General features: G+C 35.7%; 10 protein-coding genes, 2 long non-coding RNA genes and 3 pseudogenes across 22 annotated transcripts; 10 read left to right on the top strand and 5 right to left on the bottom strand.

Annotated features, from left to right (window-relative positions):
• The first annotated feature begins 3,648 nt into the window (after positions 1-3,648).
• LOC137711994 (BEL1-like homeodomain protein 1) lies at positions 3,649-8,450 on the top strand. Of its 7 annotated transcripts, none has more exons than XM_088684217.1 (7): positions 3,666-3,967; positions 4,237-4,382; positions 4,584-4,658; positions 5,246-6,173; positions 6,592-6,965; positions 7,128-7,188; positions 7,295-8,450. In XM_088684217.1, exons 3-7 carry the CDS (start codon positions 4,606-4,608, stop codon positions 8,129-8,131), a joined length of 2,253 nt encoding a protein of 750 aa, XP_088540343.1. In that variant the 5' UTR covers positions 3,666-3,967; positions 4,237-4,382; positions 4,584-4,605; the 3' UTR covers positions 8,132-8,450. The 7 variants fall into 7 exon arrangements, with proteins under 7 accessions (XP_068307247.2, XP_068307249.2, XP_088540343.1 ...); XM_088684218.1 differs by having other exon boundaries at positions 3,725-3,967; positions 4,237-4,272; XM_068451146.2 differs by lacking the exon at positions 4,584-4,658 and having other exon boundaries at positions 3,649-3,967.
• A 7,750-nt stretch (positions 8,451-16,200) lies between these two features.
• On the bottom strand, positions 16,201-16,783 carry LOC148691435 (uncharacterized). The gene is made up of 2 exons (XR_015955608.1): positions 16,729-16,783; positions 16,201-16,643 (listed from the first exon to the last, which is right to left on the bottom strand). It is a non-coding gene; the product is annotated as an uncharacterized LOC148691435 (long non-coding RNA).
• An 18,106-nt stretch (positions 16,784-34,889) lies between these two features.
• On the top strand, positions 34,890-36,430 carry LOC137713960 (E3 ubiquitin-protein ligase PUB24 pseudogene; annotated as a pseudogene).
• A 4,704-nt stretch (positions 36,431-41,134) lies between these two features.
• On the top strand, positions 41,135-42,485 carry LOC148691434 (uncharacterized). The gene is made up of 2 exons (XR_015955637.1): positions 41,135-41,696; positions 41,822-42,485. It is a non-coding gene; the product is annotated as an uncharacterized LOC148691434 (long non-coding RNA).
• Positions 42,486-49,402: 6,917 nt separating this feature from the next.
• LOC137713755 (E3 ubiquitin-protein ligase PUB23-like) lies at positions 49,403-50,950 on the top strand. Its single transcript, XM_068453106.2, has one exon. The coding sequence runs from the start codon at positions 49,589-49,591 to the stop codon at positions 50,807-50,809; it is 1,221 nt and encodes a 406-aa protein (XP_068309207.2). The 5' UTR covers positions 49,403-49,588; the 3' UTR covers positions 50,810-50,950.
• Positions 50,951-61,532: 10,582 nt separating this feature from the next.
• LOC137711968 (dof zinc finger protein DOF3.5-like) lies at positions 61,533-62,489 on the bottom strand (annotated as a pseudogene).
• A 2,950-nt stretch (positions 62,490-65,439) lies between these two features.
• LOC137712524 (protein virilizer homolog) lies at positions 65,440-81,939 on the bottom strand. The gene is made up of 28 exons (XM_068451600.2): positions 81,622-81,939; positions 81,290-81,378; positions 79,148-79,271; positions 78,042-78,665; positions 77,523-77,891; positions 77,322-77,426; positions 77,009-77,191; positions 76,142-76,283; positions 75,867-76,048; positions 75,700-75,785; positions 75,575-75,623; positions 75,000-75,066; positions 74,423-74,901; positions 74,247-74,346; positions 73,731-73,858; positions 72,909-72,976; positions 72,610-72,826; positions 71,827-72,042; positions 71,519-71,674; positions 71,379-71,432; positions 71,074-71,288; positions 70,901-70,970; positions 70,123-70,391; positions 69,197-69,377; positions 67,724-69,097; positions 66,890-67,627; positions 66,562-66,633; positions 65,440-65,667 (listed from the first exon to the last, which is right to left on the bottom strand). The coding sequence occupies exons 1-28, from the start codon at positions 81,694-81,696 to the stop codon at positions 65,647-65,649; spliced, it is 6,453 nt and encodes a 2,150-aa protein (XP_068307701.2). The 5' UTR covers positions 81,697-81,939; the 3' UTR covers positions 65,440-65,646.
• Positions 81,940-84,268: 2,329 nt separating this feature from the next.
• Positions 84,269-84,871, top strand: LOC148691433 (uncharacterized). The gene has a single exon (XM_088684025.1). The coding sequence runs from the start codon at positions 84,269-84,271 to the stop codon at positions 84,869-84,871; it is 603 nt and encodes a 200-aa protein (XP_088540151.1).
• Positions 84,872-89,304: 4,433 nt separating this feature from the next.
• On the top strand, positions 89,305-102,225 carry LOC137712978 (uncharacterized). Of its 3 annotated transcripts, none has more exons than XM_068452197.2 (28): positions 89,305-89,649; positions 89,779-89,873; positions 90,521-90,620; positions 90,852-90,956; positions 91,138-91,300; positions 92,700-92,817; positions 92,939-93,001; positions 93,125-93,205; positions 93,351-93,445; positions 93,549-93,699; positions 93,861-93,947; positions 94,843-94,962; positions 95,147-95,275; positions 95,357-95,454; positions 95,561-95,684; positions 96,257-96,364; positions 97,138-97,279; positions 97,470-97,580; positions 97,675-97,732; positions 98,468-98,543; positions 99,152-99,337; positions 99,435-99,545; positions 99,905-100,066; positions 100,178-100,336; positions 100,455-100,688; positions 100,794-100,967; positions 101,196-101,302; positions 101,413-102,225. In XM_068452197.2, the coding sequence occupies exons 1-28, from the start codon at positions 89,487-89,489 to the stop codon at positions 101,954-101,956; spliced, it is 3,864 nt and encodes a 1,287-aa protein (XP_068308298.2). In that variant the 5' UTR covers positions 89,305-89,486; the 3' UTR covers positions 101,957-102,225. The 3 variants fall into 3 exon arrangements, with proteins under 3 accessions (XP_068308298.2, XP_068308297.2, XP_088540011.1); XM_068452196.2 differs by having other exon boundaries at positions 97,660-97,732; XM_088683885.1 differs by lacking the exons at positions 89,305-89,649; positions 89,779-89,873; positions 90,521-90,620; positions 90,852-90,956 and having other exon boundaries at positions 91,160-91,300; positions 93,085-93,205; positions 97,660-97,732.
• A 650-nt stretch (positions 102,226-102,875) lies between these two features.
• Positions 102,876-108,033, top strand: LOC137712992 (SWIM zinc finger family protein). Its single transcript, XM_068452216.2, has 6 exons — positions 102,876-103,018; positions 104,626-104,955; positions 105,404-106,055; positions 106,377-106,576; positions 106,668-106,912; positions 107,032-108,033. Exons 2-6 carry the CDS (start codon positions 104,687-104,689, stop codon positions 107,823-107,825), a joined length of 2,160 nt encoding a protein of 719 aa, XP_068308317.1. The 5' UTR covers positions 102,876-103,018; positions 104,626-104,686; the 3' UTR covers positions 107,826-108,033.
• Positions 108,034-109,155: 1,122 nt separating this feature from the next.
• Positions 109,156-110,541, top strand: LOC137713443 (syntaxin-121). Its single transcript, XM_068452738.2, has 2 exons — positions 109,156-109,913; positions 109,998-110,541. Exons 1-2 carry the CDS (start codon positions 109,349-109,351, stop codon positions 110,426-110,428), a joined length of 996 nt encoding a protein of 331 aa, XP_068308839.1. The 5' UTR covers positions 109,156-109,348; the 3' UTR covers positions 110,429-110,541.
• Positions 110,542-112,659: 2,118 nt separating this feature from the next.
• LOC137712510 (syntaxin-121) lies at positions 112,660-115,213 on the top strand. The gene is made up of 2 exons (XM_068451583.2): positions 112,660-113,295; positions 114,653-115,213. The coding sequence occupies exons 1-2, from the start codon at positions 112,770-112,772 to the stop codon at positions 115,012-115,014; spliced, it is 888 nt and encodes a 295-aa protein (XP_068307684.2). The 5' UTR covers positions 112,660-112,769; the 3' UTR covers positions 115,015-115,213.
• A 148-nt stretch (positions 115,214-115,361) lies between these two features.
• Positions 115,362-121,867, top strand: LOC137713397 (uncharacterized; annotated as a pseudogene). The gene is made up of 12 exons (XR_015955748.1): positions 115,362-115,758; positions 115,860-115,880; positions 116,003-116,103; positions 116,195-116,240; positions 116,347-116,390; positions 116,508-116,588; positions 116,752-116,822; positions 116,948-117,058; positions 117,445-117,527; positions 118,413-118,627; positions 119,271-119,355; positions 119,608-121,867. The product of XR_015955748.1 is annotated as an uncharacterized LOC137713397 (transcript).
• Positions 119,807-121,656, bottom strand: LOC137712509 (33 kDa ribonucleoprotein, chloroplastic-like). Its single transcript, XM_088684241.1, has 4 exons — positions 121,222-121,656; positions 121,037-121,138; positions 120,530-120,841; positions 119,807-120,329 (listed from the first exon to the last, which is right to left on the bottom strand). The coding sequence occupies exons 1-4, from the start codon at positions 121,654-121,656 to the stop codon at positions 120,033-120,035; spliced, it is 1,146 nt and encodes a 381-aa protein (XP_088540367.1). The 3' UTR covers positions 119,807-120,032.
• A 4,874-nt stretch (positions 121,868-126,741) lies between the features above and the next one.
• Positions 126,742-131,797, bottom strand: LOC137713978 (nuclear transcription factor Y subunit A-10). Of its 2 annotated transcripts, none has more exons than XM_088683724.1 (6): positions 131,740-131,797; positions 130,538-130,871; positions 128,616-128,698; positions 128,416-128,484; positions 127,738-127,878; positions 126,742-127,615 (listed from the first exon to the last, which is right to left on the bottom strand). In XM_088683724.1, exons 2-6 carry the CDS (start codon positions 130,797-130,799, stop codon positions 127,211-127,213), a joined length of 960 nt encoding a protein of 319 aa, XP_088539850.1. In that variant the 5' UTR covers positions 130,800-130,871; positions 131,740-131,797; the 3' UTR covers positions 126,742-127,210. The 2 variants fall into 2 exon arrangements, with proteins under 2 accessions (XP_088539850.1, XP_068309438.2); XM_068453337.2 differs by having other exon boundaries at positions 131,502-131,780.
• Positions 131,798-143,634: the final 11,837 nt, after the last annotated feature.

The following is a 143,634-nucleotide window of genomic DNA, read 5'->3' as shown; positions in this document are numbered from 1 at the left end:
ATGAATATTATATATTGAGAGAAAAGCCGATTCTACTAATATTTTTTATTAATGATGATGGATTGATGATGATGCAAATGAAATTTGTTTTGGTGATTGAAACTCTTAGTTTATGCATGTGCTTTGTGCTTGTATTTTCCACCTATCGACTTTCACCTTTCCAAATCTTTTTCTTGCCTCTTTTCTGACAGATACATGAATTGTTTAAGTATGAAATCCAAAGCTTTTTCAATGTTTTCCTCGTCTGTAGTCATTTTCTTATGAAAAGAAATTTCGAACACTTCAAGGAAGAGACAAGCAGCAACAAGCAGCAGTCTCGTAATAACTATATTGAAATGGATAGACCACAGAAGGGTACCCACTTAGGTTATTTATAATAATATTTCTACGATATATATAGAGAGAGAGGGACAGTGTACAGTCTGGTGGCAGGGAAGTTTCGGATTTAGGGTATGCTTTTGCGATGTGATATTTGCCACTCGTGAGTTTCAAACTAACTACTAATGCCATTTAGGGGACATTTGGTACAAGGTGTTAAAAGTTAAGATTAATAAATCAACATTAACTTATAATGATAGTGATCCAGGAACTTGCACGTCCGATGATGATTAATAACAGCTTTTCCATTTTATGTGTTCGGATATTTTGTGTTGATATATTGTGTTTATGGTGAAAATCAGTAATGGCCTTTAAAATTGTTATAATGTGGAGCAATGGTTTTTTTGGCAAACTTCCTTTGAATTCTCATTAGTTTTTCCCTTTTAAATCTTTTATTTTGGATGGAAGTTTTAACGGAGGTAGCCAAAAAGACCATTGCTTCACATTATAACAGTTATAGACCAATACTTATGAATTTTTAATTCAAAGATCAAAACTCCAATTGAGCCAAAATTTAGAGACCAGTACTTCAATTTTCTCTTGGCCTAAATAAGCACCTTTCACGCGAACCAGCGGCACCCTCAAACACACATGCATAAAAAAGTCAGGTGATGGTCAACTATTAAAACAAGTTAAGTTCGTGTAATATAGGTAAATTTTCCCTTAAATTAGCATTAACAACTAATTTTGAAATCTTTTATTAAAAAAAAAACTCATGTATAAACTCTCATGGAAGATTACATGCATAAAATGAAAGCCATAAAACTTATGAACCAGTTAAGCTTGGATCAAAAGCAGGTTAGGTGGAGGATATGGAGTTGGTATTTGCAATTAATAGTTCTAGCAGTTTGAGGTTAGAGAAGTCTAAGGAGAGTCTCTCAAAAGTGAGACATTCTATTGACCCTCTGTCACCTGATGTTTTTAGCATAATGTTTTATAATGTTGGCACGATAATTGACGTTAAACTGTAAGAGTCTCCTAAGCATTTCTCTTGAGGTTAATGGGGGCACATCTAGTATAGAATTAATTACATTTACAATCCCTTGTTAATGTATCAAAACTACTTATGCGACACAAATGAAAATTCCATTGTTATTGATAAATTTATCAAAGCTAATGTGGCAACATAACATTTTGTAAAGTCTCATATTTCAACCGGAATATCAAATTAAAATGCTTTTTGGTTATCTATAAAATCAAGTGGCCCATAATTTGATAATAAAACAATCAATAAGTGAAGAAAAAATTAAAAAAAATATGTGTGCCCAACATTAAAATAAAACAGTTTTTTTTATATTGCCTTTAAATTTGACAGCAAAGTAAAGAATGTCAATCTATGTGAAATTTTGGTATCTCCTTTGAAACTAGAAAAACACCTTTTTTTTTTTTTTTTTTTTTTTTTTGTCAAAATAGTTCACGTAAGAATTTTAATATCACATTTGAAGATGTTTTAAATGCTATATGATTGAAATTAATAAAAATAAGATTATTTAATTTAAAAAAATCTTTTCAAAATAAGAAGTAAAGACGCGTGACACACAAAGGAAAACACTAGTTAAGTATTACGAGGTTAAATAACAAATTAAATTTTGCAGTAAAGATTAAGTGAGGCTCAAATAGAGTTTTATGCAGAATTGCATAAAGGTACAGCGTCTTTCAATCATATGGATACACTGTTTTTGTCTGCAGCGGTTGAATGATTCTGACTGTCCCTTTTCCAAAGAACCCTTGTTATTGTCACATAGAAAGGACCTAACCAATTAGGTACGTCGTTCAAATGAAGATAGCTAAACACACTTTTTAAGTAGGAGCCATTTGTTTCAACAGAGATGGAAAATAGTAAACTGCGTGGCGTCCTCCTGCAGTTTTTCAAAGTTCCCATCCAAATTTTCATGATGCAATCATAGGAAGAAGGGAAAAATAATTCTCTTGTAATTGATATTGATTTTTGGGGAGATGACAGTTGATCAGAAGAAAAGACTGTTACACTCATCACTCCAGAGAGACCTATATATATATATATATATATTATTTTTATTAATTTATAGGCGCCTACATCACAGTGTTTACCTGATTGTGAGCACGCATGCCGTATTTAAAAAAAAAAAAAGTGTGATGTCCTTTTAACATCAGCAGTGTTAGTCAGGAGCTTTAAAGTTTTTGTCACTGTTCATACTACTGCGACCATCACTGTTTACCGATGGTGTCGGAAGTAAAACTTCATGGAAATTAAGGTTGTGGAATTCAGAACTAGGGCATTTAGCGCAGATGAGAGTAATTAATTACGGAGTTGTTTTCAACCCCTTTCAGGTTGTACTGCCTTTCTTAGTGAAAGGGTACGTAATTTTTTATTTTTGGCAACCCTAAGTGTTTTCAGGGTTTGTATGGTCAACTTCTTTTATTTCCAGGGAAACTTGGAAGGTATGCCGATATTCTAATATTTTTCGCTAAACCACCAATTGATCATTACCACTATATAATTTAGTCTAATTATTGTGAGAATTTTTTTTTTAGTTAAATTTATTAGAATTCAAATCCTAATTGCTAAACTGATAAAAATAAATAAAATTTGATAAAACGAATAAATCAAGGACGTAGCAATCAAACGTTCACAACATTGCGTTTGGATATCGACTACATACTAAAAACTCATCATTTCAACAATTGAGATATGAAACATGATCAAGACCAATTTCTTAATTTTTAACAGGCAAAACATCTAAAAAATAAGTTTAGAAAAAATAAAAACGAAGATAAAATGGTAAACAGAAAATATACTTAATCACCTTTTGAGAAAAAAAATTAAACTCCTCATACAATTTCAATTTTTGAACAATATGTGTGTGCGCACGCGCACGCTATGCATTAGCAAGTTGGATAATTTAGACACTATTATCAAATTATTCTATTCACTAAGCTAATTAGTCAAGGCTCATTATTGTTGTGATTAGATAAATAACTAAATTGTATTATAGTGTTGAAATTTTCTCTACAACTCATGTATATATGCTTGTGTAGGGTAATGTGTATTTACAAAATGCTCCCATACATATGTGGGGTAAATAACAGAGACAAACACATATTAACTTCTCACAAGCATTAAAGTTGTTGTTATGGTGGTTGGTCCTGTGTTTCTTAGCAATTTAATTGTTTTATCTTCAAACTCTGGAATCCAACCACAAAAAATTATCACAAAATAAAAAAGATATAAAAATTGTATATTACAAATAACAGATATGAAAAAGACAAGCAGATATTTAATTTTGAATTGATGGATTGGACCCTCCACACACCTTCTTCATCATCTTCCGTGCTTTATTATTATTATTTTTTTATATTAAGCTTTGGCGTGGAAGGAGACATTTCCTCGTTTTTCAGCTCTCTGTTTCTTCTGCCATTCCTTGAAATAAAATTTCACTATGTTATGGTAGTGTTAGTCTTGCATAATTTTTGTTAGAACTCAGATCTAGCTCTTTCCATCCATCTCTCCCAAAAATTATGCAAAGGGAGGGTTCCCAGCTTTGCATCAAATGATTTGGAAAGGGAGGGTCAAATCGGAAGCGCAATCCTGTTTCTAATTTGTTAGCAGGTACTTCTTTCAAAAAGCAGTATAACAACGTGGATGAAGAATTTTTTTTAACAATTAGGTTGCTTACAATTTTCTTTTTCTCTTTTTTTTTTAGATTGAAAAAATTTATTTTTTGGCTGAAAATTTTTTTAAAAAAGGAGAGAAAAGGGGGGGGGGGGGGGGTGGGCATGAATGTGTGGATGGTGAGGTGAATAAAGATGGGTATCTTTTTCCCCTCAAACACCTTTTTAACCCTATCTCTCTCTTTCTCTCTTTTTTTTCCTTTTCAGTGGGGGAAGTTGCAGAGATTTTGAGTCTGACAGAAGGTCCTTTCCTTTCCTTTCCCTTTCTTTCTCCTACCTCTTCTATATTATTATATGTGTAAGGAGGAAAGAAGGAAGGAAGACTGATAAAATCTCAATAGAAATATAGACAGGTGTGTGTGTCTTCTCTCAATTGGTGCTTCTCTCTTTTCATGTATATATAGAATTATTAATGTTTGTAGCTGCCATAGCTTATCATGTATTTTAGCTGTAACTGTTTGGTCATCTCTCTCTCAACACTCAGTATCTCACTCTCCCCCAAAATTTCATGGATTTTGGTGTCACTGTTGGTGAAATTCTTGTTTCCTTTGCAGTGCAGAGAAAGATGATCATATCATGAATCACGTGTACATATCTCATCAGCAGATTTCCATCGCACCATCAAACAAGTACCTAAAATTTGATTATTAACTAAATACTAATATAACCAATTCCTTTCACCCACTCTCTCTCTCAATTACTGTTCCTCTCTCTCTCTCTCTCTATATATATATATACACAAAGCTAACATAGTTTCCATACTCTCTCCCTTTCTTTTACCTAATTTCTCTCTCCAAGCAGTAAAAAACTCAGCTGCCTCGACATGATCAGCAAAAAAAAAAAAAAATCCAGAAACTAAATCTTCAAATCCACACCTTTGTGTTAGCGTCTCTTAATTCTGATCAGTTTTACGCCTGATTTCCGATCGTTTCTCTTTGATTTATCTTTGATCGTCTTTCTGAAGCCCGATTCAGAAGCTACAAATCACTTCACTGTACTCCTCCAACAATCATGTAAATGATTATAAACATATATTTATATGCATGATAGGGACTTTTTTGAGAGAGAGAGAAAGACGAGAGAGACGTGTTCAAGTGTGTGTTTCTGTTGTTTGTATGGAGGGAGTTGGTAGTTGGATGTGTATGTGTATATGATATGATGATGTGAATTGTGAAAAACCCTTTTGTATTATACTAACGTAGTCTCCTTTCATCAGCTCTGAAGTAAACCTAAGTCACTTCGTCTATAATACCAGACGCACCTGCTCTTTTATCGGCCAAAACATGGCGGCCTACTTTCATCACCACGGTGGCAACTCATCAGAAATCCAAGCCTCCTCCGATGGCGCCTTACAAACCCTTGTTCTCATGAATCCCGGTTACGTCCAATACTCCGACACTCCACCGCCACCACAGCAGCAGCAGCAACAACAACAGCCTCAACCCCCATCCGCCGCCACCAACCTTGTTTTTCTCAACTCAGCCCCCAATTCCCTCACTCATCACCCCTCCACTCTGTCCCACGCGCCTCCCTCCCACCACCAACAATTCCTCGGTATCCCGCTGACGCAAGACCCCAACGGCAACAGCTCCCTATCCATGCACCACCCCCACCACGACATCTCCGCCCTGCATGCCTTCATGCCGAGAATTCAGACTCAGTACGCACTTTGGAACTCAATTGACCCGGCCGCATCCACTCGTGACACCCCACGCTCTCAGCAGGGCCTGTCTTTGAGTCTCTCCTCGCAGCAACCGGGTTTTGGGTCGTTCCAGGAGACCTCCGCCGAGAGGGAGGTCCCGTCCGGGGAAGATATTCGGGTTTCGAGTGGGTCGAATTCGTCGGCTTCCGGTGTGACGAATGGGGTTTCGGGTATGCAGAGCGTGCTGCTGAGCTCAAAGTACTTGAAGGCGGCGCAGGAGCTGCTCGATGAGGTTGTGAACGTCGGGAATGGGATGAGGACTGAGCTGCCAAAGAAGGGTAATGGGCAGCAGAGTAAAGCGGCAGCTGAGTCCTCGATGGCGGAGGCCAGAGACGGTTCAGTAGGCGGTGAAGGGAATGGAAAGCGTGCGGCTGAGTTGAGCACTGCTGAGAGGCAGGAAATTCAGATGAAGAAGGGGAAGCTAATCAACATGCTTGATGAGGTATGTGCTGATGCTTTGTTAATTTGTTAAGACAATCATCTGTTTTAGTGATATTTGAATAATATTTCTGTTTTTTTTTTCTTTTCTTTTATTCTTTCATAAATATGCAATTCTTGAATTCGAACTCAAAACCTCTTTTTGTATTGCGACATGAGTTTTAATTTCTCATATGAATTGGACATATGAGTTTTGAGTTTTAGTATAACGTTTCTTGGCAGACCTTGGATATGTTATATATGTATCGTAATAAAGTTACTGAAAGTGTTTCGGTAACAACATTTTGACAAGACCTAAGCTTTTTCTTAATATTGAAAATTTTTGTTTTCATATTTGAGATTGAGTGATTGAATTGTCACATGATATTATTCAATTTCAATTTTGAATAATTTTGTGTGTTGTATTATTTTGTTGGTTGAAGGTGGACCAAAGATACAGGCAATACCACCGGCAGATGCAAATGGTGATTTCATCATTTGAGCAAGCAGCTGGAATTGGCTCAGCAAGAACATACACTGCTCTGGCACTGCAAACAATCTCAAAGCAATTCAGGTGCCTGAAGGACGCCATAACGAACCAAATTCGATCCGCCAACAAGAGCTTGGGAGAAGAAGATAGCGTTGGAGGTAAGATTGAAGGCTCAAGGCTCAAATATGTTGACCATCAGCTGAGGCAGCAAAGGGCTCTCCAACAATTGGGAATGGTCCAGCACAATGCTTGGAGACCACAAAGAGGATTGCCAGAAAGATCTGTTTCCGTTCTTCGTGCTTGGCTCTTCGAACACTTCCTCCACCCGTAAGTACTCTCATAATTATCCTATCAAATCCGGTTCACCATAAGGGTTTGTGCCTTTTGTACTATGTAGTCTTGGCAAGATGCAGTTGTATACTAAGATGATTTTGTTTTCGCAAGTTTTTACCATAATGTACTAAGAAGGATTGGAAATTTTGGTTTCAGATATCCGAAGGATTCAGACAAGCACATGCTTGCAAAACAAACTGGACTCACTAGGAGTCAGGTACTCAAATCCATCCACATTTTTTTGTTCGAGTGAATTTTTTTTCTTTCTTGATAATTAGTTGTGGGAATCAGCATGCTGATGAGTTTGAGTACTGATTATGCAGGTTTCCAATTGGTTTATAAACGCGCGTGTCCGGCTTTGGAAGCCAATGGTGGAGGAGATGTACTTGGAGGAAGCGAAGGAGCAAGAGAAGAATGGATCATCTGAGAAAATGAGCAAGAGCAATGAAGACTCTGCATCAAAGTCCACAGCTCCACAAGACACTGAGAACCAAACAACAAGCACTTTCAACTCCAAACAAGAGAATTCGGTGAATCACAATGTTGCTACTCATCCATCAATGTCGATTTCCACACCCTCAACATCTCCCACAAATATGGTACGGAACCAGTCCGGATTCACTCTCATTGGGTCATCAGAACTCGATGGGATTACACAAGGCAGTCCGAAGAAGCCTAGGAGCACCGAAATTATGCACTCCTCAAACAGTACTGTCCCATGTATGAATATGGAGTCCCAAGAGGTGAGCAATGAGCAAGTTTCTATGAAATTCGGGGACGAGAGGCAGGGGAGAGATGGCTACTCTTTCATGGGAGGGCAGACTAATTTCATCGGAAATTTTGGGCAATACCCGATTGGCGAAATTGGCAGGTTTGATGCAGACCAATTTACACCAAGGTTCTCAGGCAATGGTGTCTCTCTCACTCTAGGTCTTCCTCACTGTGAAAACCTCTCCTTATCCGGAGCTCACCACCATCAAACTTTTCTCCCAAACCAAAACATTCAGCTGGGGAGAAGAGTAGACATTGGTGAAACAAATGATCAATTTGGCGCCATAAACACTTCAGCTCCTCACTCATCTGCTGCTGCATTCGAAAACATCGACATTCAGAACCGAAAGAGGTTCGTAGCCCAATTGTTACCGGACTTTGTGGCGTGATCATGACGCAAATAATTTAAGAAGGCCTTGAAGAAGCATGATTGATTGCAAGGGGGATGCCAATGTCATTGCTGCTTTATGTGATCTTCTTCTCAGTATTTCTTTCTATGCCCTATAAATTACTTGGGGAACAAGGAAAATTAATGAATGCATATGGTAGTGTAAAGAAAGAAGAATTTACTTTTAGTATAGGTATATACTTCTCTGCAAAGAACAATTTCAGTCTTAGACAGCCTTAGGATTTGAGAGCAGAGGACTGTATATTATTTTGTATAAGTTTTGAAGATGGATAGATGGATTGGTGTACAACTTTGGTTAATTGGCATGGGTATACCATTATATATTGATATTTATAACCGTGTTAGCTAACGTGTATTTTAAAATTTTAGTAACGGAAGACTTGGCAATAAAACTGAGCACAGTGATACTTTAGTATTCATATAACCGATTCCATAAGTAAGATAAGATTTTATTATTGTTGTAGTACTTAATTTGGTCGGTAAGACAGAAACTTCCAGTAGTGTTAGGTACGAGCTCAACTAAAATAATAAACATAATGCATACTTGTTAGATCATAAAAGATCTTATATCTTCGTTTGGAATCTAGAAAAATGGATTTACAATGCCTTTAGTCTCACAGCATAAAAGTGGAGGTCCCTATAAACTTTAGGCATAAAAATATAGTCGGCAATATTCTAATGCATGAGAGAGAGAGAGACAAAGAGAGAGAGAGAGAGAGAGAGAACTTGAAAGCTTAAGACAAAAACCAAGAACACCAAATACTATACAAAGACTATCGTTTGGCCACGTATCAAATTATTTATATGATTAAAACACAGTGAGAGAGGCCATTTGCTTTTTCTTTATGTTGTTTTGAGATTTCTCCTATGCCAAGGATACCAATATCAATAAGATCGATCCACGTTTGCTTTGAGTTGTATAAGAGCTTTTAGTGTGTTCTGTGTGCAACACAAAATTGTGTTAATAATGGCTAAGTACATTTTACACCATTGAAGTCTAAGTTAAGCAATATCAAAATGGATTGTGAGGTTTCATTTTAATCCGTTTGCACCTATACGTTCGTGTCAACCATTTGACCTTTGTCCAACAAAATGTTTAAATTAGTTGAGCGTCAAGTTGTTTGGGTGCAATGTAAAAAAATCAGAACCTCGTGACTCATTTCAAACTGACTCCAAACCTCAATGATACAAACTGTACACAGCCCAAAAAAACTTCTAAGCGATACTGCTAGAAGTGAATTTATTTGAAATGTATTGAAATTCCAAGTACTTCAGAAATTGAAACACCCAGTCTCTAACAAACACTAAAACAATGCGTTAGTAAACCATTGGCAATTTGTCATTCTAGAAGCAGATTAAAACTGACTTGTAAATCTTAAACTTTACTCCATTTCATATTTTTTTAGATGAGAGTCAACAGAACAGTAAGAGCACCCACGAGATCATAACAAATTCCAATAAATAATATTTTTGTATGTAAAAAGGACACAATTCTCACTGACAACTCTCTTCAAATGAGGTATTCATACTTACAAAATTAGACCTTAATATTCTTTGACTTGTTTCGTGAAGAACCCTAACAATTCCAATTTCAGAGTAAAGAATTGTTGCTTGCCAAATTAACTAAAAAAATAGAAATAAAAAGTAAAATATCAACATTGGAAGACAGAAAATTAAATTTAAGGATTCAAATCATATATTACCCTCTCTTTTTACCAACTTGTTCCCTGGAGGGTTTGATTCTGCTGCTTTCTGTTTGTTTCTCTATCTCTGAGTGGTCAAGCGGGTCTTTTGGGTTTGAGACCCATCACTATATGAGGTAAATGGGGCCTCACATGTTGGATCAAATATTTTAGAGCCCAAATTTTACTTATTTCTTTGGGTCTTTGTTAAAAATTAGAAGTTTGGGTTTATATGTATATTTCGTCTTCTGTTTTCAGTTTTGCTTTCATTTTTTTTTTTTAAATACTTGCCAAACAAATTTTTAATTTTTCTTGTTTTTTAAAAAGTTAAAAATGAAAATAAAATGATTATTAAACTTCACCTTAGCAATGCTCTTTGAACTACCATATTCAAATTTTCCTCCTCGTCTCAGTTTGGTTCTAGGCTTCTAGCCCTTATAGCATTTTATTGTCGTTAGTTTTCTTCACTTTGATAAATGAAAACCAATCTCTATTTGACTTAAAAATTGACAAATATGAGGCAAACTAATATGTTTTGAGAGATTATGGACGCTCATATCAAATTGAAAGTCCATTGGATATTCAGTTGACGTGTAGTTTAACGTAAATCTCTTATAGTGTACATAAATCAAGCTCGTAGCTTTCACTTTCACTCTTACCGATGTGGGCGACCCCAATTCGGGAATTAGGTGGTTTTTCTCCACCATTATTGCTTTATCCCCTCTGATGATATGAGTTATATGGGATCCACAGTTTCTTGCACAACAGAGCCTCTATCGTCTTCCTCCTCCTTAATTTCTTTATGGTTTTTAAATTTCACATTATGGTTTTTAAATTTCACAACAGAGCCTCTCGATGTGGCCGGTGGTTGCAGCAGTCGGCGGGGGCTGTGTCAGACTCTCAGCTACCGTTGTTGCACATGGTACAAATCCATGGCGTTCCCTTTTGGAATATCAATCCTTGCTATATATGCAGACAATGAGAGCCTTGGAAGTTCTTGCTTTCAGTTCCACGAAGCAGGCCAAAACTTGTTACAAGAGGAGACATAATTTCGACAATTAATCCTATGATACATTTGATTTTATTTTTAAATGTTTCAATAAAAATATAATCTTGAAATTAAGAGATTACATACTTGTGGGGTAAATTTGGTATAGCAATAAAAATTAGGTGACTCATCGGACTTATATTTCAACTAGCCTCTCTGCACGCGCTCACACACATGCGAAAGACATTTTTACATCACGGGCGCTACGTGCCCCAAAAATGTGTTCCTTTAGATATTCTTATATTTCTTAAGTGATGACCAAAAATAGATAGGATGTCATTGCCAAAGGAGATGGCCTCGTCCAACTATTTAGGGAAAAACTTAAAATGTAATCGAAATCGAGAGACTCTCTCAAAAGGGGATTAGATTATTTCCCCTAAATTGCAAATGAAGTGCGTGCAGCGACTCTCATTGTTTCTGCCTCGGACTGTATTGCTCTTTTTTTTTTTTTTTTTTTGGTCAAATGATAGATTTTGTTAGATTAGATGTTAGATTAGCCACCGATGAAGTTTGAACCCATGCCCTCATGCAAGGGGTCAACATCTTTCAACCATTGTGGTAAAGGGGCCACTTGCAGGACTGTATTGCTCATTGCCAAAAAATGAACTAAAATGTGTAATCTGAGGATGTTTTAACCCTCAGATTACTCAAAAAGTCATTGCTCATTGTTCATTTGGTTTAGATATTAATAGTGTCACTATTGTTTTAAGTTACAAACAAACTAATTAAGTCTAAGTGGTCAAATAGTATTTCTCCAAGTTGAATGAAATTTGCATTCTATTGAGAAAAATACGTTCTATTCTTCTTTTAACAAATTCAATATTGAATAAAACTTGCTCACTGTTTGGAGTATTTTCTAACAACCCACACAAAACAAAAAGCATGAAGATCACAGTTACCTACCAGGCAAAATAGTTAAATACAAATATGTACCACAATAGATCTTTTACATATCTCAAAACCATATACATCATTTGACATAGGATTCATCATAGTATTTGGTAGAGAAAATTAAAATTATTTTTTTGTTTACAAACACACAAACATCACAACAACTCAGACTTAAAACTCAACAAACGCCAAATAGTAGAAACTGAAAATATATATGTTCTTGAATTGAGAACTTCATCAAATGAACAATAATAAATCTAATACAATCTATCAAAAACCAAAAGAGAAAGAGATAATTTCAAGGCCCTGTAATGTTGAGGCCTCGTACGGTAACACAATAATCTTGTACAATTATACAATTTCAAGGTCTTGACACGAAATGATTGCGAAAAGCCTTTTTTTAATCACGGCGGGCTGTGCGCGACTCACATTTTAAACATATTTATCTGCGTGAATTGCTTCACTTGTTTGTATTTCATTATTTTCTTTCTTTATGAGACATATTAAAAACATTAGAGAAAGGCGATCATCATGTCACATAATACAGAGAGAAATTCAAAGTTTATAGAAGTTGAGGGAGAATATTTGATAGAATTGAAACATTGTTCGTACCAAGTAGGACAAAACCCCAAATGGAGGAAAAAGACATCCTAACATTAAGAACAATTTATTTAAGAAGATGACAACATGTCCAATATTGCTTCCATAATTTATCTCCATACTTGATATGTTGAACTCCAGTTGAAAACTTTTTGTATTCCTACATAAAAATAAATAAATAAACACAATAATTTATTTGACAAAGGAAATGAGCACATAAGGGAAAAAATTACTGTAACAGTTAACTAACATATGAAAGTGATACTATCCTTAAAATCATGTTCTCAAATGTTTATCTTCAATTTAATTAAACTATAGTGAGCAACACATTAGTCTTTTTTCTTTTTCGTTTTTCTTTTTTTGTACGTGCAACGACATAGTGCAAGGGTTAGAATATATTTGCATGTATATGTTGCATAATATAACATGTGTAGAAGTTACAGATGTCTTTATGCTTCTTCAATTTTGAGTTCAACATGAACTTGATAATTTCAAGGACTTCATCTAATAGCTAATAATGACAATTGACATGCCAAAGAGGTGAAAGAATTCAAGAGATTGAGGCATTTGAAATTCACCAGTGCGGCTGGAATCGTCTTTGAAATAAAAAAGATGCAGATTCGTCCTCTCTAAGAAAAAACTTAGTTCATCTTTGAAAATTGGATCACCCTCCCTCAAGGTCCTATGGATGAATATGAATGTTTTCAAAGCTACTGTCAATGCCAAACACAAAAATAATACAAACAAAGTTTAACAGGAATCAAAACATATGTATACATATACATAAGCATATTAATCCATAAGTCAACGATGATCCATATACAGCCGATAAGAAAAGTGCCATATAAGTGTTGCATTGTCCCATGTGAACTGGGACAACATTGAACCGGACTAGTAGAAGATTCACTTCAGAATAGTTAAAATTTTATAAACTTATTTTTCCGTGTAATTATGCAATTCAACTCTTGTATTTACTTTCTTGCTCATCCATGGTATCACAAAGTAGTGCACCGCTAACAATGGATTAAACACTGCCCAAAACAGCAAATACCAAGGCCTGCCTAACCAATGAGGTTGCACGCATAGATCCTTTCATACGACTCTGTTGTGTAAATCATCAACACATTGTATGCAGTGAGGCAGTGAAAAAAGGACTACCTTGGTTCTTAAATTAGATGTTTAAGCTAATAAGCAATTTGTAAGCTAATAAGCAAGCAAGACATCGATATTTCGAAATCCCATGAGTTTCGTCAAGTACTTACTAAATCTTAAGTCCATATAATAACTCAAAACATTTTGAATTGCACCAAGACAAAAAGCTAGCAATCATACCTCAGCTAACCCACCAGCAAAGACTTCGATCGACACAAAGGTCCGAATCTGATCCACGTTAGCAAAAAAACCCACTCGCTAAAATCAATCCAATACCTGTTTCACAATTACAAAATGTGTTAAAAACCGAAAATGGATGAAAAAGCAAAGAAGAAGCATTCAAGAGATTAAGGCATTTAAAAATTAGACCAAGTGGACAGAGATCAGTAAAAAGTTGGGGAGGAAAGTGATAATCTCTGCAGTGTGGCAGTAAAAAATGAGTCTAACTAATCCAATCTATTCCCTTTTGTCTACTGGCTATTATGCCACACAGTCCCAAAGTTTAGTTTTCTAATTTCATATGTCTGGTAAATGTGTCAAACCCATTTAAATAAATACACTCAAAAGAAAATTCAATGAGAAAAATGTAGGAAAAGTAAGTATTCAAACTCTTCAATGGAAAAGGAGAAGGCGCGGAGAATTACCGTTTCACTTCGTTTTGAGCTTTAGAGAGTAAGGGAGGTCTTCATCGCAACAACTTTATTTCCATCACTATAAACCGAAGCATAAATCCTACAAACTTCCATTATAGATAGGAGGGATTACATATGAACCTATGCACTGAAAAATTTAACATCTGAATTTTCTTATTCGTGAAAATTGAAAGGAAAACGGATGACTGAAATGGAAGAAAGACAAAAGCCCAATCACATACTCGAAAGGAACACGATATATATAGTTGTAAACGTACCTTTGCAGACATTCTCTTTGAGCTTTAGGAACCGGAATTGCATTTACTGTAAATCCAAACTACAATGAAAACCTAATGAGGGAAATCCCTAATCAAAACAACATCCATCCCGGAACGTGGTGATTCAGTTTCAGCTGCAACAATCCTTCCCTGAAAGTATAAACCATATGCTAGCAGCCTAAAATCCCAAAAACACATAATAAAAAATTCAAACTTTGAAGCGATTTCACAAATTGGGATCAAACATAGTTCAAGTTTTCATTGCTCGGATGGAGAAAATTGAGGAATGAAAGAAAAAATTAGGGTTAGGATTGAACTTAGCACTTGAACTAGAGACAGTTGGTCGAGGCCGGCATTGTAGAGAGCTTGAGAAACCTTATCGAACACACCAAGGGACGTCCACGAAATGCTTTCTTCAATGAAAAACGCATCTCCTCCGTCCTTCTGGTACGCAACGGTGGTGGCGGTTTCAAACCGGTGGGAATGGCTGAGTTAGAGCAAGTTGATCCAAAATGAAGACGAAGCATTAGAAAGAAGAGAAAAGAACTGCTCGAATTGGGAGAAGAGGTTGATCGATGTACGGAGATCAGAATTTTGTAACTGAACAAATGAAGCGGAGAAGTTATGATAAAAGGTTGTGGGGGGTTTGAAAACTGAATAGAAACTGCTACGTAGAAAAGTGAACATGGTGGTTTTTCAGTACATATTTCTGTACCAAACATGACCCAAAAATGAAATTTATGAATGGGATAGTTGATACAGTTAAAGGAGTGAGTACATAATTATGGGTGTGCCATTTTGGGTTGGGACTGAGATGTTCAACATTAAAGCATGGGCCAGGCTACGTAGTTCCAATTGCTTGAGTTGAAGAAAGGTTGATGAGATAATGGTGTTACCGTACAATCATCTCATCATTCCAATGTGATAATGGTGTTATCGCATGCCATATTGTCATATTGCCACATTTGTTGAATAATTTAGGAGTATATATTCCATCCAATTTGCACATATGTGAGTAATCTCTCATACATTTTTTACTATTTTTTCTTTAAAACAACAACGAAAATAAAATGGGAAAACATATACTATTTATAAAAAAAAAAATATGAAAATATGACATGTAATTTGATTTCTAAATACATATTGACAACACTTAATGTCCTTAAATCAAAATGTTCTCTGCACGCACTAACGTGCGTGCGAGAGGCATTTTTGCATCACGGGCGCTACGCGCCCCAAAGATGTGTTAGTTTAAATATTCTTATATTTCTTAAGTGGTTATTTTAAAATTTGTGGATGTGTGTCCATCACAACAATTTCTTATTATTTTCAATCATCTCCAAAGAATTCCATAAAAATTATTTAAAAATTAATTGAATGCAAATATGTGATTAAAACTGAAAATGGAGAGAGAATGAAAATTGAAAACATGAATTACTAACCCAACAAAAATTTCGATTTTAAGAAAAGAATCTGTTCTGAAAAAGATTTTCACCCTAAAATTCATCACCATCTATTTGTATAAACAATGAAGAAGCAAACCTGAAGAGAACTGGTTGGATTAATTGGAACACTGCCAATTTCATTGATCCTTCTTCCCATGCGAATAAGAAATCAAATTGAGTATCTAATTATAGCTTTAAATGTAAATAGAAAGTATTAAAAGACTTACTAAAACTATTAAAGCAAAAAACAACATTAATTTAAATTTTGAACAACCTGATTTCTGCATTTTTCTTGTTTGGTTCTGCAAAGATATGAAAAGATGAAAATCAACTTATTCCTTTTATCTGTTGCGTAACTTGCGTTACCAACATTCACAGAGAAAAATTCATGAAGGAAAACTATAATTTTGAAGTTAAATTGGGTTTTAATGAATAAATTTAGACTATGTCTGTCCACAAACACATTGATCTCTAAGACATCAAATGATATGAATTACAAAGAACATGAATAAAATGAGTTCTATCACAGTAATGAACAATAGATAAGGCAATAATTGTGCAAATGGTTCTCTGCAAGTGCAGGCTGTGCATGCCATGAGATTTAGTTGTGTACGTTCATAGCAACACCAATGGTTCTTCCCTGCTTGAAAATATAGACGGATTACTTCCACACAGAAATACATTGGCATCAGATACATGTGAAATCAAAGCCATGCTTGCCACCCATTTGCTTGCACTTGATGCTTTAGATTTTCATGGTTAATCTGCAAGCAATGATGATAAAATAAGAAGTCTAACTATAATGCACAATCCCAATTATAAAGGTTGTAAGCAATTTAACCTAAACACCTTTAACTTTGACAATTTCTGATGGCAATACTTTTATTCCAGTTACTTTTAGAATACTGAAAGATAAATAATTTGTCAAGTTTGAGGTAACAAATTGTAATCATGTTTACAAAATTAAATAGTAAGAAATGTTACCTTAATCTTGTACTTCAACCTTTGTACTTTGAGACGGGTGTGATGCTTGTAAAACTGACAAAAAAATGCAATTTTATTTCTATTTGAAAATTGAATGCAATTTGAATTTACAGTATACTTTCAAATGAAAATAAGAGAATACTTACTGTATTTAGAAAAGTTGTTCGGTCACTATTAATCTTTTTAGGTAACAAATTGTAATCATGTTTACAAAATTAAATAGTAAGAAATGTTACCTTAATCTTGTACTTCAACCTTTGTATCTTGAGATGGGTGTGATGCTTGTATAACTGACAAAAAAATGCAATTTTATTTCTATTTGAAAATTGAATGCAATTTGAATTTACAGTATACTTCCGAATGAAAATAAGAGAATACTTACCGTATTTAGAAAAGTTGCTCGGTCACTATTAATCTTTTTCTTGCACCCATAAATTGTTTTTTTTTTTATAATTCAAGATAATTAATTTGTAGATTTTTTTTTATTTTATAATTTGAGATAATTAATTTGTAGAATGATATAGACAATGCCATTAAAAATAAATAGGTAAGAAATGGTGTTGTACCTAATTTGTTGGACTTTATTCCAAATTCGTATGATGCGAGGAGTTGTTGAAGGTTTTAATTCTTCTACAGTTTTTTTTCATGCGCCACCTATATATTGAAGGTACATATAATGTTAGAATCTCTTGTAACAAATTTAATAAAGAATTTAGAATACATACTGCTCATGCTTCTTCTTTTTTTCCACTCTTTGAGAATCAGTTGGCTTAGATCAATAGTTTTTACTCCGACAAATATCTCCCAACCAGGTGTAAAAATAGAGACGCCTGTTTGAGATCTTATCAATAGGTAGTTCCTTCTCCATTTTTTTTTGTGGGTATTCTTGTAAATATCCTGAGAATGAAAACAAATAATTTTTTTAATTTCCCCTTCACCCATAAATTGTTTTTTTTTATAATTCGAGATAATTAATTTGTAGATTTTTTTTTTATTTTATAATTTGAGATAATTAATTTGTAGAACGATACAGACAATGCCATTAAAAATAAATAGGTAAGAAATGGTGTTGTACCTAATTTGTTGGACTTTATTCCAAATTCGTATGATGCGAGGAGTTGTTGAAGGTTTTAATTCTTCTATAGCTTTTTTCATGCGCCACCTATATATTGAAGGTACATATAATTTTAGAATTTCTTGTAACAAATTTAATAAAGAATTTAGAATACATACTGCTCGTGCTTCTTCTTTTTCCACTCTTTGAGAATCAGTTGGCTTAGATCAATAGTTTTTACTCCGACAGATATCTCCCAACCAGGTGTAAAAATAGAGACACGTCTGTTTGGGATCTTATCAATAGGTAGTTCCTTCTCCATTTTTTTGTGGGTATTCTTGTAAATATCCTGAGAATGAAAACAAATAATTTTTTTAATTTCCATAGCACATGTATAAGACATCAAGGTAATCAAAATTGAAACTCATAATCTGACCAAAATTTAAAAATCGCACAATGAAAATTTCAAAGGAAGAAGTTTAAAAAACTAAAATTGACTTAGAAATACTAAATACAAACTCATATATACATCCTAAAAGCTGCAGTAGACCGCATCAAATTCATCACCTAAAAGATAAAGCGTAAAAAAAACCTAAAAACTGAAAAGGTAAATTTAGGTTGAGATTTACCCAAAGTTACTCAAACCTTTGAACTTTGGAGCCTAATAGAATCGTCTTGACCCTATAACAAAAAGGAGAGAGAAAGAATAAGAAAATTGAAATAAAAAGCACCAAGATTTTAACCACAAAAGCTATAGCACATACGTTTCAAAGGCGAAAACCCATGGAAGTGAAAAGAAAGAAGCTTACACCCAGATTAATTTCCTTTTTACGCCTGGGGAGAGGGAGAGGGAGAGAGAGAAGAATGGCAAAGCAAAAAAAGAGAAAAATTTGAAAAAAAAAAAGAAGAATGATGACTCGGACGTTGCTTAAACCCGTTTTATCCCACGTTGGAGTGTGAGAGTTTGTAATACCAAGCAATAACTCTTGATAGCAATTACATAACTGAGGGGAAAATTAGAACATTTGAATTTGGATATGGGAAAATGAGTAGAAACGGAAAAAATGGGATTTTATGAACTGGGAAGTTAGCGTTTGTAGTGGACGAATTACACTCCTTTTTGAAAACTCAAGGCAACCTCTACCCCTTTCTTTCTCCCACGTTGGTTTCGTATATATGTATATATAAATATAGAATTTTGTGACATATTAATTCTTTTATCACATTTTTAAATTTCTTAGATATTTTTTTAATATAATTTTGTTAGATTAATATTTTCTCCGAAAATAGAAGAGGAGTGGAGTATTATATGACCTTTTTTTTTTTTTTTAATTTTTCAATAAAACACAACTAATATTTCTAACACACTCACCACTGTTGAACGCAATATCATTTTTGCATTTATCTTCTGGTACGTGGGTTCTTGGTAGTTTTTGTTTCTACGGTTGTTCATGGTTCTCTCTGAATTTGGAACTGATGACACCATTTTGAACATCCTTTTCATTTTACGCTTAGAAATTTTTTCCTTGGCTGAGCATATGAAGGGTATTGAAGTGAAATTTGTAAACTGCAAGTAACTGAATATGGGGAGTTATTGCTTGGTAGTGGGTGGAAATTTTGATCTAACGGAAGTTGAAATTGATTAAATAAAAGAAATTCAAGGAGAGAAGAATGATAGGATAAGTAGGATTCTCCCACGTTGGTTGGTTTCTTATTTTTTAATATATTTTTGTGAGATATTAATATCACTCCCTCCTAAAATAGAGGAGACACGGGCCTTTATTTTTTTCCAAATAAAACAAAATTTGAATTTATTTGAATGAGGTATTTGGAGAGGATCCTCAACCTTATAAACATGGTGTTTTTAATTATTTTAATGTTTTTTATTGATTTTTTTTATTATTAAGGGAGAAAATCATCCGGAATTATAGGTGGCAAGTGCAACGTGCAAATGGAGTGGAGTGAAATTCATCCGGTTTTAACCGTTTGTATTTACCATTTGTCTCTTTTTCCACAAAACTTCTTCTCTTTACAGCTTAACCCACGTGGTTTTAATCCATTTTTTTTTATTATTTCAGTTTTTTATGACAAAATTACCCTTGCGAATTTGTTTCTACTATTTTCAGCCAGTTTTGATTTTTTTTGTTCGGGGGGCTTTTTTGTCCAAAACTTTTTGGTGAAGCCTTGAGACACCAAACTCTCATTCTTGCTTTCTAACTGCTCTCCATAACTGCTAACTTTTAGAGGATAATTATCATGATTTTTTTAATTACCATATTTTGTTTCCAATACAGTTTCTGATAAGTTAAATTCTTTTTTACGTTTTTGTCCTCGATTTTGGGATTTTTTGGACTTTGATTGTGAAGGAAAGAAATGGCCATTTTTGGCATTTTGGAAAGCTTCACCAAACTGGGGCTCTCACTTTATATATATATATATATATATATATATATATATATATATATATATATATATATATATATATATATATATATATATGATAACAGATAAAGTAATGACTCTAAAAAGTGGACTTATATCAAGTTTATTCTTTTGTAAAAATAATTATTTTTTCATTTAATCTACAAGGCATGATTTGTGGGCCCATAATAATGCCACATCATAATATGATTTATTTTTAGATATAACCCTTAAAATTAGATTTTGATTCAACTTTGCCCCGTGAAACTAAAAAATCGTCACTTTATTTTGAAACTCAAAATTCACTTTACTTTGGCATGTTTCCGTTAAATTCATTAAACATCCATTTAATTTGCTTATGTGGCTTATATGTGAGACCCACCACCTAATATGCCAATGCCACATGTCCAAGACAACTAAGTAATTAACTATTTAATTTTTTTTAATAATTTCTTTTTTAAAACCAAAAGAAACCCACTCATTAACTTTTAGTAACACCTTTAATTATGCAAGACCCTAAGGGAGGCTTCGTTCTTATCGAAGAGACCTCCTCCCTCCTCAATTACCCATCACTTGTCCTTACTACATATGCCTTTTTTTTTTTTTAAGGGAATTTTTACGAAGAGCTCTTGGTACTGTTCATTTTAACGAAAACCACATTTTTACACTAAAAAATCAATCATGGTACTATTCACTTTACCTTTTATTTTTTCGTTATCGTTAAAACTCAAAGTTTTCAAACCCTTTTCATTAGTTTTCTATTTTTTCAATCTACATTAGCATATTTGACAGTTTTTTAGACGAAATTAACAGATAAAGGCAATGTGAAGAGAAATTAAGTTTCAGGGAGTAAACTGTGACTTTTCGATTTCAGAAAAAAAAAAAAAAAAAAAAAAAGATCATAATTGAGTTTTAGGGAGTGTAGCTAAAAATAATCCTCGGGATAGTAACAAAAGTTCTAATGAAAGTGGACTGTAGGGACAAGTTTGATGACCAAAGCAATAGATGAAGGACCAAGTTAATGAGTTTAAAACATAAAACACCAAACTGATGAGTTTCCAAAACATAAAAGTTTGTGATAAAACCCCTTAATTATATTTAAATATACAGATATGTAACAGAATTTATGTGGAAGAGTCAACACTTGCCTCTTGGGCTGGGGAAGACACGTTTACAGGAGTGGGATATCATGAGCCCGAAGGACAGCTTGATATGTATGTGGACCCGAAAGCCCTAGATATGTAGGGCAGGCAGATGCCAGGCCCTCTGAGGTTTGGTGTGGTCTGCTCACAATGTCAAGGGTAAATCTATCATATTGAGCTAAAGGTCAACCTATCGTTCTCTTATTTAATGTGGTTAATTTATATATATTTTCACAGTCTATATAACTTTTAAAAGCAGTCGCAGGCAATATCATTTAAAAAAAACTAATGTGGATAAGACTTCACTTTGCTCTTATTTAAAAACTATTGTGGGTAAACATTTTTTAATACGTAACTTTAAAATGAAGCAGTTTTTTAATAAAAGAAATAAGGGAAATTTTATTTAAACTCATGTAACCTTTTTTTACACCCAAATTAGATTTTAAATGTAAATTATCCTTTTTACCCTATTGCATAATTATCATCAAGTACAAAATGAAATTTATAATAAAATTAAAATTCATCAATAAACCCACATTATAATTAAATCTTACTATCACTCATTGTTTATCATGTGTTCATTCTGACTGAAACCCTAATAACTTTTTATGGAGAAAACAATTTTTTTTTATTGATGGATGGTGATTTTTAAGTTTTAAATTCTCCAACAAGGGTATGACTCGGTTTATGGAAATTTTTGCTTGTCTGATTTCAATTATTTTTAGAATGTAGAAGATGAGTACGTATTTGGGTTTCAATTCTTTTTTCGTCAACGAGGCTGCACATAGTTTGTTAAACTTTCTACAACAGTCGTAGTGAAAGTATTGATATATAAGACCTTTTATATGGAAAGTAGAAGTACTTGTAATTTGTTTGGCTTTGGCATATCAGAAAGCAAAAGTTGTTGCCATGCTAGTCTGTCCTTCTATATGAAACCCTTCACTTCAACTTCATATTACAATTTGTTGTCGTTCTGATTGACATTTGTTATCTTTCTAATAAATTGCTTAGGATAGTGCATGTTAGTGAATGCAGGTTTAATGAATTTCTTTCATCAAATAATATTAAATAATTGCAGCAGAAAAACAAACACACAAACACCAAAACACAAATAAATAAAAAACAGCAGCCATGAAAAATGCTATAATTAATGTAGTACGCAACTCTAGTAGAAATTTGAAACTTTACCAAAAAAATCAAGTAAGATGCAGTGAAGCAAAAAACTGCAGAAAAACATTTGAAAAACAAAAAGCTCAGTTTCTAAAGAGCTCAAGGGGGAGACAAAGGACTCAGAAGTTCTTTTACTTTCAAGTTTCTTTGAGATTTTATTTTATAATGGGTGTAAAGATAAATATACTTTTTAATTGGATTTGATAGGATACTTTAGGTAATAAATTTGGGTTTAAAGAGATATTAATTCTTAAATTAAAAATAATATGAGTGTAGAAAGTAAGTTGGGTGTAGAAAGAGCTTAGATGAGTTCAAATAAAATTTCCCAAGAAATAAAACTGTAAACGAGGGTATTAGCAAATAAAATGAGAAAGAGATATATATGGTCATCATAATGTCTGCTAGTTTCTTATAGAAGTTTTTGTTTCCTTTCTTGAGTAGGTTGGGGTATTGGAAGTTGGAACCTCTTTTAAAATATATCACTAAACCAATAATTAGTTGATTCCGTTGAAATTATAAAATGATAAAAACATATTAATATGGGTAGTGCTAAACTTATCATCTATTTGTATCATCTTTCTAATAGAAGTATAGCCCACCGACACATGTGGACTTTATCTCTATTAGGGAGGTGGTACAAATAGATAGTAAAAATAACATTTTTGTATTAATATATGTTAGGTTAACACCTAAATTTAGAGCATGCTGCATGCATATATATCCATTACTTGATGCAAGAATAAACAATTGTTTGCAATATCTTTTAATTCAGGGCATGTTTACTAATCCGTAATCAAATTGAGATGAATTGAATTGAGAAGGAATTTGATTGAGGAATTGGAATGAGGTGGAATTAGAATTAGATTTATATTGAAGTTGTTTACCAAAACTGTCTGAAATTGGAGTAGGAATGATATTGATGTATATAACCTGTTTACTAATTCACATGAATCGAAATGATAACTAATGTGATTACTAAAATACCCCTACTTTAACTAATTTATTTTAGGGGTGTGCTATCCACACACCCCATTTTACTTCTCACACACCCCTTGATAATTTATGTATGTTGATCTTCTTCAATTCATCTGATCCGAAGGCAGAAAATTAAAAAGGTGTGTGAGAAGTAAAATGGGATGTGTGGATATCACACCCCTTATTTTATATGCCAATTATTTTTAGTAAAACTTTTATTCTTTTATTTTTAATTTTTTACTAGAGAGAATAATTTTTTATCTTTTATAAAATTGTTAAATTTTCCTAATCGCATAGATTACTTCAAATTTGATATGAAAGAATCATTTTTTATTTGCTTCTAACTCTTAATCACCCTAAACCCTATTAGAAATACCTACATAAAGTAAACTAAGATAAAATTTTACTTCCTTCTCTCACTTCCCCCTTTCTTTCCCCAGTACACAATATCCACACCCCACCATCCAATCTCAGGAGGAACCACGAAGCCACGACCCACCCCATCAACAAAAAAAAAAATTCCAATTTTCAGGGTGAAAGTGATAAAAGTTCTTTCCTTCTCTTTTGTTTGGGTTTGCAAATCGCAATTTCCTTGAGGATTTGGGCATTCGTTGTTTCAAATCATGTTCATCGTTGTGGTGTCGTTTTAAACCCCGGGCGATCATTGTTTCAAATCGCAAGCGCTCATCGTTCAGTGCTAAGGCATCATTTCAGATTGCGAAGGTGGGGTGGTATATGCTGTGAGAGAAACAAATACAGAGGGGAGTGATTGATGAAGGTATGAGTTGTTTGAGGAATATACATGGGTATTTTGGGTAGAAAACTTTGATTCGTGATGGAGCCCTCTACCCATAATTCAATTACCACCTTTACGGAGGGAATCCAATTCTGGGGAAATTTGGAATTGAACTCCTGAAATTGGTTGGACCCCACATAAAATATGATTCCCCAATTGCTAGTAAACGACAGAATGCTTAGGGAGGAATTCAATTCCATTTCTCTCCATTCCACTCCCGATTGGTAAACACACCATCAGAGTAGTGGAAGACAAGTAGTAGGTTGCTCATGCACCTTTAACTTCCTTTAAAACGGTTTTTACGCATCAAATTTGTAAACTTTTATCTTTTATATATAAAGCCAGAGCCTTAATTTGGGGTCACGGCTTCGACAATAATATTATGACAAAATTGCCCCTCAACCAAAAAAATCCAAAAGCATCCCAATATAATATATCAAATAATGCATGGGTAATTTGGTAATTTGATCATCATAAAATATAATTTAAATATAAGTAGGAAGAGAGAAAAAAATTAAAAAAATGGAAGGATTAGTGAAAGTTGATGGTGCCCACGTGAAGAGGAAAGAAAAATATAATAAAAAATAAAGAAAATCATGAATATTATGTTCAAAACATCTTAAGAGGCGCATAGTGCCGGTGATAAATTATCACTTTTTTTTTTTTAATTAGTACCTTACAATAGGCTAGCAATAATGTGATGCAATCAAATGTTAATGAAATATTATTTTCTCTTATTTTAAATACATTCAAAACATGTTAAGAGGCATGTAATGCCGGTTATAAAAAAGGTATTTCCCACACAGATAATAATCTGATTCACCGGTTATAAAAAAAGGTCTTTCTCATGTGGATTCAGCTCCTTTAATTGGTTTATGAGGGGTTTCTTCTAGCATGATGTAAGATTATTCATTTACTTCAAATATTTGACTTTCTTTTTGTTAATTTACGCATATAAATCGTTTATAGCACGTCATGATTCAAAAAAATTCTTTTGCACACTCACTACACTAAGGGGGAGGGGGTGGGCTTAGCCTCACAATGGCCTAGCAATAAAGTGATTCAATCAGTTGTTCATTCAATATTATTGTCTCTATTTTCAAACAGGTTCAAAACATCTTAAGAGGCGTGTAATGTCAATTATAAAAAAAGTTTTTCGCATGCGGATAATAATGTGATTAAATTAGTTGTCAAATTATTTATTTATTTATTTTTTAACAAACGATATTATCTACACTAAGGGGGAGGGGATGAGCTTAGCATCACAATGGACTAGCAATAATGTGATTTCATAATTGTTTATTGAATATTATTTTCTCTATTCTTAATGTAAATTTTACAGAGACCGATTTTATTATGTGAATTCAGCTGCTTTAATTGGTTTATGATGAGTTTCTTCTAGCATAATCTAAGATTATTCATTTACTTCAAATATTTAACTTTCCTTTTATCAATTTACGTATATAAATATATTTAAAATATATAAATCATACGTAGTACGTTGTGATTAAAAAAAATATTTTCTACTGCACGCACATGTGCATGAAGGCTAGTGGATAATATGCGGAATAGCTTTCACAGTAACAACTTGTAGCCTCGTGAAAAATGTTTTCCAATTCTGAACAGGAATCTTTGAGTGTTTTTAATTGTACAGCCAAACATAACTTATGTCAAATCACAGAAACAAACAAAAAGGAATGACTTGAATCACCACCGTATTCAAGGGACAAGTCCCACATCCAGCCGACATTGTTGACCAAGAATGCTTAACAAAAGTCCAAGTAAATGCACATGAACGTAATAAAACAATGATAAGGGACCACAAGAAGTTGTCATCCCAAAATCAAATTGAAGTATTTTAAAAATAATTTACTAGAGCTATTGATCAAATTCGTGGGCCTTATGATACCAAAACGTATGCCCTATATTTGAGCATACACTAAGCCTGATAGTATGAATTTGTACGTAATGCATTAAAGTGACTAATTGTATTTATACGAAGGATAAGCAATAGAGAGAGATTCATTATCATCTTGTCACATTAAGCATGATCTAAATTTTTATTTCTCACTTAAATTAAAAATAAAACACGCCATTAATTAAAAAAACACGCTTTTAATTGATTACATTATCAAGCGTCAGATTGTGAGATTGCGTGATAAAAAAATTATTATTATTTATAAATATTATCCTATTTAAATTAAATTTTGTAAACCGTATGATATGGTTGTTGATAATTGAATTATTACTTAAGTGTTGATCAACGTGTTTATTTCTTATTAGTGACATATCGCATAATTTACAAATATGATATGAAAATTTGGTCTACTTAGCATAACTCATATTTAAATTAACAACGGAAATATGTTCTTATTCGACTATGTTGAAGAATCTGACTAGAAAATGATTTTTTTTTTATGTTTTTATATTGATGCTTATTGCTTGCATTGAGCAGCCTCTTTGAGCTATATCATTATCATATTTTTGGATGACTTGACTTGGTGAACGAATGTAGGTAAATACTAAATAGATGGCGATCGAATTATGGTAAGTTATATGCATTGACTATAGATAGTGATCGAATTATCAGAAATATCAGGTAGTATTCCACATGCTTTGACTTTTCTGATGAACAGTTATAAGCATGCATTGGTTGAGTCAAATTGTTGAATAGTGCTTAAAGAAAGTTCATATATATGTTTTATATTTTTCTTTGGTCTTGTTTCTTTTGCCAATTTTTTTTTAATTTGATCATTTTCCTTGTGCTCTGAAGCTTCTTTCTTGTGTGTGTGAGTTTAGAGGAAGACCAAAGAGAAAAACAAAACAAAATAAGATAACTAGGTCTTTCTTTCGTTCTTTATCACTAAATTGCAACCATAATTACAAAAAATTTAAGTTCAACTTGAATGAACCACTTAATTCTTTAATTTCAACTAGTTGTGTGGAAATTCTAATGTTTCAGTATATCGAAGGATGTTTGTATTCCTGTTTACCAGTGTAGTTTTAGATTATTTTAAGAGAGTTTTAATGAAAAGCTCACAGTACTGTTCATTTTAACGAAAAACCACATTTTTACACTAAAAAGTCAATCTGGTACTATTCACTTTACCTTTTATTTTGTCCTTATCATTAAAACTCAAAATTTTTAAGCCTTTTTCATTAGTTTTCCTTTATTTTAAATCTGTTTTTACTTCCCCAACCAAAATTACAAAACTTGTATGTTTAACTTGAATAAACCACTTAGTCATTATTAATTTCAATTATTGGAAATCCTAATATCTGAGTATGGAAGTTGCATGCTTGTATTCTTTTTTTTGGTTGTAGATTCGTTTAGCTTCAAAACGCCTTACATCCCATTGGAATATAATGATATGATGTTAGAAGTAGACATCGTAATTTTATTTTTTTCAAAGAACCGTGAGTTGCACTGCTAATTCAAATTTTAAATTGGAAGGTAACAGAAAGGGTATATAATTATTCAATGGTTTTTTTTTTCGGCTTGGCTTTTGAGATCAAGGATAAATACTTTTTACATTCTAATGAGGATTCTTCTGCCTTGAATACAAACAATGGCAAATGACTCGATGCAAGGACGAAAGTTATTTTCTTTATTTCTTTTTCAATTTTTTTTAAAGTGCATTGTTAGGATGATCATAAATTTATGCCACATTGGTGTACCATTACAATTAGGAATGATGCATACAATCAAAATTTAATGAGATAAATTGATTAATTAGCATGACATGTATACATCATTTATCATATCTGATGATACAAAAAAATGTGGTCTTCCAACCATTTAAAAAAAAAAAAACAATTTGAAAATAAAAAAATTAAAGTGGGAGGTGGGGGTTACAATGTGGCAAGAATGTGATATGCGTGTGGCCTCAACCAGTACCAGACTACTGGTATTCGTTTGCTAACTAGATGATCATTGAATACAGGGACCTACCTCACGCTGACTCGATCTTTTTGACTGGATAATTGAGCTACTGGCTTTAGGAATTTTCGTGTGTTCTGCATGTAAGTCACTACATGCCATAATATTATCCATAGAGCTACATGCCATAACATTATCCATCACGAGAAATTCTTGTATTGGAATTTGGATCTTCTTGGATTCTTAGTGTCCGGAATTTAAAAATCAGGAAATTCAAGCTTTTGGGTGAAAGAGAAACAGAGTTTTTGGTTTGTGTGAGACGGGCTAGCTGAATGAGTTAAAGGGGATTATGTGGTCTAAATTATCTAGTTCTTGGGTTCCAAACAGTGAGATTATGTGTCCCTTGTATTATAGACACAAAAATTCAGTGTTATAAATCTTCATATTATGTTATAAAATATATTATTAGTAACAAGCTTATATATACATAATGGTCGGCTAACATGGTGTATATGATCATAATCTGTATGATTAGGGTTATATACATATTGGTATGTGAAGTTTAATAACTTTATTATGTATACGTCGATCATGAGGTGTACAAACCGATTGGAATGCGATCCTACACTACAGTAATTTTTATACAAGCCTTTTGTGATCAAGATTAACCTTTTAATCTATTTATTGGGGAATTTGCATAAATACTATCTAGACTTTTGTTGGTGTGCGAATCTACCACCTAAACTTTTAATTTTATTCTTTAGCACCTAAACTTTATATTATATTGCAATGTACCACCTACCGTTAGAAATTTTGTTAGTTAACATGTACAACATAGGCTCAAAATTTTAGGTTGGGGAGATTTGATTCATTCCGAATTCTTTAATTCGGAATGAAAGGGTTTGCTTTGACCGTTAAGAGTAGATAATCCGTTCCTTGTGTCTTTGTTTTTATTGGATTCTATCTCATCATATCACATTCTATTCTGCGATATTTGATGTGGATGCTATGTTGTAAACAAATATTTATTACTTAAAAATGTTATAAATGAATATAAAAATAAAAAAACATATGATATTTTTCCTCATCAACCAGCAACACGTACGCTAGCCAACGTCTCCCCCCGCTACCGGACCAACAATTCTTAGTGGAATCACCTACAAACTTGATCCACGACTTCTAAATCTTCAACCTATACTCCACAAATTTGATGCAATGAGAGAGTGAGGGGGCAAATGATGTGGTTGAGTTAAAGGCGTATGCAGTGGGAAGCTGGTGGGGAGATTAGGAGGGGGTGTAGACACAGGAGCTGCTACCGTTATTTGATTCCTTTTTTCTTTCTTTCTTTTTTTTTTTCCCAAAATTAAGAAAATAAACTAATTTGTGTCCGAGTGGTGGAATGAGGATTCTCTCTAGATCTTCTTTGTGAGGATCTAGGAGATCTTTTAATCTGTTTGTTGTAAATTGTGTGGCTTATTTTTGTAAAGTATTATTTGTGTTCAATTTTAAATATAAAATTTAAAATGATTTCTGACTTCACGATATACAATGAATGTGCATGATTAGAAGAATTCCAGGATCCTCACAAAAATGATTCGGAGAAGATCATCATTCCTAGTGGTGCATCAGTGGGATCCATGTCAGCCAAGATGTAGTCTATGTGATCCACATCATCAATTAATAGGAATTTTAACAATAGGTCATACATTGCAAGCAAATTCTAGGTGGTAAATAAAAATAAATAAAAGATTCGGTGATAAATATGCACACCAGCAAAAGCTTACATGGTATTTGTGTAAAAGTCTACCGATAATATTAGAGATACTAAATTTGTTGACAAAATTTACAAATGAAATGATATGTCATCAATAGTAATGAGCACGTTTATTAATACTTAAATAGTAATTCAATCATCAATTTTCATGTCATTTGGTTTACAAAATTTTGTCGATAAATTTAGTATCTCTAGCATTACATTATTCTACAAGTTACTCTCTCTATTCTGTTTTTACTGGGTCCCACCAAATTCAAAAAACCCAACATGCATAATTGTACCGATTCACGAACCTTCCAGCCATAACCATCCTTCAAATGCAACCCAACCACCAGAACAAACATATAAACGAATTTCGAATTCCCTGCCCTTTGCTTTGTTATTAAATTATTGGAACTTAAATTTAAAGATTATTCTTTGTGCAAACTTTGGCATTTGAGTTTAATCTAATAGAATCAGTCCCATTTTATTTCGGTATAGGCGGCTAATGCTAATTTAATAAGTGAAGTAGTCATTTAACCAATTGACTCGAACACCAGACCGTTCGTGCCCACTCATTATGTCTCGCCTTAAATGGAATGGCTCTCTTAGTTATGCTGCGTCCCAACCCGGGTCCCCTTGTCCACTCTTCACCGCTCATGGCCCAAGAAGTTGGCTTTGCCAACACAACACTAGGAGACTCTCTCAAAAGTAGGATTCTGTATGGATTCTTTGCTACCTCACAGTGTAATATTAATTCTCGTCTCAATATTATGAAACATTGTGTCAAAAACATGAAATGTCAGCGAGTCTATAGGGAGTTCCATTTTTTAAAGTCTCTTTAACAGTTCTCAAACAATAATCCAACCCAATTTGCTCTCCCTCGTTTACCGGAACCTCGAATAGACTGATCTCCAATTTTAACTAGTCGTTCACGACCTTTCAGTCATAATCCCCCTCCTCCATAAAAAAAATAAAAATAAATAAAAATAAAAAAACCGCCAATTGGGGTACACGGCCAATTAGGGTACAAGAGATCATAAGAGCATCCCCAATGGGGGGCTCTATCCTCCATGAGACTACTACATTTCAACCCTTAGTGAGAAATTTCATACCTAATGAGCCAGAAAATGGGGCTAGATCCATTACTAGGGCTAGCAACTTCCTTTCTTGAGTAGCATAAAATCAAGCTACATCTAGCCCTGAAAAACAGTGGGTCCCACAAAAAAGTAGTAACCCATGTGAGCAAAATTCTATCACTCTCACCCTACTTGCGAATACACTTATACTTTTATTTTATTTTATTTTTAAATTTTTTTCTTATTTTTCTTGCAATTTGGCTAATTAAATGATTATTTTAAATTTCATAAGAATTAAAATTTCAAATTGATTTAAGGTGGGTGAAATTTTCAAATAATTTTTTTGTTTTCAAAATTGTATGATACTAATTTACCAATTTGTGCTAGGTAAATTGTTATGTTGTACGTGAAAATCAAATAACTTCAGAGGGCGAAGTGAGAGTTTGTTTCTTTCATCAGATGAGATTGAGATAAGAGAATATAATCAACGAACGATTCATAAGTGATGAAATCTAACTTTGTCACAATTGAACTTTTAGGTTGAAAGGTTCATTAAAATTTTTTTTTTAAGATAGTACGTCCAAAAATTAACTTAAGAAAAGTATAAAAAAAAAAAAAAAAAAAAAAAAAAAAAAAAAAGAACAATCATCACTTAATCAAATTACTACATATATATAACCCCATATATAGTCTGAAAGTTATAGCCCCTCATTTGTTAGATCCCACATCGCCCAAGGGAGAGGATCCTCTATGCCTTATATGTACATGCCCACCTCTATATAGCACGAGGCCTTTTGGGAGCTTATTGGCTTTGGAGTTCATCGGAACTCCAAAGTTAAGCAAGATCGCTCGAGAGCAATCCCAGGATGGGTGACCCACTAGGAAGTTCTCATGTGAGTTCCTAGAAACAAAACCGTGAGGGCGTGGTTGGGGTCCAAAGTGGACAATATCGTGCTACGGCGGAGTTGAGCCCGGGTCGGGATGTGACAATTTGGTATTAGAGCCAATCCTTGGCCGAAAGTGTGTTGACGAGGACGTCGGGCCCCTAAGAGGGGTGGATTGTTAGATCCCACATTGCCCATGGGAGAGATTTCTCTATGCCGTATATGTACGTGCCCACATCCATATAGCACGAGGCATTTTAGGAGCTCATTGGGTTCAGAGTTCATCGGAACTCCAAAGTTAAGCGAGATCGCGCGAGAGCAATCCCAGAATGGGTGACCCACTGGGAAGTTCTCGTGTGAGTTCCCAGAAACAAAACCGTGAGGGCGTGGTTGGGGCCCAAAGCAGACAATATCGTGCTACAGCAGAGTCGAGCCTGGGATGTGATGGAGCCCGGGTCGGGATGTGACATCATTAGAAAAGATTCTTTTATAAAGCCCTAAAGATTCTTCGAAGCTCTAAGGGCTGGTTTGGTATTGTTGTGCTTTGAAAAAAAACTGTTTCTACTGTGCTGTGAGAATAAGCTTATTTTTGCTGCTTCACGTTTTCAGCTTTTTTCCGCTCAAAACTGTGAAAATAAGTTGTTTTAAGTGTTTACCAAACACCTTTTTGAACTCAGTTTTTTTTTATACCAACTTTTTATAAAAGCACCTCAGTACTAAAATGAGTCATATCTACTACTTTTCCAACTATATAACAACAAGCTAGATTAAGCAAAAATGCGGAAAACATAAATGTAGAGACTCGGATCATTTCCGACTTCCCCATATGTATATTTGACATGGAATAAAAAACGGTAAATTACATAATACCCCCTTAGATTTCACGTCTATTACAACCCATACAACATTTTTAAAACATTTCACTTTTATACCTCACCTACTATTTTATTTCAATTTCATACATCTGTTAGAAAATCTGTTAAGTAAACCGTTAAGTGATGACATGGCAAATAAGGGGTCCCCATTTGTGCTGACGTGGCTGCTATATTTGTGCCACGTGGCTAAACACTTAATAAAAATTTTAAAATATTAAAATAATTAACTAAAAAAAAGTTAAAAAATAAATAAAAAATAAAAAACCCAAAAATCATATTCCCCAACCCACCCCCTTCTCCTATCCTTCATCACCCATCCCAAAATTCCACCCGAGCCACCCCTTTCTCCCATCCCCCATCACCCCTCCTGAGCCACCCCTTTCTCCCATCCTCCATCACCCCTCCCAAAAATCTCCCCATCATCCACCCCCAAAAATCCCACCTGAGCCCACCCCCTCCGTCGGTGGGACCTAGACCTGACCGGCCGGAGTTCGAACTTGACTTCTCTGTTGTCGTCTTCTGCGGAAAAACCATCAACGACGTCGATTTTCCCCAATACCTGAAGTTGGTGTAGAGGGACCCGCGAAACAGCCTCTTCCTCTTCAATTACCGGAAAAACTAGGAAATTTCTCTAAGATGAATCTACCACAAAACTAGTCCAAAAATCATACACCATACCAAAATTTGATACTAAATGATGAGATAAATTCACCCAAAGTATTTTCAAAACTCACCCACACTGAAAATCACGAGATCTTGGCCGAAAAATATGGAGGTTGTGGTATGGGTTCGCGTTCGTAGTCCAAGGTCTACGTTTCTAGGCTCGAAGGTTGGTAAACCTCGTCGACGTGGCGAGATTAGGTGTTGGTGGTGTGGTTCGGGGTCTTTGTGCAAAACTGAGAGAGTGAGAGTGAGGTGAGAAAGTTTGTGATGAGAAGGAGAGGAAGAGTAGGACGAGGTGTGGTGGTTGAGTGGTTCTTTGCTATGAAAATGGCGATGGTGCTGATCTCTGTGTTTCTGCGTTTGCAGAGGAAGGAGATAACCTCAAGTGGGATTTTTGGGGGTGGGTGATGGGGGATTTTTGGGAGGGGTGATGGGGGATAGGAGAAAGGGGTGGCTAGGGTGGGATTTTGGGGTGGGTGATGATGGATGGGAGAAGGGGGTGGGTCGGGGAAGACGATTTTTGAGTTTTTTTTTTTTTAGTTAATTATTTTAATATTTTAAATATTTTATTAAGTTTTTAGCCATGTGACACAAATGTGGCAGTCACGTCAGCACAAATGGTTTACTTGGGGTTTCTAACGGTTTACTTAACAGATTTTCTAACGGATGTATGAAATTGAAATAAAATAGTAGGTGAGGTATGAAAGTGAATTGTTTTAAAGATGTTGTATAAGGTCGTAATAGACCTCAAACCTGAGGGGGGTATTATGTAATTTACCCTTTTTTTCCATGTCAAATATACATATGCCATGTCATTACTTAACGGTTTACTTAACAGATTTTCTAACGGATGTATCAAATTGAAATAAAATAGTAGGTGAGGTATAAAAGTGAAATATTTTAAAGATGTTATATGAGATTGTAATAGACCTCAAATCTGCAGGGGTATTATGTAATTTACCCAATAAAAAAGGATCATGGCATTAAAGGGTCCCAATCCACTGTTCCCACCATTCCGTGTTCCTTTTAATGAGCCTCTGACCACAAATTTCTTCCTTTTGACCATTCAACACTGACCTTGGAATGGACTTGTGTTTACCTTCTAGCTAGAAGCCTAGAACAATTGTCCCAGTCACACTCCGTACATACACGCGCGCGCGCATATATATATATATGTATATATATATATGTATATGTATATGTATATGTATGTCGACTCCATGAATAAAGAAACTTCTCTCTCTCTTTCTCTCTCTTCAGCTTGGTCAAATATGTAGCCGCATACTCTTACCACTCGCACAAGGACAAAACTTCCCTCCTTCCACACTCAATGTGTAGCCGCATACAAATATGTAGCCGCATACTCTTACCACCTCGCACAAGGACATATCTTCATCATTTAATCCAATTTCCAGATTCTTAGTTCTCATCCCCTCCATCAAATTTTATCATTTGTTAAACATACATCCACTTTTTTTCTCATGGATGACGTAGAAGTTCCTCAGTATTTCATCTGCCCAATATCTCTTCAGATCATGAAGGACCCTGTGACAGCCATTACAGGCATCACGTACGACCGGGAGAGCATCGAGCACTGGCTATTCCAGAGCAAGAACATCACATGTCCCGTCACCAAACAGCCACTCCAGAAAGACTCTGAACTAACGCCTAACCACACGTTGCACCGCTTAATTCGGGCATGGTGCACTGAGAATGCCTCCTACGGCATTGATCAAATACCAACTCCGAAAACACCTCTCAACAAAGCTCAAGTCCTCAAGCTCCTCAAGGACTTCTGGCACCCTCAGCTCCAGCTGAAGATTATCAGAAAGTTGGAGCTCCTCGCAGTGGAAAAAGAAGGGAATAGGAAGTACATGGTGGAAGCCGGCGTGGCTAATGCCATGTTATTATTCATTACAAACAGATGTTACAAGAACGACCAGGTGGATGGCCTAGAAGAAGCCCTTAGCATACTTCACTTTGTTCGGATTTCGTCTGAAGAATTAAACCGTCACTTTATGGAAAACAATCAGATCATCGATTCGTTGACATGGGTTTTTGGTTGCGAAATTGAGAATCAAATCACGGTGAGTACGTATGCGGTGTTGGTCCTAAAATATATCATCCAAAAGGCAAACTCAAGCGTGCTAGAAACCCTAAACCCTGATTTTTTTAAGAAACTTGTTGGGGTTTTGAGAAATGGGGTCACAGAACAAGGGATGAATGCAGCTCTACATGTCATGTTAGACGCTTGTCCTTGGGGAAGAAATCGAATCAAGATGGTCGAAGTTGGGACTGTTCACGAGCTCATCGAGCTTGAATTTGGTGCACCGGAAAAGAGAACAACGGAGCTCATTTTTGGTATATTGTTTCATTTGTGTTCTTGTGCTGATGGGAGAGCTCAGTTTGTTAGTCATAAAGGAGGCATCTCTGTTGTGTCAAAGAGACTCCTTAGGGTTTCTCCAGCAGCTGATGACCGAGCAGTTTTGATCCTTTCTACGATATGCAAGTACTCAGGAACCAACTTGGTGCTTCAGGAGATGTTGGAGGTTGGAGCTGTTGCTAGGCTTTGCACTTTGATCCAAGTTGACCGTCCTCCATACTTGAAAGGCAAAGCAAGGGAAATCCTTAGATCACATTATGAGGAGTGGAAGAACTGTCGTTGTCTTGGTAATTCTATGTATCCCAAATGACCAAATACAAAATGTGTTCATACGAATTAAATTTACCTACTGTTTATGATATGTTCAAAACTTGAGGGGGTTTTGTGAAAACACAAAAAACCTCAAGGGATGTATGTGTAATTAATTTCTGTTTTCACAACAATAATGTCAACCACCTTCATTCTCTGCAATCTACATTGCAGTTTTACAAATTCACTCTGCATTGCAATTTCTTTTTTATTACAGTCAAATTTGTCTCGCCTTTTCTCATTTTCAACTAGAACATATTTCGAATCAAGTTAATCGCTTATGGCTTACGGTTTACATATCTAGTTTGGTAATCCACAATCCACAAATCACTAGAAAATCCTGAACCCAAACCAAATTTAAACGTATAAGAACTTGTTTGGAAGTGCTTTTAAAATGACTAAACTCGCTTTTAGTGGAATTGATTTTAAGTTCCAAAAGCATTTCAAGTGGTTTTTGGAAGAAGCACTAGATATGTAATTCTTGCAGCAATCATTTCAATTGCTTTTCCAGGATCCACTTTACTAAGAATTGGTTTAAAAAATATTTTCGCCAAAAGCGTTTTCTAGTATTCTAAAAGCACTTCCAAACAAAGTCTAGTACTCATTCTAAAACTCCAACACCAGAAGCTAATATTAAATGTAACTAATTTGACTATAATAAAACGAAAATTATAATGTAAAGTCTGAATCTGCAAGCGAAACCCGCAATTGAGGATTTCTGTGTGTCATATTCCTTATGTCTAGTGTAGAAAAATTGATTTTATTTAAAACAAAGTTTAGAAAAATTGATTTTATAATTTAAAATAATAGAAAAAGAATTTTAGTAAAAACAATTAAACGAATCGGCAAGAAAGCAAATTTAAGAAACAAATTGTAAAAAACACGATTTTGAGCCAATGATAAAAAGACACTAGGGTTCCGCAACCCCCTTAATAATACTATGTAGTTTTATCATTCACTTATGAATTACACATAGAACTTTAAAGGTTAGGCGTTCCTGATACATATTCTACTTGTGGCATTCAAGATAGAACGCATATTAAACATGCAATTCATTTGTGGCATTCAGATCAAATGTAAATATGCATAACTCATTATGCTTTGTGAAAACCTTTTGAAAAATCATGCGACCCTTAAGAGCATGACATTCGTCTTAAGTGAAATAACAACTATCAATCACAAGAAGCCCTACTCAATCTTCCGGTGATATTCTGACCGAATTGCATCTAATTACTCGTCTAAACATCCTAATGGTGGTCAATCATGAAGACATATAGATAATTTAAAAGTAGTAATTAATAATTCAAAGTATACATGCATAACATCATAAGCAATTTAATAAAGACTACATATTCATGTTAAGGCTCGTGGCGTCGTCCTAGCAAAAGGAATTAGTTACACATAATCATAATTAAAAACCAAAATATTATTATGAAAATGATAGAGAACACCTTGTAAAATGAAGTTGAATCGTAAAAGCTCTCTATGCATAGTTCTCCAAAGTAGTGCACATAGAACCCTAATGGCTAGTTGTGCCTTATTTAAACTAATACAAATCCTTCCTAGAAAACATCTTTTAAAAAACTAGGAAACAAAATAAATTAAGATAAACTAGAAAACAATCTCCTACACTAATGCGGACCATCAGCCCAACCACAAATCTGCCATGTTTATGGGCCAAATTAGCTCCATAATTGGCCCAAGAGGTCTCTTTAAAGTTTGAGTTGTCCTAAACATCTTTGTAGAAGGGCCCATCACCAGAAAATGTCATCTTAGAAACCAAAAAGCCCAAATAAACTTGAAACATCACTTTGCCAGCTTTGCGCGTTGGTCCTTTATTAATTCGTCATAAATTAACAGCTCAACATAAAAATATGAAACTTTGACATGAACAAGTTGAAAGACTCACGGACACCCTCCGATTGGAATTGCTTCAAAATTCATCTGTTTGATCACTTTTTACTCAAGAGAGATTCGTATGTCCTACATTAAAAATATAATTCAAAGTATCAAAATCTCACCAAAATATACTAAGAATAGGATAAAATATCACTACAAGAAAACAGGCTTTAGGTGACGGAATTATATGTGTCGCTAAAACTTTCATCACATTTAAATAAAATAAGTGAGGCTTTTGAAAAAGTGTCACATAAAGATTTTTTTTTTTTAACTTTTGTCTGTCACATAAGAATCTTAAATTCGTCACAAAATCAAGTGCGGGAAATTTTACCGCCCAATGAATTGTGAATAAGTGACAAAAATAAATAATTCATCACATAATGTAAAAGAATTCAACATAAATATATGTCAAGATAAGCAATGAGCCACCCATTATATTAAAATTAGAAATAAAAAAAATGGGTACATTACATTTATCCTCTTAGGTTTCGATACAATTGCAACCTCATACAGCATTTTTAAAACATTTCAAAATTAATACATTTACTATTATTTTATTTTAGTTTCATACAATCATTACAAAGTCTGTTAAATTAACCGTTAAGTGATGACATGACAAATATGAGATCCTTATTTGTGCTGATGTGGCTGCAACATTTGTGCGACGTGGCTAAACACTTCATAAAAAATTTAGAATACTAAAATAATTAATTAAAGAAAAGTAAAGATAATAAAAATAAAAAAATAAAAAAATAAAACCAAAAATCCCCTTCGTCGTCCCCACCTAAGCCCACCCCCCTTCTCCCACCCCCATCACCCACCCCTTCCTTTATTAATTCTACACCTCCATTTAACCCAAAATTCCAAATTCCCCTTCTTCTTCCCCACCCGAGCCCACCCCCTTCTCCCATCCCCCATCACCCACCCCATCCCCCATTAATTCTGAACTCCTCAAACCCAAAATTTGCAAAAATTACTCACGCAATGAAGACTTTCTTCAATTCGTGCATAGGTTAGCAGCGAGTTCGGATCTAGGTGGAACTGGACTTAGATTTGAGTTCTTCAAGTTGCGGGTCGGGCTGGAAGGTCCAAATCAAGCAACGGCGACATCGAGGTTCTACCGTGATGTCAATGCTAGACTTCTGTGCTCCACTTCCATCAAATTCTTGAAGGTAGCTGAGAGTTCTGTGCACAGTGGAGCTCTCGTTAGGGTTCTGGTTCGTTCGACCATTGCACATTTATTCATCTAGGTCTCGTCGGGGTCCTAGTTCTTGTCCACAAAGGCGTCCACGAGAACCCTAGCGAGGAATTTGGAATTTTGGGTTAGATGGAGGTGTCGAATTAATGGGGGAAGGGATGGGTGATGGGGATGGGAGAAGGGGGTGGGCTCGGGTGAGGTAGACGAAGGGGATTTTTGGTTTCTTTTCATTTTTTTGTATTTTTTTATACTTTTCTTTAATTAATTATTTTAATATTCTTAATTTTTTTTTAATCAAGTGTTTAGCCACGTGTCACAAATGTGACAGTCACGTCAGCATAAATGAGGACCTCATATTTGTCATATCATCACTTAATTGTTAATTTTACAGACTTTGTAACAATTGTATAAAATAGAAATAAAATAATAGTAAATGTATGAAATTGAAATGTTTTAAAGACGTTGTATAAGGTTGCAATTGCACCGAAACCTAAGGGGTGGTATGTAATATATCCAAAAATAAAATAAAAAAACTGACCCGCAAATCTGAAATGAAAAAATCCCCATTGTTCTCCTCTCTCATGGTCTCCCCACTTTCGTCTGTAGACTGTTCGGCTATCATATCGACTCCGACAACCAGCCAACTAATGGTTGGCCACTGGCGGCGACCACCACAACTCTCTAACCCTCTGCACCTTGCTTTTATTATCTGCTCTCTCTGACCTAACAAAAAGGAAAGAGGAATCTTCGATTATTCTGCTCTCTGTAACTTTCAAAGCTCCTTTTTAATTTCTAATTTGATCTTTGCTTCAGTATTGTTAAATGATTTGTGCTGAGGTGAGATTAACAAGTATTGTTGGACAAGGAGCCTTGAAAGTGAATGAGATCATGGTCTCAGGGAAGCAGAGCTCTTGGCATCTGTCAAACCTTGTTGATGCATCACAAGAGCTCAATCCTCGATTGTTCCTTAGAATGACTCGCCTTTTGGCCTATACTTGCCTTTAGTTTCCCGATTTGGAGGTTCCTGACTAGTAATAGTTCAGATATATAGTTAATAAACTTTGCAAAATATATACTCGGCTAAAATACTACTCTAGTAATAGTTACTAAGATGGACCATCCACAAATAAAGAAACTCATATTGTAAAGAATCCCAAATGTTTAAGGGATGTGCTATCCACACATCCCTTTTTATTTCTCACACATCTCTTGTTAATTTCTGTCTGTTGATCTTCTTCAATTCATCCGATCCGACGGCCGAAAACCAAAAAGATGTGAGAGAAGTAAAAAATGGTGTGTAGATATCACATCTCATGTTTAAAATTTGCCGATCTGGATACAGTAATGAGCTATTTTGTACCCATCATCTTATGTGCTTTCTAGTTGATGAGTGTATGTAGCAAACATCAGACAAGACGAGGGTGGTCAATTTTGTGATCCTTCTGACTTTGAATCATCATCATCATCTCCAATTAGCCATTTCATACTTTAGTATTATCGTCAGATAAAATCATATTGGTCACCACCTTAATTATGAGTTTAATTAGGTCATTTGGGTAGTTAACTATACATCTCAACTATTACTAGAGTAATATTTTAGCCGAGTATCTATTTTGCAGGGTATGATTAATAAACTTTCTTTTTCTTTTCTCGACTTTTTCCTTGAGAATCATACCCTTTCCTTTTGTATGGGAACTATGTACAAGTTTATTAAGCTTGGTAATAGCCACGATTAGCTGATGTTTGTCTATGTTGCACGGATACCCGGACACGCTTAAGACACGGCGGGGGCTGTTTTGTAAATATTGATATTGAATTTGTGTTTCTGAGCTAATACGGAATTGAATTTCTGCTTCTGTGGGAAGATATGAAATTCCATAAATTGGAAACTGCGATTCAATTGCAAATCAGAAATTAAAAACTGGAAACTGCAATCGAATTTAGAGGTAGGCAGATGGAAGGATAGGTAAATTAATAGCAAAGCTCAATCGTTGAATATAATTTGGTTGAATGAATAGTAGATAAATTGATAGCCCAGAGTCTTCGTCAAGCAGGGAGAGTTAGAAAGAGAGAGAACAGAGGAGAGAGAGTAGTTTTCATTGGCTTCCTAGTTTACTTTGTTGGTGTTCAGTATTTTCTTTTGGTAGGTTTTGTACTTGCACAGATTTAATCTCTCTCTCCGTTGGAGTATTGTTTTTAATATATGTATTTTGTAAAATAATTGTGATCTCTCTGTTATGTTGTTTGTTCTGTTTGAATTTTGTAGAAGCTGAAAACTGGTTTGATTGTATGCTTATCAAAGATGTGCTTCCCATCTCTTCTCATGGAGCTTTAGCCTTTGATAAGACCCAGGTAACTCTCTTTCACTGACATGAGATTAGGTCTTATTAATTTTTGAAGTATTGTAGTTTTCCCATATATAATAGTTGTCCTTAACTTGTTCCTATGAATAATTTGTGCTTTTGCTTTCAACGCAGCATGATCGTTGGGCTTTTGCTTGTTGAAGGTGATTTTGCTTGAACTAGGTTTCATAGAAAACTTTCGAAAATTTACAAGGATTTGAGCAAAGGCTGAGCCATAAGTAATGTTTATATGAATTTGAGCTCTGAGATTATTTAATAACAGTCCAAATAGTTGGGGTTGCAACTCCAACCCCACAATTAGCTTGAATGAATTTCTTCTTCTTCTTCTTTAATTTTTAGGTAATAGTTTACGGTTACAAGTTGATAGCTAGTTGGCTGACTTCTCTCCTTGTTATTTCAGTTACAGGTTTATTATTTACCATACTTACCTTGGCATCAAATTGAACTATAGCGAACTAGAATTTGTGCACTATGAGTATAGATTAATTGAGTTTGTTTGCTTTTTGTCGGTCAAGTTACTTGCGCTCTCCAACCAATGGTAGCAGCAGCGTAAGGGTCTTCATGGTCCAATTGGGTTTCATGTAGTCTTATGAAAATGGGAGTCATAGGTTGCTTTAGGTTTTTTTTTTTTTCTCTTTGTGTAGGTTATTATTTCTAGGGAGTTTCTAAGCGACTTTTGCTCTCTTTGTACATGTTTAGTTTATCAAACATGTTAGTAATGTAAAAATTACTTCCATTGAATTATAAATTGTCATTATGATGTAGTTCATATTATTCATTTGCTTCTTCATTGAAATTAAAGTTTAATTACTGATTATCACCCAAAATTATGAAAATAATTAATTGAGAAAAAAAATATAAAATTATATTGAATTTAACACAGTATGTGACGAAACCATAAATCATCACACATTTCAAGAATAAGTGACGCCCAAAGCATCACATATTGGTTCAACTATGGAATTTGAGCTGAGAATGTGTGAGGAAAGTTAGGTCACATATAGAGATAATAAGTGACGAATGAAAAATTCGTCACATATATTTTCAGTGACGCGTCATAGGTGACGCCCGTTGTGACATATGATATTCGTCATATATAGGTATATGTGATGAATTTCAGTGTATATGTGACGAAACCCGTTTCTCACAGAATCCATGTTTTCTTGTAGTATATATAATATCAAATCGACTCATCAAAATACATATGACATTACATGACACGATGGCGCAAAGTCAACACACACCTAAAGCGCCTAGTTTACGATGTGTATTTATTTGAGGGGAACATGGTTTTTTGATCTCGGTAGTATGATTGTCGGGCCCTTTCCTCGTTATCTCTGCTAGCCTATTGGGATGGTATAGCAATGAACATGAGGATGCTACTAGAAAATATGGTCCAAATGAATCACATATTAGTGTGATTTGGCTAGCGGAATCACCTGTATATATTTTATATTTTTTTTTATTTGACGTTATCTTTTCGTAGTTTTATGTACATAAGGTAGTTTGCTTACTTAGCGCTTTCGTTGAGGATATTTGGATTTGAAGAAAATGTTAGGTAGATCAAAATTTTAAACCAAATGATCCAATCATCAATAACCACATCATTTGGTTTACCAAAATTTGATTTAAAAAAAGCCTTCTCTTATGAGTGCTGATACTACCACTCCAGTGTCTTATTTCCCCACCCACCATTTAATAAAAATGTTAGTAACATATTTATCCTTTTATAAGAAGACTTTTAAACCCATATTTATTAATTACTAGAATTTTGAAAAAACAAAAAATAATAAATAAATAATGATGCGTGGGGTGTGATATATGCGTCAGAAAGAGGATGTGAAAGATTCGGGCTACAATCGATAGAAAGGTTGGAGGAAGGTATGGGTGTGTGCTAGATGGAGGCGAGAAACTTCAACATAGGAGAAGGAGACTTGGTGGTGAGATCTGCAACTTTGTCAAAAAAGAAGGAAGAAGAGTGATTTGCAATCCAGAGTTTTTGCGAGGCTGCAATTGGTGTGAGTATTGTACTGGGGTTTCCGGCGTGCAGCGAGGTTGGGTGGGTAGGGAATATTGGGCCGTAGAATATGGAATTTGGTGAAAATAGAGGGTGGGGATCTGGAAAAATCGGGGTGGCAAATTTGGGGTTAGTGGGAAGATATACCATGAAAGGGATGCCATGTTTTTAATGACATGCATGGTTTGAAGGAGATGGTGAATGTCCAAATCTTGTATTCTCTTTCATTTTTATGTTTTAGATTATTTAAAGATATATTAGAGTTAATTAAAACAAATATATTAGGGGTAATTTGGGAATAATGGTAGGTGGAGAAATAACATTTTACTATTTTAACTTTTTATATTGGGTGTGATTATCATGTGGGTAGGAAAATAAGACACTGGGTGGGTCTAGTAGCACTCTCTCTTATTAGCCACGTAACGCAATCCATAAAATTGGCCTTTTTTTTTTTCTTTGAACAAACAATATTATCTATAATAAAGGAAAAGGATAGGCTTAGCCTCATAATGGCTTAACAATAATATGATTCAAATTTTTCCTTTGGCGAGAATTGAACCTAAGACCTCTCACTTACAAGTGAATAGGAATACAACTAAACCATAGTATTAAATGACTTGTTAAAAAAAATTAAAAATTAATAAAAAAAAAAAAGAGGAAAATACAAAGCAGACTTTTCGTAGTCGGCGATGATTGTATTGAAATTCAAAGTCGCATTTCTTGTGATATATGTATATATACTTACTGTCTAGTCGGAGAGAGTCAAGACACAAAAAAACCATTTGGATCGAATACCTTACATGACTATCGGTGATGATAACGTATAGGCCGTTGACATTCAGGAAGATTCAAACACCTACCTTAGTTGACAAATCACCTCCACATATAGAGAAAAAAAAAAAAAAAAACAACAACCAAAGAATGAAAAATAAATAAGGGTGTGACCATAACCATCAACTAAAGAAATTTTTTTTTATTTATTTTTTTGTTTTATTTTTATGTTGCTCGCCTTGTAATTTGAATAATACGGGTATATCTTTCATTAAAAAGAGAGAGGGGAGGCGAACCACAGTTCTCCATTCTTTTTAGATTTGAAGGAGGTTAGTTAGGAATTATACTCTATTCGTGGTCACGATCTGTAAAACTTTGTTTGAATGACAATGAGATTACAACTGGACTACTTGGGTGGCACTTAACTAGTTGTACTAGTTATGTGAAACACAAGGAGTCTGAGGGCCTTAGGGCTGGTTTGGTATTGTTGTGCTTTGAAAAAAAGCTGCTTCTGCTGTGCTGTGAGAATAAGCAGCTGTGAAATAAAGCAGCAGAGTGTTTGGTAAACTTTTTTGTAAAAGTGCTTTTGAAAAAAAAAAAGCAGTATTATAGTATTTGGTAAACTTTTATGTAAAACAAATGTGAAAAAAAGCCAGTTTTTCAAAGCTGGGTTTTGCAGCTTCTTGTTTTTTGCTTTTTTTCACTCAAAACTGTGAAAAAAAAGCTGAAACTGAATGTTTACCAAACACAAAAACAGCTCCCAGCTTTTTTTTATACCAGTTTTTTTCAGAATCACCTCAGTACCAAACCAGGCCTTAGTATGATAAGAGCTGTGGAGTTTTATATATTGCAGCTGATCTATTTAAATCCTCATCGAATATATAATAATATCATAAGAGTCGTGTGTCAATTGTACCATATAAAAATATATTATCTCCTTTTCCAATTTTTCTGAGTTTAATTTAATATATATATATATATATAATTATATAGTCATATATATATAATTATTAGAGTATTTTTAAGGGTATAAAATTGTTAAATTAATATTTTTCTTGTCGTGTATCTAGTTACCCATGTGTATATCAGGACCAATCCGTTATCTTAACAAGTGCTTATCGAGTTACTCGATAACGACCTAATTCGTTATCGTATTGACCCGATAACCTGTTAATTTCGTGTCGTTTCATATCGAGTTAACGAGTTGTGTCAGAAATTGTCAAGTCTAACGTAACCCAACCACTCAACAATAAATGGTCTATTGCGACTAAATAAGAGTAGATATACACACATATGGGTTAGCAATGGTTGACAATTCAAATTTTTAACACACATTTTACAAGGTTTACTTTGTAACGCATCTTAACGATCTAATCATTTATTTTTTAGGTCTTACCTCAAAAATCATGTCTATAAAAATCACTCAAATCCGAAATCGTATGACTCTCGGATTAAATGAATGTAACTTTAATGTTTCTTTACATAATCGTATTCATATATTTTTTTCATTACAAATGAATGTCTTAATGATTTTAGAATTGTCACATCTTTTGTAAGGATCGATAAATAATAAATTGAGATATAGACGATTCAAATTGCTAAAAAAATTACAGAATGAGTCCTACAAATTGTGTATTTAAAAATGAGATTCGTAGATGCTAACCCTATATATATATATATATATATATATATAGAGAGAGAGAGAGAGAGAGAGAGAGAGAGAGTAATGCTGGGGACACTAAATTTCTAAACCAAATTTTGTGAATCAAATTATGTGAATGTTGGTGATTAATTATTATTTAAGTGTTGATTAATGAATTTGTCTCTCTAGCATTATCCAATATATATACACACGCGCGCGTATATATTTGGCAACGTGAGAGAAACATGAGATCATAGCTGACATCTTTTGGGAAAAGTCATTACTTGCACACGATAGCTTGTGGCTAGAACCATTGCCTGCCAATTATAGACTGCATGGGTTCAAATTCAATTTGGACTCTTGTTGTAGTCCTTTCTTAGGTTTAGGTTTAGGTTGTACGAGAGTGTCGTGTGAAGGAGGTTGGAAAGTGACTGAGCCATTATTGGGGCATGCATGCATAAAGATGGATAGCTAATTAGAAATGCTCACAAATTTTAAAATAAAAAAAATAAAAAAAATAAAAAAACTAATGATAACGGCTTGAAAACTTTAAATTTTAACCATAAAGACAAAATAAAGGGTAAAGTGAATAGTACCATGTTTGACTTTTTAGTGTTAAAATATGATTTTTCGTTAAAGTGAACAGTACCGTAGATTTTTTGTTAAAACTTCCAATGTCATCACAAAAGGTTTTGAATAACGAGAAAGAATAATCATGTACGTACATATTAGGCGGATGATTATTGAGTTACCAAGTCTAAGTGGAAGACGATACATACTGAGATAGATGAAAACTGCAACTAAAATTAAAAAAAGAATAGGAAGTATGGTGGATGAGAAAGCTAGTAGATTTTAGGGAACTTTAACAAAAAACTTCTAGTACTGTTCATTTTAACGAAAAATCACATTTTTACACTAAAAAGTCAATCATGGTATTATTCACTTTACCCTTTATTTTGTCCTTATCGTTAAAACTCAAAGTTTTCAAGCCTTTTTCATTAGTTTTCCTTAGATTTTAAGCTGCAGGGAAAATAAGGTACGTGGATTAAATTGCATCGTACTAATTAAACTAATTGTGTAAAAATGTAGATGACAATAGAGCAAAAGTCCAAGAAGAGATGGCGAAAGATAAAATGCATGACAAGAGGAAGTTAAAGTATGTTCATTACCATTGTGCTTAAGATAACTGTGAAAAGATAAATTGCTAGAAAATATAAGTACTAAGAACTACGGTATACTACTAGTTTATGAAGCGTAAATTATATTTTACAACAATTTAACATTTCCGTCAATTTTATCGTTTAACTAGACGTTAAAAGGTAATGTGACGTATACTTGGCCCACTTTTAAGCACTTGTTAACCGTCAATTTCAATGTTTAGACTTTATTCCTTATTATTTTAATCCTTTTATGAAATTGATAGTCAACTTATGCTTAAAATATGGTTCAAGTCTATGCCACATCATCACTTAACATCTAATTAGACGATGAAATTGACGAAAATGTTAAATTGGTGCAATTTAAAAACCATGTGATGTAAAGTATATAAAAATTAAAACTCATGGTTCATTTTACAAATGACACACAAACCCTGTGGTGCGAAATATAGTCAACCCTTTATGAAATGACAAAAAATAGAGTAAAGTGATGTTTCGTCTGACTTTGTGTTTCTCCCTCTGCAATTCTAGAGTAATTTACTTAATTAAGCAAAAGTAATTTTCTTAATTAACTACGGAAAGTGAAAGTAGTCTATAGTGGAAATACGGTAAATTTTCAAATCAGTATCTTAATTTTGAGGCATTAAGCTGATAAAAATTATGTGTTATGATTTCTTGATTAGAGAATTGAATTCAAATCAGTATCTTAATTTTGTATAAATAGTAATATTTACAAAAGTACTTTTCGGATTTGTAGTTCCATAAAATTTTAACCGTACTCCAAATTCGCTTTTGCTTACGCCTACACGTCCATATCGTCAAGTACTTCAAGAATACGATAAAATAATAGCCCATACGCTTCACGAAATGACGGTTAATGAAAGTCAACGATCTCGCCTCTAAGGGCATTTTCGTCAATTCACTCATTTAAAATTTATAAAATCATAAAATTAGGGACGGGTTATCACAAAAATGGCAATCATCTATGACAAGGTCATAAGACCTCCCAAATCGAGAGACTCGAACCTACAAAATGTTATCATGCAATCCAATGTGGGACATTGTTGGCTTGACGGCGAAAGTATTGATATACTTTTCTACTCTAAACTAGAAGTAGGGAATTTGAACTTAGGTGCGCAGAAGATAGAGCATACTACTCTAATCAACTTAATTATCCCCATGTATGTAGTTTTCAATATGTTTTATATTTAAACTAGTTTATGGAGTTGTATTCCACAATTTATCATAATCAATAGATTTTTATAGAACTTCCCTCTTTTCTGATGAATTTTTTTTTCTTCCTGTTGTTTTTAGTTTTAAATTTTAAAACAGAATCTAGCCGTTATTAGTTACTTAGTTCCGACCAAAAAAAAAGTTACTTAGCTAACTTTAGCTTTTACCATTTGTGGGGATGTGGGCAAAATCATTGTGAATGCATGAATGAAACCCTCCCTTATTTACTTTTATCATGAAATGTAACGATAGATTGACTTTGACAACTCACGTACTTCACATACTTATCAAGCGGCCCAATTTTCTTCCACGTGCCAAAATTTAAACAAAGGGAAAAAGACTATTTTGTTAGTCAAAACTGAAAAGATTTAGAGAAAAAAATTTAAAAAAAAAAAAAAATGTGTGGCAAGTCACAACAACCCAAAATCTGTCAAAGTAACCAAATGGAGTTCGGGCATTGGCTGCAGCAACCAAGAATGGGCTCCAACGCCATACGTCCCCACAACCATTACCTTCTGTCGGCAAGAAGACAATGCAGACTTTAAACACGCACGAGATATAAACCTCAAGATGGAGAAAATGATTATTCCAAAGTCAAAAGGGATATGCAATTTTCCCCAAATTTTGTATGTATTTGCATGTTCATTTCACCTTGTGCAACTTTAATGACCTGGTAAAGTTCGTCAATCTTGAGCCTTTCAATAACTTGGAAAAGTCTTCACCTTCTTCGGTTCTTCCTCTCTCTCTCTCTCTCTCCTTCCTTTCTCTCTCTACTCTCTCTCAACGCTCATATTTCCCGTGTTTTGACTTTTTTTTATTTGAAAATCTCACTTTCCTCCCCAACTCTGTGTGTGTGTGTATATATATATAAACTCAACTCCTTTCTCATATATCCTCATAGCGTTTCAAAGTTCAAACCAATTCACAACTACATCAAAAACCTTCGTATCAATCATCAGCTCTCACCTTAATCAAAACTTTGTTGATCAACCAAAAGTATCCTTTGTTACTTCTCAATCTTCCCCAGGTTTTCTCATTTGGGTTTTGAATTTTTCGATTAGATGGACCAAGAAATCGACGTTCCCTCGTTTTTTCTCTGCCCCATTTCTCTAGAAATCATGAAGGATCCCGTCACAATCTCTACCGGGATCACATACGATCGGGAGAGCATAGAGAAATGGTTGTTCTCGAGCAAGAACAAGACTTGTCCCGTTACCAAACAAGTGGTTTCGGAGGATTCCGACATAACTCCAAACCACACTCTTCGCCGGTTGCTCCAAGCTTGGTGCACAATGAACGCTTCTCATGGCATCGAAAGGATCCCAACTCCAAAGCCGCCAGTCAATAAATCCCAGATCGCTAGGCTCCTCCGAGACGCCAAAAAGTCTCCAAACGGTCTGGCAAAATGCCTCCGCGAGCTTCGATCCATTTCGTCCGACAGCGAAGCCAACAAGAAAAGCATCGAAGCCGCCGGTGCAGTCGAGTTCCTTGCTTCAACGATAATCAACAACATCAAGAACGACATAGAAAATGTTGAAAACGAAGACGCTTTGAGCATCCTCCATAACCTAAATCTCAGCGAAGATGTTCTCAAAACCCTAATAGGCAAAGAGGGTGAGTTTGTCGAGGCCTTGATCAAACTCATGCAACGTGGGAGCTACGAGTCTCGAGCGTACGCTGTGATGTTGTTGAGATCAATTTTTGAGGTTGCTGATTCAACGAGGATGGCAAACGTAAAACCCGAATTTTTCGCCGAAGTTGTTGAGGTCTTAAATGATCAGATCTCACAACAGGCCTCAAAAGCCACATTGCAACTGTTGATCCAGCTCTGTCCGTGGGGACGTAACAGAATCAAAGCCGTTGAAGCAGGGGCGGTTATGGTCCTGATTGAACTTCTTTTGGATACTTCTTCCGATAGGAGAACCTTGGAAATGACACTCATGGTGCTTGACATGATATGTGGCTGCGCAGAAGGCCGCGCAGAACTGCTGACTCATGGCGCAGGGCTCGCTGTGGTGTCTAAGAAGATAATGAGGGTCTCAAAGGTGGCCAGCGAGAGGGCAGTAAGGATTTTGTTCTCCATTTGCAAGTTTTCAGCGACGTCGAGTGTTTTGCAGGAGATGATGCAATTGGGTGTTGTGGCGAAGCTGTGCTTAGTTCTTCAAGTGGATAGTGGCAGCAAGACCAAGGATAAGGCTAGAGAGGTCTTAAAATTGCATGGAAGGACATGGAAGAATTCTACTTGTATACCAAGCAATTTGGTTTCTTCTTATCCATCTTGAAAGAGAGAGTTGTGACTTTCTCTATTTTTAGTAATTTTCCATTTTTGTGTACATAATTGATTTGTGGTTGGTTTTACAACAAAGAGATACAGACTAATGGACTGGATTACAGTTCCATATATAAATGTTTGATTGAGTTCATATGAATTTCTTTTCTGGTTCTGCCTTTTTGGGAAATCGGAATATCATTAATTTTCTCAATACCTTTGCAACTTTAAGGATGACTATATCTAGATCAATTTCTTGTTTTCGAAATTTTATTTAAGTCGTTTTGGTAAAGAGAAATCCAAAGATAATAATTAATCCCCCATACTTTTAGCTGTTCTGGGTCATCTTGTTCATGCAACTTGAAATTGATTGAGAGCTGTTCCAGCGCCGGAACCAACTGAAAATGAAGGGACTAAGTAAAATAAGGAGGTTCTAGACTCGCTCAAAAAAGCCACCCGGACAGCAAAAATAATCATATCTTCTTGCAAGTGCATTACACAATTAATTATTTGCCCATCTTTGTGGACTGATATACTCATATACTTTAATTCTTTATTCTTTCATTGATACCTTTATCCTAATGAATTCTAAATCTAGACTTAGCTAAATTAGTTAGAGTAGCGTGCTCCTCTTTCTGCATTTACGTGAGATTATTTCTAGGGTAAAGTACAAAAAACTACCACAACTATTGGTGTCACGACACTTTTATACCTCATCTTTTAAAATTAATAATGATATACCTCATCTTTAGAATTTGTGTCAATGTTATACCTTCCGTTAGCTCAACCATTTATTTCTCAGTTAAATACTGACGTGGCTTAATCCGGGACCTATTTTCTATTAAAAAATTAAAAATATATTATTAAAAACTAAAAAAAATCATTTAATTATTATTAAATATTAAAATAATAAAGAAAATTAAAAAATTAAAATTAAAAATTAAAAAAAAAAAAAAAAAAAAAAAAAACCCTCACGTCCCCTTTCCCCACCCCACCCCCCCCCCCCCACCCCCTTCTCTTTCTTCTCCCCCATCTTCATATTCTTCCCCTTCTAACGCCCTTCCTGCAACCCAGAAAAAAGAAGAAGAAGAAAAGAAAAAAAACCAATTTATCTTCCCCCCCCCCTCGCGATTTTCCCCGACCCCCCTTCCTTTCTTCCCCCTCCTGTCTTCCCTAACCCCCGCACCCACTACCTACAACCCAAAAAAAAAAAAGCCCAGGAAAAAAGCCAGATCCCGTTGAGGTGAATCGGGAAACCTTCGGGTGGGAGTGGTGGATTTGGGGTTGAGTTTTTTTTTGGGGGGGGGGGGGGAGGAACTAGGTTTGGTTTGGCTTTTTTTTTTTTTTTTTTTTTTTTTCTCTTCCTCCTTCTTTCTGGGTTGCAGGCAGGGGGAGGGGGGACGAACTGCGTTTGGTTTGGTTTTTTATTTTTTTTTTCCTTCTTCATCTTCTTCTTCTTTCTGGGTTGCGTTTTTTTTTTTTTTTTTTTTTTCGGGTGGGGCGGGGTTGATGGGTTTTCAAATTTCTCTTCTTTTTTTTTTTTGTTGAAGATTAAGCAGGAAGATGAAGATAGGGGAGAAGAGAGAGAGGGGGGGGAAGGGACGAAGTGAGAGCTTTTTTTTTTTTTTTTTTTTAACTTTTGTTTTAATATTTAAAAAATATTAATTTTTTTTTTTAGTTTTTAATAATATTTTTTAAATTTTTTAGTAGAAAATGGGCCCCGAATCAAGCCACGTCAGCATTTAATTGAGAAATAAACGGCCAAGCTAACGGAATGTATAATATTGGCACAAATTCTAAAGATGAGTTATGAAAGTGTCGTGACACTAATAGTTGAGGTAGTTTTTTATACTTTACCCTTTTTTCTATTTTGTTGTTTTCATTTCTTTCATTCTTTTGCAATAAGCGATAGCTATATTCTATTTTGTTTTTTAAAGGACACGGTAGAGTTTTATGGATACACATTCTTTAGTGATTAATTCTTCGATCCAGAGGTAATTTGCATAAACAAATATAAACATTTTTTTGTCAGAACACAAACGAACATATAAGTGGTAATCCCTGAACGGCTAACATGCACAGACACCATCGGTACAGCTTCCTTCTTAGCAAAACAAAGTACAACCCATCTTGTATTTGACTTTCCTTCTTAGCAAAACGTTACGTGTATATATACATATATATTATATATAATTTATAACGTGAATACTTGTAAACGTATAAGTTAAACCAACAGATAATTTAATTTGTACTTTTGAAAAAAAAAAATCCAACATATAAGTTAAATCTACCCTTTAAACACGTAACGTTTCTTGAAACCAAATTGTAGAACGCCAAATCACAAGTCAAACATTAATAGTATACATCAACGTAACATTGTACGTTTTGCGTGTAATTAATCATATACAGTGTGGAATAGATATTGCTAAGACATTAGATGCATTTTCTTTTTTCTTTTTGAAGAAGAAGTACGATATTTATTGATTGAAAGGGAATACGTACAAATAAGAGGATCATGCGCATACATGGGCCTCGATAAGAACCTTGCCGAGAATTTTAACCTGGTCGAAGGGACAAAAAGCGTCCCACACAAACAGCTTGAAAGGCTATCTATCCTCAATAACCAATTGGTTCACAAATTTTTCTATAACTTAACTCAAGCAATTCTTCCATCTGGCAAAGTGCTTTCTTCAATCAACATATCCAATATAAGGTCAGGTGGCTCCCCTACCCAATATTAGATGCATTTCCTTTATCTGATAGATATGTACAAACCCTATGATTTTTCCATCAGCTTCCAAAGTATATATAAAAGAGAAACATAAGAAAGAGGAAACTTTACCTTCCATCCATAAAGCGGTTGAGACCTGCAGTCTACACGTCAGGGGTGGTGCAATACACACGAACTTCCTTTTTATAATTTTTCTTCGCTACTTATCTTTGTCTTAATTTCTTACTTTCGGCATTGTATTTCTTAAAAAAAAAAAAAATTCACTTTCCATGCATGATTCTTTTCTGCAACAAGCTTTCACATTAAGTAAGTCCCCTGCATCATGCATATACATACATATATATATATATATATATATATATATATATATAGGTATCCAGTTGTTAATGGTCATTGGAGTTCAATCGAATATCTAATCCAATTAATTTTGTTGGCCATTAAATTTTAGTTTGTAATCGAATCCAATGCCCCTTAATAATATGAGGATATTTGACTGCCCAGAAAAAAGTGTTTTGATTATACAATTTGCCGATTGTATCAAAGATTATAATTTCTATAATTTTAAATGCATATAAGATCAAAAGAATTATGAAACGATCCATAAAAAAAGTATGAAACCAACGGCTTGAATTAGATAGGAATATTTTAAAACAAAAAATATACTGAAAACTTAGATACAATGAGGATCCCTTTGTGTTGAGAATGAATTTCAAATTGATGATATGAATGACCTTATATGGGCTTATAAGTAAGTTGATCTACTCCTCATATTGCCAATGGATTTTATGATGGAACCTCAACTTTCTTCATGTTATCAGAGCAGGTTGTCCGACGTGTAAATCTCAACGGCTATGCTCCTCGTCACTTGTTTGTATTGTCCATGTATTAGGCTTGAAATTTTGTCACACGTGAGGAAGCGTGTTGAGAATAAATCACACATTTCTCAAAGGCTACACTTGCTCCACATCATCTATTGTATTGTCCATGTGTTATAGGCTTGAAAATTTGTCACGGGTGAGGAAGCGTGTTGAAAATGAATCACACATTGATGAAAGTAAGAACTTTACATAAGCTTATAAGTAAGTTAAGTTATTTTCTATATTATCAATTAGTTTAATGGTGAAATCTCAACTTATTTCACCTAAAGACACCTAAGAGCCTCATATCAAACTTAACTTTGCAAGCCACAACAAAAGGGAGATGAGAAAAAGCAAATAAAAACATTACGCTTCACAAGACCAAGGGTAGCTAATTCATCCACTACCAATATTGACCTCACGACAGACATGGTTGAAGCTTAACACCTGCAGATTAATTAAATTGGATTGTATGTATGTACCAAGACATTTCCTTTTTACAAAACCTCAAGTATTATAGAAAACTGTTATAATTAAGAGTATACACTATATATGAATAAAGAAAAGAAATTTTGCATGTGCTTATACATATTAGGCTACTTCTTATATAGTTAGTCAGTTTTATGATTAAACTTCAACTTTCTTTAAAAACAAAAGTGTAATTCTGCACGTAAATTATTTTATTCTTTCATTAGAATGAATGGCGGCCATATATTCAGTTCCATGATAGGTGGGATGTCTTTGACTAATATCATGAGATGTACTTATGTTGGTATGGAAATCCTTTTTTTGGGATCCCGTGATTGTGACCGTTCATCGTATATCATGCGATCAGAAATCATTTTAATATACGATGAACGGTCACGATCACATGATCCCCAAGAAAAGAATCCGGCGAGGATCTTTTTCCGTGTTGGTATTGGTCTTATTGCCAACGGGGATCCTTTTTGGATCCTTTTGGTGAGAATTTTGGGGATCCGTGAATCGTGTCCATTCATCATACATCATACGGTCAGTTTTTATTAGGTACTGTTTATGTTTAATTTTAAATAAAAATATTTAAAATGATTTATGATCACACGATGTACAATGAATGAACACGATTTACGAATTTTTGGAATCCTCACAAAGAGAATCCGGTGAGATCCGAATTCGTCTTTTTGTAGGTTATGCTGAGTTGTAAAGCAAACATAGGCTGAGGAAGACACGATCAGCTTTTTTTTTGTGCATCCATGTTTACGAGTGTTGTTATGTGTACTTCTTGTGATTTCTCCAATGTTTCATGATAGTGCATTCAGCTCAGGTTAAATTTTTATTTTTATTTATATATTGTCATAGTTAATTGTTTAGGGCATATAATTGATGACCCTTTAGAGTTATAGTTTTAGGTTTGAAGTATCCTAAAATCCAATATTTACAAATTTTGAAATTTAAGCTCAAAATAGTGATTATGCCTAGGAAATTTGATAAAGTGGTATTTTTCGAGGCTCAAAAATAAATTTTCTTTTCAAAATTTTGAAAAATAAAATTGTTTAAAAGACTTAAATATCCTTATAATTTTAATTGCATTATATTCAAGTCATTTGCCTATTTTTCATTTCTCGAGACCCTTTGAGAACATTTTGAGTGCTAGTCAAATCATCTCTTATCCCTAATATATATTTACTTGGTGCTAGGCGTCCAGATGAGCTCGAGTTGCTCTTGAGAGGGTCTGAAAAATAGGAACTAGACAAAGTTTTCCAATGTAGTTAGGGTTAGTTAAGTCCTTTGACACGTAAAAAAGGAGAAAAAAATTGTAAGAGTTTGGAAAAAAGAGGGAAAAGGTCTTTTAACTGTTTTATAGACAACATTGTGGTTTGTCAATCCAATTCTTTTCAATTTGAGTGAATTGTTGCAGTGGTGAATATGCAAGTGGCATGTATCTCAGTTGTGCACTTGAGGTCCCGTGTACGAATTGCTTACCCGCTCCACGCTTTCTCAATAAACTTCTAGGTGTATCTTGTCCGCCAACCTGCACTGTTCAGGATCTGTCGATCCAATTCTATCCAGAAGAGAAAGTGCATTATCATACGATATTTAGTCAATCAAGTGGAAGTTTTGTAGCACAGTTGGTAGCCATTTTGTCAATCAAGGAAGCAAGCCAATAGCAATCCTCTCTCCAGTATGTGACAGTTATTTAAATAAACTTAGTGTAAATTATCTTATCGTTTTTATAAAAAAAAATTCATTAAAAAAAAAGTTATGGAGTGATCCCACAGGTAGAGGTGAATCTGCCATTTCATATCAAGGGGACATTTCAGAAATATGAAGCTTTATTTTCTTAATTTCTAATATGCATCATGTAGATTGATCATATTTTTCTATTTTTTATAAAGTGATATATTTACACCGAGGGATGGGGATTTATGTGCTAATTTACATAATGAGCTAATAATAATAAATTGTCATCAAACTCATCAACCACATGAGTCAAATCTAAGACCTTCAACTTTTAAGTGAAGATAAATATTATAATTATTAGACTGTAATACTAAGAGTAAGATAAAGAGAAATTATAAGCTATAAGTAAAATAAAGATGGTTAGAAGATGATATTACAAACCGCAGTCACTACTCACTTAATTCGACTAAGAGTTGAGAGTAGAAATTAAGAAAATACATGAGGAATGGTGGAGTAGAAGTTCAAACCAACAAAACAAAGATTTTTTATGAGAATCATTGTAAAATAACCAAACATGTAGACATTTACTTAATTTTTTTTTTTCAAAAAGAGATTGCATAAGGGACTTAGGATTACTCTGGTCCCCTAATGGCTTCACCACTACACATAGATGTTTAATTTTGTATAAATTACTAATTAGTTAGCACTTGAATATTCAGTTTAAATATGACCATACATCGTCTTTTAAATTTTTTTTTTTTTTAATTTTCTAGGCCCATAATAACATATGGATACATGAGTGGTAACTTATTCCCATTGCTGAAAAATTATATGTATATAATTATTAGGATGATTTCCTTACCTTCACAGACACAAAAGAAAAAAGTGCATGAATTGTATGACCAGTTTACACCTAATTAAGACGATCATTTCCTTACCTTTCCACAGACACAAAAGAAAAAGTGCATGAATTATATGACCAGTTTACACCTACCATGAATGCTGTTTGAACATTGTGCGTAGAATAATGAACCCAGCATATTATGTGATGCAAATTAAATAGTAAAGTCAAATTCGTTACTTACTATGTTGCAAGTTCAATTCTAAAAAAAATTAACACCAACTCCTAGTCAACTAATAATATGTGATAATAATCTCATGCAAATCTTGAGCCTCTCACTCTCTGGGGCCTAAAACAGCTTGCACATGGACTTTTGCAGATATCATGATGCGAGGATGTCATCCAAGTAAGTTCGATCGACCGACATTTTATGTGCCATGAATATGATTAGACAAGTAGAACCATGCTGTCTACATAATTTTTCAAATTGCAATCCACTACTTAATTATGATCAGGTCAGCATTTGCAACGTACAAATGCATCCATGGAAAAGTTGGAAATTAAGCAAATTAATTTTCACGTCGTTCATCAAAGATTGTATGATTGATTAACGATTGCGCGGTGGATGAGCAATCTATAAAATAACCTAGTACATTCCAACATGGCAACATAAGAGGCATAAAATATTAAATGAAAACATTGGTACTGGTTACCATGCATTTGACTAGGTGATGTTTTAATTTTCTCCATGAAATAATTTGTCAAATATATCTGTATTATTTGTTATTCGACTATTTGTTGAGGAGCTTTTTTTTTTTTTGTTCATGGTGGCGAACATCCATTATATGAAGTCTAAACGGGCGGATATCAAAATACGAAGCCCTAGAACCAACGTATAGAAAGAAGACGTCACTTATGCAAATAAAACATGAGTAATAGTTCTTCACTGTTGCAATTACAAAATAGTACATTAAAGAAAAAACATAAAAGGGTTTTAACACAAAAAGAAAAACCCTTCATAGAGGCCCAAACAATAGAGACCTAAACGTGGGTAGTAGATAAAATCCTAGAAGCCTAGGTGAGAGATAACCCATTGCACCTGCCCGAAAGCTAGAATTAGCCAACAACCCACACTGCCAATTCCACACCAAAAAATAATAGTTGTTTACCTTAACATCGTACCATATACAGACCTTCGAAAAGTCCTTGATAATCAACAAAAGTAAACCACAAACAAACAACATCAAAATACCCAAAACAAAGTTGAATTTTATCACTAATTAACCTACAAACCGAAAGGAACAGCCAAACCTCACATCTATATCCACCGCCCAGAGACTAAAACACAGTTCCAATGCTGCCGAAGTAAGACATAAATTCATAAACAAAGAAGGAAGCCGGGCAGAGCTCCGCGCCGAAACCAATGACTTGGTATAACACACCTTCAATTGAATGAGCGACGTTTACTCTCAGAGTGGATAGCGGACACAAGAGCTCGGTCAAAGTTCAATTGAGGAGCTTCTACTTGCCCTAGAATCACTGATTAGTTACTTGTGGATCATGGACTACGAGGATGTATTTAATTGGATGATTTCATTTATATGGTTGTAACATCATAAGTTTTTGAGCTACAAGTATTACAATTTGAACTCATTTAGAAGTTCTTTACAATTTAACCAAGCGTGGTCATGTTACTAATCCACTCAAATTATACATAACCAAATGAACGTCATGTTTGGCCACAAAAGGTGGTATTTGGAATTTAGGGTTTATTGTGATCATTTTGGAAGATTGATCCAGGATTCAGCGTGGAATTTTTTAACCACAAACCCACAAGAAGCATGGTGTTTGGGATTTGGAGTTTCTTGTGCTCAATTTGGAAAAATTGCTCAAGGTGGAGCTAGTGGACTCATTTACAATAGTAATGTTCGGAGAGTTGGCAAGTTTAGATCAAGGTGGGGCTAGGGGACTCATCCATCCGATTATAAGCATTTTTTATTATATATTGTTGAGATTGTCAATGAAGTAAAATCATATTTGAACGTGTACTTTTAATCATGATTTGATCAAACTTTGCAGGCACTTTATACTAGATGTTTGTCGGCTGTAAGATGGTTGTGGAATCGTTAATTTCTTGGATCATGGGAATTTTCTGGGATCATGTGTCGTACTAAATTTCATGAAATCCTCTATTTTGAAACTTGCGTATGCTGCATGGGTTTCATGTCTACCCGTACATGCTTTCAATAAATTTGAAAGTTTCATATCTTTTTAATTCGAAGGACAATTATAAACGGCACTAGACTGACTGTTTTCCTATCAAAAGAAGCACAGACACCATTTGGAATATATCAACCTACAGTCCTGCATGCATCTTGACCAAGTAATTTCTATTATTGTAGGGCTTTGACACAAATAATTTTCCTCGTTGAAAATTCAATGAGTAGAACTTTAGTGAGTAGGAGAAAAATTAAACAACAGTAGCCTGACTAATTAATATATGGAATAGATCATGAATGAATTTCTAGATTTTTTACATGAGCCCTAAGCTTAACTAACACAGAAGCTTCTGTGGGAGCTTTTAATTAATAATAGAAACGTGTATTTACTTACAAATTGAAGAAACTTCTATATAGGAGCTTCATTTGGGCAATGCATGATTTTGGAAAAGATATCCTAGAGTAACTAAGAACCTAGATAGCTATAAACAATCCACTCTTGAACTGATAAAGATACATCGATCGAGAAATACCTTTCGTTAGTTTAATTGAATAATCTGCATTACATATGTGCTTCACTCACTAAAATTGAAATGATAATTGTTGGTTGGGTTTTAAATGAAGGGATATTGGCTGAAATGGTGAAAACACAAATTTCAATCGGTGGAATGATCGCTCTTTTAGATTTCGGTAATCTGTTGTACGTCATTTGAACAATATATAATTAGTACTACCACATTATTAGATTTCGGTAATAGTCGTTATTTGATTTCGGCATTTGAAATATTAAAATCCTCTTATCATCTATTTTTCTTGAATGAAACGCGTACATAATTAGTACTACCACATTATTGTGAATAGAGTTTATAATTCAAAAAATTAAGTAAAAGGATCATATTTATATTTATAGATTATTCATGGTGTGATTCTTAATTTCTAATATATTCTATACATAATTAATCATATCCATAGTATATTAAAACAAGGGTTATTATACATAATGGTCCCTGAGATTTGCATGATCAATAGAAATGGTCCCTATGATTGAAAATCAATAGAATTGGTCCCTGAGATTGTCCACTATCCATAATTTTGGTCCTTCTATTAAAAACAATTTTGGGCAATTTTCAAAGCTTTGTAACTCAATCGTATCTTAGCCAAATTCGACCCATAATATATCAAAATGAAGATAGGAAAGTGTAGAATAATATTATACCATTTGGAAGCCCAATGTCCTTGGGAAAACTGGAAAACTCGCCGGAAACTGGGTAAATTTTAAAAGTTCATAACTTCTTCAATATTCAATCAAATCGAGTGATTCAAAAACAAAAATAATACTTATTGACGAGACGAAACGAATGGTACCTTTTTCGAAGGTTAACTCACCATGGTTTGGTCGGACAAAGGCTCGAAAGTGGCTAACCATTTTCGAGTTAGCCATTTTCGAGCAGTTTTCCGGCCAAACCACGGGGAGTTAGCAGTAAATAAATAAAAAGATACCATTCTCTTTTTCTTATCGAGAAGTATGATTTTAGTTTTTGAATCACTAAATTTCGTTGAGTATTGAAGAAGTTATGAACGTTTAAAGTTTACCTAGTTTCTGACAAGTTTTCCAGTTTTCCCACAGACCAGTCACCTTTTAGGCACTTTCTGGCCATCTACAGCAATCATTGGGCTTCCAAATAGCTATAATCGTGTTCTACACTTTCTTATCTTCATTTTGATATATTATGAGTTGAATTTGGTTAAGAAACGATTGAGTTACGAAGCTTTAAAAATTGCCCAAAGAGTTTTTAACGGAATGGCCAAAATCATGGATGGTGGACAATCTCAGGGACCATTTTTATTAATCATGCAAATCTCAAGAACCTTTTTGTTTAATAACCCTTAAAACAAAATGAACACAATGAACAACATTTCTTCTCTCGTCATGTAGTCCTGGAGAAAGTTTCATTACATGGCAAGTCAAACGGGCTCCAACCACCCATTAACAAGTTTGGATCATGAGGCTCTGGTCCTAATAGCGATGTAGGAGCCTACATTGTATGACTACCACTATCCATCATTTGAGAAGTAGTAGACCATAATGCCTCTTGGCCTGGCAATGGCGGCAACCCGAAATCGCTTGCATATTGTACTACTTCACTTGTATCTTGATGATGATGATGCTTCTCTGGATGATGAATTAATGGGTCTAATCCACCAAAGTACATGCGGTCATTGATGCTACAATTTTCAGTAGAAAAGTGATATTGAGATAGAGTAGTGTGACATCCAAGTGACCCAACAAGACCATTTTGATGATGATGATCACCCATTAACTGAGTACTAGTGTTATCTAAGCTTGCATTGTTCATGTTCAACACCATGCTTGAAAAATCTACAGTCGATGGGTTGAATTCGCTTGGCAATTCTGGTAGTTGACGATCAGATCTAGTAGTACTATCTGAATTATCTGGCTTCTGGTTCAAGAAATTTGCATAAACAAGTGCAAGATCAATATGTGACCCATCTTGAGTCATCGAGGAACTTGTGGAATCACCCAACACGTTGGTGCCATAGGAATTATGAGCACCCTCATAAGTATTGGCACTACTCTTATTAGTGTTGTGTTGTGCGTGACCTTGTGTGGTGGTGGTAGTGATGGTGGATAGCCTTAAAGACTTGGATCCTCTTCTATTCTTGCGGCAGCCACCTCCGACAGGGACGTTCCTGAGGGATCCACCTTTGGTCCAGTACCTCCTACAGCCCTTGCAAAAGTACCTTGGCTAAGTTAAACTATAGTTGTTGAGGTAACAAAATTTGGTGTTGGAACAACCACACCTGGGACAATTGGGAGATATGTGATGATGATCATCGTTTAGTTTCCATCTTGCTCTCTCCATCACCAATACCCCAATTCTTCATAGGCTTCATCAAAATTTCCGACACACCCTCTTCCTTGCAGAGTTGGGGAGAGAGAGAGAGGGAGAGAGAGAGAGAAAGAGAGAGAGAAGGCTCAGTTGGGTTGCATGTAAATGAAATAGTACAGTCTATACGCTTATATGGGATATAGTAATAATATAATTAAGAAAGCAGCTGTGTAGAGTACACAACCCCGTGCATATTGCACACTAGTGTGTTGAGAGATTTTCTCACATTGATAATGTAAATTCTGATATTTCAACATATAATTATGGTCTTAAACGATTGCTAATTGACTTTGGATCAGAAGTATGTTCTAGTTCTATCAAAGTATCAAAATAGGCCTAATTTGTATTGTGCAATTATGTCATGTGGTTTAAGCCACGCCATGTATGAGGGTGTGTATTAATTGTCAAATGATTTTTTTTTCAGTAACATCATTTATGAGATTTGAATAGAATCCCCTTCTAATAAAATTAAGATCGACCATCGTCAATAAACCAGATATATAGTCAATAGCAAATTCCAATTAATTTTGAGTTAAATACTCTTAGGCAATTAGTATAAGGGTAATGCTAGAGAGACTAAATTTGTAAATAAAATTTTATAAATTAAATGACATGAAAGTTGATGATTGGATTTTTACTTAAGAGTTGATTAACGTGTTTATTTCTTATTACTGAAACACTATTTAGTTTGTAAATTTTACAAATTTAGTTTACCTAACACTACTCTCGGTATAAAGTAAAAGGGAAGTTTGTTATATAGAAATGTTGACTGTGGTATGCGCCCGTGCACATGAGGTTTCGTTGGCGTTAGAGCAACTCTAGTGTTGAAAAGGCCCCGAGGGCAACTCACTATTGAATCCCCCCAGTGAACAGTAACTGTCTTTTACATCTCCACCCCTAAACTGAATAGCTATGGTAATAGGCAATAAAATATTAGTATTTTTTATTTTATAAAATAATAAAAAAATAATTTTATTTCAAATTTCGGATATAATTTTTAATCGGTCTCGTTGTACCACGTTTCATTAAATAAGGAATTACAACCCAAAGTATTTGAGAAAATATAAAATTATGGTGTAAGGTGGAAGATAATGATAAGATATTTATAGAAAAATTAAATCTTTTTTTTATTATTTTTTAAAAAAAAATTCGGATTTTTTATTAATTGTTTACATTTTGTTTAATTTTTTTATTATTTTTTTACATTTTTCATTAATTTTATAATGTGGCTGACGTCAGCCTTGCATCATATAGCCTTAGGCTCTCAAGCCACCAATTCGAGTCTGGCCTCTCACTCGGGCCTCCCCCGAACCTCATTGCCTACATGGACTAGAGCAGATTGCTAGGGTTATTAGGTCATTTCTATCGCTGGTTCATCGGACTCCAGCTCCTGCTGGAGTTGCTCTTAGGGACGTAAAGGGAGTTAGGGATATGAGTGATTGTAACTGTGTCACATGTCACATCACCGTAGGCTGATAACGGGTGTTGGTCTTTGCCACACATAGCACGAGGTTATTGGTGCCATGATCATGCATACTCGTGACTCACGAGTCGTGACGGAGATGAAGGAAGCAAAACCCTCGAAACGGGTAATGGTTCCCTTGAGGACCAGACAGCCTTCTATATTATATGTTTAATTTTAACTAATAACTCCAATTTTACTACTAATTGAGAATTCTCAATTAATCTGCAACTTAATTAGTTAAAAATATCTATTTTTGCACTGAGTTTTGAGTTCGTTTCTTCTATTTTGTATCTTCATTTGAAATTTTGAGTTCGATTTTCCTTTCTTTATTATCGCTTGTATTCTCCACAATCCATATCCATGCAACCATGCAAGTGAAACTAAAACCCCTTCTCGTTAAAGGGTGACTCTTTCATCAGTTTAATATACACATCTTTATTGGTATATTTTGAAGTAGTTTTGTCTTCATTTTATTTCATTTATGATTTTCCCATTCAAACAAATTTTTTAGATTTGTTGTCATCTCGCTCAAGTTTTCTGCCAGTATGATTAATTACGGGAAGGATAATGCTTGCATTCCTCTCTTGGGGGATGAACTTATTTTCTCACTTACAAAGAAAATATCTTTATCGCAAACTTTTATAATCGAAACCGTTTAATCTCTTAATCTCCATTTGAAAATCATGTCTACAAAAATCATTTAAATCGTTTTCATTTAGTCATACAAATAGATCAAAATAAATCAACCGTTGAGAGAATCTCTTGAACCTATAATTTCTTAAAGTGGGAATGTCCCTTGGGTCGGTGCTGAGTTACACATATACAAATATACTTTGGGGAGGATCTCTCGGATCATGGGCTTCTTGGATCCATAAGCTTGTGAGTTTTCAATAAGTCTTTTGGGAAGGAAACCAGTACCAAGTTTGGAAATTTACTCCGCATTTGGTTTTTTTTTCTTTCATAAATCTCAACCGTTCTCTTTTGCCCCTTCATGCGCAGGTGAGCAAAGCTCATACCAAGCTTGTCAACAATTTTAGAGTTTGTTTAGTACTCTACTTGAATTTAACTTTTTAAACTCAAAAATACTTTTTATGTTTTATGCCTTAAAAACTTGTATGGTAAAACTATTTTTAAAAAATGAACTCAAGACTAACTTAACAAAATAGCCTACAACCACCTCACTTTGGATCACTTTGTCCAGTTTTAGTTTTAAGATTTAAAACAATTTTATATCTCATACTAAACCAATGTTGGAAGTCTTCAAGAAAATTGTTTTCAATAAATGTTCTTAAAGAAATGTATTGAAAAATGATGAATTTTTTTTAATAGACTACCAAACAGGCCCTCCTAAAGCGAATCTCTCAAAACCAAGAAACAGAGACTTAGAAAGGCAACGGGTAAAAACATTCGTTGATATATCGACATTTTCATTAAGGAATTACACTAATATTACACCTCTTCTTATAATGTTGAATGACATTATCAAGGTGGGAAAATAATAATGTACAGTTTTATAGTACATTATCAATACAAAATTTCAGGGGACCAAAATTATATGATTGATCAAAGGTTAACTCCTAGATGCTTTGGGGTTGCAAGCCTTGGATTGTCACTTGATAACTCCTAGATGCTTTGAAGAGACTATCCTGACTCTTGGTCATTCCGTTATATCTGGCCCAACTTCTCCTGTTAATTCACATGAAATAAAACAAATCTAGAGCGTTAGAAAGGCATAGTATCCGAGAAGAGAGAACAAACAAGAACTATGACATTCTCCAGGTAGAAACATACAAGGAGAGAGCAAATAAAGTAAACCGAAAACGCATACAGGGAAGAGTCTCGACTCGGTTATTAAAATTTAGAAAGATATGTTCGGGGCAAACAAGGACAAGACATCGTTTTTAAGCCATAAAAAGAAATTTCCAAACAAATCCAGAGGAAAGAAGCTCCATAACTGGGATCACAAAAACCAAAAATACACAAGATAAAAATGAGGGGGAAAACATGAGCATGTTAACTAAGGACCTATATGGGAGGAGAGAATTCAAGCATGGACATTTTGTTACGTATTTTAGATTACTCGAGGTTCGTTTGGAAATGCTTTTAAAATGACTAAAAGCGCTTTTAGCAAAAATGTTTTTGGGCTCCAAAAGCACTTTTAAGTGCTTTTCCAAAGATTCACTAGCATTTTTCCAAGGATTGGTACCATAAACATTTTCACCAAAAGCATTTTCATCCATTTTGAAAGCACTTCCAAACAAGCCCTTAATCAAATTATCCGTGCATACCAAAAGACTGAATTAGAAGACAATTTTCAAAACACGTGATTACAAGAATTCCTATACAGTTCATTCAAACACATTCGTACAGTAGTTATTTCAAAGTATCTAATGTTGCATAGCTTTTTTTTTTCTTTTTTTTTTTTTTAATAGCCATTTTAGCCTCAATTGTATAAACCCTACACATTTGGTGACTCAATACAGATTCCCCATTATTCCAGATTAAGAAAACCAATATTGATAAGTGGAAACATGAACTCGCAGGCTAATAGAGGAGGCCTAAGACAATAAGAAAAAATACCTGAAGCATCTGCATTAACTTTGGATGCTGCTCCAAAAGCTGGCAAAGTTTATCTCGGTCACTCAATAAAGACTGCCATAGAAGGAAAACGAATAATTAGAAGAGACCAAAGCTAAAGGCCACACCGTCAAACAAATCTAAAAGCTTTAGGCAGAAAGTATCCCCTCCCCACACCCACCCAAGCACCCAAAACAATTTAAAAAGATCTATTTGAAGAAGCTCCAAAACTGAAGTTCTTTGCAGAAAGATGCCACAAAAGGGTCTGAAGGAAAATTCAAAACTCATGAAAAGGTCTTTTCTCTCTGCAAGGATCCGAAGTAGCAAATACCTGAATAGCTTCTGGAGACTTGAAGTATTCATGTAATGACATTGCTGGATCTTCTTGTTGCAACGTAGCATCCCCTGATTGATGCATTGCTTGCTGTTGCGAATGGTCAACTTGCTGTTGCTGCTGTGCATGAGCAAACTCCTGCTGTTGGGGTTGATAGTAGGCATGCATAGGTGAAACATGTGGCTGTTGCAGAATCTGTAGTGAATGCATTTGAACTTGGTTCTGCATAGATACACCTTGCTCCAACTGTTGTGAAGCTTGCATAGGTGGCCTAAGATGTTGGGGTGGTTGTGGAGGGCGTGGAATCTGTGGTGGCTGCAACGGCTGCAACTGACCAAGGGAATGAATTACTTGAACGGAAGACTGAGCGATAGAGAGATTCTGCAATACAGTTGCATTGTCGCCTTGCAGCTGAGTTGGGATGCTTCCATAAAGACCCATAGAATTAGAACCAGGTCGGAAAACCATGTGTGGCGATGGCGAGTAGGTATTCACTCTGGCCCCTGAAGGTGTGGTAGAACTCTGAGGAAGTTCAGTTGTTCCCGCACTAGTCTGATTATACATTGAAGACTGGGTAATAGTTCTATTGGGTGTTAAATTATACGGACTAGATGAAAAAGGAGGTGGTGTAGGAGGAAGTGGTGGAGGTGGTCTGACAGCTCCACTAGGAGAAGAGATGGAATTTCTTGAAGATGTGGAACCATTATTGAATGCAGAAAGATAATCTGAACGAATCTGCAATGAAGCACAGCAAAGGGTTACATAAATGCAGATAAACCAGCAAGAGACAGCTACAGGAGACAGGTGAAGAAAAATGTCTATAGAACTTACCTGAAAGGGTGTTGGAAGTGGCTGCTGTACATCAGTCATAGAGTTCATAAAAGGGGATGATTGACTTGGAACAGAATCAGAAGTCTGCGATATCACAGCTGTTGAGGGAAGTGGCATGGGAGTTGAGGGAGGTGGCATGGGAGGTAGAGGAGGTTGATTTGGAACAAATCTCTGGTCATAAAATCCTGGAGGCACGTTGCTAGCATTGCCAGCACGCTGTGGACTATTCTTCGGAAAGAAATTCTGTGGAGTCATCCTAGAACCCACTGGTATCTGTATGGAAGATGCTGAAGAGTTATTATAAGCAAAGACAGGGAATCTAAGATTGTTTGCTGCTGTTGCAGAGTCAAAACTACTAGAGGCCTTGTGTAATGTAGCATTCATCGAGTCATCAGAATGCTCAAAGTACTTTTTATCTGAAGAAATACTTGGTTCACGGGTCAATGGAATTTCAGGACGCGAAACTGACATCCTAGAAGAAAATTCACTTTGTGTGTTCTCATCCATATTAGATGCTACTGGAGTCACCAAATCACTCTCTGTCTCTTCAACAATAGAGTGGGGAGAATTTTGCTCAAGAATGACAGGAGCAGGCTGTTGCAGGTTATCATCCGGCTGAGGAAAGAGCAATTGGTCATCAGGTTCAGACTCCTCACCGTCAAATACTATGTCAATGCCCTGAAGATCATCATCGAGATCCGCTTTCAATTGTTTAGGTTTGTTGAACTTCTCCGTAGCTGTGTCATTCACAGGAGTTGAACTCTTCATTGGTACAGCCGCATCTGCAACTACCGGTGACACTAGATTTTGACGTTCCCTTTGCCTGGCCATAAATTCATCGACATGAATTGACGGAGGTCTCCCACTAGTAGATCCCACCCGCTGGACTGCTATTACATTAGAATTAGAAACGCCATCATTCCTTTCTCTTGCAACATAGTCATCAACATGCATGGAAGGAGGCCGGCTGGTATTTGGTTTGCGCTGCCGAAAGGTATCCCTACGAGTAGGACCCGATGACGCAATAGTTGAACCCAGTCCTCGTGAAAACACATTTTGATTTGTGGTCTCAGCCGTGGAGTTTTCTCCTCTCGCACGCCTATTTGGGCCATCAAGTGATGGCGGCTGTTTCCTCTTAAGATTTGATTCTGATGATTTATCGGGACAATCCCACTGAAACTTGTCTCCAAGTGATCCTTGGTAAAGATAATCGTCAGCCATTTCAGCACCACCATCTGGCATTATATGGATATTTGAAGAAACTAGAATATTTGGCGGCAGAGGAATGGAATCAGCAGAAAAGACATCATCCACCTTTAACAACGAACTAGGTTTCTGCAACAGCAATGTTAATGATTTCGCAGATTCTAGAACCTGTGTATGGATGAAGACGATGTCAGATATTAATACTATGCAAAAACAATTGGAGATTACAAAGAATTCTATGAAAGAATAAATCAAAACCAGTTATACCTCATACAAGGGGGTTTGAGTATCAGAGTCAGCAATATGGTCAGCCTCCATGGTCTTCAATAGAGAGGTCAATTCATAAATATAGCTCAAGTTTCCATCAGGCACACCATCTGCTTCAGCTATATCATCATCAGAAACTCCGAACAGGAATTTTACCGCAACAACCATGTCTGGATTCAATCTAACGAAGAAGTAAGCCATAAGTCTAACCAGTGACGTGGATATTAAAAAAACCATTCAAAAGCTTAAAGAATGCAGATACCGAACAGAAGAAATCAAAACCAATAAATATAGCACATGTGCATAGAGACACCCCAAAATACATCAGAACTCAAGGACAGAAAGGTACAGCCGGTAGCACAAACCTTGTTCAAGTAAGGTCATACAATTGTAAAGCAAAGTTACTTCAGGTGATCAAATAGAATTCTAATATAATGGTTCTAAATAAAAAGCTAAGTTTACTTAAGAAATAATATTTTAGTGAAACCTAAAATAAATGCAAATTTGGCAACCAATGCCAAAATCACTATCCTCAAAATTGACTTGCAAGCATTTCAAAATCTGTTTGAGGATAGCCCCAGTACTTCCTAATTCTAGCCAATGTGCCTCGTTGTACAACAAAAGGCCCATTGGCAAAATAAAATATATGGCACCATCTTGGCCTCAGTGAGCAACAAAATCCCTACAAATGAAAAAAACACTAACTTTAAGGGAGTGTCATCTTTTATAGCTCTGAAGTTTGCCAAGTATGTGAAACAAAACAAGTAGAAGGAGAAAGAATATGGTTCAACAACACAATACTGTGAAACCTTGATGGTTTTTAGGCAAACAAATTGACAGTGTTAAACAACTCAAAACATACAACAATTAACAAGCCTACACAAAATGTGATTTCGTAAAATAGCCAATAAGGCAAGAGTAATCACCTTTCCCCATCAAGGCAGAAGCGGAAAGATCCCAGAGACAATGCATTGACAGTCTCAATTCCATAACTTGACAACCCTTCTTTCGAGTCAACTGATCTTAACAAGTTTTTACAGCAACATAACAATGGGGGACTCTTTCTCCATTCATGATCCTCAACAGAGAGAGCAGGATACAAAGTGGCTGCTAAAGCTTTTTTACCTTCACTACAAGCACCCAGTTCTTTAAAAGCAATAAGACAGGCAAGTAATTCTTTTCCAACTGGTAGAACCTGGAAAGCAAGGAGCATCAACGGATCAAATAAGAAGTTCCAAATCTTTTACTGGTTTCTTCCATTTGGCACAGGTTTTGGATATTACGGCTACATCTTTAGTTGTCTGATTCTGATGGACCCCTTGTCTATCATGCTTTATGCTTCTCTATCTCTCCCCAGTTACTTTCTTATAAGAGAAAGATAAAACTAAGAACTCTTTCCTCGTCTAGATATTAGTTATCTTATCTGAGTGAATATTTTACTATGTGAAGTTGATTTAGTCACTTGTCATATTAATAATTCCATAACAGCTCAAAATCATCATAAGCCCCAGAAAATTATTATCTCCAATACTCAATTTTCCCAAATATCTTCACAATGCCGAGCATTTGCTTATTTTGTGTTCCAGCGCAATTCTTATTTACTCTTTCAGACCCAGTAGAAAACAAAAACTAGCTCCTGTAGGAACATCACATTGACCAACATACACTAATCCCACTTCAGGTACAGAGGAAGAAGGGAGTTACCTGACAAAACCTGAGGAGATACTTTAAAAAGATTTTGCAATCATCAGTAGTCAACTTTTCAAATTCATTCCTATTAAACCAGAAGTAGTTTAGCATACACAAGGTCAAATTGTATCATCCAATTAAAAAGAAAAGAAATAATGGTAATATAAATATGTATCTTATCTACTTACGAATCATTTTTCCCCGCATGGTGCAGGGATGCCTGGGAATTAAAAATCAATGAGAAGGACTTGAATACAGGGAGGCACCAACTGAGCAAACCGAATCCAAATGCAGCTGAACTTCTAACATCGAGATTCTGTATTCCACCTGTCTCAATGGCAATTAAACACCTATTCAACACTCTAGGTAGCAACTGAAATGCACCCTCCTTTAATAATAGTCCCTGCGAAAGGAAAAGCAGAGGTAAAAGTCCAATGATTTTTTTATAGATAAAAGGAAGGTAACAAAATAAATCAAAAATTAAAATGCAAACCTCGGCACGTGGATGCTCCAATAAGCTAGCAATGAAATCAAGATATCTGTAAACCTGGTGAGAGAGAGAGAGAAGAGGGGACACTTAAACATACAACAATACACAAACTATTAAACTTTTATCAGTGGCAAGAAACTTGCCTTATAAGCATCCATATCTGATGGCGAAGGCGAGTCATAAGCATGATCACGAATGCATGAGAATATGGGTCGTAAAAGTACGGGAAAACTTTCTGCTCTTTGGCAAGCAATACGAATAATAAAGACTCGAAGCATGTCTTGAATGACCACCAGTGCCTGTTTAAAGTGATCTCATTAGTCGTGCAAGATGACAAAAGCGGCAAGTATCCATTAAGAATGGGTCCACTGCCTACTCTTTTCTCTCAGAGGTATGAAAAAGAAAACAAAAAGTAAAATAACAGGCAACTTCACTGAAAGAAATCACATACGGAAATAGCATAATGTTGGATAATCTGGGCAACTTTGTCAAGATGTGGCGTCAATTGGCTGAGCAGCTTCTCCAGATGCTCATGATGCAAATACCAATTGACCTGTCTCTCCTTCTGAGGACCCAAAACAGTCCCAACAGACAAATTTCTAAGGGCACTCAACAAGGGCATCCCATTTTTCCAGAGCCAGACCCCTTCATCAGGCAATAAAGCATTCTTGCATTCCCAGAAAGGAAGAAAACACAAGAGGAAACATGTTAAAAACACGTGTCACACATCATTTGGCAGTCCATTAAGGTGGAAATTATAACATATCTGATGGTTTTAGGCAAAGTATGCCAGGTTTACCAACTCAATAAACAAAAATTTATCAGAAAAGAAAACTAGATGTGTCAATAATCGTTGATTATATCCAAATAACAATTTAGACTTAAACCCAACGAATTGAGTACAGTTCAAGTTACCGGCTAAGAATAGAATGACTGCGAAATTTACAAAGTGAATAATCAGCATAACATGATGCTCTTTGGTGCATCAAGTGCACAATAAACAGAAACCAAGAATGGAGGAAGCACCACTAATTACAGATACATGAGGGTTATTAAAGAGCACATTGAACACTACAATGGACTAGGCATGCTAAACCACTGCTGTTTTAAATGATCCTGAGACTAGGAAAGGCTTAGACAGCTCTAAGTCAAGCTCCATATGAAACATATCTTAAATTTTTCAGTAAATCGATTACAAAGAACATGATATTCCCACAAGAGAAGAAATGCATACCAGAAGACAAAGCAAACTACATGTTTCCTTTGGACCCAAGGCCAGCAAGGAAGGAACTTGAACATTTGCAAGGAGGGAGTGGAAAAGACCAGGAGTCCAGCCATAGACTGGCCAACAAGCAAGTGCCGACGCAAGAAGGTGACAGATAGCTCCAAAACCAAGCGCAGAATCAGGATAAGGAGAGGATAAGTCCGCTGCACATGCGGCTAATTTTGGACTGCAATTGAATAAGTTCAGTCAAATTATATGAATAAAACTAAAATACCTAGGGAAGAGGAAAATGAGGATGACTCAGTTACCTTACTTCTCGGTGCAATCGTAGAAGGGCATTCAATAACTTGGTATTTCTGTGCTGCTCTTGTACTTCCTACAGATAGCAGTCCAAAGACCACATTTTAACAGACAACTGGTGAGAGCATACAGTGGTTAAGTCCCAAACAAACTCAAAATTAAAAGGTGGCAGCAAGTTCATGCAATCCCCAAATCTTAAAACAGAAGGATGGAACATCAAACATTTTCTCTTTACAGATCAGTAGGATGTAATGAAATTTCTATTTAACAGTTTGTTAATAGTGTGAGGTAGTGAAAGCTTCCTTTCTCAAAAATGAGATATATTCATGGACAAATTACTCTATCCAAACACAGCTATTCTCTGCCCTACATAGAAGGAAACGTTTTCCCTCTTGTCTACAAGTCATGGGGTAAAATGAAATGAAAATTCCATTTAGTTAGATTCGTAGCCAATCAATCCTATGATATAACATGACCAAAACTACAGCTTCAAATGTCTACACAATACACATCTAAGAACCCTAGTCCGAGTATCCTTTCTCAAAATTTAGTTAGAATCTAGCCAATCAAAAATATGATATAACATGACCAAAACCGTAGCTGCTAACGTCAACACATCTACACTACGCCCTAGATAAAAGGTTGTTCTACCCAATGAGATTACCAACATTTCAAATTCTCTAACATGAATCATGTAAGCATCCAGATTAGATAATAACCATTTTACAGACACAACTTTGCTTCAATATGAACTGCTGCTTCTCTCAATCAAACAAAAGTTCCCATATAGAAATCAATCATAAAGAAGCTAGAAACAAAATGTAGCAAACCTGCAATTTCTGCAACAAATTGATCAACAACACAATTGTAGGAATCAGAAGATCAACTAAACTCTGCTCACGATTACGTTCTGACAATAAATCTGATGTAGTATTGCACTCCTCATCAACAAGGTAATCTGTTCAAGGTGGCAAAATAAGAGCAAATTTTTCAAAAAGTCCAACAAAATGGACCCATTAAAATATCAGAATATTGTATAATAGGAAGTGTCGGATTTGAGAAGAAGGTTCTAAAAGAAATGAAAGGAATCTGTAACTGCAACAAAGTTATAAGCAAGAGGAGGAAAAGTTGGGCAGCCAAATTGAAGACAGCACAGAACATAATAAACAGAGCAAGGACATAGAAATATACAGATAACTCTTAACACTGAAAAGTTGAAGTGGACATGAAATCACCTCTTCCCCCCAAGTCTATAGTGATTTTGATGGGACAAGTTTGGTTGCAAACTTTTTAGGGGAACAATTTTAGTGGTTATACATACAAATCAAGTATTCCGATCAACATACCATAACTGTTCGAGGACCTCTCAAGCATACCCCTACAATTGACCACAACTGCATATATTATTGGTACAACACCTTCATCGTACAGAGTAGCAGCAACAGTCTACATCAACATGAGCAACATGAGCAACACAAAAAATTCACCATAATGGTAAATACAAAAGTAGAAAATCACATACTGAGTTCTCTGAAATGAACGCTAAAATGCGAAATGCTGTTGTCAACTGTGCTACGGAAGAGTCACGAAGATTAACACCATCAAAAGTCTTGTCAGATATAAACTTTCCAAGATTTTCCATAACATTAACATCAGAACCACCAGAGGTATCTCCAACAGCATTTTCTACATCAGCCAAATCTGAAACCAGTGGGATGTTTGAAGTCAAGTGGGCATCTGCTCCAGAAGCCAACACAGCAGCGTACTGTATAAGACCTGTTGTCCCATTTTTATGATATACAACACCAGCATCTATCCATTCCAACAGCCGTGTGGGGGCATCTTTTCTATTTGACCCAGGAGAAGAGGAATGTAACGCCCTATGGAGCTCCATAACATGTCCAATCCATGATCCAAGAGAAGATGCAGTGGAATCAGAAACAATAACTTCAAAAATCTCAGCAGCTGAGTGAAATATGGCAATATTTAACGGCGGGGCTCCTGAATATCCAGAACATCAACTGTGTAAATGAATAACTAAAAGTACAATATTGTCAAACTTTCGGATTTAGTCTTTAGATGAAGGTCAAGTGCAGAACCACTATTTTTAGCAACTGGCTCTGGTTCCTTGGCAGAATGTAAAGCTTCAATCAAAATTTTAACAGCCTACAAAATGGATATGCATTCATTTGTCAATAAACTGAAATATGTATCTATAAAGAATAATCTAACAATAGGATTACCAAGAACAACAAACAGAACTATTGTTCAGACACCACAGATACTACCTTGTTAGATTTTGATATTTGTAAAGGCACCATACACATCCACATTTGTGATCAGAATTGTATACCAGAATAAAGTTGCATAATACTGCTTAAGTTAGTTGGTAAACCCTCTTTGGCTTGTATCTTATACCTAAGTTCAAACACTTTGTACCAGTCAAATAAAATAAAACAAAACTTCAAAGTTATAATATGTGATATAGATGAAAACTTTAGAATTCAATATAAGAAAATGAGTTACCAATAGTAGATCAGTAATATATAAGAAATATTTCCAAAAACCAAGATAAGTTCCACATAGATGATAGGGTTGCTAGTTTAAATTGGCTGGAAGAAGACTTTTGCGTTAGTTATTACTATATGGTTTCAGATCGCATATTCATCAGTACCTCCGGAAAATATCCCAGAGCCACTAATGCTTGGCGTCCACAGTCAGACCTGCAAATCATAACAGAAAAGTGGTTAAAGACCATGTATAAACAACCCACAATCAACAAGATGAATTCCATTCCACCTTGCAAGAGCACATAGTTCCCACAACACCCATAAAAATTCTTCAGAGTTTGGTGCTGCAGTGAGCAAACGGTCTACAGCAGTAACCTGCACCAAAGCATTAGAAAGTTGCTAATCTTAGCTGAAAGTCAGTAATATTTTGAAACCAAAAGGAGCCAAAGGACTAACCACCCTCAAATGGACCCCAACAATAATTCCAACATCCTGTGGAGCACAAAAGAATCCTTTGGATAATGAAACAGATGCAAATCGAAGAGGAAGACACGCATCCTTATTCACGTCATCAGCACCCCTTAGGGCATGTATTATTGTTGCAGAAAGTTCAGGGTGGTGCAGAAGAAAAATTAAGCCTGAGTAAGAAAACATGCAATGTCATAATTATCATTAACATGATCTGGATTTGACGGATAGGAGGCTTGAAAATAGGACAGCATTAGAGAGACCTGAGCGGCAAAAAAGAAAGGAAAGAATTATGGCCTCAACTGATGACACAACATCCACAAATATGTCCATCACACGTCCAACTTCTAAACGCAATATGGATGACGTCAATATTGCAACTGATAGAGGTAGAAATCCCTTGTCCTGCTACCAATGTATTTTAAACATTGCTTAGTAAAAAATTAATATGGTTGTCTTGTATAAACATTGAGCAAAAAAGAAAAAAGTTAAAATATCAGTCACAAATTGCAACATAAATTCCAATACATAATCTAAACAAGAACAAATATCAAAATTTAAACTGTGTTGTGGAATAAAGAGAAAGTGAGAACGCACTGGAAAATGATACAAAAGTTGGAAAACAATTTATGGACTTGATTTCCAAACTTCATCTGATTAAGGGAGTGAGCAGATCAGAGAAATTTCAATTTAACTTGATTCTGGATAATGAAGTTAACAGTATTATAGTTAATTTGATCATGCAGTTCAATAAGCAATTTTAGTTTGAAGTGATTAGATAGACTGTCATCAACAATTTGGATATAGAGTTGAGCTAATAAAATACTGAAACTCTACCCCTGTGTTAATCAGGTCTATCCAAAAACTATATTTCTCCACCACATCCCTCCTAGCACATACTTAGTTTCCTTGCAAATGCTACTTCTACTCTCTATTTGGTCTGCCAATGCTCTGAGGCGTATAGTTTTCAAATCTAGCAAAGTTGGTCCCAAGCCTAGACTTTCACTCCTTTAAAATCAATGACAAAAGGTAACAGGCCGTACAACATAGAGACTATACAAATAAACCATATAATTAACCATATCTCAGTTTTTGAGGAAGTAGCTGAAAGAGCAAATAGGGAAATTTACCTTGAGAAGAGCCAGCAAATGCATGTCGATATCCCAATTTGAGAAACAACAATTTGAAGAAGCAATTAAGTTGTTGGATGCTTTATATGACGACAAACCTTCTGTCTGACCAAGAATCAAGGATTTGGTGGCTCGGGCAACTGGAGAAGGATCTTCAATTGGACCACGTGAATTTATCAATTTCTGCATAAATACTTGTCAATAAGTATGAACAAAAAAACTGCAATGCAGGTTTCTGGGACATCAAAAGTTGAAAAAATATACTCAAAGGTTTTACATAGCTAAAACCAAAAGCAACAAAATGACAACTGACCAACAGCTTTTTAAGTTGTGACTTTGCACAGATAAGCATGTCCAAAGTACCACTTGTGACCCTACCAAAAGTAGATAGACCACCCAATACCGACAAAGCTGCACACTGAAAAGAATGGAATTACCATAAGAAACCACTTAAATTATAGTTCGCACAAACACAAGTAAAACCACAAACAGGGTCACCAAAGTGGAAGTATACCTCAAATGTTGAAGCAACCTCATAAAATCTTAACCGATGAAGGACGTAAGTTGCACAAGAAGCAATATCATGACGCTGTTTTTGCAATAACAGATTTAACAATCTACTATAACCATCACTGGCACCAGATAGGATTTTTTCATCTTCACGTGGCCACCAACCTAAAAATCCTTCACAGCCAAAAGAATGCTGAGTAGCCTTCTCAACAACTCCTAGTAGCAGTAATGTAGTAGCAGCAGATTTCTGATTGCTACAACAAAAAGCATGTACAAGCTGCTCCATTCCCCCACCAGTAACAAAATGAAAGCAGCTTTCTCTTCCAGAGCACAAAAGAAAAGCCACACTCAACCCCAGCATGACATTTGTATTCTGAAAACAAATATACAACTTTAAAAAATCGATCACATTCAATGTGGGCACACAGGTGTAGAGAGAGAGAGAGAGAGAGCACATGCCTTTTCATCTGTTGTATATTGAAAATATGGAGTACAGAAATGAAAGAAGTTGTAATTTAATCACCTGTGGAAGTTGGTGATGTACAACACTCAAGAAGTCCCTACTAAACTGAAAGTACTGACTTAACACATCCACCAACTGTTTAGAATTTGCTAATTCAACCTCAAACTCAAAAAGCCCGTTGTCTTCAAGTGATTCAGCTAAATCATTCCCTGATTCGCCTTTAAAGACCTTATAGAGCTCCATAAGCTCTGTTCTGGCCTCACTAAGAACATTGCGCAACTCTTCACACTCACTGGATCTTCCCCAAGAAGAGGTGACATAAGAAGTGGCAGCTGATACTACAATGCCGACAATTTTATGCAATGCATCACCTAGATTGGGCAACTCACAGACCTTCAACATCAGTTGTAACAAATGCTTAGCTTCAACAGATACATCTGATGCCGCAACAGGTAGAGATAGAGTATTAAGAGTTGATATGGATTCCTCAATTTTCAGATTAGTTGAATGTAAAGCAAGAGGGAGGTCTTCAAGCTTTCCCTCAGTAGAGCTAACAAGATTAGTTATGGAGCTATCATCAAATTCAATGTTGAATTGCCCTAGATCTTCTGCCGTGTTTCCATATATGACTAAACTAAGACTGCGGTAGCTGCCCCTTACAACGAGATGATTAGTTACAACAGCCTGCAGATAAGCAATGACTCCTGTGAGAATAGTCAATAAAGAAAAACAACGATGTACCCATGAATGTTGCGTGTGTGAGAGAGAGGAGACAGTTCATCAATAATAACAACTAGGTTCACCTATAGCTAAGACAAGGAGAAGGGAACAGAAACAAAACAAACTGAAACCAAAATGTTCCCAACTCTTTTTTCTCTAAGTGCATTTGTCGACCTATTAAATTATGATTTTTTAGTATAATGTTAGGCTAGAAATTTATTTCCTCCATAAAGAAGTAATTACATAAGAAGTTTAAGATGACCTAAAATCATTACTTACGGAGGGAATTGGCACATTTTAAAAAGCTAAAAAAATATATCTATAAACAGGAACATACTCATCAGCTCAACATTGACAGTCAACCATCAAAAGATAATAAATAAAAAAAGAGTAGAACTTTGCAGAATACAGGATGTAACATTATCATGTGTCAATATGATAATTACCTCTACTTCTAGCACATTTGAAGAAGAAGGAGAATATAGGAAAGGCAGACAGAGGCGCCTGAACCTTGTCTCCCCCTCACACTGAACAAAGACCTCCAAAGCAAATGAAGGAGGTGAAGTAGCCCTGTAAACAACAATACCACTTCAGAACATATGCAATATCTATCAAGCATAATCTAGCATAACAAGAAAACCAAATTTCAGGGGAAAAAAGCCCAGAATTTCATTGATTTTTGGTATAAGAATGGAAACCCTTATTTTTAAAATTCAGAAAGAGAACAATATTTTAAAGAGAACAAATAAAGGCTAAGTATGGGTGAGCGGCTTCCAAGTTCCAATGGCTTGAGGCTAAGTGAGGAAGAAATAGACTACAAAGGGGACTAGAGATGCACTACATAATCATGACAAAAGCATGTACGAGGGATTTGCTAGTGACTCCGAGTAGTTATTTGCAAATCCCTCTCACATTCCTTAATCAAGTAACTGTAGCTCCTCATAAGGCATGCAGAAGAACAAAGAAAGGGATATCTCTAAAATCTCTGCAGCTAAAACCTACAAGGAAGCCCAAAACCTGACTCTATGATCTATCCCCAAATTCTGACACCTCCTCCATCTTTTTTTCAAAACTTCCTGTCATTCCAAGCAAAACAACAACAAAGCCCTTTCCCACTAAGTGGGCTCGGCTGTATGAATCCTAGAACTTATTGTCATTCCAAGCCAAACAAATGAAAAAAAATGCCAATACACAACACTTCCCCCAAAAGTTTTCCAAAGTAACAATGCTTCTCCACAATAATGACCAGTATCCTCTGCTTCAAGTTTGCACATAATAGACCTTGAAAGTGAAAGAGATATATCAGACCCCCTACAGTCAACATCGTTGCACATGTTGACTGTCCCATGAGTAATTCTCCAAACAAGCACTTGTACCTCACTACATATCCTAGCATTCCAAATCATTTGGGTTGGGTCGGGTTGGGTTTTGAGAATAGGTAAACACAATTTATTAATCAACCAATTAAAACAAGATTTGTACGTCTTAGAAAATTCTAATTGAAAGCCCTCCCATCAACCTGGCCTAATAAAAGTAAACATTTTCAATCAATGAACTTTGATAAATTGATAATGGGGAAGAAAGCCTTCATTAATTTCAATCACATTTAGGCTCCTTCAGAGGTTAAAGTTCCAACCCAATAGGTAAGAGGATGAGTGAAAAATTGTGAGTATAAGCCACCTATCCCCACCCTATTTATCTTCAGAAATTTAATCCTATCCCAAGGCAAAGATTTTGAGTAAAAGAATTAATTCCCTGTGAAATGTTTCTTCAAAGGTTCTACAAGAGCCTCTGAACACCACAGTGAAATGATAAACACAAAGGGAACCCCACCTGCTAGCACCATGGCAATACCTACTTCAGATGCCAACATGCTAATTGCTTCTCCACAATAAATGTGCATCCCTCTTAATCAAAACTTCAACACCTAAACCTCTTTTTCCTTAGATCTTGAAACGGATTACCCTTCACTAAAGAATTGACGTTTTATCCCTTATCCTTGGTTACCAGATAAAAGTCTCACTAAATTTCTGACACTGAATTTTTTAAGGGAGAGAAAAAGATTTAACTAAGTTACTAAACTTTGCAATAGCAACTGGACTAATGTTTTTCTTTTCTTTTCTAATAAGAAATAGAAATATTCATTAAAAGAACATGTGGAGCGGTACAAAATTAGTGAACAAGGAGTCCACTTTAGAAGAACACTAAACATGTAACCTGCAGCAACAACTCATACCGAGGGGAGATACATCAAGATAAACAGAATTCCCAAAGACATAGAAAACCTATATGTTTTCACATCTCACAAAATAAAAAGAATTCCCAGAGAATGATAGCTCCCAAACCTCTGCAGCTGAAGATATGGTATTTGTAAGATAGGAAAAGAAAAAAAAAATTCTTTGTCAGATGTGAAAGCATTTCAGGCCGGATCTAAGCTACAATATTTGTAACAAGCTTAAGTGAATGCTGAATATCATGACCAGCATGTTCATGTTCAGGCTTAATCTAAAAGATCGAATCACAATATTCTGAAATACACAAACAAAGGTAAAGGCTGAAACAACTCCAAAATCAGTAAAGCCGCTTACCCGAGAAGTGTTACTGACTGAGATGCAAAAGACACGTTCTGTTCAAGGAACTCGCAGGCAGTGATGACAATGGGCTCAGCAAACAATACCTAAAACCCACAATTCGCTTTGAATGAGTAACATTTAAATAATGGAAAGAAAAAGCAAGCATAAATTCAAAAAAAAATTAGTACTTTATACACACGGTGCAGTAATGCATTGGCAATACAGATTTCATAGAAAGTAAGAGTAACTAACAAATCAAAATTCGTAAGCTAATTGCAGAACAGGGACTAAATTAACCGAATGGCAGACAATTGAAAATTCAGAAATTGCGGAAGAGAGAGAGGAACCTCGTCGACGTATTCATCGAGATGGGGGTGGACGAAGGTCTGGGCGAACAACACACAAGGCTCGGGGCGACCCATTCTCTGTGATTTTCGAGTGCCTGTCAAGAAAACATGGAATTTGAGCCGTTGAATTTGAATTTCTAGGTTTTTGGAGGTTCTTCTCCGGAGGAAAAGGTGGGGGTTTGGACAGTAAGAAGGCAAGAGGTTTTTTTTTCAGGTTTGTCGCAGTGTCGCCGACCTGAATGAGAGAGAAAATACGCCTTGCCCAATAAATTTAAAAGAAGAAAAGTTTGGGAGATTTTAGAAAGAAAAGTTTGGGGTGCAGTCGATTTGGATTTCACATGATTTTAATAAACTTTTTTTATAACAGATTTTAAAAGATTTTAAAAAATTCTTAATTCTTTATGGATTTTGACAGATTTATATAGATTTTTATTATAGATTTCTATGTATTTGTATGGATTTATTTCGTAGATTTCTTAGGATTTATTAGTTGAATCTTATAACATAAAATGAAATAATGCAAAAGAAACATAAACGTTTTGAATCAAAGGAGATCCATTAACAATAATTTTGAAGTGTTAGCAAGCACAATCATGAACTCAAATACACAGAATAATAATGTAATCGTTGTAACTAAGCAATCAAATGAAATTTCAAATTCCAAGTTTCAAACACAACCATAAAACCTTATATTAGCCAGAAATTCATCATTACAATTAATATTTTCTTCTTTCTTTTTTCCTTTCTCGAACGCAACCACAAAACCTAACATTGCAAGAACATCATCAGAAATTCATCACTACCTCACTAGAATTATTTGTGACTCATTATCCTCCATTCGCATTGTTATCATTATGAGCATCTCTCCACATTTGCTCCACTTCCATTTCTTCTTCTTCTTCTTCAATTTGTTCTTCCACCATTTGCTCCACTTCCATTTCTTCATCTACTTCGTCCACTTCCATTTCTTCCCCACCTTCCGCTTCCATGCTTTATTGAGACATTATATAAACTACCCAATGCACGTGGGATCTATCACATAACATTACGAGATTATAATTTGCTCATAAACACATGACATTAAGCATATAACTCAACCCAATGCAAACAACTTAAGAAGAATAGTAAAGCAAGACGACTAAATCAAAAGAACCCAATTAAAAGCTCCTCAGAAACCACCCAAATCTGCAAGGGCACAAAGCACATATACCTCATCCTTCCAATACTATTCTATCAGCTTGTCCTCACAATACTATTTGTATCGGTCTTGCCCAAGGCTCTTAAATAGTCAATTTTAGAAAGAAATTAATAGTCAATTTTAGCTAGGGCTGGAGAATGGGGCGGTTATCCTCTGTTTTGTACGATTTCTTCCAAATTAATGAATATTTGTTGAAAACATTGGCAATGTTGAAATCGTTGGCAGCTTAATGAATGCCCACATAGTTTTTTCAATACCCACACAAATTGATGTAGACTTTGGAAATAAAGGTGATCGTATGTTCAAAGTCATGTGCTGTAAATTTCAAAATGTAAGAATATGTTCGTATACAGTTGCTCTATAAATAGAGCACTTCGATTGCTATCAAAACACACAAAAAACAGAAAGGACAAATCATTAACATCAGTATTTATTCCTTCATCTTTTATTTGTCTTCCCCTTGAATTATAGTTACAGTGTGATATTTTACCCTTACTTCGTTTCTGTTACTAGTAAAAGTTATCTCTCGAATTTTTACCTATTTATAACACGTTATTAGCACGACTTTCTAAAATCTAACCATTTCTCATTTCTCTTCGCAGAACGAAAGAAAAAAAAAGTTTCATCTAAGGATTTTACTGTTCATCTTCTTCCTCTGCCTCAACTGCTGGATATACCCTCGTGAAAAACTATTTGCACCATACTTGTTTTTAGTTCTCAACCTAACAGTTACATATATCTTTGATTTCTTGTTTAGTGTTGATCTTGATTACTAACCCAGTGTTTATTTATGTTAATTTTACTGCAATCCAAGATGACGCGGTACAATCGCTCATCTTGAACTGCAAATTTAATCTTACTGCAATCCAAGATGGTGCGGTATCATCGCCTATCTTGGACTGCAGATCTAATTTTATTGCAAATTTTAGGTGGAGCAGTATAATCGCCTACCCTACCCTGCATATTTAATTTGCCTACTATTTAATTTTATTGCCATTTTAGGTGGTGCAGTATAATCGCTCACCCTACTTTACGTATTTAAATTTTCCTGATACTTGAGTGATGCGGAATAATCGCTCATCCTATGTTATGTTATTTCAATGAGAATGGTGCGCTACAATCGCCCTCCTCATTCATGATGTAAATCTCGAGCCTGAAGTTTCGAATACTTATCATTTTGGCCTAAAGACCAAAATAAAAACTTTGTAAGAACCAGAAGTTCTAACATTACATACCTCCAGAATACATATTATTCCAAGTTCTTACACATCTCATTTTTCTTTCAGAAAAATGGCAAACTTGGCAAAGCTTGATTTTGTTGCCCTGGACATTACTGGGAAGAACTACCTTACCTGGGTAGTGGACACCCAGATCCATTTGGAGGTAGGGAATCTTGGAGAAACAATCAAGGAGGAGAACATTGCATCTTCTCAAGATCGGGCGAAGGCCATGATCTTTATCCGTCGCCACCTTGATGAAGCACTAAAAAGCGAGTACTTAATGGTTGAAGATCTGTTAGCTCTCTGGAAGGCATTGGGAAAAAGATACAATCACCAGAAAACAGTGATTCTTCCAAGAACTCGTTATGAGTGGACTCACCTAAGGATCCAGGATTTCAAGTCAGTGGCTGAGTACAATTCTGCAATGTTCAAAATTAGCTCCCAGATGAAACTCTGTGGGGAAACCATCACTGAGGAAGATATGCTAAAAAAGACTTTATGCACGTTTCATGCATCAAACGTTGTCTTGCAGCAGCAGTATAGAGAGCGAGGTTTCACTGAATACAGTCAGCTGATATCTGTGCTCCTGGCAGCTGAACAAAACAATGACGTCCTGATGAAAAATTATCAGTTTCAACCTACTGGATCTGCATCATTCCCAGAAGTGACTGTTGCTTCCCTCGAAGTGAACACCACATCCTTTGATGGCAATAATCATAAACGAAGACGTAGCCACATGCAAGGATGGTGGAACGGAAAATGCAAGAATCATGGTGTCCAGTTTCATAACCAGGTTCCAGGGCATAATTCAGGCCGAACTTTAAAAATATGAATCGCCACAAAGGCAAAACTCATATGAATAATGCTCCCAAAAACTTTGAAGGAGCATGTCATATATGTGGTGGCAATGGGCACTAGCGCATACTTGTCATACCTCAAAACATCTGGTGAATCTATATCAAGCCTCCATCAAGGAGAAGGGTGTCGAGACCAATTTTCTCGACCAGGCTAAACCAATGGATATACCTAATCTAGTGTGTGACTTATCATGGCAGTTGAACACAACCCACCTAGATGTCTCAAATTTTATTGTGGAAATGGGGAATGAAGTATATCGGTCCGACTAAATCGTTTATATTTGATGTACTGAACTTGTAGTTCAAAACTAGCATTTCAAATTCAATAAAAGTGGTGTTTAAATTTCCTGTTATAACTTGCTTTTAACTGTAATTCCCTTACTCAGAGAGTATGGATAAAAACTATAGTCATTTTTAAAACATGAGAAATGGCAGAGATATTTGTCTTGCAGACTGCGCAACCACGCATACAATACTTCGAGATCAAAAGTATTTCTCAAGATTGATGCTTACAAAAGTAAGGGTAACAACAATATCAGGCCCTTCAGATGTAATTGAAGGCTCAGGGAAAGCCCAGATTATGTTACCAAATGGAACAATATTGTCCATACAGAATGTATTGTACACTACTCGATCTACTTGGAACAATATTGTCCATACAAAATGCATTGGAACAATATTGTTCATTGATTCAAAAGTTTACATGTTTTGGCATGACCGTCTAGGTCACCTAGGATCTATCATGATGCATAGGATCATTACCAACTCTAATGGATATCCATTATTGAGCAGACACATTGTTATCTCAAATGATAACCCTTGCAAAGCTTGTTCTCAAGGGAAGTTGGTAATTAGACCATCACAATTAAAGGTTGATGTTGAATCCCCATCATTTCTGTAACGAATTCAAGGGGATATATGTGGGTCTATTCAACCATCATGTGGACCATTCCGATATTTTATGGTTTTGGTTAATGCATCTACCTGATGGTCACATGTTTGTCTCTTGTCTACTTGGAATATAGCTTTTGCGAGACTTCTTGCTCAGATAATTAAGTTGCGAGCACAGTTCCCAGATTACCCTATTAAGTCAATCCAACTTGATAACATTGGTGAATTTATGTCTCAAACCTTTGATGATTACTGCATGACATTGGGCATTGATGTTGAACACTCTATTCCTCATGTCCACACTCAAAATGTTTTAGCAAAAACATTGATCAAGCGGTTTCAGTTAATAGCCCGCACACTGTTCATGAAAACAAAATTACCAGTTTCTGCATGGGGACATGCCATCTTACATGCTACATCATTGGTTCGATTAAGACATATAGCCAACCATCAATACTCCTCAATACAACTCATGTTTGGACATCAGCCAAATATTTCACGTTTACGAGTTTTTGGTTGTGCTGTTTTTGTACCTATTGCACCACCACAACGCACTAAAATGGAACCTCAGCGTCGACTGAGAATTTATGTGGGTTTTAATTCATCATCTATCATTAGATATTTAGAGCTCTTGACAAGTGATATGTTTATAGCTTATTTTGCTGATTGTCACTTTGATGAGACAGTCTTCCCGTTGTTAGGGGGAGAAAAAACTGTTCCAGAAGAACGACAAGAGCTGACATGGGTTGTTCCCACCTTGTCTCATTTTGATCCTCGAAGCATTCAATGTGAAAATGAAGTAAAAATGATCGTTCATCTTCAAAGTATTGTTAATTAAATGTCATATGCATTTAATGATGCTATGAAAGTGACAAAATCACATATACCAGCTGCAAATACACCTGCAAGAATTGATATGTTGGACAAAATAAAATGGCAGCGAATGATTCATCTAGTGCACGCCTGAAGCGTGGTAGACCTCCAGGTTCAAAAGATTTAGCCCTCTTGAAAAAGAAAGACAAGGGTACAACTGAATCCAAATGAAATCATCAAGAAGAGAAAATAAATGAAAAATCCACAATTCATGATTCTATACTTTCTGAAAAAGTAAATATCCTTGATAAGACACATATACTCGAAGAAACAGAGGTACATGAAAGCAAAGAAATCTTTATAAATTATGCTTGTACTAATGAATTGTGAGATCAGAATGAAATAATTATCGACGACATGTTCATATTCACAATATCCAATGAAATCATATTAAGTGACAATCTTGAACCCCGCTCTGTTAATGAATGCAAACAGAGACAAGATTGGCCTAAGTGGAAAGATGCAATCCAGGCAGAATTAAATTCTTTGGAAAGGCGAAATGTTTTTGGACCAATAGTCCAAACCCGGCCTAGTGTAAACCTCGTGGGTTATAAATGGGTATTCACAAGGAAACGTAATGAGAAAAACGAGATTGCAAGATATAAAGCACGACTCGTTACACAAGGTTTTTCGCAAAGACCTGGAATCGATTATGAGGAGAAATATTATCCTGTAATAGACGCAATTATGTTCCGTGATGTCATCACCGCGTATCTATATGGAGAATTAGATACTAACATATATATGAAAATCCCAAAATGACTTAAGTTGCCTGAAACAACTAACAAACCACAATGTATGCTCTTAATCAAATTAAGGCGATCATTGAATGGGCTGAAACAATCTGGACGAATGTGGTATAATCGTCTCAGTGAGTATTTGATCAAAGAAAGGTATATCAACAATGTCATTTGCCCTTGTGTGTTCATTAAGAAATTCAATTCTGGATTTGCTATAGTGGCAGTATATGTCGATGATATGAATCTAGTTGGAACCCTTGAAGAGCTCAATAAAACTGTTAAATATCTGAAAAGTGAATTTTAAGTGAAAGACTTTGGAAAAACAAAATTCTGTCTTGGCCTGCAGATCGAGCATTGTGCTAATGGAATTTTGGTCCACCAATCAGCTTACATTGAAAAAATCTTGAATTGATTTGGCATGGACAATACTTATCCACTAAGCACGCCAATGGTCGTTCGTTCTTTAGACATTAAGAAAGATCCATTTCGTCCAAAAGAAAATGATGAACTGGTCCTTAGTCCAGAAGTACCATATTTGAGTGTAATAGGTGTTTTACTATATTTAGTACAATGTACTAAACTAGATATAATCTTTTCAATCAACTTGTTAACAAGGTATAGCTCTACTCCAACAATTCATCATTGGAAGGGAATCAAATATGTACTGCGATACCTTCGTGAGACAACAGACATGGGTTTTTTTACTCAAAGAAATCCACAAATGACCAAGTCCTTGTTGGATATGCAGATGCTGGTTTTCTCTCTGATCCGCATAAAGCCCACTAACAAACTGGATATGTGTTCAAGAATGGAGATACAACAATATCTTGGCACTCAACAAAGCAAACATTAGTTGCTACATCTTCAAATCACTCAGAAAATACTAGCTTTACATGAAGCAAGTCATGAACGTTCTTGGTTAAGATCAATGATCCATCATATCCGAAATTTATGTGATCTACCTTCAAAGATAGACAGTCGAACTGTCATCCATGAAGACAATGCAGCATGTGTTGCCTAAATGAAAGAAGGATTCATCAAGGGTGATAAGACTAAACACATATCTCCAAAGTTTTTCAGTGCACATGAGCTTCAGAAGGCTAAAGTTATTGAAGTTAAACAAATTCATTCCAATGAAAATCTGGCAGACTTGTTCACCAAATCTTGACTAAAGTGCACATTTCAAAAGTTAGTGCAAAGTATCGGATTATGTCAACTTACCAATCAGCTAAACTTGAAAAATGCGAAATCAGGAGGAGCATCCATGATACATGCATGTTGTACTCTTTTTTCTTCGATTATGATTTTTCTCACTGGATTTTTCCTATCAAAGTTTTAACGAGGCAACATTAGCATACTTAACTCTATATCAACAATCCAGATAAAGTCGTACTTTTTTCCTTCGCTATAGTTTTTTCCCACTAGGTTTTTCCAAGTAAGGTTTTGACGAGGTAACTAATGTTGATATGTGGGCATCCAAGGGGGAGTGTTGAAAATATTGGTAATGTTGAAACCGTTGGCAGCTCAATAAATGCCCACATAGTTTTTTCAATACCCACACAAAAGTGATGTAGACTTTGGAAATAAAGGTGATCGTATTTTCAAAGTCATGTGCTGTAAATTTCAAAATGTAAGAATATGCTCGCATGGAGTTGTTCTATAAATAGAGCACTCTGACTGCTATCAAAACACATAGAAAACAAAAATGAAAGATCATTAACATCAGTATCTATTCTTTCCTCTTTTATTTGTCATCCCCTTGAATTATAGTTACAGTGTGATATTTTACCCCTGCTTCGCTACTGTTACTAGTAAAGGTTATCTCTCCAACTTTTACCTATTTATAACAATATCATACTTCTTCTCAAAAAATAAAAAATAAAAACACTTGCACCTCACAAAAAAGTTCTGTATGCAGATTTCATTTGCCAGAAGCGCTCTTCTGCGATCTTCCATTGACGCTCGGGATCTTAGCGAGCCAAACCCACGCCTGACTCACCCCGACCCGCGTCGACCCGGTGAGTGACTCAGTCCCGTCATTCACCCCGAGTCGCCGTCACCAATTCCACCGCGCATTTCCAGAGAAATGGTGGATCCGGCGAATACGCCACTTGGCAGAATGCTATTGGAAGAGATCACTCCCGTTGTCATGGTGCTCCGTACGCCCCTCGTCGAAGAAGCCTGCCTCAAGAACGGCCTCACCTTAGTCCAAATGCTCAAGCCCTTCTGCGTCTTCAACAACATCGACGGTGAACCCCACCCGCTTATTTCTCACTTCCCTACTAATTTGTGCATGTATATATGTGTGTGTGTGTGTGTGTTAGGGTTACTGAGGGTGGAATTTGAGTGGAAATTAAGATTTTTGTGTTTCGGTGCAGTGCCTGTGCGGACTGCGAGTGATCAACCCTACAGGCTTCAGAAGTTCGGATTGCGGTTGTTTTATGAGTTGGATATTCGGCAACCGAATTTGGAGGTAATTTTTCGATTGTGCTGTTTGGTTGCTGTGAAAATGTGGGAACTGATAAAAATTGGTGTTTAAGATTTTCATTAAAACTTGGGAAAGTACGAACCTTCACTTCAGTTGGAGTAGGATTGTGTGAATTAGTTGAAATCCCGGATAATAGATATGTGAAAGATTCAAAATTTGAGCTAGTTTCGCTCAATTTTTCTGGGCTACTAATTTGACTAGCGGATATTAGTAGCCTACTAGGCTGGCCCATATAAACATCTGACTTGATTTTGAAATGACGGACATTTACCGAGAGATGGGAAAGGGAAAAGGGAAAAAGGACTATAATTGTTAGATATTTAGTATACAGAGTAAGCATTAGGAAGATACATAAGCTCGAGTTGAAACAATTACGAGTTTGACTTGTTAAATGTTCAAATGTTCCTCGTTGGTCAGTTCAATCTATTATGTACTCCGTGTTGCTCTGTCCATAATGACATGTTTCTCAGTGAAACAAAAGGAGAAAAAAAAAGTATCCTGTTGGAGTTTAGGTGGGTTTTGGTATTTGAATATTAGATCTGTTTTGCACATGCAGTTTTATAGTTAAAGGTTAATTTCCTATTGGATGCCGAACTGTTAGAGCCTGAGATATATTGTTTAACTTCACCTAGGTAGCAAAAGAGAGGTTGAAACAAGTCATAAACCAGGCGGCGGATAAAGATCTTTCTGAATTGTGCTCAGACCTGCCTCAGATTGATAATGCATTATCCAGTAAGTAATATTCCTTATATAGATCCGTGGTTGACATTCAGCTCTCAAGGGAGTTGTGTTGTACCTAACTAATTTCTTTTATTCTTATTTTTAAAATTTATGAAATGGATTGAGCAATTATCTTTCTTAGGCTATTCTATGCACCTGTGTTACTTGTATAATTGAAATTGAAATGAATTCTTTTTTACCCAGATCTACAGCTTTAACTATGATTATGGCTTTCCTTTGCAGTATCGGAATCTGAAGTTCTACCATCATGGTTTCAGTTTTTCAACAAAGAGCTTGTACATAGCGTCTCTTTTTCAGACCATGAAGCTTTTGATCATCCTGTGGCATGTAAGGTGTTGAAACTTATAAAGTACCTATTCTTTTGCCTATCTAGTTACAATTTTAATGACAAAGCTGAAAAAGTCTGGTCCATGCCGTAGTCATAGAATCATAGTTCTCAAAATGCTGTTTTCTTTTTGGGGTATTGGTTGGGTTCAGTTGTAACTATATTGTTTGGTTTTACTTGCAGGTCTCGTTGTAGTTTCTTCAAAGGATGATCAGCCTATCAACAGATTTGTTGACCTCTTTAACACCAAGAAGTTGCCCTCCCTTCTTACTAATGGGGCAATGGACCCAAAGATTTTGAAGCATTATTTACTAGTGCATGATAAACAAGATGGCCCTTTAGAGAAGTATTTACCTTTCTGGCCCTCTAATCATGTTAGAAAGCAAATAAAGAATCTGCATGGCCATAAATTATTTATACCTTTTGGTCAGAACTTAGCAAATTAATTCGTGTACATATTTGACTGAATTTAGTAAATATAAGGAGGTAAGGTACTAACGGGTATTTTCATACCGTCAAGGTACATGGAGTTGAAACAAGGTAAGACAACGTTGATAATCCAAGTAGTCTTCTTAGTTCTTATTAACTTTATTAGAATTATTGATCCTCATAATCAAGATGTTCAAGAGTGTTATGGTGGATATCAATATTCAGGATAAGGGTGTCCTTGGTTTGGGTCTGAGGTGGGAAGCTAGTGGGTTGTTTTGATTTATCTTGGGCTCCCTTTGGAGTGTAATCCATGCTTTCTGAAATTCTGGGATTATCAATTGTAAAAATTCTGGGAATGTCAGTGTTTGCCTAGAGGTTGTAGCCTCATGCTCATGCAGTCAGTCTTATATACTATTCCTACCAATTTCATGTCTATGTTCAGACTCCCAAAAAGCTAACAAAATCCTAGAGAGATTTTCTAAAGGATAGAGATTTGAAACCTTCAGCTTAGGCGGTCCTCTCTTAGGGAAATAGATGATCTTCTCATAAGTAGGATTCATGGTTTTGTTCTGTCATTTATAAGTGTTTTCTGCAATATAATTGGTGAAGGATTGTTGAAAGTCCTAGGTGTTTTTTCCAGCTGTTTGTGCTGGTGTTTCTATGTTTTAGCTTTTTAAGTCCTGATTGTTTTCTGTGATCTGGTTTGACCTTCTTGACTAACCTCTTTGTTTGTTTCCTTCCTGTGATATTAATACACTTGTTTCTTTATAGTAAAAAAAGGATTGTTCAGTTCCTTATTTATAGTTGGGGTTCAAGTTGGTGGTGGGGAATGGAATATGAGTAGATCTTGGTAGAAGTTTGTCTTGGAGGTGTACATCATAGTCCAAAGAAACCGTCTCATTGGTGCCTTTTTGCTTTAGAGATGCCGAGTGTATTGGTCATATTGTCCTTTTATCACTCATATTGGAGGGGAGGTTGCTTTAGGTGTTTGGGATTGTGGGTGTGCTGCCTAGAGATTGCTACTCCTTATTTGGGGAGTCTCATATTGGAGTTATTTCAAATGAAAGTTTGAATTTTGTGGTGATGTCATGTTTGGCAATTTTGTGAACTCTTTGGATGGAAAGAAACAATAGGATCTTTTATTGTGGCCTTTTTGTTTTTGGACATTTTGTTTCTATTTCCTTGTACTTATTTCTTCTCTTATTTTTTCAAAAAATCTTGTATTTGGATGAAGTCTAATAGAAATAGTAACTTTAGATAATCAAAGTTGACAACAATAGAAAATTGATATTGTTGGAGTCTTATTCTTTTTGCAGGGCAACTAAAATTTTAACTGAAATGAGGAGCACTTTTGGCTCTGACTGTCAGTTACTGTGCATTAATTCTTCTCAAGATGGTGTGGTTGAACATCAAGATTATCCCTGGGTGCTTTATGTAAGCTATTCTGAAGTCCTCTGTTTTTACCTTGTTCTGTAGGTTTATCTGATGGTATTGTTATATAAAATTGTTAGATGAGGTATAGCTGAGGCTCTATGCTTGTGTATTTTATGGACAGAAATTTGAAGATTTACCTAGTCAGCCGCTTCGTTGCTTCCTTAATATTGAGGATTTTAATGAGGTAAAGTACTTTTTGTTGCTCATTATCAAATGTTCTTATAATCCTATGTTAGGTTGATAATTAAAATTTTCTGCTGACGTAAGAATTTTTACCATGATATCCAATTTGTACAAACTGGGACAGATAAAAGACCTGATGCAAGATTTATCAACTAAACACATTATTCCCTACATGGAGCAAAAAATACGTTTGCTCAATCAGCAGGCATGTATCTCGACAATATTTCCTTCAGTTTCTGAGTACTTACTTTCTAGTGTACAATTGGTCCAATCCTTTCTTTATTTTTACTTTCAGTATTTGCACACTTATATGTGTAAAACTATATTATGTCTGATTCTGTGGCTTTCAGGTTGCTGCAACAAGGAAAGGTTTTAGGAACCAAATAAAAAATCTATGGTGGAGAAAAGGAAAAGATGATGTGGTGGATTCTCCCAGTGGCCCTACGTATGCTTTACAATTAATTTTATTTCATTATTATTTTGTTACTTAGTGTTCTTTGTTATATCCTTTTATTTTACTAATAGGCAGTTTACATTCCATGTTTTAGGTACACCTTTAGCTCCATTGAATCCCAAATTAGAGTTTTGGGTGATTATGCCTTCATGCTACGTGATTATGAACTTGCATTGTCGAATTATCGCCTAATATCCACAGATTACAAGCTTGACAAAGCCTGGAAACGCTATGCTGGCGTACAGGTGGGTTTAATGGCTTCTGGATTCTTTTTTGGATTTTCATTTTACCCCTCTGCTTATGTATTCCTACATTTGATTCTCTCTCTTGGCTAAAAGGTCTTTATTTTGTTTTGTGAATGTTCCCATGGTGTAACAAAGCTCACTTATTTCATTTGTTCTTGCAGGAAATGATGGGGCTTGCATATTTCATGTCAGACCAGTCAAGAAAGGATGCAGAGTATTGCATGGAAAACGCATTTACTACCTATTTAGTATGTATATTTTTTATTTTCCTGTTTGGTTTGAGATTAAGGCCTTGTTTGGTACACATGATTGGATTGGAATAGATAAGACACCATTTTAAAGGTATGTTGAAAGAAGAAATTAAAAAAATTGTGACCAACATAGAGGTAGGATAAGGATTACCCAAGAAGAAAAGTTATCCATTCTAATCCTCCCAGGATTAGATGGGAGAAGTTTTCGTCGCGTCCAATCCTCTTCTAATCTCCTCACAATGAAAAATCATTCTCATCTACCTTCAATATGCCTTGAATTTAGACAGTTAGCCCTTCCAATCCAATCCTTAAACCAAACGAGCCCTGAAACATGTTTGCGACGCTGAATGCCCTTGAGGAATAGGTATAACATGACATTACCCAATGCCTCTCTCAATCTCAGGGATAAAAGCTTTTGGTAAGGTCATGTAGATACTAGTGAACCAAATTGTAGGTCTGTAGTCCATGACTTCAACAAATGGAGTTTTAGGAATCAAGCATATTTTAATGGCATTAGTGTTCATATCACAACCCCTCTCTTAAAATACTTAAAATATTTTGTTAGATGATTAGTCTCTAGTCACAAGGCCAACAATCTTGAAATGCTGTCATGGAAAACCCACCCAACCAAAGGGACTTATCCTTCCATAGTCAAACAGAACTTTACAAGTTTCATCTTTCTTAAATTACAATTCCATTTTTTATCTCAATAGATTCTCAGGTTTGCATTTGCATGATTGTTTTGTATTTTTTTCTGGAAAGCAACTGGCTAAATTGGCAAATGTTTGAGGCTGTTGACTTGGATTATAATATCCACTTGCAGCTCCCCCATATCTTTCCCTCTGGTTTATCTCTTCCAAATTTCTTACACATTTTTTTGGTATCCAAGCAGAAAGTTGCACCATCTAGCCAGCAAAACGCAACTAGGTGTGGTCTTTGGTGGGTGGAGATGTTGAAGGCACGACATCAGTATAAAGAGGCTGCAACTGTTTACTTCCGTGTTTGTACGGAGGTACTGCCTATTTTTCAATTTAATAAGCCACGAGAACATTTTTCTTACTCCTGAGTCCTGACCAATTCTTTTTTTGGAGCTGCTACATTGTGCTATAATGGTTGAGCAAGTGTCTTACTGCTACCTTTTCAATATAATCAGTTAGGAGGTCTTTTTTTCTTATTCCTGACTAATTCTTTGTTAGGAGCCACTGTATTCCGCTGTAATGCTTGAGCAAGCGTCTTATTGTTACTTGCTCTCTAGACCACCTATGTTGCACAAATATGGATTTCATCTTGTTCTTTCTGGTGACCGTTACAAGAAATCTGATCAGGTAGCTATTCTTTAGGTTGTTCAACTTAACTTAATAAATGCTGCATCTTTTGAAAAAGATTTCTTGCCTTGAGCCATCCAGGTCAAACATGCAATTCGCACATATAGAGGTGCCATGTCTGTGTATACAGGAACTACGTGGAGCCATATCAAAGACCATGTTCATTTCCATATTGGACAGTAAGTTATATGAACTTAGATGCGGCTTTAATTTGTATGTAGTTTTGTATGCCAGCTTCTTTTCTTACAATCTGTAGCGTTTTTTCATACAATTTCTGTGATTTAGGTGGTATGCTCTTCTTGGGCTATATGATTTGGCTGCAAATCATGTGATGGAGGTCCTGGCTTGTGGTCATCAGTCCAAGAAAACGCAGGAGTTATTCCTGAGAGACTTCCTTCAAATTGTTCAGGTCAGCACTAGTACCCTTTGTATTCAATGCTTGATTGAGGAGAAGGAAAAAGTGCAAGGTCCTTAAAAGTAATTTGCATTTGCTCGAAAAAAAAAAAGAAGGAAAAATTAACTTTCATTTTAGATCTCAAGGTATAATCTGGTTTGGCTTTGACATTTTACTTTCATCACCCTGCATTCAAAATGAGTTTAACTTTAATGTCATATTTTTAGTTCTTTGAAAACATGTGTACGACTTTTTTTCTTATCCCCACCTAGGGTGGGCTACAATGTTAGGTGATTCTCTCCACCCACAGAGTCTGTAAAGTTAAATATGATCCTGACAGGAAACATAATAACTTCTCAGGCCCTCTAGGCATCCACTGACATATTCAAATTGGTATGGAAGTTTTAGCAACTTCTGGAGCAAAAATTAGTAGACTGTTAAGGCACCCTTTTATTTTTTGCACTTTTTGCTTACGTTATATTTTTTAGATTAAACAGTTAAAATTTCTTAAAAAACTTTTAAGCAATCTACATGACTTCAGCTAGGTTTTGCTGCAAACTAACTGAGGTTTCTCTTGGATTATATAGAAAACAGGGAAAACATTTGAAGTATCAAAGCTTCAATTGCCGGAGATCAATATTTCATCTCTTAGGGTAATTTTTGAGGATCATCGGACCTATGCATCATCTGCAGCTGTAAGTTGTATTCCCTTTCTATGTTATAAATGTTCTATTCAATCCTCCTCCTTTTCTCTCTGTTTCCTTGTTTTTTCAATGATGACTTCCTCCTAATTTTATTATTTCTTTCTCTCATTTGATGGAGCTATTAGTAGGCTGGTAAGTTTAGTTGTAGAATATGAGGATGATGTTCTTATTGGAAATAAGGGTTGCACTCCCTTATGAAAAAAATATATGGATGTTGCTGTTTCAGTAATTTTGTTACAACATTTCAGTGGAACAGAAGTAGTTGGAAATATGCCTGCTCTTGTAAACCTCGAGGGGTTTCCATGTTAATGCATATATTCCCAGGGTGCATAAAGTTTTTGAATGAGGTTACAAATTGTTAAGTGTAGAGATTGCCACTATGTACAGCACAATATGATTGGGTAAATTAATGATTTACAAATTAACTGTTTATTTTTTATGGACATATTCTGTTTTGTAGCCTTACCAAATTGTGTACTGATATTTTGGGAACTTCAAGAAAAGAATTTTGAGAGTGCTGTGTAGAAAATTCAATGTGGTAAACATAGTATGATGTACTAATGAGCATGAATTACTCATGAAAACTCACGTAATTTGTGTTTTGATCACAGCTGCCGATAATGCGATCATACCTATTGTATTCCTTTTAACTTATGTGTGATGCTGATGAGAAGCTTTTCTTTCTCATGGACTTTCTTGAATGTTTCTTTAAGGTGGTTTAGACTGGCTTGTAATTGGCATTGTTGTGTTTCTAAACATTCCAGGCAAGTGTCAAGGAAAGAATATGGCTCTCCTTAGAGGAGGAAATGATTCCAAATTTGTCCACCGCCAGAACTAATTGGTTGGAGTTACAATCAAAGCTTATCCCAAAGAAGTACAAAGAGTCAAATGTTTGTGTTGCAGGAGGTATGAACACGAACAATATATGAAGTTGCATGATTAGTACTTTATATATTAAATTGCATCCTTCTAAGGATTAATGTACATCCTTCTTTTCATTGATATTGAAGACAGAGTATGTTGTAGGGTTATTATACGCTCAGTTGATAACTTGATATACATTTCTTGATATTTTGTTCTTCATTACCATATGCAGAAGCTGTCAGGGTTGATATTGAATTAAAAAATCCGTTGCAAATTCCCCTCCCTTTGTCTAGTGTTTCCCTATTATGCGAGCTTTCTGCTGTCTCAGATGAAATGAAATCCGGTAACTACCCCACAGAAACACAATTGAACTCTTCAAGTTGATTATTGGCAAGAACATGTCACAATCATTGGCTGATCAGTTTGTGATGATGCAGATGCAAGTAGCTCGTTAGTGGAGATTCAGGATGGAGAATCTACTAGTTTAATTCATAGGTGTGTACATGGCTGTTTATAATTGCTTTGAGTATTGTCAAAGGCATTGGTGAGGCACTCAGTGCAATGCGACTCTAAAATGCCTTTGGGCCACTACTAGCATCTTATCAATGACTTCTCTTGCATTACTGGGCATGAGCTGTTTTGTTGATGGATTGATAGTTTTTCTTTTTTCTTGGAATACTTACTAGCCAAAGTTATCTTTTAATGACTCTGTAAGGTCTCAATCAAGACAATCACTGAAAGTTTGAGGAGTTCCTTTGGAGAGAAATCTCATGTTTCCATTCCGCTTCTCCTTTTGGCAAGACTTGTATCAACCTGTAGTAATATTATCATTCATATGGCTGCCTGCATGCCTTTATACTACACAACTAGTTGATTTTTATTTTTTATTAGTTTTTAATATGGACCAGTTTGTTGTGTTTGTTAAATGAGTTTTTGCTTTGCTAAGTTTGGGCCTTATAGTGGTGCTTGTGGGCTTCACTATTGCATGATTTTACTGGATTTTAGGCTTCCCCATGGACTTCTTAATAAGCCAGCCTATTTGGGGCTTAACCATAACCAGTGTATAATTTTTGTTGTAGAACTTTGTGTCCTTAATGCTTACTCTTAAATGCTTTGATAATTACGCTTTGGCCTTGAAAACATTCTGTACTTGTCTATATCAATATCCCTATCTCGGTTCTTATCATGTTTGCACCTGCTAAGGTGGATTTGTTTACTTAATTTTTGCAGGGATGTGAACTTTGAGAGTTCTTTATTTTCTTTGTCTGATGTGGACTTTTCATTAGCAGGAGGTGAAACAATTGTGGTGAGTACTTCATTTGAGTTGTTAAAAGTATTGCAGAATGAAGTGTAATAAGATCATCCATAAATTTAAAGTAATTATGACTTTCCTTTTGCAAAATTTTAGAATCACAGAGTACTAGAAATATTTTGATGTTTCTTAGTCTATGGAGTCATTGGAGTATGAATTAATTTGCATCTGCTTGATCCATGCTTATGATAGAAAGTCGCTTGTGATTGAAACTGACAAAACTAGGTGGTTATGCTACTAAAATTTAATAAATGTTTTTATACTTGTCATTCCTAACTTGATATGAAACTTTGTACTGATAGAAAAATAGAGCTGAATTGTTAATATATGTCGTTAAATGTCTTTTCTTCCTTTCTTCTTTTTTTTTTTTTTTTTTTTTTCCTGTGTACTTCCTGTGTGCATTGTGCCAACTTCAGTTGTTTATTTTTTCGAAGACATTATTTCTTATTTGAGATCTATTTTACATGTCTGTGGTTATCCTTTCTGTTTGAAAAGTATAGTCAAACTTATTTCCCATGCCACATTTTATAAACATATCTTGTTCACAAATTCATTATTATACTTCTTGAATTCTGCTTATTGTCAGTTTCTGTTCCTTTCAGGTGCAACTAACGGTTACTCCTAGAGTAGAAGGCATTTTACAGATTGTTGGTGTAAAGTGGAAATTGTCAGGCTCTGTTGTTGGCTTCCATAAATTTGACACTAACCCCATGAAGAAGATAAGCAGAAACCGAATACAGAAGGCGAAGCATCCTCATTGTGATAATTTAAAGTTTGTAGTTGTTAAGGTGCTTGCTCCCATCTCCTATTCTTTCCACTTTCAGAATTCTGCAATGACTATCTTTGGGCATCCATTTCTTCTAACTATCTTCTTTCCTGTGTCAGAGTGTACCAAAGCTTGAGGGTGTCATTCATCCACTACCTAAAAGGGCATATACAGGAGATTTACGGCATCTTGTGTTGGAGTTGAAGAACAAATCTGAATTTGCTGTGAAGGTATGGTCGTTTGCACTTACTTATGGTCTCACTGTATAATCAGGTAGTTGGTTTACTCGTGTATGTTTTTGTGAATGTATCTTGCATTGTATTAACTTTTATGAAATGTTTATTTGCTATTTATTGTTAAGGATGTAGTATAGGTAGTTGGCTTGAACTTTGCCTGATCACTTTGCCATACAGGATTGTCATGTACTCAATGCCATTGCATGAGCTAATGCTTATGCACTGTTAATTCATGGTCTTGAACAGTAGATATAGCCCAAGCTTTCCTTTATGTCAGGCAGGGACTAACCATGTAAATTGATGCATACAATATGTTTAATGTGCTTATATGTTATGGCCTGATATTCTTGCAGAATTTGAAAATGAAGATTAGTCATCCTAGATTCTTGAATCTTGGAAAGCGAGAAAGTTTGAACTTGGAGTTTCCTGCTTGCTTAGAAAACAAAAGTTCTGATCAGTCTGCTGAACATGCTAACCTTAATGATGTTTCTCATGCCCTGTTTCTATTTCCTGAGGTCAGCATCCAAATTCTCCCGATTTGTATCTTTATATGGTTTGTTATGAAGCTGTAATTTTCCAGTTTCTGGTCTTATAGTGTTTAATGTTTATGTTTTTCTGTACTTCAGGACACTATTATTCAAGGGGAAACACCATTATCGTGGCCTCTTTGGTTTCGGGCAGCTGTTCCTGGGAACATTTCCTTGTACATAACAATATATTATGAGATGAGTGATATTTCAAGCACCATGAGATTTCGCACTTTACGCATGCATTACAATTTGCAGGTGTGTGGATCATTGTCAATTGTGAAAGTTTCTTGATTTGACTCACTTTTCTAAGAAGTACCTTCAAATATATTGATTTGAATATATCAATGATCAATATTAACATTCATTTTCACAGGTATTGCCGTCATTGGACGTGTCATTCCTTATCAGTCCTTGTCCATCAAGATTGCAAGAGTTTCTTGTGCGCATGGATGTTGTCAACAAGACAAGCTCTGAAAGTTTCCAAATTCATCAGTTGTCATCTGTTGGGAACCAATGGGAAATCTCATTACTTCAACCCGTTGATGCCATCTTTCCTTCACAATCTTTAACACCTCATCAAGCATTGTCATGCTTCTTCAGGCTCAAGGTTTGTGAAGAAGCTGAAACTGTGGTCCTATCTTTTTACAGAATTTCTCCACCCCTACCCTACCCCACCCCTCTCTCCTTCTAATGAATGAAATTTTGGATTCAGAGTCGTGGCAAGTCATCAACTTCTGAAGACGAGAAATCTTCCCATCCCCGACTTCAGGGAACTCATTTGAGATTGGGTACTCAGGGCAATAATGGACCACGTTTTGATATAGCTAGCTCTCCTCTGGCAGATTTCCACCTCTCTGAAAGACTGTACCAGGAAGTTTTAAATAAGGTTGATATATTCTTGCTCTATATAACCATCTTTTTTGGTTCACTATTACTCATCGCATTGCTTTCATTTGGTTGTTTTGACTTGTAAATCACCATGTCTTGAAGGGGAAACTAAATTTTATGCATCGGAACATATACAAGTCATGACCCAGTAGCTTATGCTTTTGTGCACTGTTGATGCTTCTCAGCATTATTTTCATATTGACCCGTTTCTTTTTGTATGGATTAGGGAGACACGAATCCGGTTGACTTCATATTGATTTCCCGGCAGAATGACATTAATCCTGAGGTTTCTGAGCCACCGCGTCTTTTTTCTCATCATGCATGTCACTGCAGGTAAGTTTTGTTTCAAGATGAATCTTTTCTCGCTTTCTTTACTTTAACTTTGTAGTTTCTTGTTTTAATATTATGTTACGCTGACATCTATTTTGGCGTTTAATTTACAGTACTGCGACCACAAGTCCTATATCATGGCTAGTTGACGGACCTCGAACCTTATACCATAACTTCTCTGCTTCTTTTTGTGAAATAAATCTTAGCATGACTATATGCAACACATCGGATGTAGTTGCATCTGTACGCATAAACACGTCGGACTCCAGTACTAGTGATCATTTAAGTGATGCAACTCCAGTTCAACCTGCCACGTCTTCTGGCGACCAAGATGGATGGCATGACCTCTCACCAGTGACTGACGTCAAAGTGACTTCCGATGTCCTTGGATCCCGGGCCAGCAAGTCAATTCCCGTGGAGAGCGTCTCCCCATTTATTTGGTCCGGGTCAAGCTCTACTAGAGTCCATCTTGATCCCATGTCAAGAACTGAAATTCCTCTTCAAGTTTGTGTATTCTCTCCCGGGACATATGATCTGTCGAGCTATGTTTTGCATTGGAATCTTTTACTTTCTAATGATCAAGAAAATCGGGATAGGTCGTCTTCTGGGACGTGCCAGGGATATCCGTATTACCTTACTGTACTCCAGTCGGATTAATTATTTCCTTTCATTTCTACGTCCTCCATAACGACGAGTGTACTGTGTTTTGTATCTTTGGCCCGTAAATTATTATACGATCGCGATGTATCTCTTGTATTTTCATTTTTGTTTTTGTGTTAGCACAGTAGGAATTATGAAAGGGTTAGGAGATTTACAAAGATGATATCAAATTGTTTTTTGCTCTCTGAATAATAAGAGCAGTGAATTTTTAGGGGTGTATTCAGAAATTAATATACATGAATGATTGTTCATTTTTTGAGTAGAAACAATTCGTCTCTTGATGTTTCGATTATGTATTTGAGATTTCCCGAACGCGATATTAAGCGATGGACGAGCACCGTGAATTGTGCATTCTGCTCATTTTCTCTTCTGCACGGTAATTGTCCTGGCCATCAAAAGAGAATCAAAAGATAAGAAAAAACACAGATGTGCAGAAAGAAAAAGGTAGCGGGCGGAAATTATTTATTTTCCATTGGTAATCTCCGTAAACTCTTCCTTTTTGTAACATTAGGAGTTGTAAAAATATTTGTGTAACGTGTATTTTTCTTTGTGAGGAGAAATGTTGCCATATGGGTGTATAAAGCCGATGAAGTGCTTATGCCGGGTATGATATTTGCGATTTCATAAGCCAATAACGCAATTAGAACATTTCCAAGACTAACGCTAAATCTTTTGTTAAATTAGCAAGCTATTCAGTTTTACTTTTTATCTCTAACAACTCTCGCTTTTAACAAACTTTAAATATTTTATTCTTAACAGTCGCAACTCAAACCACTAAGTGCGGTTCGTGATTACGAAAATTATTTAACAATTTAATTTTTTTTAAATTATAAGTCAAAAACAACGGAAAGCAAATGTTTCTCCAAAAACATTTTTTTTTAATTTCATAAATAAAAGATGAAAAATAACAATTAATGGAACTTGACAATCCTGCCCCGTCTGTTTAGCCGTTCATTTCCAAAGCGCCCTCTCCATATCTCTGTCGCCGCTCCTCTCCAGTCCAGTCCGTTCGAGAACTCTCCCTCTCATCTGGTTCGAGCACTCTTCACCAACAAGAAGGTAAATTTCCTTCTCTGTCAACCTCTATCTGCTTATTTCAACATTTTTTTAGTTGGGAAATTGAAATATTGAACTGGATAATTGGAAGATTTGGGTTTCTTTGATCTTCGTAGTCTCAATAGCGTTTTGCGTTTAAGTTTTATTAATTGGTTAGCGAAAATGGGGCACCAATTCTTCAAAGGCTTCTTTGGATTGGTGCTGGGGTGATAAATAGTATAGGGTAATCAAGGTTTATTGGTTTCTGGGTAATCAGGGTTTATGGGTTTCTGTGTAATCAGGGTTTCTGGGTGCTGTGATACATAGTTAGGGTAATCAGTAGTAATATACGTAAAAGGGTTTCTGGGTTTTCATCAAAATATAAATTGAAGTTGAACACCAGGAATACATGTAAAGGAATGTTCTTGACTGAATGAAGTTTTGTTCTGGGCTGAGATTACAAGTGGAAAGAAATTGGCTTTCGACCATTTAGGGTTTTATGAACTGACCTAAGGAGTAAAGCTAAATAGTTAAGTTCTTCCTGCAATTTTTTGTTTCTGGGTTCCTTCAAATTTATTAGTATTTTTGTATGAAATCTGCTCTTTTCGGCCAGCGGGCATTGTTGTTCCATGTGAAGCACCAAAGGAACGCAACTGAATTGTCTTCCAGTTTAAGTTTATTTATTTTATTTTCATTTTTTTGGGTCATCGTGGTTTTGTTTTTGTTTTTCTTTCTGTTTAAGGTTACTATGATGCTTTTTGTAAATTTTTGTTGCTTGAACATGGTGTTATAGGGGTTTATTGGTCTGACTGTGTAGTCTAATAGAGATGGGAGAAAATGGTTGCTTGGGGTGTGTAATAATCTTACTTACTGAGAGAAGCATCGAATTTCGTTGGTGGTTTGTTAGTAGGGTTTAGTGGGAAGTTCCAGCTAAGGCCAGCCTGAAATTTGGATTTGTAATTTGTAGGAAATGCTTATTTGATAGGAATAGAATTAGTGTAGCTGAGATCATTAGCATCAATGATTTTCGCAGTTCCATCTTTGGAAACACCATCTTTTGTATTAGTGAGTAAATGAGGTTTTAAAAATTTTAGTAGGTGAGGCAATAATGGATATCATTTTACTTTTCTGGATTCTGAGCACTGATTTCGTTTTCGCAAAACAAGTGGAACCTCTAGGGTTGTAGAAAGTTGTACACATGCTGAAATCATGTCCTGCCTTTTCTCTCTATGTGATAACTCTCCCTGACTTCTATCTTTTGGCCTTTTCTTTAACTGTAAATATTCTTTTGGGTTTTTCTCTGTTTCATATGCTAATACTTTTGCTCTCTTGGTCCACTAGTCCAAAAGCCTAGTTGTTCTGTTTTTATAAATATTCGGATTGTGTGACTATTAAATTATGCATTAGACTCCATACATATACTTTAGAGTATTTATTTTATACTTATATTTTGTACTTTCTTCTATGTAGATTATAAGAATATTATTATTGTGACACTGTTTTAACTAGCTACCTGTCCGAAATAGAGTTCCAAGTTTAACAACCATGAAACTATATATGCAACTTCTTGATTTGACTTGTTTACGATATTTTGTTGCTAATTAAAGGGATTGTGTTTACTGTATTTGCAGATGTGCTGCTAATTGTTGAGCTGGTTTGGTACTAAATATTGCGTTAAGGATCTACAACCCTATGGCTATTGTTGAATCTATAAACGATCTTCCAGTTCAAGATCCACCGGAGGAGGATTTCTCCTCTGCTGATTTGACTTGGACCAAATTTGGCACTACCGAGAACCATGATGATGCAGCCCTCATTCCTTATGACCGAGTGGATGACTTTATAATTGGAGAAGGCTCAAATTTAGAGTGCCCAACAAGATTTCATATTGAAAGGGGAAGAAGAAGAAAGATGGGCATCTTTACGGAATACAAGGATGATGAGTATTTGGAATATAAGCTGTGAGTAAAGAAATTCTTAAACCATACCACCTCATTGTTCTTCTATTATCTTCTTCTGGAGGACCAAAAAGCTTACTTTTCCACGAATCATTCAAAAGATAGTGTTGTTCTGGTAAAGTCTGCTTTAGTGAGTTCAAAACTTTGAGTTTCCAGCTTATCTAATATCTGGTTCGAATTCGCAATCTGCATGTGCATGTTCTTTTACTTTTAATTTTGATCTTGATTTAACCAACATAAATCAGGTGTATGAGGACAACATTGAGAGTTTTCTGCTCTGGTGACTTTGAGATTACCAATTTTAATGTTGTGGGTCATATGAGCAGCAACTTTTTGGATGGACCACCCCCCCAAAAAAAAAAAAAAAAAAATCTCTCTCTATTTCATATTCGCCGCTATTTTCTTATTTTAGGCACTACAGTTATTAATTGTTCATTCTTTCTTGTTGAAGGTATTGGTGTTCTTTCGGTCCTGAAAATTATGGGGAAGGAGGGGGTATTTTGCCTAGCAGAAAATATCGACTCAACACCCGCAACCGTGCAGCTAGACCTCAATCCATGCGGGGCTGTACATGCAATTTTGTAGTGAAGCGTTTGTATGCACGCCCATCACTTGCACTAATTATATATCATGAGAGGCGCCATGTGAACAAATCTGGTTTTGTTTGCCATGGCCCACTTGACAGAGACGCAATTGGCCCGGGAGCCAATAAAATTCCATATATCTGTAATGAGATTCAACAGCAAACAATGTCTATGATCTACCTTGGCATTCCTGAAGAAAATGTACTAGAGAAACACATTGAAGGGATTCAGCGGTATTGTGGTTCGAATGCAAAAGTAAATAGCCTTGCTTCCCAGTATGTCCATAAACTTGGGATGATTATTAAGCGATCTACCCATGAATTGGATCTTGATGATCAAGCTAGCATCCGAATGTGGGTTGAACGCAACAAAAAATCCATATTCATTTATCAGGATACTTCAGAGAAAGATCCTTTCCTTCTGGGGATTCAAACGGAGTGGCAGCTGCAACAAATGATTCGTTTTGGCCACCGCAGTCTCATTGCAGCTGATTCAACATTTGGCATAAAGAGACTTAAGGTAACCAAATCATTAATGCTTTTTGTACAAGCTTGTGAACTGACTAACCCTTTAGTGAGCTATAAGATTTCTTTCCTTATTTCTAGGTTTAGTAGGACTTGTTTCCTAGAGAATGAATCGTAATAAACGAAAAACTCTTGCGGGTAGTTATCTTGTTATCATGTTGACTTTTCTTTTCCATCACATATCCATTAAATACAGGGTTCATTTTGGAATATATGAGTTACTGAGTCATGAAATGATTCGTGAATGTATATTTTTGTAGATTTAGGGAATGTGCATAGAAAGTAGATATTTATTTATACGTGTTTGAAATGGCAGTATCCTTTGTGTACACTTCTTGTCTTTGACTCAAGACAACATGCACTCCCTGTCGCATGGGTCATCACGCGTAGCTTTGCAAAGCCAGATGTGTCTAAATGGATGAAAGCTCTACTTGATCGAGCTCGTAGTGTTGAGCCCGGATGGAAGATCAATGGTTTCTTAATTGATGATGCAGCAGCTGAGATTGATCCCATCAGGCAGGATGCTCTGTCTCTGTAATTCTCTGCATTAAATTTATCTGGACTTAGAATATTGTGCATTCTAATAACACATTTCATGGTCTTTCAGAGATATTTTCTGTTGTCCCGTCCTATTTTCCCTTTGGCGTGTTCGTAGATCATGGCTGAGGAATATTGTAAAGAAATGCAATAACATTGAAGTTCAGCGTGAAATTTTTAAACGTCTGGGTAATATTGCGTATAGCATTTGGGATGGAAGTGATACCCTGGTTGCCTTAGAAGAACTAACACAAGATTTTGTTGATCAGACTGCATTTATGGAATACTTTAAGCAGTCTTGGGTACCAAAGATTGGTTAGATCTCTCTCTCTCTCTCTCACTCACTCTGACACACACTGATGCACATTCCTGGACACATCATGTTTAATGGTCTTACAAGTTTTGCATGAAACTATGTTGTTTCTTGTTAACAGAAATGTGGCTTTCAACAATGAGGAGTCTTCCGCTTGCAAGCCAAGAAGCATCTGGTGCCATTGAAGCATATCACATCAAGATGAAAGTGAAATTGTTCGATGATTCACATCTTGGAGCGCTCCAGAGAGTTGATTGGTTAGTGCACAAGCTAACCACTGAGCTGCATTCAAGCTACTGGCTTGACCGCTATGCAGATGAATGTGATGCTTTCCAAAATGTTAAGGAGGAATATATTGCTTCTACGTCATGGCACAGGGCACTGCAAATTCCGGATTCTGCAGTTTCCTTAGATGATAAAGACCACCTCTTTGCCAAGGTTTTGAGCCAGAAGGACAGCGGCACCATGCATCTAGTGTGGAATCCCGGATCAGAGTTTTCCTTTTGCGATTGTGCGTGGTCAATGCAAGGGAACCTTTGCAAGCACGTCATCAAAGTCAACATGATCTGCGAAAGTCGCCAAGGTTATCAGCCTTCCATGTCTTCTCAGTCATTCAAAGATGTCTTGATGAACCTTTTGAAGAAACCAATGGATGATTCGATTGCTCTAGATCACTCAATGGCCTGGACAATGCAGATGCTTGATCAAATACGAAATCTTGTGGAAGTGAGTAGTGCTAATGACATTCGCACGGTGGTAAACAATCTGCCGCTGCAGTGGGTTTCGAAGAAAGGCAGAACCAGTTTTGGAAAGCCATTGACTAATCTGACTCTTCCTTCCGCGTCCAACGATCCAAGGAGCACCGCAGCAAGGAAAAAGAACCGTAAGCGAAAAAGATTGTCGAGATTGAGATGATTGTTAGGGTTGGGAGAGAGAGATATAGGATTCCTTAGCCTTGCAACTGTCTTTTGTTTCATATTCTTTAATCTTTATGGAAGAATTATAGAGGAAAATCTGATTTCAGTTGTGACAAGTATATAGTATGATCTCTATGTTCTCGGGAAATTGTAAATTGAGTTAACATTGCAATGATAATTTTAAGCACATGGAAATGTTTGTCAAATTTTCTCGCATTGCAGGTTGAGACTCGATTGGCAAGATGTAATTTTTATGGCACATTTACGTAATTGTAATCAAAATACTTGAGGGATTACGTAGTTGGAATGGAAATTCATGTTTGAAAACTTCGAAATCTGAACATTTTCCAAAAGGTTGGATGGAACTATACAAGTGGAGGAAGGTTTCCTGGTTCGGAAAACTTGAACCGGATAATCGGACAAATAGATACAACCCTACTTGATTCAATCTAACAATTCAGACAATGTTCGATCAACAAGTCAAAGACCAACTTATCTAATTCGTCGAATTCTAGGGTACTTTGTCTCGTTTGTTTCTTTTCTGGGTTTTGCTTGACAACCATGATCAAGCCATCGTCGTCTTCTTCATTCATTCTCTTTCTTTTCTAAATTTAAAGAGTAATTGTTTTTATTTTTAAATATTTATAATAAAGAGTCTTTTACCGTATTTCTCGGAGATACATTTTTAAAAGTTTACTCTTCAAAATAGAATTTTAATTGCTCTTAATATTTCAAACATGACAATGGATTATTGCTTTCGATTCTTTTGAGATATCTTCCACTTTTTGTGTGTAAACAAGTCTCTCTTATCCGATTTATGACGAGATTAAATCTTTTGCATTCAAAATATGTGCGATCTCTTTATAGCCCTAATAAGTATTTAACACATGTTAATTTTATGATGACAAATTAAAAAATTTAAGATATTAAATACTCGTCAATTACTTATCGAGTCCATAGAAACACCACGCTCATGTGGAGTGCAGAAAATTCGATCTCATTCATTACGTTGTTAGCAGCCATATGGCAACATTAAAATGCGAAACAGCTTAGAAGAAGAAGACAAAGCCACAAATAACACGCGACCAAGTCCCATGTTTTTCTTTTAACTCGTTTTCCAACTTAATTATTCAATCATTAAATTTCCTAATTTCCAATTTTCCCAGTTTCCCCTCTGCCCTCACGCGTAATTAGGCCAAATGGCTGCATATTAACTAACACAGAGGATTAAGGATTAAGCTCTCTCTCTCTCTCTCATCGTCTTTCTCTCTCTACATTGACAGCTGGCCCACTCACAAAACAGAAAGAAACCGCCTCTTTCGTTTTTCGCACCAAAATCCACATCCCGCCTGAGAGTCCTCGTTGACTAATTAAACCGCCCCACCTTCCTCTTCATACTTCATAACCCCTCTCCAAAATATCATATCTCCAATTTCCTCCCAAATTCCCCATTTTTCTTATCCATTCCGAACGGATTTTGGCTCCGATTTCGGTTTCAAATACACGAAACTCGCAAAAATCATGAACGATTTGTTCTCCGGCTCCTTCTCGCGGTTCCGGAGCGAGGAGCAGTCGCCGCGGCGCGACGATCACGTCATCGAGATGGGGTCGACGGCAGGGTCGGGCGCCGCCGGAGTCAACCTCGACAAGTTCTTCGCCGACGTCGAGTCCGTCAAGGACGAGCTCAAGGAGCTCGAGCGCGTCTACTTCAGCCTCCAGTCCTCCCACGAGCAGAGCAAGACGCTCCACAACGCCACCGCCGTCAAGGACCTCCGATCCCGCATGGACGCTGACGTCACCCTCGCCCTCAAGAAGGCCAAGGTGCTCAAGGTCCGCCTGGAGGCGCTCGACAGGTCGAACGCCGCTAACCGGAGTCTTCCGAACTGCGGGCCGGGGTCGTCCTCGGACCGGACTCGGATCTCAGTCGTCAACGGCCTCCGGAAGAAGCTCAAGGACTCCATGGACAGCTTCAACGCTCTCAGGCAGAAGATCTCATCCGAGTACCGTGAGACCGTACAGCGGAGGTACTACACCGTCTCCGGCGAAAATCCCGACGAGAAGACCTTAGACCTCCTCATCTCCACCGGTAATGGCGAAAACCCTAATGCTCCCTCCAATTTTAGTGCTTAATGAGGTAATGGATTAATCAAATTAAGCATGATTGTTGCAGGAGAGAGCGAAACGTTTCTGCAGAAGGCAATACAGGAGCAAGGGAGGGGCCAAGTCCTCGACACGATCCAGGAGATCCAGGAGCGACACGACGCCGTAAAGGACATGGAGAGGAACCTGCAGGAGCTGCACCAGGTGTTCCTGGACATGGCGGTGCTGGTGCAGGCGCAGGGGGAGCAGATCGACGACATCGAAAACCACGTCATGAGAGCCAACTCGTTCGTCAGCGGAGGCACACAGCAACTCACCAAGGCCAGGGCCTCCCAGAAGAACACCCGCAAGTGGACTTGCTACGCCATTATTCTGCTGCTCGTGATTATTCTGATCGTGATCCTCAGCTTGAAGCCGTGGAATTGGGGCAATGGCGGTGGCAATAACGACAATAGTAGTAGCAATAATCCGACGCCCGCCGCTCCGCCGCCGCCAGCGTAGGAGGAGAGGGAGAGAGAGTATTGTGATTTTGTTCTTACGCCACATTCCTATTGTTTTTGTGTTACATTTTTGCGCATTGATTTTATTTTTTAATAGAGGTATATTTAATTTCATTAGATTGTGTTTCTTGCTCGCACTTAAGTTTAAATTTTATTTTAAGTAAATTAAAATATTGTTTTGTCAAAAAAAAAGAAAAGGAAAAAAAAAAAAAAAAAAAAAACAAACTATCATGTGGAGTTCACTGCTTACCTTCTATCCTTTTATATTCGAGAAAATTGGAATAATACTCCTTGAATTTTGGTTTAATTGGAGTGTCGGTCTTTGAATCAAAATTTCGTGAGTATTTGTATTTGACTTTGTTATAATGTAGAGTAATGATTAGTTTTGTTAGTTCCGTAAATCTTTTCATCTATTTTTTGGTTTTTTATACTTTTTATTTTGGATAGAAATTCTAATGAAGTTGGTCAAAAGTATTACTGATCCACCTTATAACACATTCAAGAACCATTCACGGATTTTTAGTTTATGGATCAATACTCACGGATTCTTAGTTCATAAACCAAAACTCTATTTGAGCTAACATTCAATGATTATTGCTCTAATAACCTCCTTATTTTCTTTTTGCCATCGTATTGTTCTGTTTACAGTTTTCACACTCTTCAATTTTGGATAAATAAACTAGTATTTTTTAAGTTCATCTTTTACAAAATTTAAATACAAGACGATTCACTTATAAATAAAGATAAATACTAGATATTAATCCGTAATATTGACATGCACTATTTTTATTGTCCCAAAAATAATGTTTTTTTTTTATTTTTTTTGAAGAGGGTGCATAATGGGTCTCGATAAAAACTTGAGGATTTCAATCCGCTTCAAGGATATTCTTAGCTGAACCGTCTGCCGTTGACAATTATATAGAGATATTGTAGAAGCCTGGTGATCAAGGTGCGGATGAATATTGAATTGATCAACACATTTCTGAATACCAATAACAAAACGTCCTAGTGCAGCTAGACAATTATCAACCATATAAATACTCTTCAACCCATATAACTTTTTTTTTTTCTTTTCATTTTTTTCTCTGATGGATAGGAGAAGGGATCCCATAGGAGAATTGAGATTTAATTCATAATTTTGTGGTACCAAATATTAATAAATGTTAGACGTCAGCAATGGTTATTACTAGGGGCTTCAAGAAAACGACTTAAAGCCCGGCTCATACCGTTTATATGTTATTTAGTATTTTTTTTTTTTTTAGTATATCGATATTTTTATACTAAGGGAGGGGAAGTTCGACTAAGCCACACAATGAGCAGCCTAATTTGGTATCGAATTCGTCATCCACAAGATTCGAACCTAAAACCTCTCACTTCTAAGCGAACATGAATACCATTAGACCGTCGAGTTACTATGTTATTAGTAATTAAACCATCGATTTGTTCTAGGATGACTAAACGATTTTCAATTTGAATGATTTTTTTTTTTAGGGATGAATGATGATTAAGAAACTAAACCGATTATGAAATTAATAATGTCAAAATATGTTATGTATATTTGTTGAGAGTGAATCCCATATTTGAGGAAAAATAAACTTTGCATGTGCTTAGAAGTGATTGGACCACTTCCCATATTGCTAGTTAGTTTTATGGTGGAACCTCAATTTTTTAATGGTATCATAATAGGTTGTCCAATGTGTGAAGCCTAACAGTCATAAGTAATTGGATTACTTATGATATTGCTAATTAATTAGTAGTGAAACCTCGACTTTCTTCCTTATTCTCCCATATAGAGGGGGACGCATGTACTATCCATATTAAAACCAATTTTTATTACTATGTTCTTTGTCAACCAAAGTTGTTAAGATACACCTTTAAATTATTAGAAGATGCCGGTCTAGTTATAAACATGGAATTAGTAAATAATTCATCCCAACTCGTACACATAACACATACAAACGGTTCGGATAGTTGAAGTTCGATATGGAATGTATCCAATAAAGGGCCTGTATTCTCACTAGTCTACAAATTAAAGTGGTCCTACATTTCTCCAAATAGATACCAGAAGGTTGGAAAAAAACATGGTCCTCGGCTGCTACGTACACAGGAGTTAGGAATCCACTTGGTACTTGGGGATGATGTTTGAACCTTTCAAAGTTGGAAGTTGAAAACTTGAAACGCGGCCAAGACTTGAACTACAAGTCAAGAAAGACTGCCAAAGCACTTCTCTGTGTATAACATGTATCTAAACCATAAATTTTGAGTCACAGAAACTCAGAGAGGTAAGGTTAACTTTTGACTTCTGAGTTTATGATCTTACAGCAAATTAAGGTATCGGAAAAATGAACGATCTGCTCTCTAGCTCCTTCTCCGAGGCCTCGCCGGACCACCATGTCATCGAAATGACTGCAACGTCCAACGAACTCAACAAGTTTTTCCAGGATGTGGAGTCGGTCCAGAACGAGCTCAATGAGCTCCAAAAGATCAATAAGAGCTTGCAAGGCGCACACAAGCAGAGCAAGAGTCTCCACAACTCCAAGGCTGTCAAGGACCTCCGAACCCGCATGGACGCGGATGTCCATACCGCCCTCAAGAACGCTAAGGTTCTTAAGGTACAGTTGGATGCGTTGGATAAGTCCAACGCTGCCAACCGGAGCTTGCCTGGTTGTGGTCCAGGGTCCTCATCTGACCGGACGCGGACGTCCGTGGTCAACGGGCTGAGGAAGAAGCTAAAGGATTCCATGGATAGCTTTAATGACTTGAGGAACAAGATCTCATCGGAGCACAGAGAGACCGTTCAGCGTAGGTACTTCACGGTCACCGGAGAGAACCCCGACGACAAAACCCTAGACCTTCTCATCTCTACAGGTAACATATATAGCATCTGTGAAATATTTGAATTACAAATAGTAGTTCCGCAATGTTACCTTCGCCAAATATAATCAAGAAATCAAATGATTTGCCCTAGAGTGCAGCGTAAATCTAGGTTTGAATACTAAGCTCAACAAATATATACCAAAATGATGAGATGAAGGGTATTGGGGGATCTATCTGATTATTTATATAGTAAGCTTTTTAGCTAAAATGATATATGAGATTGATATAACTTATTATTTTGGTCTCTGAGATTTAAAATCAATAGAAGTTGTCATTGAGATTGTCTATTGTCAATCATTTTGGTATTTTCGTGAAAATCTCCATTAAATTGAGAATATTTTTGTCAAATCAACTCCTCTACTTAAGTTGGTAGTTTTTTCAATTTAACGAAAATTTTCCACAGAATGACCAATTGATTGATAATGGATAATCTCAGGGACAACTTCTATCGGTTTCAAAACTCAAGGACCAAAATAAAGAATTATGTCAATCTCAAAAATCATTTTGATTAAAATACCTATATAATATATACACTAGTTGTTGGATGCATTTAAGGTTTTGATCTAGAATTGACATAATAATGATACATATGTTCCAATACGGGTGAATTTTGGGATACCAATGTCACATGATGCATCGGATATACAACGACTTTTCAAAGAAAGAAAATAACCCTCTTCATCAAGGAATTCTTCAAACAAATTTATTTGAGGGAACTCTGTGGAGTTGATTTTATAATTTTTTCCACGATCGGAACTGTGCATATTTTAATTCATGTATTCACTTCAATGCACAAAAAGACAACTTCGAAACCATTGAGACATTGTGCTACAAAAAAACACTAAAATGATGACTACACTTTAGTCCAATGATCATATATGTGGTTTATGATTATGACAATCTTTAAGGCAAGACTTAAAACTAGACAATTTGAATTATTGAAATAAATGTACAGTGGGTCATCATAAAAGGCTACCTCTCAAGTAAACTTACTTAAGTGATCCTTACAAGACTTCTGATTGATGAAAGCATACGACCGTTTGGAATGAGATTTCCTGTTTTAAGTCATGGGTCAGTTTGGTTTGTCAAACGCTTGAAATAAAATTTGGCATGGAAGATATTTCAATAATGACCTATAAAAATTAATCGGTTCAAATTATAAGAAATATTGTAGTGTGATTCATATAAGTGGTTAAAAGTGTATTAATTAAGTTGCTAATTAGCGTTTGAGCATCCTTGAATCTTACATACGTATCTTAATAACATGAGCAAAATTAGTTGGTGTAGTGATCGATGCTCATAGAATCAATTGCTAATTTGTGTAACTAGCAATTATATATGCTTGTAGGTGAGAGCGAGACATTTTTACAGAAGGCAATCCAAGAGCAAGGAAGAGGGAGAGTTTTAGACACCATACAAGAAATTCAAGAGAGACATGATGGTGTGAAGGCCATGGAGAGAAATCTGAACGAGTTGCACCAGGTTTTCATGGACATGGCAGTTCTCGTGCAAGCTCAAGGTGAACAGTTGGACGACATTCAGGGCCACGTGGAGAGAGCTAATTCATTTGTGCATTCTGGCACTCAGCAGTTGCAGAAAGCCAGATTCTTACAGAAAAACACACGTAAATGGACATGTTATGGCATTATAATCCTGCTCATTATCATCGGGATTATATTGGCCTCAATACTGCCTAAAATATTAAATTAGAAATCAAGGCCATGTCTGATAACCATATTATTTTTAGATTTTAGTTTTTATCTTTTGAGCTTGAGATATGTATTTTTTAGTTATGTTTGCGGTCAATACGTGTACTTTTGTTCTTATTTTCCACTCCATTTCTTTTCCTTGCTTTTGGAGGCCTATGTATATTGTATTGTAAGCATATATACTGGATTCGTTTTGGTTAGGTCAATTGTTTCATTCCTTTGACAGGGATCTATGTCAAAAAATAAAGAAAGAAATGCGAAACGTCATATGAGTAGCAAGGTTTTAACTTCGTTGGTCTAATTATAACAAAAATAATTGCATACCTTGCTACTTAAATTTTAACGTGTAGAAACATGAAATTATTTTAAAATTCATACTGGATTTTTCCTAACAAGGTTTTAACGAGTCAAATAGTCAATGATGCGTGGGCGGAGAGTTGTAAGTATGGATGCCCATATAGATTGGATAAGTTTTCACTGTTAATCTAACTAGTTCTCACTATCTTGCTACAACATTCTTTGTTTATGATTGTCTAAGATTAGAGATGTTTATCGGTAAATTTTGCCCCGAGACTACAAAAACGCACTGAAAATCATTCCACTTCTTCCCTTACAAACAACAAAAGCTCAAAGTGATACATTGATCCTGTTCCGCTTCGATCTCTTTTTTTTTTCTTTTGCCTATTTACATTGATCCTTTCCCTCTCGCAGTCCGCTTTGGGCATGGCAACAGTCCGCATGATAGGCAAGTATCTCTTCCAAAATCCCTTCTTTCTGCAGCAATTCATTCTTCTTACACGCAGTTAACAAGTCTCTCTCTGCGGTTCCCGTTGATACCCAATTCAGATATAGCCGTCAACTTCACAGTTCAGTCTCTCTGGCATTTCATCCAACACTTGGCATGCCATTTTTATCTTACCAAAAACCAAACTTCATCGTTCTTAAATTCGACTATGGGACCTGAAACTTTGAAGAACATGATCATACAGATGGAATGTTCAGAGGAATCTACAATGGAAAGCAGTGCCATGTCTCGGATATAGCCACGGTTTTGAGCAGAGCTTGGACTGCCGGCGTCGACCGGATTATCGTAACTCTCTTTCCTTTTCAATTAGAATTGTTAAGTAATTGTTGTTGTTTAATGCGCTCTGAAATTAGAATTAGGCTTATGGATAATGTAGGTCACTGGTGGATCACTTGCTCTGTTTTGTTACTGTTACTGTTACTGTATTTTTGTGAATAAATGTCATTGCCAAGTTTTAAAAATGTCGACTTGTGCAACAAATTGGGGTTTGTTCTTGGTTTATTTTTTTTATTTTTTATTTTTTTGCAGCAAGGCTTTTTTGTACTGTTGGTGTGCACCCCACTAGATGCAAGGTCTGCCCTTTTTTCTTTCTCACTTCTTACTTTTATTCGCGGAAGAAGTTGATATTGTTGATTTTCGGTTTTGTTTAGAGATGCTTGAGAGGTAGGGTCATTGTCTATTCTGTTTAGGAATTTGAAGAGAGTGGGGATCCAGATAAGCATTTTCAGGCGCTTCTGTTATTGGCCAAAGAGGGCATTGAGAAAGGAAAGGTGTGCTCCGTACCCAAGATCTCTATGTCAGGAGGAACATGAGGCGTGCATTATAGGGTTTCAAGTCATTAAAACTTCTTTGAACGAGTGGTCTGTTCAGATATTGATATCATGGAGCAATATATTTTGTATTGCTTATTTCGTTCTCTTTTGTGCTTGGAAGGTGGTTGCAATTGGTGAATGTGGACTGGACTACGACGGGCTTCAGTTTTGCCCAGCAGAGATTCAAAAGAAGTACGTCGTTTCTGAAAAAGTAGTTTTTTTTCTTATTCTCTGTTTCCGCTTGCATGCTTCTACTTTTTATTTGATTACATGATACATTCTGTGTTTTCCATCTTTTACTCTATTGTGAACTCCAGGTATTTTGAGAAGCAGGTTGAATTGGCACACACCACTAAGCTTACCATGTTTCTGCATATGCGTGCAGCTGCTCCAGATTTCTGTGAAATTGTAGAAAGAAATAGCGGCAGGTGAGAATGCTTAGCACCATACTTCTAGAATCAAAATGTGGTGGTTAACGTCATGACTATTTTTATTTTTAAAATTTTTGTCCACCCTCAAATTCCAAAGTTACTAGAACGGGGGATGCAGAATAAACTGGACAATTGGATTGAACTTACAATTTTGACAACTGAAATACCACTGAAATACCAGTTGGACATTTTAGTTTTCTGATGAATAATCACTTCTGTTAATGAGGGAAATAATAGCTTCAAGTTTATCTCGATCCTGTTTTTTTCCCCTTTTGCCTTCTGCTGCACTAAATGAATTTTTATGACTGTCTTTCACTTCTACATGATGGCAGTGTGCTGTACTTGTGTGCATGACTTGTAAACTTTCCTCTACTATTTCGCAGATTCAGCGGTGGGGTGGCCCATTCATTTACTGGTAGCGCAGAAGATCGTGATAAACTTCTTTCCATCAGCAACATGTACATAGGTGAAGATATTATCAAAATAGCATGGTTTCTAATACTAATCTGTCAATCCCTGCAAAGTTTATGATGTCTGTTGCTTTCTGTAACATTCTAACGAGTAGAATTTCTTTGAATTTAATGTGTGAATCCATTGTCAAATGTGGAAAAAGAAACATAGATTTAATATGCCTAAATGAATATTTAAAGGTTGATGGTTATGCACGACGAAACATTAGATTAGAGAGATTGAAAATACCCTACATAAGCATTACCACTAAACAAAGGATTTCTTTTTAAAATGACTTCTTTCAAATAGTCATTTAAAAATCCCTCCAAGCGCATTATCATTTCATAACTCTCTATCTAATATTGTGTAGTGCATTTATGACTAAATTAGCCTACATCCTTGGTACTTGGAAATTGTGGCTTTATGAGAGAATAAGATGACCCCAATCGCAATGCATAGAGGGTATTTTGGTTTGAACATTTTACCTTTTTAGGGTCAGGAATGGGGTATTTTTTTGTCTAACCTATCTCAGAGCCTATATAATTTACCGATTCTATTCCCTCATTAAACAACACCTCCGGTTACTTGGTTATTTTAATCTTGAGTACTGAGCACCATAAGAATGAGTTTGTGATTGAATTAACAAATCATTTTCCAAACAAAGAGATTGGCCTCATATCTTTCTTGCAACCTTTGCAAATAGAACAACAAATTTTGCATCAGTGTTTATAATTTTTATGATTTTTTATTTTATTTCTAAGTTCGAAAGAAGAGAACAAAGTTCCTCTTTTACATCTTAGATATAAACTGCTCATTTTTAAATGCTAGTCACAATGGACATATTGAACACTTTATCTTGGTCTTTAAATTGAGGTCATGAATACCTTTTGGTCCTAAATAGGTGTAAATGGTTGCTTTCTGAAGACAACTGAAAATCTCGATGTTATGAGGGACACCTATTGAGAGGATGATGATTGAGACAGATTCTCCATATTGTGGAATCAAGAGTACAAGTGCCGGGATTAAGTTTGTAAAGTCCATTTGGCCTTCTAAGAAGAAAGAGAAGTATGATCAAGAGTGCTTTGTTAAAGATAGCAATGAACCTTGTTTAGTTCGGTATGTTGAAATATTTTTTTACTTCCATATCATGAACTTCTTTATTTCTTTTATTTATTTCTTTGTCGACAAAAAGAATAATGAACCTGTATAGTGTATGAAGAAAACTCTTAAAGCATCGTATTACTGTTCAGTGAATACTATTTCCCCTAATTTGAACCATTTACTGCCTAGGAAGTGCTATTACTGCATAACTTTGTACCACGATATCTAATTTGCTGATGTTACTAGATGTCATGTAAGAATTAATGTGTGTGATTTGTCAAGTAGGGAAACTATATTTGTGAGACAGAAGTGTTTTTATAATGGATGGCTTTCTCAAGCTATATCGAGAATATACTATATTCTGCTTTTATTGAGAAATGACGATCCTTGGACTTTTGATATCTGCAGTAGACATGTATCTATCTTTGTTGGGAATTGTAAATCTGTTACATTATTGTTTGAGTCAACTTGATATCAAGACATTGTGGATCTATCTTCTTGTCGTAAACTTGTTACAAGGACATGGAATTTTGTTTGAAGTTGAACATAGTGATGATGACAATTTCGTTGTTAACAAGTGCATGTTTATCTGAAGTGAATTATGTTTTAGCTCCTAATTTATTTATCTACTTGGTCATTCAATGTGACGGTTTCTCAGGCAAGTTCTTGAGGTGGTAGCTGGTTGTAACAGGTATCAATGACATAGGTCAGCTGAGCCGAACATTGTACCACAACACTTGCAGGTAAATCTTTGGAACCCGTTGGATTTTGCACTTGTCTGTGTTTGCTTTAGATGTGTGGTGGACCTTATGAAGTAAACCATAGCTCTCGCTGTGTATTACAGCGTTTGTGAATTTTGTTAGTGCAAGCTGAGCATGATCAGGCCAGTTTGTCCAAGCCGTATTTGCCAGCAGAACTAATCACCACCATAGTCCTTGATTTCATGGGTCATTGTAGGGTATGAGCTTCGCTTATAACAACATACTGTTGTGCAGGGGTTTTTTTCCTCAGGATTTGGATTCTGAAGCAGATTGTCTACTTGATGGTCATGACCCTCGGTGATAAAACCAAGATCCTTCGTGTCGAAGGTTGTTCGGTCCTCTTTTTCTATTGTTATAGCAATGTGTCACCTTTTGCCATATCTTGTGAACGTGACGTTCTGTATTTTATCTGCTAGCTGCATCCAGCTCTGAAAATCAAAGTTTCATCTTATTCTGAAGTTGAGAATTTACCAACTTAATAATATTACTTTGAAATTGTTTTCCATTCGTTTATACATGATTAAGGCCTAATTACTCGCTCCTTGGAAACAAAACTCGAGTCTCACTTTGCCCCTGCAACTGAAAAATCAACACAGCCTCAACATCACTTTGTGCGACAAAACTTCTTGTTCTAGGCTGGCTTGTAGTGCAATGTTAAATCAGATGCTAACGCTGGAAACCAATTCCCCGCTGTCTGCGTCTTCTGTGGTTGTATCCGATGCCGGAGTGGAGACCAATTCACTGTTGTCTGTGTTGTCAGTGGTTGTATCGGACGCAGGAGGAGAGACCAATGCACTGTTGTCCGTGTTGTCTGTAGTTGTTTCTGATGCTGGTGGAGAAACCACGTCACTGCTGTCTGTGTCTTGTGCAGTTGTTTCTGATGCTGCTGGAGAGGAAACAACGGTCCTTGCTCTCTCTGCCGCCATATTTAATCGCAAAGGCCGCCCATCAACCTCCTGTTTTGCAATTTCACACACAAACAAACGGATTATTACGGAACCACAATACAATCCACAAGGATCAACACAAGTCACTTGGTACAATGTATTGTCGGACTTATGTTGCCACACAAATAGTTCATATTCACTGTCTGGCAGCATAAGACCGTCAAGTCCAATACGGTGTACCAAACGAGCTGTTAACAAACTTGTCTTACCACTCCATTCATGGCAACGACAGCTGATTCCGCAGCCTCATTAGTTTCGAATGTCACAAACCCGAAACCTCTGGATCTTCCAGAAACCCTCTCATATATGACCTTGGCACCCAACAGCCCTGGTTGGTCTTCAAAGGCATCCTTAAGACCCTGTGAAGTTAAACCCCAACTAAGGTTTCCTGCATAAACCTTATGAGGGCTATCTATGTACACCTTGAACCCAGTCCTTGGTCTGTTGGGTCCTAACATTTCCCTTTCACCTCCTCTTGGCACTTCTGGGAAGTTCACCTTCACAGTTCTACCTCCTACTTGCTGTCAAACATCGCCACCATCAAAGTTGAAAAAACCGGAAGTTTGAGTTTCCGGGAGCTGTTATTGGCATTCCAAAAAAGTCATACCGCACTTAGTGAAGCGAAGGATAGACCTTTTTGGAGCGTCAATCGCAGTTCCCGATTTTTTTCGTGTTAAAAGAATCGACACAAGAACCAAAATTTGATTGATACTTACAGAGCCATCAAACATCCTAATGGCATCCTGAGCTTCCTCAACAGTAGACATTGTAACAAATCCAAATCCCCTGCTTCTATCTGTGACTCTGTCATAAATAATCTACACCACACAAACACAATCACCAACAATTCTACAAACCCATCAAATCAAACAATGGAAACATGAAGAAAAAGAGCTCAAACCTCTGAAAAAACCACCGTGCCAGCCTCCCCGAAAAACTCAGCCAATTGGGTTGAAGTCAAGTTATAAGGCAAATTCCCCACATATAGCCTCCCAGCGTCTGATATCTTTGCCACTTCCTCTCTTTGCTCTTCTTCTTCTTCTTCTTCTTCTTGCTTTTCATGGCGCCGTGCTTCTGGGTCTTGTTCGCCTTGGCTTTCACTATCTTCTTCAGCTTCAAAGCCGTCGAACGCCGCCAACGAGCGGTGGAAACTGGGGGGAGGAGAGGGGTGGGGGAAGCTGTGGAAACGGGCTTTAAGCTTGAGGGGTTTTAGGGGTTTAATGTGTGGTGGTAAGTGGGTGGGGATTGGAGGGAGTAAGTGGGAGATTGAGAAATTCGAGATTTTGTTGCAGAGGGGAGAAGAACAAGAAGTACTTGTGGAAGCCATGGATAGCATTGTGTGGGAGGAAATGGTATTTGGGGAAGGAAGGTCTTCAAGTGGAAGAAGACGGGGAGGAGGGGCTTCCCATTTGACGAAAGCCGATGTGGGGGCATGGATAAGGTTTCCTGGATTTTTGGATTTTCATTTGATAAACCTTCCTTTTATGTATTTTGTTTACATTCATGTACAAATTTATTTATGAAAATTTTTATGTGAACTCATATAATTTTTTTCTATGTCCAATTTAAATTTTAAATATGAAATATTTTTATTAACCTATTACACAACAAGTATAAGATTAAATTAATAATAAAAATTAGATTTATCAATAAATCCACATCCAATAATTGAATCCTAATCATCATGTAATTTTTCTTTAGGGTGTGATATCCACACACCCCTTTTTACTTCTCTCATACCTTTTTGGTTTTCGGTCGTCGGATCGAATGTATTGAAGAATATCAACGGACAGAAATTAAAAAGGGATGTGTGAGAAGTAAAAAGAGGTGTGTGGATAGCACATCCCTTTTTCTTTTACGTTCTATTTTGACAAAACTCAATAAATTGGCTAATACCTCTTTAATTTAATTAACACTTTGTTCCCTGGATGAGTTTGTCTAGGCGGGCGCCCCAGCAGGTTTAGGCGTCATTTCTTAATTTTCAAATACCTAGGTATTAATTGGAGTGGTGACCAACCGCTTAGCGCCGCCTAGAACAGTGGAGATTAGACCCGTCAGTAATGATTTTAAACCAAGTACATTATAGTCACATGCTTTTAATTATCTGACGAGGTTAAATTTTGTGTAGACAATTCCTTGATTAGTTAGAAATCACATGATATCGAAGGTATTTTTTGGTTGAACTTAATGTGGTGTTCATAAACTCATAATGTTATGAGAAAATGTTGTTTTTCAATTTACATTTGTGTACTTGTTCATCATTTTTTTAATGCTTCTTTCTTTGACATCACAATAGTTCTCGTTTCTTCGTCTTTCTAATCTTTCAAGTTTCTCTTGAAAATTTCAACTTACATATAATTCATATAAAATCTATGTAGATTGATAAATCGAAAATATATTAGAAAATCTTTTAAGTTCATTAGTGTTGTTTCTGCTGCCTACCAAGAACATTACAACATTTGGATAAAACTCAAATTCAATGAGGCCTTTCAGTACAAACATAGTGAACTCCAACTCAATATAGGCACACACTAGCGTGTGTGTTGGAGAAGCCAAAATACATGCCTGAGGGTAGTTTAGAGGGGACGACTGGTTTGGCATGGTCACGCAAAGCAACCTAAGATTTAACGAGAGCAACGCTGTAGCGGGTGATGAAGACTGCATCAAAAGCAACTTTTTTTTTATTTTTATTTTTGAACAAACGATATTATCTATACTACGGGGAGGGGGTGGGCTTAGCCTCACAATGAGTTAGTAATAATGTGATTCAAATTCGCCCGTGACAAGAATCAAACCTAAGACCTCTCGCTTATAAGCGAAGAGGAATACCACTAGACCGTAGTACTAAGTGGCCACCAAGAGCAACTGTTGGAAGGAGAGAATGGCAAAGGAGAGAATGCTTTGATTTTGGTTTTTTATTTTTCAAATGGTTATAAAAATAAATTTACATATTGAATTGGGTTTGAGGGTAGTTGAGGTAGTAAATTTGGTTTAAAGAGATATTGACAGTTTAATTGAAAACAATATGGATGTAAAGAGTAAGTTGGGTGTAGAAAGAGGTTAGTTGGGTTCAAATAAAATTTCTCTTTATTTATTTATTTTGTTAAAATGGAATCAGGGTTAAGCTACGACATTTCACTCATATGGGGCTGGAACAGAGACATTTCAACCTCTTTCTTTCCACCATCGTGTAATTTATCAGCGCTAATAATCGAACCCAGAATGAACAATGTGAAATACGTGCCTGAAATTCACCTCAACCATTAAACCACCCATGGTGGTTTACATTCATGTACAATTGAGTAGAATTTTTTGTGTAGGAAAATACATGATGCCTTATTAGGTCAATATTAATAAAACAATAAGTCAATAATTATACAAGTGTTGTAGAGAAAGTCTAAAGAGAGAAAATGGATCTCTAAAGTAAATGTTAAATTCTAGGTGGAGATATTAGTATGCATAGTTGATATAAAAGTATTATTTGCTTACTGAATTTAAGTATTGTGATTAGGAGTTAAATTTAACATCAGTTTTCATTTTCATTTTTATTAGTATAATGGTGGGTCTCTTATTCCACTAGAATTTCAAACAATAAAAATAGAAATTAAATAGACCTTGCCAAACTTTTTTATTTTATTAAAAACCCTTAGACAATTTTCTTTAACATTAAGGTCACGTTTTTATTATTACTAAGGATATTTTTTTTAATTCAAAATTCTCATAAAGTGTCTCTTTTTGTTTTTGTTTTTGTTTTTGCGGTTATAATACAAAAAATGTCTTAATAATAAGAAAAGTTTTCCAAGTGTTTTCCGATAAAAAATTTATGAGGGAATTTTATTAGTTCTCTCTAAAAATTTTGTTTCAATAATTTTTCTAATAAATACAACCATTTAAAGCTCTACAATAATAAGAAAATAATATTTGACAATTTGGTTGAAGAAATACCAAATTTGACATAAAACTTCAGATTGCTATATCAACCATCAATTGTAATTGACTTTTATGATTTGACATTTTCATTGAAGATGTTCTTAGAACTTCTTTTGTGTTCTTTCCCTTGCATAGTGTATGTTGACCTTAAAAATTACAAAAATGCCTACGTGACATGTAAATCCAGTAGCTATGAGCTAATTACGTCCTACTTGAAAGTAATTAATCATAGATTACTCATTACTGGGAAGCTAATGAAGTGACTTTTTCGGTGAATAAGTTGAAAACTCATCACCAGTCGATAATTGGATAGATAACCAACCGACTAGAGGCACTGTTGTTAGTCCAAACCAAAGGTGCTTCTTGATCGCTTGGTTTTACGGGTCTAGTGATGTTAGTCAAGTTGAAGATGTCTCTGGATGTCAACACAGTGTTGTTAGTTAAAACTGAAGACGTGTTGACGAGAGAGTTAGGATAATGTTTTTCACAGGGTTGTGAGAAGGGTTTCGCGTAGAGCGAGGGCTTTGATGCATAATGTGTTGAGTTGAAGAGAATTTCAATGTTGCAGAGCCTTCTCTAGATGAAGCCTCTATGATAAACAAGCATGTCAAGGCAGAATCTTGATGGGACTGTGCTGGCTCAGCATTCGCTCGAATATTCCTTTATCCCTATAAGCCGAAACTTCATCTTCATCCAGTCCTAGCTTCTTCGATTCTCGCCAGGACTCTGAACCTAGCACTATTACGAGATGTATTCATCTTTATCTGGTCATGCATGCATTTTGATGCTAATAATTCTCACTTATCCAAAGATCAATTTGATCCCTGGCAATTTTAATTCATATGGGACTCGACCGAACAACCCATGCTTGATCTCTTCACAATCCTTCTTTCATAAGGGCTCGGTCGATCCTATTTATGGGTTAACATCCTATTGGCCTAAAGGACGCATATTGCGTTGAGAATCGTGATCCTTGGATCAGCCTATCTCGACCCAAGGTGTTATTTTAGGCCCAAAATGTGTCTTATATTTATGAACAATTTCATTGACCCCATATGTGGCCCTATAGTTTTAAAACACGTCATTTAAATTTCTCTCATCTTTGTAAACAAGTCATAGACATTAGACAGCCAAGAGGCTACTAAGGATAGTATTAGAAATTCGATAAAAACAACATATAGAAATATAACAACAGATTTAAATTCTGCTTGATAATTTGCGCGGCACGACACACGCATAACGTAGGAGGTGGGTCTGTTGCCGTTTGTTTCAGGCACGATCAGTGCAGGATTAGTCCTTGTATGTGCATATTCCTACACTCTCCCCCGTGGAATGAATGCTCATGTGTTGTGCCTCAAGAGTGCACTTGTACAAGTCTCCTTGGTTCCTCGGGTTGTCATTTGTGAAGTAATGTGTTTTAAATTTCTTATAATTACTTAGGGTCCGTTTGGTATCCTATTCAAAAAAATTTATTTTCTCAAAATATTTTTTCTTACAAAAAAACTAAAAAACTTGTTTGGCATGAGATTTAAAAATTTTAAATCTTAAAATTTAAACTGGACAAAGTGATCCAAAAAAAGGAAGTCCCTATAGAAGGAGAAAGAGGGGAGAGAGAGAGAGAGGATTGAAGGAGAGAGAAAAAAAAGAGAAAAGATCAGATGAGACAGAGAGGATGATGAAGAGAGAAGAGAGTGAATGAAGAAGAGAAAAAAAGAGAAGAATGAGAGAGAGAAGAAAAGAGAGAGATTCAGAGTGAGAGGGGAGGAGAGAGAAAAAAGAAATGAGTGAGTTTTAAGTTTAAAAACTCTAAAAACTCACTTTTAGTGTTTTTAGAGAATAAGTTATATTTTTAAAGTTAGTTTTGAATTCAGTTTTTAATGGTTAAAACTTGAAAAATGTTTTTGAGTTTAAAAAGTTTAGATTCAAATAAAGTACCAAACATGCTTTAACTTTTTTAACTCTCGACTTGGTAACCCTCCTAACAGTGAATCTGACATTGTTTTTTTTTCTGAAAATATTGGTTTTTCATTGATTTAGGTTAATTTTTCGTTTTCCTCCATATCCGATCTAGAGCCTTGGAAGTGTTTGGTATCTTTCATTACTTTTGCTTATGTTTCTTAAACAGTGGTCTCAACGAAGGTTGCAACAAATGCTTAAGATGCTCTCGAAGCCTAATCAAAGTTCTTATATAAGTTACTGGGAGTCTATAGCTCATTTCATGATTGATCGATCTTTGGTTCGACTACTCTCCATAGAGGAGTTTAGATTATCTTCACACCTGAGCGACGAAAGAGGCTTATGATCCTGACACTCCGTACTCTTTATTTAATCACACATGCGTGAAGATAATCACAACTCCAGCGTAAAGTATTGCTCTGTGAATTTTGTAATGAGCCTTGATTAATGTAACCCGATATGTGTTGTCTACGTGTTTGGCCTGGTGTTGCTACAAGTGAAGAGAGCATGTTCCCTGATATCAATAGTGCAAGAATTTGTCTTAAGATATAATACATTATTCTTCCAAACATTCAGAATACAACACAAAACATTCACTTATACATTACCCCAAATAGGTCAAAAATCCAGATATTAGATTATTACAGAACAAATTTTCCTAGTTTTAGATCACAAACACACACCAGACTCTCAAGTTCTTATTCCTATCAGGGGAAGAGAGCCATATATATATATATATATATAGTTTACTGCTTAATTTATGCTGCTTCAAGGTTTTCACAAGCCGCCCGAACAGGATGACTGCATCGAATGGCAGGAAAACCTTTCCGCATGAGCCAAGGATGAATTGCCTTTTGATAGCAACCAAATGGGGGCAGGACAATCGTAGACCCAAAAGCCTGTTGCAACAGTAACAGAACTGCAACATAGCTTCTCCATCTGGTTGCGGAGTAGATGGGGATGATGCAGCGGAGTTAGCACCAACCCCATCTTTTCCCTTGCTATCAAACTTTGAGGTTGCAGCGGTTATCTCCTGCTGCAACCCATTTGGTCGGAATGACCATACCACGTGCACTGTCCATCATGTTTGACAGAGAGTGCAAAGAGGGACCGAGATGATTGATTGAAAAGCGATCAAGATCTCCCCTAGAGTACATACTTGACACCTCTGACCCGGATATGTTTGAACTGCTACCATTTGTTTCCCTTGACGAGTTTAAAGTTCCACTGTCGGATTGCAGGACTTCAGGACTCTGAGAACCAGAAAGCCTAAACAGCTGCCCATCACCACCTTGCTTCCCTTCAGTTCCCTTGTTCCCATTGTTCATAGTCTTGGTGTTCAGAAAACGACCACCACAGCCCCTTGGTCGGCGCATTGCATGGCGATGGCGCGATTCATGCATGTACGGCTGTAGAAACAAAAAAGATCATAGGTCATTCTAACTGACTATGTCGTTGTAAAAGAGAAATATTTTTCTCCTCAGGTGTGCATTTTGTTTCCGAAATATCCTACCGAATTGGGATATCATACCTTACGGAGTCTAGCTGCCCTGTTCTCAATGACAGCCTTGGCACGGGATTGTCGGCGACGGATGATTCCATGGTACTGCTTGGCATTTACATAGATTGGTCCTTCATCCGTAGTCAAGTTCAGCGGCAGCATAATGCGTCCCTAATCCATTGCGAACGGATAAGTGTGTGCATCAGCAAATTTGCTACGCTTAAAGGACATACCCTCAATAATCTAAAGCAACAATCAATTCTTTTCATGTTGTCCGAATTATTTTCCCTGGATTAGTAGTGGCAGCTGCCTCTTTCGCAGAGAAACCGGTTCTCTACTTGACTTTGTTCGACTTTTAAGCAGCGTAAAACTCAAAAACAAGCAGAGACGTGCAGAGGGGGGCTAAGAGGGACTTTCCAAGTTAAATCATTAATGGTTTCTAGTTCACATAACTACAAATTGTCATAGACAACCAAGAACGCAAATTGAGATTAGCATGCTTCACAACAAAACTAATAGGATGAAAGTTATTCTTAAACCTGTTCTATTTCTCATATTTCCATTGTAATGTATCAGCAAGGAAATGATGGTATATTCCAAAATTAGCAGGTTACAGAGAAACATAAATATTGTTTTCAAGGAATTAACATGATTGCAAATGTAATAGTTCCATATATAGTAAGGTAGGAGAAACGATGGAAGGCTCACCGAGATTTGAGGTCCATAAGCTGAGAAGAGTCCATAGCATTGATCCATATATGGATATTTTGCACAGATCTATAGTTCAAGTTCCGCACAAAGAATCGATTTATCAGCAATGGCAACAAGAGTAATATTCCTTCTTCCTAATAAGTTATTGATTCACAGATAAACAAATGAAAGTAATCAGAATAGATAGGGTTATGCACCATAGGCTGGCTGAATCCAAGCTCAAAATGACCACGGTATTTTCCCGGCGGACCACTTGCTGCCTGGGACTTTTGACCATCCCCTGAAAATTAACAACTACCTGAATGAGAAACTACTTGGCTGGTTAACCATGATTGAAATTTACTGCTGTTTGAGAAGTAAGTCATTTTGAACAAGTTGTGAAACAAAGACAAGCGAAAGAGTTGTTTCCCCTCTAGTTAACAAGGGATTGTGAGGGAGAACAGAAGGTTTTTCAGTAATGGCAAATCAGTTTATCAATCTATTGCCACAGAAGGTAAAAAAAGTGAAAAACCAAGTGAACTTATCAACAACCGTTTCGTTGTTGAGTAAGAACTCGATTTTTCAAAGCACGTAGAGTGGACAACATCAACTACTAACACTTTGTGTCCATAAAAGGAGAAACTAGTTTCATTTATTGTGTTACGTAACCATTTTTTGTTTTATCAAGTAATTTCCTTCATACTGGCATGTCTACTCAGCAGGAGAAAAGCTTATGTTACCCAGTCTACATTTAATCCCGGTAATAATACTGCATACTACACTCGCGCACATCTACTTCATTTTTTTATAATTGTAGCCAATAGTATTGCATTGGAAATGACCCTCAGAATGCTTCGGATATTAACAATCAAATTTTGCACCTAATTCCTACAAGGCAGCATTTGAAGGGCAGTTTGGAATAGAAGTACGAAAATAGGAATAAAAGCTCGCTTTTGAAGGCTGCTCATGATTCATAAGCCTCACCAGTCTCTCATGGATTCTTCATATTCCTCCCACCCAGATTACTAAAAAAACTGTTACAATTTAATAATGTCTCAGCAGCAAGGCTCCGACTCTCCCTTGATCTGATACAGCCTCTTTGTCATAATCAAGCTGGGACAAGGGTGGGCTACACGATCAGGCTTCAGGGTAAAGAAGTGCTCGAATGAGTGGTGAGGAAGGAGCATAGAGAGGTTCTTAGTGGAGGAACATGGTTATTGCTATCATTGATCTCCTACGCAAACTAAGTTATGCTATTACGACCAGTGTCATAATTTTCTTACTCTCCCCGGAATTCATGAGAATACTCGAAATGAAGGTACAATTAGTAGCGTCCTACAATATATAAGCAATCCATGCATCTAGATGGTTCGACAAACAGGATCCGATCTTTGGGGGAAAGATAAGCCCCCTGTTTATTATTTCTAAACTTGATGAAGATCATACTTCAAAGTTATAGGATATCGCATCAGCGTAATCAAATTTATTGGGAAAGAGATTATAGCAAATGAAAGTCCACCTCAACTTCCTAAAGCCTCTAATACTATGATCATCGCAGCATTAGTTCTGACATATGATCCCAAAAAGGATATTATTCGAACATGTAATCGTGCGTCTTTTTCATAAACCTTCTTCTTACTATCTTAGTTCTCATCTTCCACAAACCCTGTTAACTAGTTTTACTAAAATTTATATTTAGTTTCTTCATGTTTTGCAGCAGAACTGCTATGATATTTACGAAAACTCGTCAACAAGCTCACATGAAGGAAAAAAAAACCTTGAGGATGACATAGAACGATTCTCATACCCCCTCTAGTATCCCTCAAGTACTAACTTACTCATCTCTTCACCAAAGGGTATCCTTAAACATCTTGATACGAAAAAAAAAACACGTTTCCTGACCCCACATTTTAGCCCATCTCCAATCAGTCTATATGATGAACAAGGAAACAACGAGGGATCTTCATGACGAAGGAAACGGACCTTATCTTCATACATAAATTTAAGTGATAAAAAGAAGCTAGTAAAGCATTTCCTTTTCTTTTTAAAGTCACTAAGTAAATGTTATAGACCAAAAGATTTCATAAAGAAAAATCTTTTAGAAAAGGAAAGACATAAAAAGTAAAGAGGATATTATTACCAGGAAAGATGGTGAACAGATTTGTGTGCCCTTTTTCCAGTTCTTGTTCAGTACCCTGCCTGGCAAGTTTAGTGGCGGTGAAATGGTCCCCGGTATTGGGCTGTTCCCTGGTAAAAGGTTTCGACTGGCCACAGGATTCCCCATACACCGGTTGAGATCCAAAGGCACTCCACCAAGGCCCTGACAATGCTGATGAAAACTGCCCTATGGGATTAGGGGCAATTCCTTCATGTTCTTTGAAATACACAGTTTGCATAGCCATGTTGGTCCCCCAAAATTAATGATGCCAGCAATGAGTCAGTCTTAATTCGAATTCAAATATTCCGTATAATGCCTGCAAATTCAAAGTTGAATGTTAAAACATACCAATTATGCTACCTTTCAGCTAATGAAAGAAAAGGACTGAAATGTGTCTATTCAGATAAATCCACCAAAGACGATAAATTTTCTTCTGTTACTAGCTAGCCAAATTTATTGACCTTTTGCTCGAATAACAACATGTGGTTGTGTTGTTATTCGAGCGAAAAGTTGGAAACAACATGCGGCATGTTACATGCCTCGACTATATGTGATTTTAATGAAATAATTGAAAACAAGATGCAACTACATGTTCCTATGATATAAGAAAAGAATGTCTAACTGACCACATGAGCTTCCAATTAGTACATAGAAGCTGAAAACAAGCTGAATTTAGGGAAAAAATAAAACGAAAATTTCGAAAAAAAAACAGAGAGAAGAAAATAGGCACTCATAAAAACTAGATAACAGAAAATAATGAGAAATAGCAAAAGACTAAATTGAACTCAACAAAAGATACAGAATTGTGAAAGATATTAGCAAAAATATGATAACTTAGAAGAGAGAACAATCATGTAAGCGAAAACCGGAAATCGCAACTGTAGAAGCTAAATAACTGCAAGAAAAGAAAGAAAGCGTAGAAACAGGTCTAAGATTCTGAACGGACCCTTTTAACAGTGTGGTTGATGGAGAAGAACCCAATTGCAGAAGTGCTTGTAGAATAAGTGGAAACAGCAGCTTAATTTGAGTTCTAAGCAGAAGCAGGGAAACCCCATTTGCTAGGAGCCATGTGGGTACAGTTACAAGCAGAAGAGCAAAGCAGAGAGAGAGAGAAGGGGGGAAGGGGAGAAGGAGGGGCGAAGAGAGCGATGATATATGCGCACAAGTGTAATGGAACTACTCACCAGTGGCCAATGAGCTTTGGCTTTCATGCAACACCCTTTTCTAGTATGTGCCTTTGTGCCATACTTATACTATAAAATTACCATACACAATCTCACAATCTCTCTCTCTCTCTCTCTCTCTCCCTCCCTCCCTCCCTCCCTCCCTCCCTCCCTCCCTCCCTCCTTCCTTCCTTTTTTTTGCATTTTTACTCACTACCTTGAAATGTTCAATACCTTATTTATCATTGGTTGATTAGTTTAAATTGTAATATTTGTGTTTATTCACTACAAAAATTTTAAAATTTAAACTCATCTAACAATGATAAATAGAGTGATGAGCATCACCAACCATCAGTTAAGTTGGTGATAAAAAATATTTTCTTTTTATTTATGTATTTTATTATTTGAATACTTAATTCAAAAATTTATATACTAGTTTTATTTGTTATAATATTAATATAGATAGTTTTGGGGCCATTGTTTTCGTAATAGTTGCCAATTTCAAAACCAAGGGTGTTGAGATCTGTTAGTGAGAGGGTAGTGGCCACAAAAACAATACCAATTGACCCGAAAAGATAAAAAGGAACCACTATCCAATCCTCATCTCCACATCTCCACTTCCGGTTGTCTTTTAATATTTAGATTTCTTTTAGTATTTGTTTTAGTTGAGAATCTGAGTCTTGGAGAAGTGGTAACACTGTTCACAAGTTTTACTAATGCAAGTGCGTGACAGATACGTTTAAGCTTAACACTAACAAAGATAAGCTAATTAAGATATAAAAATATATAATCATACAAGCATATGACTTTACTTTTACTTGTTACTTTTCTAGGTTTGATAACTCAAATATTTGTTACTTTTCTAGGTTGGTCCATCAAGTTACTGGATGCATTATTTTCTAAAGAAGTTGTTTTGCTTTTGTTTCATTGTACTTCAGCATTTTCTTGCTGTTTTTTATCTTCTGGTATGGGAAGACATAAAAATTACAACTAGTGGCTTGGGTTTGTCTTGCCACTCAATTTGGTTGTGAGATACAAGAGAAATGGTAAGATAGAAAAAAAAAAAATATAACTAGTGTTCTTTATTTTCTTATTTCTTTTAAATGTAAGTTTGTACAACGTGCTTAGATTTGACTTGTCATTTAATTTGGTATTGTTTTTCCGTTTGCTAGTTCTTCTTGAATTTATAACATACTTTTTTTTGTCAAGAACAATTTTCTTCACTACTTCACAATGTTTGACTAGACAATATTTTTTTCTTGTTAATTGCTACCTAAAACATGCGTAAAAAGTGAAGTTTGAGAACATGTTCACTTCTTTTTTATGCCTATGATGTTCTACTTTGAATTGGATTAGACATATTGGAGCTCTTTGTCCCAGTTTATTTCTATATATAAGTGGACTAAGTTGGTATCAAATTTTTTTTATGACTACATGAAACTCAATCCCTTAGGCCATCTCTAACCGAAGGGTCCAGAGGGCCAGAGAGTCGAAAATGGCCCGAAAATGGCCCGAAAATTGTCTCCAATCGAGGGGCAGGCCAGAGGGCTTGTGGGCCCCACTGGACAAAAAAGGGTCATAGGGCCAATTGGCCGGCCCAAACCAACTAGCTAGCCAGCCGGTCCCGGGCCGGGCTCCAATTCAAATTTGTAACGGCTAGTTGCTGACGTCAGCTAGCCCTTATTTTTAAATTATTATTATTATTACAAAATATGTTTTAAACCTTGTAAAAATTCTTTTTTTTTTCCTTTAACTTCTAAACCATTAAACATTAAATAACATTAAACAACATTAAATAACATTAAACAACATTAAACAATATTAAACAACATTAAATAACATTAAACAACATAAAATTTGTATTTAAGTCGTAGTTTTTAAATAATAAATTATGTTTGGACCTATGGCCCTTTAGCCCTTAGTTGGAGACAGTTTTTTTGTGACAAGGCTAAAACGAGCTGTATGGCCCTTTGGCCATCGGTTGGAGATGGTAAGAGAATATGACCCTATACTGTTGATTAAAATATTAATTTTCTGGTTAAAACTAGCCATTTAGCCAGCTTTCAGTTGGAGATGACCTTATAGAGTATCGTTATAGACCTATAATATGACGAGTAATGTATGTAACTTATATTTAATATACTAATATATGGTGGCCTTAAATGTGTGTATTAAAATGTGTACACTTCTTTCTTTATTTTCGTATAATGTGTAGGGTAGAAAACATGTTGCAACCAATAATATGATATTGACTATCAAATATTAACCAAAAGAAACTATCACTTGTGTATGGCTACGATGGTTTGGCCGCCATTGAGGTAGCTTCCCACGAACACCTTATTATTTTCTAGTCTAAGTAATAGTTTTAATACAACTATATTTTACTTGAGAAGTTACCAAATAATATCTATCCACTAGATTTATCACTCTCTCTTCCCTGAAAAAAAAAATTGAGGTTCCAACACAAAATCAATTGTCAATATGAGGAATAATCTAACTTACTTATAAGCTCATACAACGTACATTTTCCCATTATGATTCATTCTAACACGCCTCCTTACGTATGACTAATTTTCAAGCCAATTGAACACCTTGACAACACAAATGGAGGTGGCGTAGAACACGTGTGGCCATTGAGTTTTGCATATAGGACAACTTGTTCTGGTACCATGAAAAATGTTGAGATTCCATTGTATACTAATTGACAAATTGATGAGCTTTTTTTCTTTCAATATGATGCAAATGTGGTTTACATATTATCCTATACAAGAGTCTCAAGCTTACCACGTCATCAGTTTAATGAACTATATATATCATACAACTAATCAAACCTAAGACACCAAAAGATACAATTTCAATACTTTAGAGTGTAATATGAGAAAATTAAAACTTCGTGACTAATTTTGAAATCACCCCATACCTGGAAGATGTAAAATTTAATTAACGCTAATGTTTCATTGGATGCTTAACTTCATTCTAGAACTTATTGTTGAATTGAATTCTTTAAGACCCTTTGCCTTAATTGAAATGGGAAGGGCAAAAAGTTGAGATCACCTTTACTACTTTAACATAATTACGTATGTGATCATTTCAATCAGTCATTTTTATGAATGCTTATTTTTCAATTGTTAAGAATTTCATTCGCCCAAAACCTAACCCTAAACCCTAAAACTATTTATCTTTTCAATTTTTAGAGAGGAAATGGAAACGTGGGTACTCATTACACAGGTCCCCCTCTTGATGGATAAGCGTTGCCTAATAATTGCTGGGGTATGCTACACTTACACAACTTATTCACTCAATAATATATGTTGTGGCGGTTTTTTCACCTGTTCAAATCTAATTCTGCTCCAGGGTTTATCTGGCCTAACAAGTTTTTTTTTGTTCGTTTCCTTTTACGTCTGTATATTGTCATGTTTAAGTATTTCTACTTCATTCACTAAGTATTACAGTCTATTTGGTATTCATTTTTAGTGTAGACACTGTCATTTCTAAAATAAAAAAAAATTAAAAAAAAAAAAAAGAGAGGTATTTCTATTTCATAATAAATGTAATCGAGGTATAGACATGCTTGCTATTTGCGTGTTGTAAATTGAGAGGAGTCATGAATTTCACAAGGAATGTCTCCATAGAAAAAAAATGTTATCTGTTGATTATTTGACCAAAATAAATAAAACCCACTTGTTAATAAGATGCCTAGTTATTAGCAGTTAATAAGAAAACATAAATAGGGGTGGTTGACTCGAAAATTCTACAATGTAATGGAGATTCTTAATCCAAAAATTTTAGCTGTTAAATTTAGATAATTATAATTTTGATCAAGAATCTTATGGCTAAAATTTTTGGATTGTAAGATACGCCAAAAAATATTAGAAACTCCTGATTGACTACAAGTGAATCCCTTGTTCCCCTTTAGAGGGAAAATAATGATTAGGCAAGTCAACTTTAGAATCATTACATTGCCTCCATATAGTTTGGGCTCAATGGGAAGCCGCCAATAGTCCCCAAAATTGTTAGAATAAAGTGGACAGGGACTTTTGGAAAATGGGGAATTGGCTTTCTCAGCTATTGAAAATGTACATGATTGACACATGTATGTACCTGCTGCCCTCACACAATTTTATTTAATTTTCGCTGTGTTTCTAGGCCGGCCATTTGCTTCGAATGTTTGAAGAATAATTAGGTTAATTTCGGAGGTGGCCAGTGTTTTGCCTTTGCTTAGAGGCAAAGCTGAATACATTCATGTGACATCATCATAATTTAGTGCTCCCTTTAAACTTTCAAATTCAGGAACCATAAGCATCAATCATTAACAAAACCCTGTCTTTTACTCCAGAAAAATGGTCCCATGCGAGTAGGTAAAGATTTGGATTAAACCCATGATTTGAACGATGAGACAAGGTCCATTGTCCTATTCCAAAACCTGGAGTACCAAAGATGCTAATTATGCATCGATGTTTATTTTCATTCATTTTTATCGTTTTATAAGGAATCTAAAACTACAAGACATAACTACGTCACAAAACTCCGATAAACTCCAAGACGTAGCCTAATGTCTATTTGTTTGCTTCTAGAATTTTAGTTCGAGGATGACAGTGAGTGAACAACTTTAAGTCCAAGTTCTTGGAGAGCTGAAGAGGGTGGGTGGTAGGGCAGGAGCAACCTATCAATTCAAGTTTTCATAAGGTCTCAAATAAGAGCTACAACCTCAACAGATACTAACTACCTAGTTCGAGATTATTAACGTTAATAATATAATTAGGCTTCTTCATCACGATAATGTTTCCAAAGAGTATAATATATACAGAATTTTGTTTGTAGTTTTATCATCACAGTTGATTAGTTTATACAGCTCTAAAATTAATTAGTGGAATCATTGATGTTTGAAATCGAAGCAAAACTTTTACAATGACAACCTAGTTTTGAAAAAGAGAAGTATATATATGTATTTAAGGGTTGACAACATAGTTTTCTTGGTGCAAGAAGTTTGTAAACTGGGTAGTGCTATCCACACACTCATTTTTACTTTTCACACTCCTCTCCGTTTTTGGTTTTTGGATTGAATGAATTGAAGAAGATGAATGACAAAAAATTAACAATGACACGTGAGATATAAAAAGGTGTGTGAATAGTATTATCCTTGTGAATTAAGTAATTAAGAGTATTCACCAGTAGATATGAAATATTACGTTCGGTTCTTCTTTCCCTTAATATAACTTGTATAAAAATATAACAATATGGCAAAGAGTACTAGCTAGTATATGAGTTCAAGTCCTCTAACCTAAACAATAGCTTTAAATAACAAAATTCTGAACTTTGATCAACATTAGTGTAGAAAATATAATGGATAGATAGAGCGATACTTGATATTTAAAACGATTCTACTTTAGGAAATATATTCCTTCTCTCAAAATAGTAGTCCAACCTTTGATAACCAAACAGGAAAATCATATTACCTGGCCATACTTTACAAGTTTCTCGAAGCAGATATATAGTTGGCTCTCTAGTCTTTAACTAGCGAGCTTCTCTCCTCAATTATTCAAGATTATTGTTAACCAAATAGTACGTAAGTTGCTAAAAGTGGTTAATAAATATATAGCAAAGCCAAATGGTCCGACAAGCTACTCTCTCAAACAATTATTAAACTCCTCATGAACAAACCTTTGCAACTTTGTTCTGTCTTTCTGCTCTCTCACCGTTTGATGTTGAATTGAGAAAGCTCTCCACCACTCGTTACTTGTATGGGTTGTGACGTGTGAAGCGTGTCCATTATATATTGAACACCCAAAAAATATGGCGCCACGCTGGCGCACGACAAGCCACCCAAGTGGAAATCTGCTGGAGGTACACGTACAAAAGGTGCAATGGCCTTTACGTTGTGCCTGTTAGGTTTGCAATCCACATAATCACAAACCAAGCTTTTGAACTTTCTTTTAATCTTTTAACGCTAGCAGACTACACCACCACCCATCATTGGCATGGCCTCATTTGGATACACGTGAGAAGATATGGAGAGAGAACTAGAGAGCTTTGTTTCTTTGTGCACGTCTAAAGGGTTTGCTTTCTTGGATCGATCCACAACAGGCTGATCAAGTGGACACCTAAACCATATTTCTATATGGATCCTCTCCTAAGCAAAGGAGACAAAGCCTCCTGATCCAAATACATGGGCCGTTAGATTTTGATTCAACGGTTACAATTATTATAACTTTTAGAGGGGTCTCGTGTTTGTAGACGTTGGATCAAAATCCAATGACCAGTGTGTTTGGGTCAGAAGGATCCGTCTCCCTTGCTCAGGAGAGGATCCAAATCCATTTTATTTATGTTTTTGTTAGTACGAGCGTGAATTAGAATTCATAATGCAAGTCCTAACCAAAAAAAAAAAAAATAGCTTTAGCAATAATAAGAAAAAGGTAGTGCTATCAACACACTCACTTTTTACTTCTAGACACCTCTCTCAATGTTTGGCCATTAGACCAAATAAATTGAAGATTAATTACCAAAAAAATAACAATAATGAGAAAAGTAAAAATGAGTGTGTGATTAACACTATCCTAAGAAAATAATGAAAACCTATTACAAGAAATAGTATAAAAGAAAGTGATGGTCATAGTATGAGATATTAAAGGGAGAAAAACCTTGACCTAGCTAGGTAATATTAAGTCTAAGGTACGTGCTAAGGTGAGATAATCAGTTAGGATTATAATAGATGTAAGATTTGATTCTCTCTAATGTAACTAAATAAAATGATTCATATTCATACAACAGGATAATTTTGCTTGCCTAAGTTTTCATTAACCTCACTGTTGTGCTCCACTTTTATGTAGAAAGTGCATAAAATCATACATAAATTAATTACCGACCGATTGACCACCATACAGATCGACTGCCACAATTTTTTTGCGCTTTTTAGTTTCTTTTTACTTTTCCAAGTAATTAAGTGGCATGTTACTTGCTCTCACTTATCAACATGGTGTAAAGGAGTGACAATAATACAATAGAATTGGAGTGCATATAATTATTTTTTGTTGGATTTGATGCATAGTGTTAGTGTTTTCATCGGCATCTTAAAACTGAATTGGATATGTTTATTTATTTTTATTTAGTGTCGTATTTTCAGGTATTCAGGAGAATTTTTTTTTTCCCCTTATCGGTAAAAGACCTATTTTTATTTAGAAGTACGTAGTATGCAAATTCACTTCACTGGGGAAGGTAGGTAGTTTAGATCACTTATTTAAGCCGCCAACAAATTAGGCAAAAATAGGATGCTTTTGCTCACTTTGAGGTAAATTAATAATTGTTGAAAAGTATTATAGCTAGGGTGGACGAAATGGGATTGCCACTAAGAAAGTGGATTAACGTTTCTTAATCCTTGTCTTTCCCGAGTAGTGGGCGATTACATCTCCTGCATGATATGGTTAATTAAAGGTAAAAATCCTTCAAAGAATCTTGTACAACTTTAATAATTCGAGGTTTTGAGATTCTTTTTTATGATGGAGGGACCAATTTGCAAGTGGTGACAGTTCCCAATTTGAATGTTTTAAAATCATAATGTTATTGTTATTCAAGTACATTAGTGATAACATTAAGGTGGGTATAAATATCAGGAAGTAAATTATGGTTCTTTGTTTCGTTTTCTTTTGCTCTCTTTTCTATTATTGTTGAGTATATTTTTGCTCACAAACTTATTAATTATCATTAGATTACTTTATGTTTCAAAATTCTGCCTCTTGTTCTGAGCTTATCAATAGTTGACTTGGGAATTAGTAGGAGATTAAGGAAGATATATCCATGTGAATTACCATTATATACATTGATAATGCTCACCAACTTATTAATTATCGTTAGGTTACTCTTAAGTTTCGAAATTCTGCCTCTTGTTATCAGTTTATCAATAGCTGACTCGAGGATTAGTAGGAGATAAATAAAGATATATGCATGTGAATTACCAATATATATGCGCTGTTGTCAGAATACAGAAAAAAACGTTGGTGCTCAATGATTGTCTTTCTATTTTGGCAAAGCTGGGAGTAGACGGGTTAGTTTTGAATTGGCAACTTGCCCAAAGAGTGAAAAGGACAAGAGAACGATTTTCAAGCTAAAAACAAACCATTAATATGTATCAAGATTCAGGAAGAAAATAATGTAACAGATCAAGGAAAAAACAATGTAACTGATCAAATGTAACTCAAGTTGGAAGCCCATGATTCTCGACCTAATGGTGATTCTTCAGGCCAGATGGTTTTCTTAGCCCAGACAACCATGATTCGACCAAGTCTTAAAAGAAGAAAGATTACTAAGGGATCAAACTTAGACGTGGCTCAATTGAGTCCTAGTTGAATTAAAATTGTTAAGGATCAGAATGAGTTTTGATAAGATTCGAATTATTCTAGGAATCAAAACCTATCTTGATCAGATAAGAATTGATTAAGTTCATCAAGAGACTTGGTTTAGAATTCTAGTTCAAGTCAATGAAGCCGAGATCAGATAGAGATTGCGTTTCAGTTAAAGAGGGGATTGAAGAGATAATGCCAAGGATATCTAGGTAGGTGATGAGAAGGCATAGTCATCATGAAAACTATCCCTATAAATAAAAGTAATTTTGGAATGTGAAAAGCCCCTTCAACTCAACAAACAACTCAAAATGTTCTACATGAAACCTTGCTCTACAGGAAATCCTCTCACACTCTTGAGAAAATATTATTTATCCTAACCCTTCTTCATCATATCTTCAATTTAGATTGACAGCACTGTGTTGGCAATTGACGATACGTTCAGTTTGGATTAATGTCACTAAAGTCATAGAATCAGTCGATCGAGAAGTACCTTCAATTTGGACTAATAACACTACTTCAAGTTTGATTGGTTATTTATCCAAGTCTTAGCTGGCGATGAGTCTTTGATTCTTTTGTCAAATGATGTCAATGTCGCTTCTATGATTGGATGCTCCCAGTGCACTTCAGAGGTAGTCAAACAGTTGAATGACATTCACCATAAAGAAACTCATTTCATTTGAGTATCTTTGTCCCTACAACCTAATACTGATTCGGCACACCTATATTTTCACAAATATAGTTAAAGCTAACAAACCTGGTGTAGAAGATCCTAAACTTCAGAGTGAATTAAATAACCTTGTCTTCAGGTTCTAGAAACCTAGGCTCAGAATGTTGCTTCCCCAACCATAGTTGCTAAGTACAAAAGCTAGCAACACGTTTGACACCACACCGTCACATCTATTCTACTTGCTTGATTGAGCTTGGTTGCAAGTTGGCAAGCCTGCATTTACAAAAAAGGCGTTAACTCATAGATAACTCTAGTATAATCTGTGTAATTTTTAGAGTCAACAGTAACATGGTTACATAATGTTACATTGCATTTTCGTACAAGTTTTTAATTAGTAATATTTGCCTAAAATGTAAGCACGTCGTTCACAAAGTTAAAATTTTCATTATATGTACTTTCTACAGTGCTAATCCAATAAAGATTTATCAGCATTATTCAGATATATAAATACTTTTATGTTAACAAAAATAGTTTAGCAAGATAAATCCAACGTAAAAGACATTTTCTTGAAATCTTTAGAGAAGAAATAAAAGTTAAAAATGAAAACTGCAATGCAGAGTCTATAAGAATGAAGTAGATGTATCTCCATGATTATCACCTCTCTTTGCCGCCCCGAAATTGCTGCCATGAGGATTGAATGTAAATGCAACTCAGAAATCACTCTCTTTCTCCTTTTTTTATTTACCTTAAGGTTTTGGACTCTCATGTTTCTTCTTTAAAATGGATGAGTTTGGCCTTTTATCATGAAATGAGTGGTTTCATGGACACGGTAGTACTTTAATTTCTTGTCATTTTTCTCTTGAGACAAATGATAATTTATAACATATGTTGGAAACAAAATATGTGTGTACATAGAAACTAAAGATTCCGAGTAGATAGAAACTAGAGATTCTGTGTATACAATAATCTATTTGCTTTAAGAGATGACGTATAAATTGGTATCGAACTCGCCCTTTACAAAATTTATTTGTCTATTAGAATGTCAACTATAATGTCTATTTATAGATCACTTTAGAATCTACTTGGATCCAAAATCACAGTTTCACTTTTTACACCAATAAGGAACTAAACGCAGATGTTATGACATATCGGCTTCAAGTGGACAACCACATATATTTAATAATACTTGCAACATTCTTCTTTGGATGTCCACGAGCCAATGATTGTTACTTCAAACCCAGTGGACAAAAGCAAAGCGGAGGAAAGAGGTTACAATGTTTTATGAATCATTGATAAGGTGTTGGACACGGTAATTGTTGTCTCGCTAAAATTTTGACAGAAAAAACTCAACGAGATAAAATCATGGTCGAAGAAAAATAGTACTACATGCTCAGTTCATTATTGCATGTTATCGGAGACTCCATTGGATTTCCTTTCACATTAAAGGAACTTTTCTTGGGTTCCCAAATGGTGTTGGCATTTGCATATGGTCCAATATTCTAATAGATATGGTTTTGGGTTTCTACCATACATCCAGTGTTTGAAACACTCCATCTTATAAACCAGTAAAGCAGTTTCGAATCCTCTCACTTTTCCCTAAAAATAATTAAAAAAAATTCTAATAAAAAGACAAATTATGTATTGGGCAAGAAAGACTTGTATATAAACACTTGATGAAATCTTACTAAAAATAAGAACAAAAACAAGGGAGTGGTTGCAATCATAAACGGTTGAAGTTTAGGTATGAAGTAACAATTGGCGGGGCCACCAAACGTTCACTTAATTACGTTACTGTCACTATGCTCAAACCTTAACTTATGTACAGTACGCCTACAACATCTTGTCCTTATCATTAAAGAAATTTCAACACAACTATCCCTATAATGCATGTGGTCCCCCAATTCGAATTAACCAATCAGAACTAGAAGCATGCATCCAATAATGTTGTCTCCAATGCAGGTTAACCAAGTAGGACCACCTATGGAACAATATACCCAAACAAGCATTGACTCTCAAAAAACTCATATTAACTTAGCATAATCACACCTAAAATGCGTATGGTTTCCCAATGCGAATTAACCAAGTAAGACCATAGGCATGCATCAAATATTGTGGTTCCCCAATGAGGAATAACCTAGCAAAGTCACCCTTAAAAGGCATATAGTCGCCTAGTACAGATTAATCAAGCAAGACCATATGCATGCACCCAATGGTAATGTGGATTAACCAAACAAGACTATCCATGGAAAATGATGTAATCCAATAGGCAGTGACCCCCAAATGCGGATTAATTAAGCAGAGTTACCTCTATAATGCGTATGGTCCTACAATGTGGATTAATCAAGTAGGACCATGGACTACGCTATTACATGGTACAATCACATCACATCATATTGCACATCATACATTAATCAGCATGAATCACAATTGTAACCACACACACTATCGATTCGACATAACTAATAAATATCTAGTCACACAAATGTACAAGTTATACGGAATAATTCTAATATGATTTCCGGCCCATTTCCTCCTACTAGCAATCACACATGTCATTTATTCATCTAGAAGCCCAATAACACACAAATTCCAGTAATGCATCACTTGCACGTAAACAGAGGTGAGCGTCCCCCAGGATGACACACTAACCAATGTAATCCACAAGGCTATGTCGGTCTTTAGCAATTCTAACTTGAACATTTAAGAATGTTTATGAACATGTTGACCAAAAGTGAACTATCGGTCAACGGTAGAGTAAAAAATTCCACTTAATTCAATTCAGAAGATTCGTGTATCAGATTTCCTCTTCATAAATTTCTAAGAGCATTACATTATGCAACAACATTCTAAAATTTCATAGCAATTCAATCGTCAGATCTTCACCAACCACAAAGGTATGTGACGGCTATTTAC

The sequence above is a fragment of the Pyrus communis genome, chromosome 14, assembly GCF_041283825.1.
Source record: "Pyrus communis isolate YQ-2024b chromosome 14, ASM4128382v1, whole genome shotgun sequence".
Classification (NCBI taxonomy): domain Eukaryota; kingdom Viridiplantae; phylum Streptophyta; class Magnoliopsida; order Rosales; family Rosaceae; genus Pyrus; species Pyrus communis.
Note: the sequence above shows the minus strand (reverse complement) of the source record. Positions and strands in the feature narration are given on the sequence as shown.

Bases quoted from the DNA above. Each gene is read 5' to 3' on its own strand.
- LOC137712992 (XM_068452216.2), top strand. From the start codon at position 104,687: ATGGCTATTGTTGAATCTATAAACGATCTTCCAGTTCAAGATCCACCG. The intron at 104,956-105,403 runs GTGAGTAAAGAA...TTCTTGTTGAAG, and splicing joins GAGTATTTGGAATATAAGCT to GTATTGGTGTTCTTTCGGTC. The intron at 106,913-107,031 runs GTTAGATCTCTC...TCTTGTTAACAG, and splicing joins GTCTTGGGTACCAAAGATTG to AAATGTGGCTTTCAACAATG.
- LOC137712509 (XM_088684241.1), bottom strand. From the start codon at position 121,656: ATGCTATCCATGGCTTCCACAAGTACTTCTTGTTCTTCTCCCCTCTGC. The intron at 121,139-121,221 runs GTTTGAGCTCTT...TGTGTGGTGTAG, and splicing joins GCACGGTGGTTTTTTCAGAG to ATTATTTATGACAGAGTCAC. The intron at 120,842-121,036 runs GTAAGTATCAAT...GATGTTTGACAG, and splicing joins TTAGGATGTTTGATGGCTCT to CAAGTAGGAGGTAGAACTGT.
- LOC137713755 (XM_068453106.2), top strand. From the start codon at position 49,589: ATGGACCAAGAAATCGACGTTCCCTCGTTTTTTCTCTGCCCCATTTCT.
- LOC137713443 (XM_068452738.2), top strand. From the start codon at position 109,349: ATGAACGATTTGTTCTCCGGCTCCTTCTCGCGGTTCCGGAGCGAGGAG. The intron at 109,914-109,997 runs GTAATGGCGAAA...TGATTGTTGCAG, and splicing joins AGACCTCCTCATCTCCACCG to GAGAGAGCGAAACGTTTCTG.
- LOC148691433 (XM_088684025.1), top strand. From the start codon at position 84,269: ATGATCTTTATCCGTCGCCACCTTGATGAAGCACTAAAAAGCGAGTAC.
- LOC137712510 (XM_068451583.2), top strand. From the start codon at position 112,770: ATGAACGATCTGCTCTCTAGCTCCTTCTCCGAGGCCTCGCCGGACCAC. The intron at 113,296-114,652 runs GTAACATATATA...ATATGCTTGTAG, and splicing joins AGACCTTCTCATCTCTACAG to GTGAGAGCGAGACATTTTTA.
- LOC137712978 (XM_068452196.2), top strand. From the start codon at position 89,487: ATGGTGGATCCGGCGAATACGCCACTTGGCAGAATGCTATTGGAAGAG. The intron at 99,546-99,904 runs GTATGGTCGTTT...ATATTCTTGCAG, and splicing joins AATCTGAATTTGCTGTGAAG to AATTTGAAAATGAAGATTAG. The intron at 101,303-101,412 runs GTAAGTTTTGTT...TTTAATTTACAG, and splicing joins CATCATGCATGTCACTGCAG to TACTGCGACCACAAGTCCTA.
- LOC137713978 (XM_088683724.1), bottom strand. From the start codon at position 130,799: ATGGCTATGCAAACTGTGTATTTCAAAGAACATGAAGGAATTGCCCCT. The intron at 128,699-130,537 runs GTAATAATATCC...GTTAATTTTCAG, and splicing joins TCTGTTCACCATCTTTCCTG to GGGATGGTCAAAAGTCCCAG. The intron at 127,879-128,415 runs GTGAGCCTTCCA...GCAATGGATTAG, and splicing joins CTTATGGACCTCAAATCTCG to GGACGCATTATGCTGCCGCT.
- LOC137711994 (XM_088684217.1), top strand. From the start codon at position 4,606: ATGAATCACGTGTACATATCTCATCAGCAGATTTCCATCGCACCATCA. The intron at 4,659-5,245 runs GTACCTAAAATT...TCCTTTCATCAG, and splicing joins TCCATCGCACCATCAAACAA to CTCTGAAGTAAACCTAAGTC. The intron at 7,189-7,294 runs GTACTCAAATCC...CTGATTATGCAG, and splicing joins CTGGACTCACTAGGAGTCAG to GTTTCCAATTGGTTTATAAA.
- LOC137712524 (XM_068451600.2), bottom strand. From the start codon at position 81,696: ATGGGTCGCCCCGAGCCTTGTGTGTTGTTCGCCCAGACCTTCGTCCAC. The intron at 72,977-73,730 runs GTTTGCTACATT...TGCTATCTGTAG, and splicing joins ATTTGTTGCAGAAATTGCAG to GAAGTACAAGAGCAGCACAG. The intron at 71,433-71,518 runs GCAAGTTTCTTG...CTCTCTCACCAG, and splicing joins CAGATATGGATGCTTATAAG to GTTTACAGATATCTTGATTT.